Source organism: Oryza glaberrima, chromosome 1, assembly GCF_000147395.1.
Source record: "Oryza glaberrima chromosome 1, OglaRS2, whole genome shotgun sequence".
NCBI lineage: Eukaryota > Viridiplantae > Streptophyta > Magnoliopsida > Poales > Poaceae > Oryza > Oryza glaberrima.
Window position 1 is genome coordinate 27,408,284 of NC_068326.1, and position 121,896 is coordinate 27,530,179.

Consider the following 121,896-nt stretch of genomic DNA (forward strand, 5'->3'; position numbering starts at 1 on the left):
CATGTTTTCTAAAGAAAATAAGTCTACATTCTTTTCAAGTGATGAAGAAGATTATAAATAATTGCTTATAGATATTACTTAAATATGATATAATATAAAACTAATAGGTTAGAAAATTATAAAAGAAATTAATGTCGACGAAAACAATTTATGGACAAATCATGGTAGATGTTCACCGGTTAATATTTTGCTCTTATAAGTGTCTCAAACTTAGCATATGACACATGCCCGCGCATTCGCGCGGGCTACCTTCCTAGATATAACGAAATGTCATATGGCCGTAAGGTGCGTATTTTGTTAACAATGTATAAGAGATCAAGAAAAATATGAGAGAAACGTATGTGCCAAATATTGATAACGTATAACCATTCACACATACTCTCTCCTGTTTAAAATAACTCAATTTAAGAATATAATATGACATATTCTATTATAATAAATTTGGATAAAATGTATGATTAAGTTATTTTGTGATAGAGAAAATACGTCGGAATATATATTAACACTATACAACCATTTTGTCAATTGACCACGTTTGTACCGGTGAAATGGGATCAACTTTTTGCTGGTGATGGGCAACAGTAGCCATTCAAGAAAGCTGCAACTTTACTGCTCCACATTCATGGGCAGGGCGCATTCATGGTGCGTGGTAAAATGCCTCACAAATATGAATGCACGAACAACCGAACCACTTAGGTCGTGTTTAGTTGTTTTGGTAAAAACAAAAAAAATTAACGTACAGGGACACACATTTGAAGTTACATATTTCGTCTATAAACTGCGAAATGAATCTATTAAGCCTAATTAATCTATCATTAGCAAATATTTACTGTAGCACCATATTGTTAAATTATTATGTAATTAGGCTCAAAAGAATTGTCTCGCAATTTGCATACAAACTATACAATTTATTTTCTTTTCCAAATATATGGTGTGATCGAAAAGTTGAAAGTTTGAAAGGAAACTAAACACACAGCCTTAGTCGCATGTAATGTCACCGAGAGAGACCCCCGGGGAGGGGGGGGCTGGATTTTTCACATTTTGGTCCTTTTGAAAAACTTATTTCGTAAATAAACCCCTAGAAAAACTTATCCCAAAAATGGTCCTTTTTGGGGCGCCAGAGTGGCTGGCGTCGTCCCGTTGGACGACGGCGCCAGCCTCTCTGGCGCCGTCCCCCTGCCGACGTGGCGGGGCGATGCTGAGGTGGCTAGGGGGAGTGCGCCAGAGTGGCTGGCCCCCCCCCCCCCCGAAATTTTTTATTTTTGTTTTATTTTTTTGATATTTTTTTCCACGCTTAGGGACACACAAGAACCAACCATAGAAAAATTGAACTCAAATGAACGTAATATGTGACCTGTAGAATTTTTCCTCTCCTCTCCTCTCTCTCCGAACTAGTGCAGAGGACAGAGATGTGCAACTTTTTTATTTTTATTTTATTTTTTTGATATTTTTTTCACACTTAGAAACTCACAGGAACCAACCATATAAAAAATAAATTCAAACGGACGAAATATGTGGCATGTGGAATTTTCCAAAGCTCCACCGAAAAACTTCTCTCCTCAAAAACACAATCTTGCAAGCGGAATTTGGAGGTTTTAATATCGCCGAACCCGACGAAGCGGGGAGAATCGGATGTAACTTTTTCTGTAGATGTCTGTGCATATATTATTTGCCTGATTCCGAGTCCTAAGATAAAGTTACGCCTGTTTTAATAGATGACATATTTTGTCCGTTTCGATAGAGTTTTGGAAAATTCTACATGTCACATATTTTGTCCGTTTGAGTTTATTTTTTATACGGTTAGTTTCTATGTTCTCCTAAGTGTGAAAAAAATATCAAAAAATGAAATAAAAATAAAAAAAATACATCTCTATGTACTGTTTAACTTATATATGTCATTTCATGTGGTTATATTTTGAATTAGATTAAGTAATTTCATATAGTGGTAGAGTGCATTATGTTTAATATGCTGATCAAAGGGTTTTACTAAAGGAGTTATGGTCTAATTTTAGTGAAGGTGCAAAGTAAACTAAGTGGTATGCTAGCTATTTTCAGATTTAGCTAAGTGATAGTTCGAGTTTAAATTTTTTTGTGGTTAGTTGTATCGTGATCCTGAGTGTGAAAAAACATCCGACAAAATAAAATAAAAATGACACCGTTGCAACTCCATACAGAAAAACAGGAATGGAGGCGGCGGCGCCAGCCTCTCTGGCGCCGTCCCGTTGGATGACGGCGCCAGCCACTCCGGCGCCCCAAAAAGTACCATTTTTGGGATAAGTTTTTTTGGGTCTATTTGCGAAATAAGTTTTTTAAAAGGACCAAAATGTGAAAAATCCGAGAGGGGGGGGGGGGGGGGGGGGGACGCTGTTATCAGTGCAGAAAGTCAGCAATGCAACCTGCGCTTTTGTTTTGCTAGATTTTCACATACTCCTGGGCGATGATACTACTGCTAGATCGCTCAGCCGGTCACTCGTCCAGCTACCCAGTCACTGTGCCATGATAACTCTGTCCCTGGATGCCCTACATGTCCTCTCCCAACAGATAAGGGTGGAAGCATTAGGCCAAGCACAGCCATCCTGGGGCCCAGACTTGATGCCCTCCTTTTGAACACAAGCACAAATTGAGAAATACAAATGGTGATACACAACCATACACGCATCGCGCCGACAACAATGCTAGATTGCTAGGTACTCCTACACTTCGAAACAATTCAAGTGCCATGCATGCTGATGCACGACAAATCTTTAAGCATAGTTCTAAACGCAGTGCAAAAATAGGCCGAGGAACATGGCGCATTTTGGGGCTCCTAGGAATTAAATTATTCAGCAAAAATAAGTGACCACACAGTATTGGTTTGTTGTTATTTACGTGTAGAAATGCTACCAATTTGTTCGCGTCAGAAGTGCATTCCCCACATCTAACCAATTTCAAGCATTACCATCCAATTCATAGTATAGTGCTATAATCCAGTCTTTTTGGTCTTTCAAAATTCGGTCCTTTAAATTGGAAGACCGAACTTGTCAATGGAAGTATTTAAACTGGCCATTTGGTTAACCGATAGTTTTGGTCTAACCAAACATTCATCTTACTTGTAGGATTGTAGATGAGCAAGCCGCACACTTGCAGATGACTAAGACGCAAATGTGGTACTTGCCTTCAACATAGGCTTCTGGCTCTCCCCCAAGGAGATGGTTGCCATCGACCATCGTGCACTGTCTTTTTTGGTGATGCTCGAGGACGTGAAGTGCACAAAAGAGGAGACATCCTCGCTAGCTATGGTGCGTGGAGTGGAGAGGCTCAACGGCTGTCACCATTACTCCTTAGGTGTTGGTGCGGTTGTGGTGGCTCGTTACCACCAAACACCCGGTAAACATATTGTTCTCCAAGTCTGGTTCATCTCAGATCTGATCTGAAACATGTGACCTCGATGTTCAACAAATCACAATCTCCTCGTCACGCCCTACCTTGTTATTCCTCCAAACCTCACCACCAAACACTAACAAGAGAAAAGATTGTTCTCCCCTTCCTCCCTCTCTATGTACCACTTTATTTCTAGCACCTTGTCATTGAGGCAGCGGTGGCCAATGAGGGACAAAAGCCATGGAGACATTCTAGCCAGAGAGGCCCACTCAAGAAGTTCTGAGGTGAGGAGAGGGGAGAGGAGCGCCAAGATAACATACGAGGCGTCAAGTGCTATCGTGGATGAGGAAGTGGAAGGGATATGTTGATGAATGAGGAGGGGATTAGGATAAGGCTTGAATAGATCGGTAATTCAAGTATCCGATGCAATAAACTAATCAAATAATTGGTCCTGTAAACATGAGACCGAGTTAGGGACCAATGATCGATACTATGTTTTTTCAGGTTTGGTCTCGGGTTTTCAGTTTTGATTTTTGTCTCAGTTTTTACCCATCCCTAGATATAGTTCGCCATCGTCATCACCTATTAATGTCCTTTATATAGCGTGTTTCCGTTAAAATTCTTCCTGCTAGATATGTTTTGCCTTTTCTTTTTCAGTTTTGCGTTTTCATCGTCAATTCAGCCTTGCTTGTTCTTTCAATCGCATTTTGTTTTGTGTTTTACCTCCCCATCTCATCACCTCCATTGCATGGAACTTCCTTGCTATGGCGTGTCATTGTCACTCTCCACACTTTCGTTATCTTCGCCAATTTAAATTTCACTTGATCTCTTGTATTACATCCAACACTGTATTTTTTTCTTTAGAATTGCATTATTTTGATATCGTTTTAGTTGGTGACATTGTCATAAGAACAATATCAAACGCATCTGTTACTGCTGCCACCAATACCACGGTTTCTTTTTTCCTTACCATTTATAGGGCGAATGAATGATTTTTTCTTGCCTTCACTTCCTTTTATTTGCCACCAAGCCTGCTAAAGTTGCACCTCATGTTCTCTTCTATCCTATGTTGTGTTACATTAAAATCAATGGCCAAAAGCTTATATTGGTACTGGCGTGGATGGTCTTTCTAAGATTGTCTTAAATGTGTATGAATGATAAATGTGTATGAATGTAGGCCCGCATTGCTAACATAATTCAAGAGTAGCATGTAGGCCCACATTGTAAGAGTAATTAATTCTAGACTAAAATAGTGTGTTATATATAGTTATTTTTAAAAAAAGAAAGTCTCTTAACTACTACCTCCTTCGTTTCATATTATAAAACTTTCTAGCATTGTCCACATTCATATATATATTAATAAATTTAAACATATATATGTGTCTAGATTCATTAAAATCTATATGAATGTGGACAATGCTAGAACGTCTTATAATATGAAACGGAGGGAATATGTACTAGCTACTTGAAAGTTGAAATTCCTAACAACTTTGACATAGTGATAGTTTTGATCGAAAGAAGTAATTCAAAAAATCCATTGTGCTACAGTAAACCAACAGAAGTCATCCTAATCCTCTGTGGGAGCATTTCCAAGTATCAAATGGTCCGTAGATTCGTATAATCGTATTTCAGTTGATTCTACACGAAGAGCGTGTCCAATTACTTTTAACGACTCAGAAGTTGTAACCCATCAAGCCACATGGTGGTACAGATGCAACTATTCCAAGGGGGGATAATGATAGCACTGGGCGAGCAAAATTTAAGCCAGAGCGCTAACGCTATGCGGACAGGCAGAGGGCCCACTCCCTTGTGGTGATGTCAGAGACTCCATTCTGAGGCACAGTTTGTCAATGTCACCATGGCTCCTGTAGCTTTTCCAGGCTTTGTGTTTGTGTTGGATGTGTATGTGTTCCACTATAGTTGCACCCAGGGGACAGACTCCATGGGGACTTTTTTTGAGCTCCTCGAAGCCTCAAAGGTAAAAAAAAACTGAAGAAAAAGAAAAACTCATTTGGCCTAGAGAAAACGACCTGTCTAGACTGTGGAGATTGGAGAAGCTACTTGTGGAGATATAAAGGCCAAAACCAGAATGCCTTTCAGCAAGTTCATGAATTTTTACCCAATGTGACTAGCTCTGCTCTGCACTAAATTCTCTCACAGTAAAAGGAATGGGCAAACCAAGACAAGGAGCACACTGCAAGCTCAAATCCTGAACTTGAAAGCAACCATACGTTTGAACAACCATCTTGAAATCTGGGGGAATCTGCATGCATGCCAGTGTGCCGCTCAATTTGCGGACACACACATCATTAGTTTAACAACGCCCAAGCATCGGACACAGCACCATGCAAGTATAATAGTGAGGGTGGTTATTATAAGATTGGGAGCCATGTTACCTAGGCGATTAGGATAATCAGAGAGGACAAAAAATGCTTAGGGGAACCTTTGACCAACTAAAGGCTAAGCTAAGCCCCTCTTATGAAATGATTTGAAGACAAAGCAAGCTAGCCCCCCGAAATTAAAGAAAGGTGCTTGTGCTGCGTGAGTGCGTCTTCTTGCGTGGGTGTGTCACTGGCTCACTGCACCTGACCCCACGCAAGCAAAGCCATGCTCTACCTCACATGGAAACAGGAGCTGTGTCAGCCTCTTGACTGGCCATTTGCTGTTCAACCTGTCCTGTTTCTCTCTCCCACACCACCACCCTCCTCCACCACCCCCTCCAGTGGTGCTTCTTCTCAGATTCGGATGCCATTTACTTGCAATGACCACCCTGCAATAATATCCATCTGCAATAAATATTCATTGCATGTTTGATGAACTCATGCACATTTAAACCATTGTCAAGAGACAAGAGAAGGGGAAAAAATGACGAGGAGCAACCTAGGCGGATTTTGATTTTGCGCCAAAGAAAATTCAACATTTATATATGTACATACACAGCTCTTACTGCGACGCGAGGGGAAAAACAAACAGGGAGACGAAGAAAGCTGCGAAAAAAGAAAGAAGAAAAGATCTACTCCTATAGGTACATAACAACTTCGACTGATCAACCTACAGCTGGAAAATTCTTATCTTGTAGCACCATCAGAAGCGATTGCTAAGCTTGTGTGGAGAGTTCAAAATGGCATCCATCTGATTCTGAATGACTGTTGTTTCTACGGGCATTTCGCCGCCGACTGGCCTCGTTGGTGGCACTCACCGCCGGCTGTTTCTCCTGTGTGTCGGTGGTTGTTGTTTCTAATCCTTCTCCTCCTTGGCTTCCCTGAGGGGCATGTCAAGGACCCCATAGCCTCCCTCATCGATCGAGCCCGCTGCCGCCGACGAGGTCTTCGAGTCGACCGTCGACCCAGCTTGGATCTCCTTGAACATTGCCATCACCTTCAGCATCGTCGGCCGCCTCGACGGCCGGTCATCCAAGCACACACAGGCGATTTTCAAATGCTCCAGCAGCTCAAGCTCGACGGATGGATCCTCCTTGAGTAGCTCAGGGTCGAAGACATCCGTGATCTTCAATTTGGTGTGCTGCTTGACCCACCCCACAAGGTTATTGTCCTCGCCAAAGTCTGCCGAGTCCGTCGGCGGTTTCCCGGTGAGCAGCTCCAGCAACACAACACCATAGCTATAAACATCACCCTTGGTGGTGCATCTGAAGCTCTGGTAGTACTCCGGTGGTACATACCCTGGCGTTCCAGCAAGAGTGGACACGCTAAGGTGTGTATCCACCACGCTCATCAGCCTCGCCATACCGAAATCAGATACCCTTGCTTCCAGTTGTTCATCGATAAGCACATTGCTCGACTTCATGTCTCGGTGAATGATGTGAGGAATGCAATTGTGGTGGAGGAATGCCAAACCCCTTGCTGCTCCAACAGCGATTTTCCGTCTTGCCTCCCAATTCAGCTTTTTACCGATCTTTTTGCGGTCATGCAACAAATCCTCCAAGCTGCCAAACTTCATGTAATCATACACCAACAACCGCTCCTCACCAGCCTTGCAATAGCCAAGAAGTGGAACAAGGTTACGGTGTTTGATCTTGCCAATGGTCTCCATTTCTGCAGTGAACTCCCGGTCACCCTGCCCGCTCACATGTATTAGCTTCTTGATTGCAACAACCTTCCCATCCTTGAGCTGTGCCTTGTAGACATCACCAAACCCACCAGACCCAATTTGGCATGCGATGTGGAAGCCATTTGTGGCCTCAACAAGATCAGCCAGGGTGAGATTCTGCAATGGCTTCTCGAATGCAGCCAGGTTGATGCTAAGAAGATTTGTACCGGAGAGATTTTGCCTCCAATCGGAATTCATAGTTGCAGAATGTGACCTGCTATCAATATATATATCACGAGAGGTACTCGCCTCCTCATTCTTCAGCCTCCGTCGCTTGCTCCCAATGGCTATGATGATCACAATTATACAGAACAGTGAGAATAACAGTCCCATAGCGATACTGCTTGCCATCGATGCCTGCCTCCGGTGGGATTGGTGGTCATTGGAAGATCTTGGGGAACTATGGTCACATGGTGGCAGTGGGAAGCCACATAAACCAGTGTTATTCTCATACTGGCTCTTCGGAAATGTGGCAAGGGAACCAAGCTCTGGAATTGTTCCATTCAGCTGATTATTTGACAGATTGATCTCCGACAAGGAAAGTGCCGAGAAAGAGTTGGGTATTGGCCCTTCCAACTGGTTATACGACAGGTCAAGCACCGCAAGCTTCTTGGCCTCTGCTAGCCGCGATGGGATGGTACCTGACAGTAGGTTGTGCCCAAGATTCATGATCAGGAGGTAGAACATGTCCCCCAGCTCGCCAGGAATCGCCGAGTCCAGCTGATTATATGACAAATCGAGAAATATCATCGAACCATTCTTGTTGAAGGTGTACTCCGTGCTCCCCACATACATTCTTGTGAAGTTGCACAGCTTCTTGCTCGGCATCCGACTGAGGTCATCAGGTCGGATGCTGGTAAACTCCAGCAAGCTCCCCTTGCCACGGCACTCGCTGCTCAGCTCGTCGTTGCGAAGATAAACGTAAGGCCGTCCAACTATGAGGCCAACATTCATCTTCCCAGACTGTTTGGCCAGCTCTTTGGGTATTGATCCATTCAGCTGATTGCTATTCAGGTCCAGCCACACCAAGCTCTGGCAGTCACCGAGCTCTGGCGGTATAGGCCCCGAGAAGGAATTGTTGCTGAGCTTCAAGATAGCCAAGTAGCTGAGCTTCCCAAGCCATGAAGGGATTGGCCCGGACAGCCGGTTGCTCGCCAAAGAAATCCAGTTCAGCTTGGTGCACTTGGCTAGCTCCGGCGGGATGCTACCCGTGAGCCCGTTGTAGTCGAGGATGAGATGCTCGAGGCCCTGAATGCGCGACAGGGACGCCGGTATCTCGCCCTCCAGCTCGTTCTGCCACAGGATGAGGTCCTGCAGGTTGCCAAGGTCGCCGAGGGATGCCGGGATGGACCCATTGATGTAGTTGAGGCTGAGGTCGAGGGAGACGAGGCTGGTGCAGTTGGAGACGGCGTCTGGGATGCCGCCGGTGAGGTAGTTGTTCTGAAGGTACAGCAGATGGAGCTTGGAGTTGGGATCTTGGCAGAGGGACGACGGGATGGTGCCGGAGAAGGTGTTGGAGCTGAGGTCGAGCTGCTGGAGCTCCGGCAGCGAGGCTACGGTGTCCGGGATGGAGCCGTTGAAGTGGTTGAAGGAGAGGGAGAGCGCCGTAAGCTGCTGCAGCTTTGCGAAAGCCTCGCCGGGGAGCTCGCCGGAGAAGTTGTTGTTGGAGAGGTTGAGGGCGTTGAGCGACGTGAGGCCGGCGATGTCCGGAGGGAACACGCCGGCGAGGTGGTTGAAGGAGAGGTTGAGCACTTTCAGACCGCGGCAGTCGGAAAGTGCCCCGCCGGGCACCTCACCGACGATGAGGTTGCCGGAGAGGTCAAGGTACTGAAGCCCGGAGCAGTTGGTGAACTCCGGGACACCGGAGATCCTGTTCAGGGCAAGGTCCAACCACCGTACTGCCCCGACTCCGGCATCCACCATCCACCGGAGGTCGCTATCGTCGGTGATCTTGTTGTTGGACAAATCAAGCGAGTCCAGCCCGGCAAAGCCCGGGCCACCACCGCCACCGACCTTCGCCGCACCAACCGCATCGCCGGAGAGATTCAGCGTCTTGAGGCCGCCGCAGGCGCCGGCCAGGGCCGCCACGTCGGCGACGGAGCCCCGGAGCGCGGCATTCCCGGACAAATCGAGCGCCTGCAGCTTGCTCCCGCACCTCGCGCCGCCCGCCGCCGAGAGCGCGCCGCTGACGTTGGCGCCGCGGAGGCTCAGCACCTCGACGCTGCCGAGCTGCAGCAGGGTGGCCGCGACGGCGCGGAACTCGGCATTGAGCGGCACGCCGGCGAGCGACAGCGACGTGAGCCTCCCGTTCCGGCACCCGGCCCCCGGGAACCTGCACGCGCCGTCGCCGCCGCTCCACCCCTTGAGCGCCGCCTGGTTCGGCACCGCCTGCCTGAACTCCTCGAGCAGCTGGGCGTCGTCGGCCGCCGCCGCCCCCCTCACCACCACCGCCGCCGCCACAAACAGTGCCGCTATCGCTGCCCACAAGGAATCCATGTACGAGCGAGCTCACTGCCTCACGACCATTAGAGAGAGAACCTGGCCTGCTGCGAGAGCGGCGGTAGAGAGAGAAAGTAGAGAGACAGAGAAGGGGGAGAGTGGGAAGTGATGAGGAGGAGATGGAGAGAGAGAGAAAGAGAAGCGAAGAAGAAAGACGCAAACACAGTAGAGGGGGAGAGCAATTAACAGCTGTAGGTGAGGGAGGAGTGGTGGGGTGGGGTCACATGGCATGTGCTCTCGCCTGCGAATCGCAGCCCCCCCGCGCGCTTAAGCCGGGTGAGGAGGAGAGCAGAGGAGAGGTTAAGTATTCTAATCCCCCGCGCTTATCCGCGGCTTAGGCGAGGTTAAATCCCGATCCGATCCGACGGCCGGGGACAGCCGGTGGTCTGCTCGAGGCGCGGTCACGTGCCGTCGCGAGGGGGAGGGTTGCGCGCCGGATTGACCGGACTGCCCTCGCGCGGCGCTGCGGCGGGCTCGTGGGCAGCGCGGGGATTTCACGCCTGTGGTGTGGCCTCGCGCGGATGGGCGCGGGTCGCGTTCCGAGCGTGCGGAATCCCTGGGCGGGCGTGGACTCGTGGAGGGAACCGGACGCGTGGGCTTGCGTTGCTTCGCGAAGGGTTTTTTGTCTTTAATTTCCGAAGTGGGGTGGTAGATCCGATCCGGGAGCCGAAGAAGCGTGCGGTGGAGGCTGCGGCGTGCGACCTTTTTTTCAGGGTGCTCCGCTTCCCCAATATGCCCACGACGACGTTGTCACTTGTCACTAGGGTGGAAACGAGCCGAGCGGCTCGGCTTGCAATGGCTCGCAACAAGCTAGTCTCGGCTTGGCTCGGCTCGGTTACGAAAACGAGCTAAAATATGAGTTTGGCTCGGCTCGTTTCTGGCTCGAGCTAGCTCAAGCTGGCTTGCGAGCCTTCCATTGAAGCTATATAATTTATAATCATTAAGAAAAAGTAATAACAAATAATCAATATGTAAAATTAAAATAACTTTATATATTCAATTCATCAAAATATAAATGATAAATTACATATTGACAAATAATAACTTCACTAGAAAATAAAATCACCCATATAATTAATGACAGCGTAGTCTCACGAGCCAAATCAAGCGACTCGTGAGCCAGCTCGGACTCGGCTCGTTTCAGAAACGAGCTAGAAAGGACGCTTAGGCTTGGCTCGTTTGGTATTCAAGCCGAGCCGAGCTAAGCGAGCTCGAGCCAAGCCCGAGCTGAGCTCGCGAGCCCAAACTTTTTTTCCACCCTTTCTTGTCACGGAGCCGACGGTGCAGTGATCGCCTGATCAGGGGGGAGGGGATCGCGTACGTACGTTTCCCTGCCCTGACAGGCGTGAGATCGTCACACGCCGCGGATACACTGCGCCGTGAAAATAAAGATAAAGGTTTCCTAGCAAAAGGAAGATAAATTTTGGCTAGAAAAAGATTAATGGTACATGCACTTTCAGGTTTTACTGACCATTTACAAGATATTGTCGTACAGTGTTCAATGGAATCAATTGTGTGACAATAAGATCTTCCTTGGTATGACCTGAGACAGTAAGAATTGTGTACGCATGTTAGAGGTACTTATCAGATGTATATGTCTATGAAAAGGAATGAGAACTCTATATCGGAGCACATATCATAAACCTTGATTCAAAATAATGAATTGACCATGAGAATTTCCTGACAAAATCAACCTAAACTATCCATGCATTGGGGGTCAGATCGACAATTGGTTAATAAATGTGCTAAGGATGGTAAAAGAAGCAAATTTTGTTTATGTACTCTATATATACTAGACTAAATTAAACCAGTGGATAAGGGGGCAGTCCAATGTTGCAGTGGGTTTCAAGATAGAGAATTTTACGTATACACTGTATTAGTATAATATCTATAGTCGGTATAAGTGATCAATGGGTTTAGATTAAATTGTTATCACATCTTTTAATCTTGTGACAAAATTCTAAATTGTCCTTATTATACCGACAATATATACTAACAATATACTATGCATTAAGTAAAAGTTCTCTCGAGGTATTGCTTACCGGCAACCGCACCTCAATTTACTTCATATTCAGGGGACATGAGAAATCAAGAATTAAGAAACCATTGAGACGGTGTTTGATATGAAGATAAAGATTAAGTGTTTCATGTAAAACGAGGTGATAATAACGTGTGATTAATCGAGTTTTAATTATTACAAATTTAAAATTGGATTAATCTGATATTTTAGAACAACTTTTGTATAAAAAGTTTTCGCACGAAACACGCCGTTTAGTAGTTTGAAAAACGTGCCACTTTTATCCAAAAATTTATCCACTTTTTTTTATGGAATCTAACGGGGCCTGAGTAGCTTTGGTGAGAATTTGATGGGTTTATCAAGTTTCTGCTTCTAATCCCTTTACTATATATTATGACTACATATTCTTGAAAATTATGAGAGAATCTAAACAGTTTAAGGGAGGTAGATATTATGAAATAAGTTACGGTTACTAGAAACTCTCAGGCAAAGCTTAAGATGATACGATCTCCGCTACTGAAATATCTCTCCTCAGTGCTGTAGCATCTACTCCCTTCGTCTTATATTATATTAATTTATTTTTTCTCCTCTCATTTATCATAGTATAAATTAATTTTTAAGTAATTATTGTATCAAAATTGTGAAAGTAGAGAATAATTGATTATGCGGCTTAATTAGCTAGAGTAAGTTAAACTCAACAACGAAACATGATCAAGATATATAGAAAGCGAAGTGTGCGTACTGATATCGTCACAATCCTATTAAAAAGGAAAAACTAAGTATGTAAGTAAAACTTTCCTTTATAACGGTGCTCGTTTTATAGCTATGTATATTCACTTATGAATATAGAGAGGCTGACTTCTACCCCTTTTTTTTTCAAAAAAAGAAATGCCCCTTCCAATCAAGTCTGCATAGGCATATACTCCACTGCAAGTATATGCTTATGCATCAATGTTGCCTAGTATGACATCGGTGAAGAATACAATATACCATATTTCTTTTCTGTATTCCACTGCAAAAGGCGAGATAGCCATTCAAAATTTCCTCCCATACATATATAACATGGCTAGAATTATCCTTCGAATTTTTCCTGCAGTACAAACAGCCGTATATAGAACACCATAAAACGTACGCAGCTGCTGATTCATGATTAGCACAGCAAAACCCCTGGCTCGAGGTGATTAAGATCTAGTAAGCCTAAACAAAACAAACGTAAAGTTCGAAAGATTCAGTCAAGGCGAGAAGGGGAAAAAAACAAAGCAAAAGGAGCTTTATTAGAAGTGGCTCCATGATGAGGTTACGGGCACACCCGTGCGTCTCATCCGAGCGCGTCATATTGGAGCTACGACCGGGAGCACAATACCCGTGTGGCGTGCCATGTGGGCCCCACCACTCATGCCACAGCCGATCCGGCCCAAGACCATCCCTCCCTCCCCCCCCCACTGACGTGTCGGCCCCACGATCCGTGGGTCCCGTCCTCCAGTGAGACGAGCGTGGCCGTGGACGCCTGATTGGACAAGTCACTGGGAGATGTCGGGGGATGGATTGGCGGGGCCCGCGCCGTGACAGTCAGCACGTGCGCCTGTCCCGGGACCACGGCCGGGGCGCGATCGCAGCCGTCGGATTCAGGTTCCGGGAGGGGGCCCACGCGGCTGTGGCCGAACGCAGCCGTTGGGTGTGGATGTGGTGGCGTGGGAGGGGTACGTACGGGCAATCTGCCGTTAGATCTCTCACCGCCCCCGTCCTTTGCCTCTCTCCGATGGAGAAAATGGTCACAACATACGAACCGGCCATTCGTGTTGTTTTCTTCCCCCTGCCTTGACCGGGGTGGCCTCGAAGCAAAACCGGTTCGCTTATTACCGGATGGACGGCGGCCACAAGCCCCACACCTCGTGTTGAGATTATAGGCATATAATGATTTAATCTATTCCATAAATAAATCATGACATTACAGATAAAAACTAGCATGAACGCATCATTAGATCTACACATGTAAACTACACAGTATAACATGAACAGATCAAATATGCGCAACATATTGAACACGTACCGAGGTGACGGAAAGACCGGCTGCTTGGTTGAAACTTTTCTCAGGCGTCTACGAAGGCACGAAACACGCGAGCGAAGAGGAAGGCGAGCCGTCGCGAACGAACAGGGAGCAGTCGCACGAAGCGCTTCCCAAAAACCTTATTGCCGCCTTCTCCCGGTGCAGGACGTCGAAGACAGAGGTTCCGGAGACCTGCTCTCCTGATCACCGATACACGCCGGCGAGCGGGATGGAGTAGTCTACGAGCGACGGCGCAGTACAGAGTAGGAGGCAAACCCTAGATTGATTTCGCGTGTGTTGCGTGAAGACGGCGGGTCGGTTTATATAGAGAAGGGTCGCTTGATCAGGGCGCCCGCACGAACTCTACTGCGCGTAACCGAACCGGATAAGTCGCGCGTAACTTATCCGGACTCCACGCCGTTTGCACGCACCGGATTTTTCGGAACGTTTCCAAAACAAAAACGAATCCGAATTTGCAGCAAAACAAAACTGCAAAAGGAGGCTACATCTGCGCAAGGGTGAGGAGCCAATTTTTCGGACCATTCGACGCGTACGTCGTGCACGCGCGCCGCCTGCCCTGCCAGGCGAGCGAGCGCGCGCGCGTTTCCCCTCTTCTCTCCACCACACATGCTTCAAGTGGCTAGGAGGGCATCCTCCCTTTTAAGGAGGTCCCCCTCTCCTAGAATAAGCAAGGTGGTACTAAACTCCACATGCATGCCATCCCATGAGGTGGGCTTTTGTGATTTTCCAAAGAATTAATCTTCGAGTGGGCTAAGGCCCATTCATTAATTCCAACACATCGTACTACGTACATCGATGATCGATCTCTTGTGCATGCAGCTGCAGTGCTGCATGGTTATAGCACCACAGTAACAACACTAGTATGGCTCATCTTACCGACAACGACAAGGTGACAAAGCTATCTTAAAAAAAAATTTAAAAATCTCGCGAACAGTTTGGTTCGTCTTGATGTTTTTACTGGACCTTGGTGTGCTAGTACTACGTAGCACGAGGTATCGACGGAAGCCGTGCTGCAATGGCCGCAACAAATTAAAGTCTAACAAAGAGCCGCACGCGTGGGTAGGAAGTGGTAGTAAACACCTCCCCACCGTACCGTCCGCGCGCGTCGCGTACCTACGCGCAATTGTCTTGTACGCGCGCGGGCGGGGCGAGTAAATACCGCGACGTACCGTGGCGTACGTGGTGTGGCACCGTGGGTGGGGCTAGCCGCCGCACGTGAGAGCCGGATAGAGAGGGCGCGCGGGCCGGCGCCCGGGCAATTATTTAGCTCCGTCGCATGAGTACGCGGCGTAAACCGTGGGGCTAAGCCAGTAGCCACCACCACCCCCCATCGTTGCACTTTGAATGCTGTGATGGCGAGGTGGTCTGCTTTGCTTGCTCCTGCTTAAGCTTAAATACACGACCCTCTCCTCCTTTCCAGACTCCAATCCGTCGACGACTGGGCCGGCCTGGCGCGGTGGTCACCATCGTCCGGTGCTTCGACTTGCCGCTGGGGGTAGTAGGAGTAGCTAGGTTTGTTTGATTGTTCGTATGTCCGTCCCCTGCAACAGATGTCTGTTGCGTCGCTAGGTTGGGGTCGCAATTAAACTCTCTCGGGGGACGGGACTTTGTTCCCGTTATTAATTCTATCGTCTTTGCTTTTATCGTGTCGTCTATCTAATCTAATCTACGTAGCCCGAAACCCCCCAACATTGCCAGCGCCCAGTGGGGCACATCACGTGTGTGGGTTGCGTGGGTTGGGCTGGCAAATACTACACCGTGGGCTTCCACCTTTGCAGAGCACTACTGGTCTATGGGTTCTGTTCCGTTCTGTTCTGGCGCTCCCCTCTACGGGTGATCGCTAACTTGCCGTCTTGCCGGATTGCCCGCTGGAACCATTGTGGGGTAGGATATGTTCGGTATGATCAAACGTCAGCTAAAATGTTTGTTGAAAACCGACGAGAATTGCCAATTAGGCAGTGCTGACCGAACAAACCGGCCGGGTCGAGTGCTCGAGTGGATTGTACTTCCACACTTGTGCTTATAAAAGATTTAGAGATGATGGAGCTAGAAAGCAGCACATCCACGCTAGGATTGCTAGCTATAGACCACTGCGAACAGTAACTGTGTGTTCCAGTGCAATTATTTTAGACGGCATACCTGACGCCAAAACGCATCACAGGCGCACACATGTGTGGCGTGCGCTTGCACAGTTGCACCCGCTTTCCTGCCGGCCGAGATTGGCACACAGCATTCATTCTCTGAAATTTTCCCATGGATTCAAATCCGGCCGGTGGCCTACCCCAACTGACGGATTCATCGCTTTTTCCTCCAACCGTTCGATCTTCACGTCGCTGCCAATTCGGCGGATAGGAGAGCTACACGTGGCAGTTGACGAGACGGACACACAGAGGAAGACAGATTAGTCAGAAGTGGCTGGCGACCAAAGTCAGGTCAGATCAGCGAAAGGCTAAGCTAAACTCAACGAAGACGTGACGAATGTCAAATGACGCCGGTTGTTCGTTGCTCCCTGCGTTTATAAATCCGATCGGAACGCTGCACTGCAAGTTCGCAACCAAGAATCTCCAGTCACGCTAGCCTTTCTGCAAGCGTAGCCTGACGAGATCGACCACAGGACAACACAGGAGCCAACGGAGCGGGACGCCATGAGGCCTCAAGCTCTCGTGCTCGCCAACTTCCTGGCCGCCGCGCTGCTGCACCCGTTGCTGTGCCAAGGCGCCGCCGCCGCCTCGCCTGCCTCCATCGCCGGGAAGCTCGCCATGGACGGTTAGTGCTTGTGACTTTATACGCGCACCAAGATTTGCGCATCGCGGCGTCGCGGCTGCCAGTTCCGGGCTAACATTAGGTGAGTTGCCTGCACTCTGATTGAATTGGCGCGTGTTGTTTGCACCTCTTGCAGGAATGGCCATCGACCAAGGGATCGATCACTTGCTCGTACTCGCGGCGATCTTCGTCATGTGCCTGTTCCGCTGAGTGGAGGGCTGGAGGCAACTGAACAGCTCTTCCCTGAATATTAGCTTCTTTATTTTTCTTAATTTGTACATGTACATGCATGTGTTCTTTAAAATCTTGCCCAAAGGTTGTAGAATTTTATCATGCCGAAGTTCAACGAAGACGTTGAAATAAGAGCGAATTATGATACGTGTTGTGCTCCATATAATTTATTACTAACGGAAGGAATTTCTAAATTGCAATTTTTGTACCCATTATGTGTCCAGTAATTCGTTTATGTGCCAACCGTGAAGTTCGTTCAAATAAAGTTCTTCCCAACGTACTCCCCCGCAAAGGGGAAAAGAAAAAATTACAACATAGTACTGATTTGTGTGCCATTGAGCTAAACTAAGTCCAGTGTTGGCTCTTAGAAAATACACGTTAAGACTATTCTAAAACAATTGAGATAATAAAAACTCTAACCATTAATTAACAATTGACAAGCCTCCAGCGTCGTCGGCACTTTCTACCACACATCTCCGCCTTGCCGCCGCCGGAGTGTGCTGCTGAAAGTTACGCGGTCACATAGAAAGTGACGTGGATTTCATAGTAGAGGCCACAATTTATTTATGGGGAAGCTCTTATGTGTTAGAGCTCTTTGTCGAGCCGCCTGTGTAGCTCCAGGGGATCCGTCTCTACCGTTGCCCCCTCTCCACCATAAGTGCCATCTAGATCTAATCCACTGTGGTTCGGGCATCCAACCACCCCGTTCCACTTACTCAGATATGGCGTTGCTCGTCACCGACCGCTGGACCTTCTCTCCTGCCTGTTCCACCACCCTGTTCCACTTACTCAGACGACAATGAGAAAAGTGAGAGATAGAGGAGAAGAGAGAGAAAAGGAGAAAGAGATCAAGAGGGTGTTGATGTGGGTCATCCTAACATGTGGGGCCCATGCTAACTCAACCATTACGTCGGATAAAACTGTTGTCAATACCGTCTAAGGATCTTAAGTGACCGGTTTTTTAAGTTGAGAGATGCCATATATCTAATTTTTCGATTGAGAGATGATTTGGTAGTTCGGTGACAGATGAGGGACCTCATATGTACTTTTTCCTGCTGAAAATATGTGAATTGGACCTGAACGATATCGTATTGGGATTTAGACGCGGGTGGTTGAATGGGCTGAATCACTATGCAACGTACGCAACGTGCCGTATGCCGCCTCACGGTTCCGAACCTCTCCACCATGTTGGATCCTGGGAAGCCCACACACGATGGCTTACAAACCAACTTGCAAGTTGCAACAAAAGTTACGTACCCAGCATCGCTGCGACGCGCTCCTCTGCGCACCGGCCAGTCACCAAGCGGTCGTCGCCAGTCGGCTGCAGCAAGCGTTCGCAGCTTGGCCGGGACAACCGAAGGCCGTATGGTGTCAAACGCCTCGGACACCCGCGCGCAGCTCCGCTAGCACGTACCCCACGCATGAGTGAACCACCACCCGGTCGTCCGTGTTATGCCAAACGCAAGAGGCAGCCGCACGTCCGCACCCCTCGCCGCGAGAACCGATCGATCGATCGATGCCAAGCACTTGCCGTTTCTTCGAAGGAGCGCTCAAAAGGCAGCAGGCGATGCGCCCCGCCCGGTTTGCGCCATCTACGCCATGCCAGATTGCCGATGCGCATGTATTAATCAACGGAAGGGAGCGACGGATCGAGCTAGCGCCAATGCAAAGTAAAGAACGAGACGATCGCAGAGCATGGAATTGATACATATCTGGGGAATGAAATCGCGGCATCATGCCGTGACAGAGTTATAATAATGAAATCAAGGGCGCCAATCCTGGTCTTTAATCCTGACGGTAATAAGTAAAAGAATCGCGACGGAATACAACGCAACCATGTATGTAGGCATGCTTCTTATCCGATCCTGCAAGGAATTGGAAAGAGTTTCCCAGTGAAAGTCCTTGACGGACCGTGCGAGAGGAAGATCCACTGCCTACAGATACGGAACTGCCTCCGTGGTTACAGATTCATAGCCGCATGTTTTTCTATTTACCTAGCTGTTCTCGTGGCATGCATATTTAGCTCGATCGGCCGTCGAGTCGTCGACCACCACGACGAGCATCTCTTCTGCATCTTGCGAGCATATGGCCTCTCTCGATGCTGTCCTGCGTTCAGATAGCGTCTTCCTATAGCTCCCTGCAGGTGCGTAGCAGCACTACTACGCCGCCTGTACGTGTTCCTTTTTCCTACCTAATCAAATGCAGCAAAATCTTGTTCTTCGTTTTTACATATTTGCTAGAAAATTTGATTCCCTTCGTGTATGTGCGTGAGCGTGATATATATACATGACGGCAAGGCATTTTGTTTTTAGGTTTACTTACTAGTTTTTTATGTGGCGTGTTCTAATGGCCTCACTCAAATACTGTAGTTGAACTCATGGCACTAACAGAAAAGTTTTGTTGGATTAGCCTCATGTGGATTTCGGTTCACCACGGGTGCAGAGCCGCAAAGTCTACTTCTCTAGTCGGCCGGCCTATATACTTTTAGTAAGTGCTGAAATCCTGAAATTAGAAAAGTGAACATTAATAGCTCTCGTACTATATACTCCCCCGTCTCATTTTTAATTGAGTCCAGTTGTAAGTTTACGTGTTCAATATTTAACCATCTACTCCCTCTGTCCTATAATATAGTACTCTAGTACCAAACGAGATACTTGAACGAGATACTTCATAGTACAACGAAACAGGACATATTTTATGTCCAGATTCGTTGTACTATGAAGTGTCTCGTTCGGTATTAGGTTGCTATATTATAGGACGTAGGGAGTATCTAATTTAAAATTTTTTTATAACTAATATTTTTATTATTATTAGATGATAAAAACATGAATAGTAGTTTATGTGTGACTTCTTTTTTAAAATTTTTCAAATAAAACGTACAGTCAAACGTTGAACACGAAAATCCACTACACTTAAGATAGGATTGGAGGGAGTATATAGTATTACCTATGTCCCATAATAGATGTCGCTTTAACTTTTTGCTTGTAACATTTGATCATTCGTTTAATTTGAAAAATTAGTATAAATATAAGAAAAGATAAGTCATAATTAAAATACTTTTAATAATAAAACAAGTCAAAAAAAAATAAATAATAATTCTAATTATTTTTAATAAGATAAATAATCAAATATTAAAAACTCAAAGCGACAAGTAATATGAGATGGAGGTAGTACGATGCTAGAGTACTACAGTAAACACATTATCAGGAACAGTCCCGTGCAAAGCTGGTACGTCCTGGTGCCAACCATGGGGGGTACATACATATATAGGCCATACGAAAGTCTGAATTTGGCTTAGTTTCTGTTCATGAAGGTATCGTCAATGTTGCAGAGCGTATATGTATGAAAACAGACCATTTATTGGAGGGACACCATCCTTGGCAAGTTATAATTAACCATTGGTTTCGTCTCTATCATGATTAAGCCCCCTCACGTACTATCATCAGTACGCGACCTGAATATAACATCAATATATGACTTTGTATGATGTCAACTGTAAGAGCTACTACATATATATATTTTATATTATACAGTACAACGCAGACACTCATAATACACGTGCACTTACCCCTATAAACACATGCACGCAAATTCTATTTCAAAGACTAGGCCGACAAATCCTTGAGATAACTTGTGTGTTTGCACGAACTATTTATTTTATATACTGTGCATAAGTGTATATCTTGCTTTAGAGTCATCAAGATCAAAACGATTTAGTTTAATTACAATTTTAGTATTGAATACACTATAATACTTAATTATTTGCTGCCTTTTATCTTCTTAATTTAGTAATTATTAAATACATTCATTAATAAATACAAGGTTGTACTTGTCATGAAGTCTTAATGAATTTTTGAATTTAGAATTAATAATACGTAGCTGCACTCGGTTTGGAATCTTAATTTAGTTTTTTCTTGATATAATAATTTCAAAATTTAGAAGCAATACATTTTATATTACCAATTTAAGAAATTTGAAACTAAAAATTAATTGGCACCCAGTTATACATCGTAACTGGTGTTGAGTTTTCTTCTAATATCATACTACCAGTTTTTAATAAGTAACACCATTAACTTTTTGACACATGTTTAATCATTCGCCTTTTTAAGAAAAGTTTACATAATTATCGGTATTTATTTTGTTTATAATTTGGTTTTAGCTATAAAAGATTGCCAGATTTATTTATTATTTTACAGTGCCGATTAGCGCTACAACACCAGGAAATTTACTACAGTGTGCTGCATATCAGCATATATATGTGTACATTAAGGCCTTAGGAAAATTTTTGGGTTTGGCTATCACATCGGATATACGGACACACATTTGAAGTATTAAACGTAGTCTAATAATAAAACAAATTACAGATTCTGCCAGGAAACTGTGAGATGAATTTATTAAGCCTAATTAATCCGTCATTAGCAAATGTTTACTGTAGCACCATATTGTCAAATCATGACGCAATTAGTCTTAAAAGATTCGTCTCGCAATTTACACGCAATATGTGTAATTGGTTTTTTTCTTACATTTAATACTCCATACATGTGTCCTAACATTCGATGTGAGCATGAAAATTTTTGTTTTGAAAACTAAACAGGGCCTAAGGTTACCCTCTCTCTCCCTTTATGGAAACTACCAAGAACGAAGAGCTAGCTAGATATCTCACTAGTAGCTAGCTATATCATACCTATAGTTCTTGACCCAATTATTGCTCAAAAGAAAATATTATCTCTATGTTTTATTGACCATAATCTCCACCATTGCTAAAATTTTAGTCCAATTATTAAAGTTACAAAAGAAGGCACTGATGCTTCTCAAATCAACGCGGATAACATTGTCTGAGAAGCGAAGTTGGAACCTATCCAAGGTTTTCCATATGAGTTTAGGCACCGATCTATAACCGCTAACCGCTAGTCTATGATTTTGTTTTTCATTATCTGAAAAAATGATTTTAAAATGATTTTGCTGTTGATTGTCATAACCTAGTGGTTTTTTTATAGAAGTAATAACCGATCATTTTATTTTGAAAACTAGTAAGTCTCAAACCATTTTGTCCAAAAAATTTTAGTACGATTAAGAAAACCTTGTTTGAACTATTGAGCGGTTTCTAAATGCAATGCCCCTTGTATGACTGGTTATTGTGATAAATGACTGGTTATGTCGATACTGTAAGAGAAAATCCAAAATATACTATTGACAAACAACCAATTATAAAAAATACTATCGATAAGTGTGAGTTTTATAAAATGTCATTGCCTAAGTGACTTTGTAATAGAAATGTCATCGTCGTTAAGGTTATGTCCCGCTCCATTAAATGTATTGTTTATCCTATAGCACTTGACAGGGGTTGCTAACGGAACATTAACGACGATGATATTTCTGAGATAAAGTTACTTCTATAATGGTATACATTAAACACATATTTAATGTAACTCGTACTTTTTGAAATTAGGCGCTTGTAAATGCCATTTATCGGATGTTCTATATTATAAACCCTGATCCTAACTCTAGTGGATTCCTGATTAGTGGACTGTGGCACACACCCTTTCAAAACTTTTGGTTTGAACTCTTTCCTCGCTTGGTCGTATCCTGCAGATTTGAGCCCACGTCAAAAGCTAGATCACCAACTTGACGAGGTAACAAAGGAGAGAGCACGCAGAGTCAGTATATATATAGGCATAGCCAGCAGAATGGCAAGACAAAGCAGCACTGCAGGGGCATCCATACTACCGGTGACGAATATCGGCATGGCCGCCTCCAGAAGCGAGCTTCTCCGGCCGGCATTCGGCGAGCCCTCTCCTTCGCTAGGACCATTCGTCGTTAACCCTCACACCTGCAGCTACAGGTGATCGAACAACCTGCATCCATTATACATCGATCACGAACTGAACTGAACTGAACTCTTGTACATCGATCGGTCTGGTTTGAGTGGTCCACTCCAGGTGGTGGCAGAAGTTCCTGATCGTGCTGGTGCTGTACACGGCGTGGGCGTCGCCGTTCGAGCTGGCCATGGAGAAGTCGGCCTCGGCCGCGCTCGCCGTCACGGAGCTGGTGGTCGACGCCTTCTTCGCCGTCGACATTGCCGTCTCCTTCTTCGTGGCGTACCGCGACGCCTCCACCGGCCTCCTCGTAACCGACCGCAAGAAGATCGCCACCAGGTATACGTGATGCTGATCCGTCACTGCATGTCCATTTTTTTTCCTTTTTGCTGCTCTCTCTGTTTCAGGTTATAAGACGTTTTTACTTTAATCAAAGTTAAACTGCTTTAAGTTTGATTAAATTTATAGAAAAAAGTAGCAATATTTTTAACCCAAGACAAATTTATTATGAAAATATATTCAATTATTAATTTGATGAAACTAATTTAGTATTATAAATATTACTATATTTGTCTATAAACTTAGTTAAACTTAAAACAGTTTGATTTTGACCAAAGTCAAAATGTTTTATAACCTGAAAACCTGAAATGGAGGGAGTATCTCCGTCAGAGAGTTCAATATTTATCGATGGACTTGCATTTTTAGGCACCTGGCACGACCATGCTTGGCGCTGGATGTCGCCTCAACGATTCCTTTACAGATGATCTACCGGATAGTGAGCGGCAAAAGACAAGCATTGTATGGGTTCCTCAATCTTCTCCGGCTCTGGCGACTACGGCGCGTCAGCAAGCTCTTTGCAAGGTAAATACTCCACATCCAATGGACGATCTCGGTCAAATAGATTGTGTGTGAGTTCATAACTTCATATACGCACGAATGATTAGTACGTGAGTGTGCAGTACTTTGTGTGAGTGTGTATTACAGACTTGTAGAGTTGTGATCAAGTACGTATGGCTTTTTGTACGCAGCATGATTTAATTAGCTCGGATTCTCAGAACATAGGAATAGGAAAAATATAAGATTTGAATATCATGCTCTTGTAAAACCTATAGGATTTCAAAACACAGGAATACCAGAACTAGTGCCTTCGAATAATTCACATGAAATAAAATATAGGAATTCTAGAGGAAATTTATTTGGGTGAGAGAGAGAGAGAGAGAGTAGAAAGAGAAAGGAAGAGAGTGCTTATTTTCCTTTGAAATGAGGCATAGGAAATTAAATCTATAGGATTTTCAAAGTTGTAGTATTCTTTCAATCGAAAGGACACTATAGGAATAGAATCCTAAGGATTTGGATCCTTTGCAAATCCAAAAAGAAACCCTCCAAATCCAAAGGAGGCCTTAGCACTACTGGCCTGACTTATAAGGTAATTTATTATCATAGTACTCCCACCATTTTCAAATATAAACATTTCTTGGATTTAAATTTTGTACATAATATATGCATTTATAAGCATTTGTATATACTAACTAAAGGCTGTGTTCGCCAATTCGAGTTGAGAACTCTTCCACCATTGGACACAAAACGAAACGACGGTTTAGTGCGTGATTAATTAAGTATGAGCAAAAAACTTGAAAATGAATTAATATGATTTTTTAAAGCAATTTTTCTATAGAATTTTTTTTTTAAAAAAATGCAGTGTTTAATATTTTGGGAAGCGTGCGCGTGAAAAACAAGGAAGATGAAGTTGGGAAAATAGATTAAAGAATATAGCCTAATTGTGCCATCGTTCACCTCATTCAAATTCCTTTCTATTTTAATACCCCCTCCCACTCTTGCACTCCTATCAATCTCTCATTTAATGACGAGCAATATATATTTTCTTAATCTTAATATCTGCTAAATAACCTAGAAATTCTTATGTCTTTGGAAGAACGGAGAGTACCTTCTTTCATGAGATCAACCTTGTAAGTGAGTGGACCAAGAGACTTTTCTTTCTTTGTCTTTATCTTCAGTGCGAGTGTGGGGGAAAAGAGCTCGTTTAAGTGGCTTGGTTTATAATTGCTGCTAGCTCCGAGCCTCCGATTGATCAGTTTTTTTAAGCTAAAATTATTCAAAAATTTGTCAGTTCCCTAGCTCTTAACAAAAAATTGTCTTAAATAATTCAGAAAAATACAATAAATAAATTTCTAGAAAGCTTGGCCGCCTCAATTTCCATCCCTGTAGTACAGTAGTAGTGCAGATACACTACGTGACTTTGAGTTGGTAGCATGATTCACCAATGGGTGGCATGTAATGCTATATGAATAACTACAGTATGCATATGTGATCATCATTCATCAATGACCGATATGAAATTCTGAATCTTGCAGGTTGGAGAAGGACATTAGATTCAGTTACTTGTGGACCAGGCTTATCAAGCTCCTCTACGTAAGGCCACGCCGTTCCACCCGGAGTACTATATTTCGGCAGAGTTCATACAAATAACTTGCTACGAAATCTTGTGTGCTCACGATTGCAATGCAGGTGACGCTGTTCGCAGTGCACTTCGCCTCGTGCATCTACCTGTGGATGGCGTTCCACCACAAGGCGAAGGAGCTGACGTGGATCGGCAGCCAGTTCCACGGCTTCGAGGACCGCAGCGTGTGGTTCTGCTACACCTGCGCCGTGTACTGGTCCATCACCACGCTCGCCACCGTCGGCTACGGCGACCTGCACGCCGCCAACACGGGCGAGATGCTGTTCAGCATCGCCTTCATGCTCTTCAACATGGGCCTCACCTCCTACATCATCGGCAACATCACCAACCTCGTCGTCCACGAAACCGCCAACACCTTCAAGATGGTAAATATTGGCAAAACCTGATCATGGTTTTCTTTTCTTTTGACACGGATTGGTGATCATGGCATTGTGTGCAGAGGGACATGGTGCAGAGGACGTCGGTGTTCGGGAGAACGAACCGGCTGCCGGTGGCGATGAGGGAGCAGATGATGGAAAGCCTGCAGCTCAGGTTCAGGGCGGAGGAGCAGCTGCAGCAGGAGATGCTGTCCGAGCTGCCCAAGGCCGTGCGGTCAGGCATCGCGCAGCACATGTTCAGGGGGGCGGTCCAGAGCTGCTACCTGTTCCAGGGCGTCTCCGACAAGCTCGTCCTGCCGCTGGTAATTGAACACGCAGTAGCAAACGCCTTGGTCGGAATAGCTCTGCGTTTACCGGTTGGGTGACTGACTAAATAACGTGGTAAATTCAGGTCGCGGAGATGAAGGCAGAGTCATTTCCCCCCAAGGCGGATATCATCCTGGAGAACGAGGCTTCGACGGACTGCTACATCATCGTGTCTGGTGAAGTGGTAAGAACATGCCTCGTGTGACGTTTGTTCTCTTCGCTGTTCATGCTCTGACAACCTGCATTTCTCTTAATCTTTTATTTTGTATCAGGAGGTATTGACAACCCTTGAGGATGGTACAGAGAAGGTAAAGCACACGAGAACCCAGTTGACGCACTTAGTATATCAGTTATACCATTTCAAGCTTAGGGTGTGTTTAGATTCTAAAAAATTTTTGGTAAAAAAAGTCACATCAAATGTTTGGACACATGCATGGAGCATTAAATGTGGACGAAAAAAACCAATTGCACAGTTTGCATGTAAATTGCGAGACGAATCTTTTGAGTCTAATTGCGCCATGATTTGACAATGTGATGCTACAGTAAACATTTGCTAATAACAGATTAATTAGACTTAATAAATTCATTTTGCAGTTTACAGGTGGAATCTGTAATTTATTTTATTATTAGTCTACGTTTAATACTTTAAGTTTGTCCGTATATTTAAAAAAAAATTTGGTCAAAGAACAAAACACGGCCTTACTCTTCTCAGTATACTGAACTTTTTCCGGCATTTGCATACTGACCTGAAAAGGTTCTGATCAAAATTGTGACATTTCAGCAAGTGATGAGAATAGGGCCACGGGGAATGGCAGGGGAAATTGGGGTGATGTTCAACATCCCACAGCCGTTCACCATCCGGAGCAGAAAGCTCACGCAGCTCGTCCGTATAAGCCACAGCCATATGGTCTCGACCATCCGGCCTAACACTGCAGATGGGGTCGTTGTATTCTCCAATTTTGTTCTGGTATTTGATTTTATTCAAGAATGCAATATAGATATTTTTTTCTCAGTTCACAATTTCTCACAACGTTTTTCAGTACCTTGAATCTCTGAAGGTGAAGGCAAAGGAAACAGCCTTTGTTAGGGATCATCTTCGCAATGGCTACTCCACGGTATTAGGAAGTGCAACCATGTTTGATGTAGATGAATCCAAAGAGTCAGCTCACAAAATGTTGCCATGCAAAGAGCCCAAACGGGTATCTATTCATGAACACCTCTTAAATGGGACTGGCACAGCACTGAACGGCTCATCTGGGAAGCTCGTCATACTGCCAGATTCTATGCAAGATCTGATGAAACTTTCAGGTATGTAAATTGTGCTCTGCATAAAGATTAACATCGTCAGATGTTCAGATCAAGCAACAGATTTATCATCGTTGTGAATGGATACCCCTTTGCAGAAAAGAAGTTTGGGAAGGCAGCGAGAGGGATTCTCACCGTGGGAGGTGCCGAGGTAGAGGACATTGAAGTGATAAGAGATGGCGATCACCTGTTCTTTAGTTGGTAGGATAAGCCATATTGCCTTGGCAGAACATTATTTAGAGAACACTTACTCTCTCAACAATTTTTTTTTCTTGAGAGCGTACTAATGTGCTCCTGCAGAAGAATTGTATTTTCACATGGTGATTCTAGGCACTCTTCTCGATCTTGCAGTAGCCTACGTTGCGTACTTTGAAAATGATACTAATAACTGAATGAGACTCAACCTATAGTTGAGAGACCTAAATGCTAAAATTGACCTTTTTCCCGATTCCATGGGTCTAAACCCAGAATCTTGCTGTAGCCCCAGCACAGAGCGTGCCGTATCCGTCCATGGCTGCCGCCAACTCGCGTCAATTCGTAATCGTATTCTTATCGCGGTCGGCAACTTGGAATCTAGGACCCATTGTCCGATTCGGACTTACAGTTATTTGCCATAAATACAAAAACACTCGGTGGAGGACGCGGCCAGCGTCGTAGACTTGTAGTAAACTGCATAACTCAAACATTACGTTGAGCATTCCGTGAGCTCGATCGTCTCCACCATGGCGGCGGCGGCGCCGTTGACGGTCGGGGAGGCGCGGTCGGGCGTGTCCCGTGCCCAGGTGTGGGCGTGCGCCGTCGTCGTGCCGTGCTTCATCGTCGGCGCCTACCTCGCGGAGTCGTACGGCGCCGCCGCCGCCTCCTCCTTCTTCGGCAGCGTCCCGTGGCGGCTGCCGCTGCTGGTGTCGTTCGCCGTCTACCTGTCCACGGTCTCCTGCGTCAGGTCCTACGTCAGCCTGTACCTGCGGCCGCACACGCCGGCGCACGTCGACAGGGCCATCCAGAGCGTCGGGTTCGTCGGCGTCGGCCTCGCTCTCGGCGTCGTCCAAAGCGTCGTGTTGGTTGCCGCCGGCGACAACCGCGTCGTCATGGCCCTCACCTGCGTCATCGCCGTGTTCAATGCCGGGGCGATCGCCTTGTGGGCATGGCTTATTGCGATGTACCGCCGCCGACGGGCCGGAGTATCATCTAGCTGTGGCAAGCAATTCTACTGCTCCTGATGAAAGAATTCTACGCCTGATGGAAGAGAGAATCTAGCCCGTAGTTGCAACGCTGAGATTTTTAGTTGTAATTAATGTTTTTGATGTTTCTGTTCCTGTAATTGATAAGGATATTTGGTTAGTTCGTTCAGTGATGTGTTTGGTGTTTTTCTCCTGCCATCTTTTGTATACGATACCGTCAGCAATATGGCGAGATTCCTAGATAGATATACCTATCAATAAATACTAACATACCCTGTCAATGGTACAACCGAAGGAAGCGCCAAACATAACCCTGGGTTGACACGAGATTTACAAATGCAGCTGTACAATGTGCATTTGCAAGAAGTACAAATTGCCTATGATTATAGGTCCAAAACACGCGTTAATGAACCCAATACATACTGATTTGTCATAGTAATGGACTAATTGTATCAATCCCAAAGAGACAGATACAACAATTAAATGAGAACCACTATTTTGATTACAAGAAATACAAAGGAGACCTACACCACAATCTGCACTGGGTGTAGTCGTGTAAGCTGATCAAATCAATCTAAAATCAAGGGATCTGAAAATCATATAATATCTAAAGTTACAGATGTAAGTTCGACTACCAGAGCAATCCTTGTGGATCCAACTACTAACACAAAATCCATGTTTTAGCCCTGAAATACCAAAATTAAACAGTTTATTCTCAACGTCCAAGACATGGGGTGCTTATATTACAAGACTTGCTTAAGCAAGCATGCATTCCAGTGAAAAACTTGGATACTAGATAACAAGTCAACAAATCATGTTCCCAAAGTTATCTTTTTACCACCAATATGGCAATAGATGTATGGAATGCCACCAAACTCTAACAGGACATCGGCATGGCAAATTTTAGCAACCATCCAAATAAGACCAAATTCAAGGGGTAGTATCAAACAATTGAAAAGGCAAGTCGAGGCATACAACAAAAACACCCTAAGGACCTGCTGAAAGAATATTAACATGATGTTTTTCCTAACATACTGCCAGCAGAACAATTGTGACACGGAGATTAAAATCAAGGACACAACTGGCATGTCAAGCCACATCCACAAACGAAATTAAAACATAGGTTTATAAGTATGTGTACGATGCTTGCAGGAATCAGAATTCAAAAAATAACAATTGAAAAGCAACCAAGGGACAGCATAACAATGTTAGATAAAAGCAGGATGTCAAGAGGGACTGATAAAGATACATTCATGGATATGTGCCCGCAATGCGCTCACAAAGCAACAACTTCCAAGGAAGACTGGAAACTTAAATTAATATAGTTTCCAACAGAGTTTACAGTATAAGGATTTATGAGCAGCAAGAGCAACAAAAAATTAATCCAGGAATGGTATACAGAGTATGTTAACAACTGTATTTCTGAAGTAGCTATCAAATAGAGCAGTCCAAAAGAGTGCTGACACTACATAAATCCTATGTGCCTGCACAACTTCCCGTTTAATGATTGGGTAACAGAGTCAAATTGCTACTGTGCAAAACGTTGCTCAGCCTCAGCAACATTTCAAATTCACTGCTAAAACATTGCCTCAATCTTTTCCATAACAATACCAGTACGAAGCTTATGGTTTAGTTGCAAAGGGTATTTGCCCTATTTTCTACCACAAAAATTTCAAAGCAGTGTATTTTACTAAGTGAACATCCTTCTTAAAGAGATATTCTGTACCAGAAAAGTTTTCCTCTTAACATGATATTCTAATGACATATACAACTATAAGAGCTTGGATGCTAGTTCAACATAACCACATAAAGCATGCAAAATATCAAACACAACAAATCTAAGTGTGATGCTAGAATGAAACAGGCCTGTCACTAAATTCAAGATCACAAACTATCTTGGATGGGTATTCAAGATGAGTGATAATCCTGTATGAGTAAACCAACCTGATTTCCCGAACTTACAGACCCTAGGCTAAGAATAAGCATTCACGGCGACATTGCTCTACTCTTCGCCACCACCATCATCCCCAAACCTCTTGTTATCATCACCCTCACCCTCCTTGAGGTCACCCTCCTCCCCATCTTCCTCAGTGAGACGCACAATCTCTGCTTGCGCCTTCTCCAAAATCTCCCTCCTCCTCACCTCAAGATCCCTTTGGAGATCCCTCCGCAACCGCTCAACCTCAGCCATGTGCTGCCTCTTGCTACTCTCCACCCTCTCATAGACATCCCCAAGCTTCCGAATCGACTCCACGAGCAACTCAAAGTCTTCCCCTTTCCCTGCACCAGCCTCGTTTGGCTGCTCTTCACCCAATTCCGCACCAGACCCAGAATCCCTTGTTCCCGCGTTCTCACACCCGCCCAGCACGTACTCCGCGGCGTCCAGACCCCAAGATTGGCGCGGCACCGGCTGCGTGTCTCGGCGGCGCGTCACTACGGGTGGCTGCAACGGGAGCGGCGGTGGGCACATGAGAGACTGCATCTTGTCGAAGTAGATCCACTTGGAAGGCGAGGGGCGGTCGGGGCGGTCGGGGCGGCGGGCGGCGAGGCGCATCCTCTCCTTCTCCTTCCTGTACTTCTTCCTGAGGGTGTCGATGCGGTTGCGGCACTGCTGCTCCGAGTAGTACCCGGGGGGGCGGGAGGCCGCGGCGGCGGCGAGGCGGGAGACCTCCAGCCACTCGTCCGCGCGGAGGCTGCGGCGGCCGGCGCGCACGAAGCGGTCGCCCCAGGCGTCGAGGAGCGCGAAGGTGGAGCCCTCCGACCACTCGGGCGTGCCGCGCGCGGGCGTCGGCGCCGGAGCGGTCGCGGTCGCGGTCGCGGGGGCGGGGCGCGGGGCGAACTCGAAGCCTTGCGCGTAGCGGTCGGTGCGGCGGCGCTTGGAGCGCGGGGAGGGGGAGGCGCCGGAGGAGGAGGGCGACGGCGAGGGGAATTCGGCGGCGGCGGCGGCGGCGGGCGCCGCGCCGTCGTCCATGAGCGGGGAGCTAGGGTTTGGTTCCGGGGATAGGGGTGGCTCGGCGAGATGGATCGGCCGTCGAGTTTGCGGGCAGGTCACCCCCATTGCCTCGGCGGGGGTCAGCCGGTCAGGTGGGCAGTGAGGATGAGGTGGGGGCACTGTACGGTATCTTTTTTTTTCTTCTTTCAATATGAACAATATTGAAAAACTGAAAACAAAACTATATAATGAACAAAATACGTTAATATAAACTCATACTGGCTCAAAATATAAGAATTTTTAGAGCTCGATACGGTCTTCGAGATACTACTTTAACCAACAGTATCTATAAAAGTAAAATATTTTAAATATAAAGAGTTAGATATTATGATAATTCGTTTAAAGATAAATATAGTAACATTAAATTTACATGATTAATTGTTTTTAATTGTTTGCTATTAGTAGTCAAAATTTAAAAAGTTTGACTTAGCACTATTCTAAAAATACTTATATTTTAAAATAGATGGAGTAATAAATAAGGCAAAATTCTAATTATAAAACCGCACAACTTTATATAACTATATAATATGATGAGACTAATTCAAGGTTACACTACATAAATTACAAACAAACGGTCTTCTTCGTAATCATGCACTGTAGTTAAGGATTTGATTCCTTTTAACCATGCACTTTAGTTAAATATTTGATTGAGGAGTTGATGGGTATCTACACTATAGGTCAAATAAAGAAATAGAGGATAGTTATAGATGCATTTAGAAATACGTTAATTTTCTTAAGAATATGGTAAGATTCAAAAACAGCCAGTATAACGCGAAATAATTTATGTTTTTATTTTCATATTTTTTTTTACCATTTTCATCTTAATTTTCAGGGTTAACTATTTTCACATGGTCGAGCAGTAAAAGTAAAAAAGAAAACGAACGTAGGTCGATCAGGAATTTTCAAAACCATTTTCGCCTCTAACGGTAGTTTCAAAACGGACATATTCCCTCCGTTTCTAAATATAAGACATTTTGGTTGGATGTGACATATGTACAACGAATATGTATAAGCTTTATGTCTAAATTTATTGTAATATGATGTGTCACATCTAATAAAAATCCCTTATATTTAAAGACGGAAGGAGTACTTTATACTAGTACAAAAGGAGTACTCGTGGTTATGCATATACAAGTACATTTCGGTGGCCAGTTCCTGCGTACATCTCGATGATTGATTATGCATTTTAGTGGTGTTCTTTTCTCATGAAAATGAAGATTAAGTTTTTTTTACGCAAAACAAGGTGGTATTAACGTCTGATTGATTGAGTTTTAATTATTATAAACTTGAAAAATAGATTAATATGATATTTTAGAGCAACTTTCATATAGAAAGTTTACGCATGAAACGCACCGTACATCTCGATGATTGATTATGCATTTTAGTGGTGCTATTTTCTCATGAAAATGAAGATTAAGTTTTTTTTACGCAAAACAAGGTGGTATTATCATCTGATTGATTGAGTTTTAATTATTACAAACTTGAAAAATATATTAATATGATATTTTAGAGCAACTTTCATATAGAAAGTTTACACATGAAACGCACCGTTTAGCAGTTTGAAAAACGTGCCACGAAAATTTTAATCTTTATTCAACTCTTGCTGGAGAAAAGAACGGGTCGGAGTCATCAGTCATGCATGACTCATGACAACACTAAAGTTCCGTAGAGTGTAGTCCTATGTACTGTTGTTCAACTAACCATTGATTGATGGAAGAGTCCTACACACGTGCCAGCGTGCGCACCATATATGCATATGAAAATGGGCAACTATACAAAGACGTACGTTCTCGATCACCGAAAGAGAAATGTACATGAACTAAAACATTCGTACGTTCTCAATCACACAGAGAGAGAGAGAGAGAGAGAGCGTGCGCTATATATGAACTAGAAAACATCTTGCAGTTACGTTGCACTACATGTTGCACATCGCGCAATGACCAGGGCCGAGTTGTTCGGCGTGCATTTGGATGTATGGACACAGAGAGTCACAGCGGTAGATCCGTCGGTGTGCACACATCGTCTATACAACAGGATAAATTATAAGTGAACCATTATTTTTCATGATTTAAATATATTCTAAGTGCACGCGAAGGTGGGCCAGGCGTGACGTGAGGACTGAGGAGGCTGACCGTGGTAAACTAGTCTTAGTTTAGAGTAGCACATACGCCTACTTATCTCCGGGCCTCTACATGCTGTTGTACTAGTAGTGCTACTGTATACTAGACTTTTCTACTACTAGCTTTTCTTTTGTACTCCAAATGGGCTTGATTGGGCTCTTCTAACTTCATCTGGGCCTCCCTCGTCACGAGAACCCATGGGCCGTCCGCTTGACGAGAGTCTGTCTTGTTCAAATGGAAAATGAATCTGTCGTGAGTTGCAACGTATGTAAGCGCAGGCTGCGCCGCAGTGGCACAGACCACAGAGAAAGCAAGCGACCTGTAGACGTGTGAGTGAGCTGGCCCTGGTGCCACTACTACAGCACCGATTGTTCCGTGCGGGTGAGCCAATTTTTGCGTGCAGGTGGACAGCCCGCACGCACCCAGTCATCTGGGAAAATCACGATTTTCACGTGCGTGCGGCCCCACACGCACCCAGTCATCTGGGAAAATCACGATTTTCACGTGCGGGTGGCGCACCCACACGCGAAAACCGATTTTCGCGCAGGGGCTTAAGTCACTCGCACGGAGAAATAAAAAATCGAAAAAAAAAGAAAAAAAACTAACCCTAATCCACCGCCGTCGCTGCCTAGCCGAGGCCCGCCGCCGTTGACCCCTCCTGCCGGCGGCCACTGACGCCATCGCACCTCCTGCCGGCGGCCACCGACGCCGTCGCACCTCCTGCCGACGGCTCCACCTCCACGCCGGCCGCTAAAGACACCTCCCAACCGCCGCCGCCGCCACTCCGATCTGCAAGGGGAGGGGGGGTGCCGCCGGATCCACCGCCCCCATGCCTCCCCTCCACCGGATCTGGAAGGGTAGGGAGGGGAGGGGGTGTTGTAGTCGCCCGCCGCCGCCGCCACCGCCGCCTGCGCGGTGTCGCCGCGGTCGAGGGAGAGGGAGGGAGGCGCCGTGCGCCGCCGGCCGAGCGATAGCCCGGCAGGAGTGGAAGGAGAGGAGAGAGGGAGGTGGGAGGAGAGGAGTGGGGAGGGAGGTAGGGGCGGACTGAGTGCGCGCACGGTTATAAAATGCGCGAGCTGATTTTCGCGTGCGGTTGGCTTAAGCCGCCCGCACGGGATAATGTGTTTTCCCGTGCGGGTGATATCCCGGTACCGGACCCCTATTTTTCCGTGCGGTTCCACTTACGGACCACATGAAAACAAAATGGAAGGGTGTTCAGGAAAATGAATCATGTAGTAGTGTGCTGGCATTAAGTTGCATATGCTTCTTCTTGGAGACCAAGGCAGAGCAGCTAGCATATCTGCATATGCGAGTTTCAGATGCTTCTTCTTGGAGACCAAGGCATGCAAGTGCAGTAGTTGCATTAGTGCTTAACCCCTCCTACCATATTACTCTTCGCTTTTCACTTTAAGACGAAAATAAGCGGTTTCACCGGGAGGCAATGATGTTAATTCAGAGCATCAGAAATTCAGAAGTGATGTTAATTCGTCTTTGACCCGTTGCTTATACCTAAAGTTATGTTAATTCGTCTTTCGGGAAGTATTAATAGTTACTGTAATGGTAGATTATTGGTACTTCAGTACGACTGATGGGCTACGAACCTGGTTCTTCGTAGCCAAAATGATCCTCAGAAAAACGACCTGAAACCGCATGACAAAGAGAGCCACCTGTGATTCTTCAGCCACTGAATTACTGAACTTTTCCATGCGATGACGATGTGGCGTGTTTTCCCCTGCTCCAAGCGACCAAGCATGCATCAGCACAGCTTCTTGATATGCAAAAGCAAGCGTGTAGCTATCTAGCTTTGGATTTTTGGAAGCACTCACAAGTTAAGCCATGTAATGGTAGGAGTACATATCGTCCACTTGTTTCTTCAGTTACTTGTAGACATCACCCGTAAACCAAGGGCAGTTTTCTTGCACACTTGCAGATCGAGCTGAACTATTTATATTTATGCGGTTCCAATCATTCCTGCAGCAGCTTGGCAATTTGTTTGGGCAATCTGCAAAGCTGTTTTTATACCTATACTCCTACTACTCCCTTCGTTTCACAATATAAGTCATTTTAGTATTTTTCATATTTATATTGATGTTGATGAATCTAGATAGGTATCAATATAAATGTGAAAAATGTTAGAATGCCTTATATTGTGAAACAGAGAGGAAGTACTGCACTTCTGTTATTGCTTTGATTAAAGTTGTTGTTTTGGCCATGGCTGCACTACACACCACACAGCCATGTCCTCCTCCAGCAACCAGAGAGCAGCATCGCGTTGTGTGCGAGCCCAAGACGCTACTAGTCAAACCACCAAGACTTCTCGATCAGCGCTGCCCAATCACTTCGACGTAGGAGTACCCCTACAACGCCATCGTGCTAAGTGCAAACAAAACACGAGGACACAGATCAGATCAGTCTTCAACCTCCTCGCTGAGAACACAGAGAAAGGCCGGCCAGCCAATCCGCTCATGGCAGCATCTGAAAGTGAAACCAAAACTTGAAAACTTTGCAACTGCAACGTTGCATCGATGCCATTTACATGCAAACAACTGTGGGCTTGAAAACTTTGCATCACAAACAACGCGTTGCTGCAGGTAGATGCAGAGAGATAGATATGTCATCAGGCTAAATAAAATCTACTGCGCGCGCGCGCACACACAGAGACGCAGTGACAGCGCCAATGCAGTCACTGCTGCAGCCTGTGTAAAATGTAATCAATCCAAGGAAAAGTTAAAAAGGCCACTGTAAAAAACGAGTAATTAAAGTGGAGGGTGGGGAGAGAGGGTACAGGGCGAGGGCTCCGAGCGAGAGGGAATTTTTCGTGGTTGCCGACATGGATCGGGTTAATCTAAACCGGCCTTGCCTTAATCATCGTACCGCACGAGAGGGTTTAGCACGAAGGTAAAGGCGATTTTACTGCCGCTGATACACGGTTACCGACGCGATAACGACAGGTTGGGAATCGACACCTGCCCCCCATGACCTAATGCACGGACGCTAATCACCATGCTACTTGGCATCTAGTCTGAATCTCAAGAAACCATAGGACAGTACGTGCGTACTACTGCATTTGCCCGGTTGTAAGCTCAAAACGAAAGAAAAATTATTAACCTGGTTAGGGCTTTAGGGCGCCTCTAAACTATGTATGGGCTTGGTTACTAGCTCGATTTTTAGCCTATTTTTTAAACGGTTAAATGGCGTGTTTCATATGCAAACTATATAGAAATCTCATTCAACTAAAACTTCTTAGGCTGTGTTTGAGGAGAGGAGATTGGGAAGATACGTAAAACGAGGTGAGCCATTAGCACATGATTAATTGACAATTAAGTATTTTAAACATAAAAAATGGAGTAATATGATTTTTTAAAACAACTTTCCTAGAATTTTTTTTGCAAAAAAACGCATTGTTTAGTAGTTCGGGAAGTGTGCGCGTGAAAAATGAAACAAAACTCACTCACAATCACCTAGATCACCCAGGAAAGAACACAGTCTTATAATTTTTTTTACAGATGAAATAGCTAATACTCAATTAATCATATACTAATTATACTTTCATTTTACATGTGACTAATCATCTGTTCTAAAACAGACCTAAGAACGCACCTTTAGAGTGGCTTTTGTTAGAAGCATTTCAACCTAACACAATTTTGCGCAAACACAGGTGAATTCCACCCAAATCATAAGCGCATCCGCAATATACTCTAAAAGTGGTTCATAAGCAATACGAGTATAATATTTGATTCAGCCACCTAGCAATATTGTAGAACTAGTCCATAGGAAAGAAATAACAAAAGCTACCCATAAGCATATGAGCTGCCCATAGAGAATAAAATATATCATTTGTCTCTATCTCTTCTCTCCTACTAATACTATTTGCTATCCATATACACTGTGAAGGTTACAATAGTTTAAGTTCATATATGTGGATCCTATTTTTATAGACTACTTTTACCATATACATTGTTGTTGCCCTTACGGTCAGGATAGACAAGTCTCTTGCCTTAGTTGCCTGCTTGAAATACTATCGCCAACGAAATCAAATGACGACTTGTATTTTCCGTAAATTGATCAATTGAAAGAACAAAAGGCAACGTGCAAATGCCACGAAGAACAGATGACACAGCATGTTTCAACCGTTAAGCATGCATGTCACGCATGCTTAATTATAGAATTAAATTTAAAAATATACTTTCATTTAATTTTTTTCTCAGAAATATTCGGGATGCAAAAACTTGTCGCACTTTCGTTGAGCGAAAATGACGCAGGGATAACATCTCGGGCGGTATCGCTCGGCGAGAGCGAGACCGAACGGTCTCGCAGGAGCAATTAGCGACATTGTCAATAGGATCCATTTGATTAGTGATTAATTACTTAATTAACAATTAACTAATAATAATTAGTGATTAATTATTCTAATTAGTGATAATCAGGATAATTAACTGCTAATTAAATCGGCAAGGCACGGTATCGATCTTTGCTTGAGCGATAGCGTTGTTTGCTGGAGCGTTATCGCTGTTTGCTTGAGCGAGACCGTACGGTCTCGCACTTTCACTGCGCGATACCGATCGTGATGTTATTTCCACACTATTTTCGTGCAATGATTGTGCGAGACCGATAGTATATTTGTGTAAAAGATTTTGTATCCCGAATATTTTTTTAAAAAAATAAATGAACAATATATTTTCAAATTTAATTCCTTAATTATACCGTAGAGTTCACAAGAGGACGAGAAGATGCCATGTTCTACGAGTTTTAACTTGTGTGGGGTACTGGGGGTACGAATTCTGTCTCGCGTCAGACACAGACCAGCGTAATTAGCATGTGCCAATCGCTTTTATTAGCGGTAAAAGATGGGAAAAGTAAAAAAAAAAAGGGAAAGCAACGGGTCCCTACTCCACAGACGTACGATGCTCCTCGAGATACACGCCAACGTCGTACACGCGTCGGGCCTAGCTGTCCCTCGCCACACAAGGCGACAAAAAATACGTATAGTAGTATTGGTTTCAACGTTTTCACCGTGGCGGTCAAAATAGGACGGAAAAAAGAAATTGTAACGCTGCCCGTTTGCCACCTCCCGTCGTCCACACGTGCAAGCACAATTGCTTTTCAGAGAAAGAGTAGTACAATGTTTGGTACTCCGTCAAGCACATTGTATGAGTATTATACTGGAGTAGGAGTAGTTATTTTAAGCAAAGCAGTATCTGTCACAGGTAAATCACTGCAATTAGCGAGTCATGGCTCATGGAACAAACACTGCAAGAAGTGCGGGAACTTTTTTTTTTGGTCATTTTTGTATGACGTGATACTCACGTTCATGATTCATGACACGCAAGAGAGCTTGAAAAGCAACGCATAAGTACAAAATTATTTGTTCTGTATTGTTTTGTTTTACTATATCTTCTCATGAAACAACCCATACAACTGACAAACCGGGTTAGCAAGGGGGTGTTTGGGAACTAGGGACTAAATTTAGTCCCTCTCACAAAAGTATTAGTCTCTATGGTAGGGGCTTATGTTTTTATGAGAGGGACTAAAGTTTAGTCCCACTTTAGTCCCTCCAACCAAACACCACCTAAGTGGGTGTTTGGAAGAGAGAAGCTAAACACAAAAACATAAGTCCCACTTTAATCCCTCAAATCAAACACCATAGTAGCACAAGTGTAGACCCAAAGAAGAAGGAAAATAAAAGGAACAAAAATGTCTCACACAGTCACACTACCAAAGAGTAGAGAGAGACTGTCTTTTTTTTTTTAATTTAGAGAGTGTCTTCCAAGAAAAAAAAGAAAAGCAAGGGAAAAGAAAATTCAAAGACGAAAAAATATATTAAAAAAAACTAGGAGAGTCAGAGACAGACAAAGAGAGATGGTAGTGGTAAAGCGGAGGAGGGGTGGGGTGGGGTGTTGAGCCCTGGAGAAGCCACCGCACCCCCCGCCCGTTGCCTTTGCGCTGCATGCCGCCCCGCGCGGGGACACTTGTCTTCTTCCCAATAAACACACCCACGCACACAAGAAACCTCACGGAAAGCAGAGCAGCAACCCAGCCAGCGGAGGGTCAGGACTCTGGAGCGGAGCAAGAAGCAGATTGCTGTGCAAGCCGCCTCCTCCTCCTCCTCCCCCCTACCTCTCTCTCCTCGCCCTTCTTAACCCCGTCTCGCGAGAGAGGAGAGGAGCCACCACCACCGCCTCGACGCCGAGAACCAGCCTCGCCGTGACCCCCGGTCGCCAGGTAACAAAGCACTCCACCACCACAGCCTCGGTTTGGTTTCTTGAAGCTTCTAGTGCTCGTTTCTTGGACTGTTGCGTTGCCTGTTCATGGATGTTGGCGCACTGGGATCGATGGGATGTATGTACTAGTTTGTTGGTCTTCCGGTTGGGTTCGTCTTCGTTTCCGGCGTGAGATTAGATGGGTTCATCAGGTGGTGATTTGGGACTGCATGCGGTTGTCTTTGTATCGGTTGGGATTCTTGGGTCGGTGGCGCTGGCGGTGGTGATGTAAATTCCCTTTCATGGTCGCCGTAATGCACAGCGTTGTATTGCCGCCGCATCTCTCCATATATGAAGTCCTCTTTAAAGCGATTGAGATTGATCTGGGCTGTTATGGAATAGGGAGGGGATGGTGGGGAGAAGTTCGTGTTGATTTCTTGTTTTGAATGCTTGTTTGCTTGTTCTAGTTTTTCTGGTCACGATCATGTTGATCAAGTGAGTGTTATACACGATCTTGTTTTTAGTTTGCAATCTTGATTAATGAGATGAGAAGATGAGATAGATGCCCGTTGTTGTAACCAGTGATTTTTTTTTTCTTGCTTTTTGGACCTGCCGCACAGATGCCATCAGTAAACCAAACCACCTTTTTTTCAAGTACTAACTTTTTTTTACTATTTTTTATGTACTTATGATGCTCATAGTCATAGATCATCATCATCTTTTCTCTTCTTTGCACCTTTGACTTGATGAGTTATAAAAAAGCACAAAAGCTGGAATTTCTTTTCACTTTTGTTCGCTTCCATCATCATTGACCGACCTGATATGCAACAGAACAAAAATTTTGGCTATTTTCAGGGACAGGTTACTCTCATCTTTGGTGCTTGTGAACAAGACGACAGCCACCGCTCATCAAAGAGCAAGCCATGGAGGAATCCAATGATCAGGGCCTTGCACAGAAGAGCACTGCCCCCACTGGGTTCTTCAGGGTCCCCGGCCTCTTTGTGAGGCTGAGCAGCAAAGGATTGAACGCAGTGGACCCTGATTCTGCCTGGAGCCCAACCTCTCCATTGGATTTCAAGAACCTGTCATCGAGCACTGGAAGCACAAATCTCAAATCCTCTGGGCTACTGGGTGTTGAGGCTGATCAGAAGTTCAGAACTAACCCTCCCAGAGTCGGCCTCGGCCTCGTCGACGCCCTCACCGCCGACGAGAGCTCCTCGTGCTTGGGTGTCACGAGCTCGTTTCTTGATTCCATCAGGCCATTTCTTGAGCTCGGGTTGCCGAAGGCGGCGAGTGATGCTGCAATGCAGAAGAACGGTTCAGGTAGCGTCACTCTGGACGAGATTGCAGACTTTGCTCTGTCTGAAGAGTACACCTGTGTGATCGAGCACGGCCCGAACCCGAGGACGACGCACATTCTGGGAGACGAGACACTGGAGGTGTGCAAGGGTGTCCCAAGGAGTTCCAAGAAGTCAATCTTCACCATCGAGCCCATCGGCGAGCTGCCGTCGACGCTGGCGTGTGCTGTTTCCCGCTCATGCTGCTACTGCAGGAAGAGGCTGCAGCAGGACAGGGATATCTACATGTATCTGTGAGTATTCCTGAACTCGTCTGTAGCCTGCATTTCCATGAGATACTTGCATGTTTATATCTCACTCTCAGTTGCTAAACCTTTGTGCTGGCTTGTTGCAATGCAGGGGAGAGAAGGCATTCTGCAGCAACGAGTGCAGGAGGGACTACATCGATGAGGAGATCGAGGAGGTGGAGGAGCTCATGATGCTGGATTCTGCCGGTTCTTCTGCCCTCTTGGCTTGGTGAAAATCGGCAGTAGATGACTAGAAGTAGTAGTAGTAGTAGTGCTGGTGAGTGGTGGTGCAGGAAAGCGACTACTACCTCTTTTGGATGGAGATTCAGGTTTTGGTAGGGAAAGGAAGGAAAACATGCTTCCCGTTCTAGTTTTTCTGAATGGAGAAGTTTTTAATTTAGCCGGTTTGTGCAAACAGAAGTGCAACGGCTAAATGATTTTCATGGATTGTGTGGGGATTCCCCATTTTGCCTGTAAGACGAGCAATATTCATGTGCCAATCAATATATCAACCCCCCATAATTTCACAGCAAACAGTTCTCCCTGCTGAACTCTCACTGCATCTTCTCCTTGTTTCTCAGCATTTTTCTTTCTTTTCTGGATGGTTCGTCATTTTACTTTCTGAATCTTCCGTCGGTGCGCTTGCCCATCATGCCGATGTTTGATGATGGGTCACTGTGCCCTTCGAGCAGTGAAAAGGAGAGCTTGGAGGTGTTCTGTGCATCATAAGCAGGGATCAGACTCTCCCAAAGGGAAAAGGTGGCAAAAGCTCAGGGCCGGCCTCCTGGTGAGGCGTCAGAGGCACTAACTACAGTCGCAGTGCAATTATGGGCATCCCATTCATCGGCCTGTTTGGATCGGAAGGCTATTTAGAAGTATTAAACGTAGATTACTGATAAAACCTATTTCATAACCCCTAGTCTATTTTGCAAGACGAATCTAACGAGGTATATTAATCCATGATTTGTTACAGTGATGCTACAGTAATCTGCTGCTAATCATGAATTAGTATATATCATTAGATTCGTCTCGCAAAATAGCCTAGAGGTTATGGAATCGATTTTGTCGGTAATCTACGTTTAATACTTCTAAATAGCAAGATTTTAGAGGGTTATTTAATAGCCCGAAGGATCCAATAAAGACCATTGTGATGTAGTGCCTGTTGGGTCTGCTCCCCTGTTGAGCTCCAGTGGCTTGTTTACATCGACGCGAGGACACAACGCAAAAAACCTGCCTGCTTGGCTCAATCAGTAGTGGCCTTGCGCCGTACACGAAAGGCCTAGAAGGTATCCAATGGGCAATGGCCACGGCAATTAACATCCGGGTAAGCCGAACCACTTCGATGAAGTAACATCCAAATTTTTTAGCGCGGTTCTATTGATAGAGCATAAGAAAATTAGAAGATTATAACTCTAAAAGATCGTAATATACCACCACCCACACACTAACAACACTAACACACAAGCTTAGGAAAAGGCTAGCACCGAACTGGCCGCCTATACTAACAACGGAACACAGCCGAGATTGTCTAAAACCTGATCCTAACCATCAATACAAAACCCCACTCTATTTAAGTCTTTACGATTTAGGGAGGGTGAGAAAGAAGAATGGAACTCCTCTCCCCTCCTAGGCCCTCTGACATGGTCAACTTCCAGAAGCTAAGACACCGACACAAAAGGATATGAATTTAGAAAGACACCGACACAAGAGGATATGAATCTAGAGTGAGCTTGCACCAATTGCTCGACGGAACGCCACCGATGTCATTCGTCAACGTCGCAAAGAGAACCGAGACTGGGCTTTCGCTCGACAGCCACACTTGAGGGGTGAGATGGCACGACAATGCTCTCAAGAGGGGAATGACCCTGAACGTCATCGTTGCTGGTCCGGCCAAGGCCGTATTAGGTTTTCACCTGCCGTCCATCGCCTGCCGATCTATCACTAATGCACCATTGCTCCACCGCCATCTAAACCTCAGCCGGCGCATGGGCACCATTGCACGATGCACCCCGCCGGCTAATCTCCACGTGATGTCACCTCATTGGGCTCCGCCTCAACTGGCCTCACCTCCCGCTGCGCAGGCCACCGCGCCGGCCACCACCACCACGCGCGGCCAACCTTGTCGTGCCGCACCAGCACACACTTCGTCTCGCCGTCGACGACGCCACGCCCGCACTGCCGCAGCTTAGATCAGGCGACGCGCTTCGGCCGCGGGAAGGCAGGGGAGAGGAGGGAAGGGTGGTGTCGGCGGGGGCTAGGGTTCGTCCCCAGTTGCCCGCGCGAGGACGACAGGAAGCGCTTTCACACAGCAAGTAACATCTAACTCAGTTCTGAGTACTTCTTTGAAACACAAGATTTAAGAAAACAAATAAATAAGAGAAAAAAAGGACTCACAAAAGTTCAAGGGCAAAACGGATAATCGTCAAAAGATAAAAATATAAGATTTGATTGTACTACAAGAAAAACGCATAAATTAGATAAGAGATAGACACATATGGAACTTCTCATAAGATTAAACAAAAATCCTCTACAACTTGTATGAATTGAGACATCCTTATAATTTTCATAGATTCAATAGTTTTTAATCATTTATTTCAAAGGACCATATAAAAAATATAGATTAGAATTCTATCAAATTTAAAATTTAAAACTTCCAAAGTTGCTTATATGCTACATGCTACAAGTCAAAAGATAGAAAAAGCCATTATCCCTACTAGAGCCCAGATACTAGCACCATCAAAGAGGCAAACCCAAAGAATTCAATACTTGGCCCTCTGTTAAATAATCAGAACAAAATGAACTGAGGTAGATTTGCCATTTTTCTCAACCGAGCAAGGTATAGGAACTGAACAAGACCGGCATATGGGACCGGCATTGAACATGAGAAATGGTGGCTACTGCAAGTACCACAGTTCCTACCAGTAAATAACACCCACGTCCTGCAATCCGCCATCCTACTACACACGCACACGAGCAAGAAGTAATACTATGCCACTAACCGTTATAGTGTTTGCCCGAGACTCAACAAGTACACACCATAACACACAAGCTAGCCACCATTTATGCCCAGAAGCTTGAGTAGACGTGCACTTATTATCTCGGCTAGTACTAGTAGAAACTTAAGCTGAACAGGACTGTGAGTCTGCGACATGGTGAGGTAATAAATTGAACACAGGAGGGAACAGCATCCACTTCATAGATGAATTTCAGATGCGAGTGATTTGCCTCGGCTGAGGCATCCAATGAGCAAGAAAACGACCGAGAGCTCATCAGATTCCCAGAGGCGTTAGCGGGATTTGTGTTGCAAAATGAGCATCCCCCAGGGCTCTCTTCCCATACAAAATGAATCACATCAAAACTTCGCCACTTCAGATCTGGCGGGTGTTGTAGGACTTGCACTTCTGGCACTTGTGCGCAATCAAATGGAACTGCACCTCTGATGTTGCCCCACAATCGTTGCACAATATGCGCACCTTCAGGGTAATGCAAAGGAACCAAATTAGCAAGTGTCAACAAACTCAACATTTGGATGAAATTCGGGCAGGTAAGACTCAGATTTCTGACATGAGGCAAATACAATTCTCCATGATACTTCAAGTTACTTTATCAACATGCCTAAGGGCAAGCATATGATAGCATATTGGTGTAGAAGTTAGAACACCTTTCTACAACATTCGATGGTTTCCTTAGTTCCTACTGACAACAGAAGAGCAGAGAAGAGAGCATTACCATTTTATTGTCACAGGTGTCAGATATCGTTGCTAGTTCCTCGTCCAATCTCTCCCATGCCTTCGACATGTCGCAGACAGATTTAGAGCAAAGCGGGCAAGCAAATCTGAGCATCAATTTTAAGCTGTCAAAATCAACCACTCATAATATCATTACAAATAGTAAACAAAGGGCCAAGAAGGATTGACTTACTGGCAGTGCTCCTCCATTTCTCGCAAGCACTTGACATGAATGGTATGACCACAGGGCAAGACGGAAACATCATTGGTTGATTCAAAAAGGTACTGAAATATGTGTAACAAGATCAGCACTCAAGAAACAACTTGAAAACAAGGTGATAAGTCACTCATCAACAATATAATCCACAGTATGCTGCATATAACCATTCATAAAAGAACAGTGAATGCCTACCTCAAAGCAGATTGGACAGTCATGATGCATCGCTCCTTCAACACATGCATGACTGTTCTTCAATACTATAGAATAACAGCATCCTGCATGAAACAGATTACAAAGGTGAACACAAATCAAGAGAAGTGACTAGCAAAATTCATTCATATGCATATAAATAATAGAAATCAAGTCATAAAATTCAAGTGAGGGTTTGAACTAGTTCAGCTAACAGGGTTAAATAGTCAACGTTAACGATGCAAGATCTTAGTAGACTTCCAGAAAGGTAGAGGATATTCATCTAGTAATATGCAGTGTATAACAGAGAAAATTTTGGGAAAAAAAACTGCAATCTTATCATAGCAGAAGTCCATACAACCCATGCATGATGCATATACCTCTATCGGGAAAAGTAGCATAAACAAGATCTCTCATTATATCAATCAGTATCCTTTTCCCATCAATTAAGAGTTCAGGGACTAAAAGAATCCTTATTCCTTAAATGGCGCTATGTTAAATTATAGTACTTCGGAATGCAACGTTGGAGACAAGAGGCATTACCGCATTTTGAGCAGTGAAAGAAATTCTCCTTGCCACCAATTCTGCAAACATAGTCGAATGTAAGTATATTTTCCAGTTCATATTGATTGCACAACAAAAAAGAGATGCAAACCTGCATATTCCACAACCATTGCAATGATATTGCTGTTTTGAAACCTGACATTGTAGAAAGAAGTGTCATTATGCTTTCCTATCTACTTACTACAAATAGACAAGGCAATCAAAATAGTTATTCTTCTTACTAACATCATCATCAAAGAGCTTGCACACTTCACAGAAGTACTTCCCCATGCATACACCACAACTGATACATACTTGCCGTACCTGGTAACATAAAAGAGTTATCATGATTACACTAGATGCCAGATAATTAATAATGTTACAATGCAAGCAACAAGGATAGCTCAGCTGTACCTCTTGTTCCGTGCCACACAACGAGCATATAACCTGCTGCACTTCATGGCGTGGGAGTTCATGCCTCTTCACAGCATCAATTTTAATTGAATTCTGTCAAAACAGTTTGGATGTCATCAACTTTCCACATTTTTAAACCAACAGTTAATACCATGATAAAGAATAGATACTTGTATAGTTCAGCTTGGGAACTCCCAAGGAAGGTCCAAGTATGCAGTATAAACCAAAACAGTGACGATTCAGATATTTCACCAGGAAAAGAACAAAAGGATATATTATAGTTGCCAACAAATTGCTGGTACAATACAAATAAGTCGTGTACATGTAACAGCCCATAAGCAAATACATTAAATTACTGTTTCAATGTAAGAATGGAAAATACAACAGATTTCAACTGTTACAGATGGATGATAATCCAAAGTCATAATGGACAGCTGGCAGCAGTTTAGTAGTTCTATTCTGTGTCTTCATTTTATGTCACAACCATACCATTTATCTGATTTCTAAATCATATCCAGCTATAAAATGAGTTAATGATCAGAACATTGTTAGGTTTTTTTAAACCATTTTATGCTCACTATTTGATTTTTTTAAAGGAAACGTTTTATACTCACTAGTGCTCTTCAAACATATGCATTAATATGAACAGCAGTTAATCAAAGCCTTTGTGAGTAACTGACTATTCCTACATCAAAACCACCTAGGAAAGTATGGATAAAAGAGTACATACTTTTTAACTATTGCACTTCCACATCAACTCGAAAACCATACCTTTGTTTCATTGTGGCAATGCCGACAATCAAAAATCTCGTTGCAACATGGAGCTCGAATGCGGCACCTTCTTCGATAATGTGCACACCTGACATAGTACATTAAGCACAAACTTGTTGGCACTTAAGGAGCTTATCAAGAACGCCTAACCAGAGAACAAAAAAAAAAAAAAAACATACCCATACTGCATTATCCCTTCCTCAAGTTTCTCATAATCATCAGGGTCCACATCTTCGGTCTTTTCAGTTGCGTACTTCTCATCAGACAACAGAGAAACTAGAGCATGTTCCTCCACATTTATCTTAGCTTGTCCATGTTGAACAGCAGTAGACTCAAGTTGTACGTCCATGGCGCCCATCTTGAATGTTTTGCACCACAAAAACTATCACGTTGCCAATACAACAGAAAACACCTGCAAGTATTATGCATTTAGCAGGATAGTTCTCACTACAGAATGCAGTCAGGTCCTAAAAAATGAGGAAACCACTGCATGCACTCCAGGGTTGCTGTATACTGCCGAACTCCAGGCAAATCAACAAAAGACCAAAGCAATGTCGAACAGCTCCAGTCGGCACAATCCCAATAGATTGATCACCAAACAATCACAGCTAGCACTATCTGGATAGCGAGCTGTATTAAGAAATTTACTACTCAATAAGGTATCCATCCAGATTCCATGGAAGAGTTCCCAAGCAATTCGAACAGTGTCCATCTGCATCAAACTTACTGTGGTGTCCACCCCCATTCTCTGGCAAGAGGAACACGTAACAGCATCAAATGCCAGGAAACAAGAAGAAAAAGAAAAAAGAAAAAAACAAGCGTGACGGTTTCATGATAAGGCTTTGGTTATTAGCTTACACCAATCAGATACGTCGTTACTTAGGACGTTAGATCATAAGGGAGCCTACCTCCAGCTGACAACAGCTTCATCTTCAACAAAAGAAACTTCTCCATTCTTTTAATTAAAATCCATAGCACATCCATATAAAAAACTTATTCCTTTGCTTCTCCAATCAGGGAACTTCTTGAGCCTCTCACATCCATCATACTAAGACTTTTTTACTTCATTGGTTTGTACCTGAAATTTAACCTATCTACAAAACTTCTCTACTGAATACAGTCATCTCAATGACTGGTACAATACTCTGGCAGAACCTGCATAAGAGAATTCACTTTCCCAATTCTCTGGCAAGGAGTGGTGGAAATTAGTAGCCAATACATGGTAAGTAGTCCACTGCTTTCCCAATTCCATTGATATAGATGAGGCAGATTGAAGGATTTGTCCAGAAAAGTAATAAGTTCCCCATCGCCTCGTCGCTCTCTTGCCTGACAAAATTTATTTTCTTCCCTGTATTTGGTCTAGAATTTTTCTATTCTATTCTTTTTATTTTTATTTTTTTAACAGGAGAGATGGACCATGGGAGAGGCACAAACATAGGGTACTGGGTGTGGTACAAGGAGAGGAAGCAAAATGCAGAGTCCATATGCAGAAAACATTGGATAGGAAATAGATAACGTGGTGCTGATAGCAATACAAGACTATCGGTTTAGAGTGAATACGCACAAAGAATCCTAATAACCCCTTGCACAGAGATTGCTTTCCACGCTTATGAATCGTCATTCATCAATATGCCTTTGCAACCATGATCCCACCTTTGCACACAAACAACTCTAGCTAATAAACCAACCAAACAACCAGCGCCAGCGAATCAATATCAAACAGGAACTCGAACTATCCCGTGTGCTCGCACATGAACCAATACTGGTAGACGGAGTTTTGGGGATGGACATCATCTATCAGTTTGCACTAAACCTTGTAAAAATCGAGCATGACAGTATGACACCTAGGAAAAACCGCAACAATACAATTAATCAGACTCATGGCAAACGCTTATATATAAACAACATAAAACCACGGTAAATCATACAATAATAATCCACAACAGATCAGGCAAATCAGACACACACACACACACACCACCACCACAATCAGATATTCAGATCAAGCAAATTAGTCATAATCACAATCCACGCGCAATCACGGGAGACCAGAAACATCCCACATACCTATAATCAGATCGAGCAAAGCTATACCTAAGATCAAGAGAGGCTTTAAACGAAGCACAGGTAAAAATTTAAAAGAAAAACACACGAAGTGAAAACCGCGAGGCGTATGACGAACTTCCTAGCGCACACGCGACCGAATCGAGTGGGCGGGGCGTGACGGCGGCGCGGCGCGGCCGCCTCGACCGGCGCCGGATTTCCTCTGGCGCGCGCTGTGGATTGGGGAGGTGGAGTGGATCAGGACGGGGATGAGGAAGGCTGCGCGCGATGCGAGAGAGAGAGAGAGAGAGAGAGAGAGAGAGAGAGCGCTTTGCAGTGGCGAGTGGCTTCGGAAAGGAAGCTTAAGGAGGAGGGTATTTAAACGGCGGGGGAGAGGGGGACGCGGTTTCCAGAGGATTCGGGTGACGTGGACGTCGCCTAGTGGGCCGCGGCTGAGGTTAATCTCGGCCTTATCCTGCTCCCATTGGCAACAGCCTGTTGCGCATCCGGCTACTCCTACGGAACAGGGATGATGACCATCACCGGATTCGCTTTATTGCAAGGGCATTCCCAACCTAATGACTAATATGGTGTCTATAATACTCTCTCCGTTTCAAAATGTTTGTCACCGTTGACTTTTTAGAACATGTTTAACCATTCGTCTTATTCAAAAACTTTTGTGAGATATGTAAAATTATATGCCTACATAAAAATATATTTAACAATAAATCAAATGATAGGAAAATAATTAATAATTACTTAAATTTTTTGAATAAGACGAACGGTCAAATATGTGCTAAAAAGTCAACGGCGTCAAACATTTCGTTTAGGAATATTAAATAGACCGTCACCTAGTATGAAAAATAATGTGACAAGTAAATAAATGAGGAAAGAGAAAAACAACATGTCTTATAGTCTTATATGAGACATAGTTCTACACAACATCCAAGCAGTGACGGAGGACTCGGTATGACCTCGCGCCGCCCGCTCGTACCAACACCCCCAACCTCCAACTCCGGCAGGCCGCTGACGGCAGTCAGGCGCAGAGGCGAAGTGCGGCGTCAGGCGATGGGCAAAGACAGAGCACTCGCTGCTGGGCCACTCTCCACTGAATCGTAGGCCCATTGGGCTCGTTTTGTGTTAATATGGGCATATGTGGGTGATTCACTAGACTTAACCCTAGCCCAGAAATTCCCCATATCTCCGCCGCCGCGGCGGACGATGAGGCGACGACGGCGCGGCCGCTTGGAACTGCGGGAGGCATCCGCATCCAGCTCCCCGCATGAGATCAACAAGCGGCGACTGGGCGCCAGAGCTGGTGTGCGGCGGCGCGGCTACGCGGCAGGGACACGCGCGTGGCAGGCAGCGAGCCAGCAGGCAGCAGGAGCGATGTGGGAGGCGGAAGGCAAGCAGCAACAGCAAGGTAAGCTGAAGCAAGTGGCCTTCCTCCCGATTCAATCGTCCCTAATCAATCCTTGCTCTTCTTTTTTCAGATTCTATGCATATCTATCCTCTCCCTGATTCCAGTGATTATTGCCATGCTGAATATTGATACAATGTTGTGACGTACAGTATAGTGCGATTAGGTATGTGTCAATGAGCCATACCTCTTTTTTTTTTCCTCCGCCACTGCATCCAAGACATTACGTGAGATAACTAATTTAAGTATGTATAGTGATGTTTGCATTGAAAAAAGTAGTGTCTAGTACTAGTAGTTTATTAATGATGTAAAATTTATAAAAAATATATACAGTGTCTTGGGTTGGGAATGGCCTACAGCTGTTGTACACGTCGCCGTGTATATATACTGCCATTGTTCATCCAAATCTCGCCCGGATTTGGCGGAATCAGAGTCTCCGCCACGACGCTACACGTATCCCCGGGACTCCACCGCCCACGTCCTGCGCTGCTTGCATCTCGCCCGTGCCGTGCCGTGTAACGCGATGCGATAAGCTTAGTAATAATGCACGCGTGCTGACCATCACCGAGGCGGATAGGCACGGACGGGACCGGTCGAGACTGTCGCTCGGGGGGGGGGGGGGGGGGGGGGGGTGTTGGGCCATCGACGTGTCCGGCAGGGCGGGGGACGTGTAGACGAGCTAATGGCTACGGCGAACACTCAAGGTGATAACTAGGACATTTGGTCGTTCTATAATCCCGCGTGTTTGACTCGAACATCAATCATCCAGCCGTACTTGATAAGCTCTTCCATGAATATTTCACGCGCTGATGATTGCTCTACAGGAAACTACTGGTAGAACGCGAAATATTGTGATGCACAGGTCATGGCCAATTATTTGTGTATCATCAATAGGGGGTATGTACGTCTTTGATTCGCCGTTAGCCAATCGAGAGAAGCATAATGATGTGGCTGTTCTGAATTGCGTGGCGCGAGGGGGATCGGGCACCGGGATGGTGGTGTACGGCGTGACATCAACCGGTGGTCTCTCTGCCTCTGCGAGAGGGCGGCACGGCAGAGGGCAGCCGACAAATTGACGGTGATGAGGACAGGTGACGACGCCTCGATCGGTCGTTAGAATGATCCGCTATCGAGTAGAGTTAACGCCTCAGATGATTCCATGTTTGGGCTCAAATGGTCGCTGTCTAGCCTTTAAGGGCCCATTAGAATGTTGGAGTTCTCTTCATTTTAGGCCTGGTTCAGTTCCCAAATTTTTTCTTAAAAACATCATATCGAATCTTTGGACACATGTATGAAGCATTAAATATAGATAAAAAAACTAAGGCAGCCAAAAACTAATTGCACAATTAGGGAGAAAATCGTGAGACGAATCTTTTGAGCCTAATTAGCTTATGATTAGCCATAAGTGCTATAGTAATACACATGTGCTAATGACTGATTAATTAGGCTCAAAAGATTTGTCTCGTAGTTTCTAGACAAGTTATGAAATTAGTTTTTTTTTTCATTCGTGTTCGAAAGCCCTTCCGACATCCTGTCAAACATTCGATGTGACATTTTCGTGAACTAAATAAGCCCTTTTTTCTTTTAAATCACTAGAGGGGAGAGTTTCCTCATCTGAATTTTTCTTTGATAAAGAATACAAAGTGTTTTCAGCGTTTTACATTTACAGTGTGATCTAGTTGAGGGGATGGGAGAAGTCTTGTTTCCAAGCCGTGACAACGTATCTTTATGAGGGATTTGCATCTCCCAAGCAATGGCTCTATTTAGTTCACACCGAACTTCCTCCAAACTTTTAACTTTCCATCACATCACATCACATTTAAAACTTTTCTACTCACATAAACTCCTAATTTTTTTTCCAAACTACTAACTTTCACCAAACTTCTCTCTAATTTCAGGAACTAAACACAGCCAAGTCGAAGTAGGCGTTGTACACATGGATGCTCATTTCGGGAAACCACCCCGGCGTTCGCTAAAAAAAAAAAGAAAGAAAAGAAAACCACCCCGCGTGCATGTGGTTCCAAAGCCCTAGAAGCACAGGAGGAAGAACGAGCAGTGGTGCGCCGTAGGTAGGCTCGCTGGCCCTGGCCGTGCTATGCTCGCCAAGTTTCTGACATCGTTGATGTCTGGATCAATGTCAATTGCCGGCCAGAATTGCGCTGCAAAGGAGCAAGTGAGGCTGAAATGACTAGCTGTTTCTTCATGTTTTCTCCATCAGATTATCCACCGTGAAAAAAAGAAGAGAAAATAGAAGGTTTGGCAGATTCAACAGAAGGCCATTTTAGGCCGACAAAATGCAATGAGTAGAAGATTCCCTTCAATTAGGCCCACACAAGTGAGGAGGGCCCATGTTGCTTTCAGGCTGTGTTATCCATCCCTCCGTAGATTTCGGCCTTTCTCATAATTGTGGCGAGATCCTTCCGTTCATCATTTGAATACTTTATCGAAACGAAGATTTAGGGCTATTCAGATTATAGCCAAAATAAACATTTAGCAAGTTAAAAATATTATTAAAATTTTGATAAGATTTTTTATGTATTTATCAAAGTTTGACAATAAACTAAATGTTAATATTTTTTTAATAATTTTACTTTAAAAACAATAGTATGGATGAAAATAACATCAATCTGAACTGCCCTCAGCCTTGGATTGATTGATCATCGTCCTTGTGTTTCCTATTGGCTACTACAGCCTACAGGATGTGGTTTTCATTTTTGCATTTGATTCTGCGTTCGGAGCTTTGGACTTCGTCATCATCGTGTATATAGGAGTTTTTTTTAAATGAAATATATATGGGAGGTTGGTTCACCATACATCTCTTATGGTTGAAAATAATCCTATGATAGCACTCTATTCTATGTTTAAGTTTAGACTCTGTTCAAAGCGTTAACCTATCCTAAAATTAAGCCTTTTTAGTTAGCCATTAGGCTTACGTGTCACAATTTGAGTAGAGTATTAAATAGAGACTGGTCTCACTGTAATTATTTTAAGAACATCCGAGCTTTTCTCGAATCATAAAAATGTGGGTAACAGCTGTGTTTTCTTGTCTGACTGACCTAATCCAGCCACAAGTTGCCGTTCTATACCACCCGAGCAGCAGCAGCGTGTTATATCAGCCTGTTTGATCCGTTGCCATTTTGTATGTACGTCTGATCATATATCAAATTGTTTATGCATGGTCTGATGATCCCCCATTTATTTTTCTTTCCGAAAAGATTGACAGTCACAATTTCTCTCATCTCACTACGATAAACGTTTTCTCATTTGGTCAAAAGCGTTCATAGGGAGGTGGGGTGCCCGCTTGTAACTGGATGTATGTAAAATCGAGATTTTCACATGCACCACAATGACACATAAAAATTAATTTTTTAGGTGAGAGCGTTAGGACATCCGACTACAAAAGTTTTTTGGGGGAAAAAAGCTAAAAAAGTTCACAAGAATTCCAAAAATGATAGCTCCCCAACAAAAAAAGTTCTAGAAAATGCACGAAAAATCATCACCGCACCCGATGGTCAATGAAGCCCCAAACCGACCGATCCCGAGGCTACTGGCGACAGATCCGCCTCTCTCTTAGATGTCGTGGATGAATCCGCCTTTTCCGTAGCGACATGTACTAGAGTGGTGATGAGCAGACATGATTGGGAGATGACAACACTCCACACAGTCTTTAGAGATCTGCTTGTAAAATAGCATAAGGCCCTAGCTATGAGAATCTTGATTTTCACAGGACAAGCTCTTAATAGACCTACCTGTTTAGGTTTGTTTTTACATACGAGCCTGAAGAGCCTATATATTTTCACATATAGTTTTCTTTTTCGCCAAAAAAAAAAAGAGGTGCCTATGAAAAATGGTGTTTTAGTAATGTCGGTTCCAGCCTTATTTGTGCATACGTTGACCACTGTAGTGCTGAAAGCCTGATACTAGCTTTAGTCAAGGCTCCAAAGCTTAGATGTTAGCATCAGAACAAGAATTCGTAATGAGTTTTGGTGTAACAAAATTCACTTTACTGGCTTTAGACTTCTGGTGCACGCTTTTTTAATAACCGCACAGAAGCAGAATTAATATAATGGGACTTCTGGAAATAGACTGACCGACCGAATTCACGTCCTGAATTTTTTTAAAAAATAAACTTCTAGATCGTTCGGTCCATGCTTCCCACAATCCCACACTGGATTTTTCACCTTAGTCCTTTTGAATAACTTATTATATAAATAGTTTATAGAAAAACTTATTCTAGAAATGGACCAGTTCCGTGACACCAACGTCATTGACAGAGTTATCCAACATAACAGCGCCAATGACGTTGGCGCCGTCCCCTCGCCCTTCGCTCTCCGGTGAAAGCCAAGTCACTAATGTGAAGGGGACGACACCAATATTGTTGTGTTGAGGACCTATTTGTAAATATTTGTATTATGGGTATTTCATTTAAAAAAACAAATTGGTCCTGAGCACCAACATCATCCCTCTTCATATTAGTGACTTACCTTCCACCAAGGGGTTAGGGGGATGGCGCCAATATTATTGGCGCTGTCATGTTGGACCATGGCGCCAATAATGTTGGCGTCGTAAAATATTAATTCTATAATAAGTTTTTTTAAAGGTCTATTTGGAGAATAAATTTTCTAAAAGGATCAAAAATGTGAAAAATGCACCAATCCTACACCCCTGCAAATAGTCATCCAGAAAGATACTACAAGGACAAATCAGTTCAGCTCAGGTGCCGTTTCCTACTGCTTTGGCAAGTCTGCAGGTCATCCCAGAAGTGGGATAAAAAGCAGCGAATCATCAATCAACTATACAGTTGCTAATAACTTTCTGCCTGCTCAAAGTATAGTCAAAATGCCGTCATGCATGACCGAGCAGAGCAGCCAGCCACAGAGACTGCACTCATGCAGAGGCTTGGTATCAAGCCATATGGTGTGTTCGTTACTCCTACTACCAGCTTAATTTGATTCATCCGAGGGAGGTATCATTCGCCGGTGGCTAGTGACTACATTCCACGAACGGATGCTGGGGAAAATTTTCCACGACCCTCTTCGGCGTGTGGGGGCTAGCGCGAGCTCCCGTGCGTGATGTTTTCAGCGAGACGAGTGACTCGGATTCGAAGAAAGTGCAGCACTGCAGGCTCTCTTTTGCTCGCATTATTGGTTCGGTTATCCTGTTGAAGGAGATGACGGATCCATCCATATATGCGCGTGTTTGAGACTTCCTCCCTATTGATCGACAGGGGTGGTTAGAAACGCATGGATCATATGCGTGGGTGTATGTTAGTGGACTAATAATTAACTACTAGCAAGAGGTTAACATGCTTTGGTGAAAGTAAAAGAGGGAGATTCTGAGCTCCATTATGCGTTGAGGGGGACATTAACATATGTTATCTTCTCCCAAATGTGTTGGAAATTGACAAATTTTATTGTTGTATAGCCGAGGGAAACGCATAACGGGGAATTGCCTGAGATCATTGAATAATGTTGGTGGTGCTGTTAGTTTTTTTTTTAAGATAATGGAATGTAACATTTTAGCCTTTACTCAAAGAGTTACAACCAATTATTACAGAACTCACACAGAAGAAAACTCATACAAAGAGTTCACGATAGCAGAAATAAATCTAAACAAACACAAACTAAAAAAAGAAAAAAGTGGTGCTGTTAGTAATATTCCAGTGAATATGTTTGAGTGCTTGTTGGTTAATTTTGTCAAATGAATTCACAACTCCTAATCATTCACCTCAGTAACTCCTCAAGAATCGTGAAAGATATAATACTTACATCCATATATATGTGCATGTCAGGTAGGCATTTTTACCGGATGTTGCAGCAGGAGGTAAACACCACTTCCAATTCAACCAAAACACTCTCACTCACTTGCCAGAGAGGCTTTTACTCGTGGCAAATACTTTTTGATAATGCGACAGATAAATACTAATAGACCGGTCGGTCTGAAAAGGATTATTCTAACTTACCATAAGAGGGAAATACCATTCGACCAAGGCTGATAAAGCCTAAAGGTTATGTTGTTTAGGGAGGAGTATTTCCAAAAAGATACTGCGGGGACCAATTCAATTACACTCCTACAAGTGTACAACCACACCTTTAGAGTTTCTAGCTTTACATGGGTATTGTAGTAACTTACTAGGCACTGTTAGGGGTAGGACTGTAACCTCACTTGTATATCCGGAGGCTATAAGCCATCCCAATCCTGTAATCGAACACGAGATCATGGATATCAGTACCATACAACATATGGGATTTTACTTTTCTAGCTCATCTCACTCTTAGGATAGGCCGAGAAAACAATACTTTCCCGCCCTATCTCCAATTTGTCAACACCGGATGTTTCAGAAGAAGCGCAAACTACCCCCACAAGACAAAAGCTACAGAATAACATGATTCAAACTTGAACATGCATTTGTTTGTTAATTTCATTACGTTACGTTATTACTTTTTGAAGAAGTAAGTGAGCCTCGTCAACATTTCTCTATTGATCTAATGAGTTGTGGTGCCAGCAGTACTGCATTTGCATGACAAGTTTACATCTTGATTACATGGCATGGAAAAGCAACCATTTGGCAAGAACCTGTTTACACCCAAATTTAGAATCTAGGATTAAAATAGGAAAGTTTGCCAAAATTTGGAAGTCTGCCGGTTTCCTCCGAGTAGGCCGGTCTGACCGCCGTGTGTCGGGCGGTCAAGCCGCCGGTTGAGGGCCGGTTAGACCAGCAGTGTATGGCCGGTCTGACCGGCAGGTTCGAATCCGACTGTGTTTCGTCGGGTTTCGAGGTTTCCTTGCTCAGGAAGGCATGTTTCGGGTTTCCTTTAGTTTCTACCCCAAGTTGGACGTGAAAGAGGGCCTGTAGAGGGCAAAACCAACCCCTATATAAGGGACATGGACGGTTCATTGTAAAAAAACAATCTACAATCAATCAATCGAATCGTTTTTTCATATTGCTTTTAGTTTTCTCTTAGTTTATCCATCTTTGTCGGTTCGCGTCGTAAACCGTCCGCCGCCGCTGCGAGAGTGCGACACCTCTTTGTAGGTCTGTCCTGAAAACCTTCCGTTTTGCCCACGAGACAGGTAGTTATCTAGAAATCGGCTCCGCTAGCCGGTTTAGTTATCAAAACCCATCTAGATTTAGCTCTTCGCTAGATCGAGGTGGTTGGCGACTCTAGGATCACCGCAAGGCTTAAGGTGTTGTGATCGTCGTTGTCAACTTGTCACAAAAAGTTGCCAACAGAACCATATGGCTCTACTTGGCATGAGAGGACATGGAAGGAGGAAGTGAACAATCCTTTTCTTCTGGATCGCCAAGCTTTTCTTCATCGGGAGAAACTGCATCCCCCAATAATAACCAATCCAATGGCTTTAGGTGATACGAGAGGTCAGATTATTCAGGTTTAGGTCGTGAAGCCATCATGATTATTCAGGAGATGCTGCATGCTATACTTTCTTACTTTTAGATAGTTCAAGATGCCAAGATAGACGCACTGTAACGAAAACGGCGAGAACATGTTTGTTTAGATGAAACATAACTCTGAAATGCAATACATTTTATTTTTTCTACTGCTCAAAAGAAGTCGAGCAGAAAATGCCACAAAATATGCTTGTCATGGCCTCATGGGTACTTTGGTGAAGCACGGTTGCTCTCAATCACGACTGGGTTCCACCATATCCAGGATGCATCGTATATGAGCTCCGCATGACAACACTGATGCATGTCATGCTTGTTTGCTGAAATCACTAAAAGCTGAGCCCACAGTTGCTCTGAAGACCGAATCACAAATTCTCCAATGTCCTCTTGCCTGTGTTGCGGATAGGTGTGTAGACTACAGAGACACCTCATCATATGTAATGTGTTCTCATCCAAATCAAATAAACCAGAATGGCCAGTACCCTCTATTCGTACTACTCTGTTAGTACCCTGTCATACAGGGACGCTTCTGTGCGTACTTAATTAAGGGAAGTGGATTTTCATCTAAATAGTTATTAAAAAAAATAATATTATAGATTAATTAATCTGAAATATATCACTCTACAAACATGCAAAACCAAATTCAACTTCTACCAGTTGCAAAAAAAATAAATTAAACTGAAAATAGTTATTGTACATTCGTAATTATATTTGTTATTTTTGTTACAACTTGTATAAGTTGAATTTAAACTTGTATGTTTGTGGAGTGATATATTTCATATTAATCTATTGCCAATTTTTTTAAAAAAATTTAGGACTATTTAGATGGCATGCACGAAACGAAGGGATATCTCCTCTCGAGGAATGAAATCAATTTCCCTTAATTAAGTTATTCTGTCGTAGATAGTGTCGTGTTTAATGAGTACTTCTACTCCCTCCGTACTCGTAAAGTAAGTCGTTTAGGACAGCGACACGGTCTCCAAAACACAACTTTGACTTCTTATTTCTATAAAAATATTTATTGAAATGTGATATATGTATATTTTTATGAAAGTATTTTTCAAGATAAATCTATTCATATAATTTTTATATTTTTAAACTCAACAACTCGAGAGTTATTCATGATTTATATTCCCAAAGTTTGACTTAAACATTGTCTTAAACGACTTTATTTACGAGTACGGAGGAAGTACTTCCTTTGTTAAAAATTATTTTCTAAGGATTAATTAGGACAAGTATATCAATATTCATCCTTAAAAATGATTTTTCCGTGATCAGGGGTGTACTATGGTTGTTAAACAGGCTCATTTATTCTGTCGTTAGTTGTTCCCGTCTACACTCTACAGGCTGATGCTAGCTAGCCAACCAATGAACGCCACATAAAAGAGACTGTAGAAAAGGTTGTTGCATGATCTGCATTAAAATCTTTTGGTCGACCACCGCTCGGCAGAAGCGATTTTTGATGGAGATGTATGCGTGTTACCATTGTCATGGACATATGGGGTTGGTTTCGTTCGTGGCCTAAATAGGCCTTACTAAATTTTGTCAATACCAAATTTTGATAAGTTTTGGCATGACTAATTTTGGTAAGGCAAAGTTGTGTTTGGATTGAAGCCAAAATAGCCTAAGTTCACTACTGAAATGGCCTATTTTTTCAGACATGCCAAAATTTGGCTTCAAACCAAATAGACACTAAATACTATTAAAATTACCAAATATTAGTAAGCCTAATTTATACCTCAAATCAAACCAGCCCATGATGTCGTAACGGGGCTGCGCTGGTTTTGCGCGCACGGGGTAAGCCTGCCTCTGAACTCTACTTCCCCAGAAGAGGACGTGCGTTACCGTTTCTTTAGAGGATATCACCGTTCACCAGCTGGCAGCTGCAGCCTGCAGAGCTAGCTGTTGTGGAGCTCTAGCTCGGGATTTACAAAACCGTACGGTTATTACACTATTATCACAGTTATCACTGCTACAGCACATGTTAATTTTCATGGCTTCCCCACGAGCCACGATGCATGGTGGCGTCTCATGTGTTGCAATTTGCAATTGTGGTTACGTTCTGTTAGACAACATGGTAATAGAGACCGGTCGCTTGAACGCATGATTCTAAAAACACAAGAATCACACAAAAATAATAAAATTTATGAAATAGGATATCAGGGCACAACAGATTTTATAAGAGGTATTATTTATTTTTCTATAATAAAAATGTTTTACATCTTCATTCTTAAGGCACACAACCGATAAATTTTAGTATGGTGATGGGACAAACCCCAATTCCCTTTAACCAAGTTTAACTAAAAGAAGTTCTAAAATCACATAAATTTTAGCATGTCATATCCGGTAGGTATTACGTATGCATCATCCAAAATGGAATAAAAGATCCTTGTTTACCGATTTCAAGAGTATAGCACCACTGCACATAGTATCCTGATCTTTTTGTGATAACATTAAAGTAGCATTATAGAAAAAACAAATGAACTGAATCATGAGAAAGAAAACATGAGGTCTAGCCTCATGCTGGTCTTCCTCTAAAGTTCATATGAAATGAGTCGGGGTTGGCCCTAGTCTCGGGCAGTCGATAGAGAGACTTGGAACTTGCATGATATTGGTAATTATATGGTGGATAGTAATCACCGTAGCTCCGAACACTTCGCAAGAACAGCTCAAGTCGATAGTCATTTTGGTCTCCTAGAAATTATGGAAAGAATGGAACTCGTGTATCTTCAGAAAATTGGCCGGCACCCATCCCTCATCCTCGAGAATAAAGGAGGAAGCTCGCCAATGGGCAGTTGCGGGGGCGAAAAACCTAAGTGAGATGTACCCTTTGCGAGAATAGAGTGTTCTGACTGGTCTGGGACAACCATAACTCCTATGACTTGTATATAACTTTGCTTCCTTACTCTATCAATATATAAGGCAATCTTCTTGCCTTCCCTTAAAAAAATTATATGGTGGAATATTGTACACCCCAATGGGTCTTCAATTCTAAGCCTCGTTGGGCTTTGCCCCTAAAATAAGTACTTACATAAGAATTGCAAAGGATTTTGGGAAAGCCATTTCTTTGTCCCAAAGGACTATGTAGGAAAATTTTTCAATAGATTTTATTGTTTTTTAAAATATATGTTTTACCTTTTAAATTTTTTGTTTTCAAAAAATTCTCTCAAAACTTATTTCCAAATATGAACTTTTAGCCATAACAGTCAGATTGCGTGACGAAACAAAGCTCTCACAATGTTATTTGGTCACACCAGCCAGACTAATGACGCGGCAGTGTTGTTTTGTCACGTCAGGCAGGGTGACACGGGAAAAATAGGTTTGGATTTAGAAATAAGTTTTGAAAGAGTTTGTTTTTAAAACTAAAAACAAAAAAGGCCAAAACATAAAAAAAAATACTTTGTTCCAAAGGAGACCTTAGAGCAAGTTTAAAAATATAACCAACTTCTAACTCTGAAAACCACAACATCATCTATAGCCAACCTAATAGCTCACTGATACAATAGTTAGTTGTAGATATATATTGCATCATTAATACCTAATCCACCCATCTCTTACATAGTTTATTGGAGCTCGTGCTGCAATTAGTTACAAATATGTAGCCCACTTTTTATTCTCTCTCCTCTCTGTCCCCTCTACAAAACACAAATATGATGTGACAACTTGTATAGTCCGCTTACATCATTTTATTGCACTCGATCATATGGCCTTATATCCGGATGGTGGAGTTGTGCTTTCGTGACATGGTTTTGGCTAAAATTGATCCTAACCGTTAGGAGTAAGAGCTCCTTTTGAACAATGAAATTTTTGAGAAATTTTGAGGGATTGATTTTCAATGGGAAACAAAATCTTATATGGTGGTATTTGGAACAATGGAAGGCTCTCAAATTCTTTAGGATTGCCTATAGTCATAGAACTTCTAGAGGATTTTCAACACGAGGTTTAATCTCCTGGGAAAATTTCATGTCTGCCTCATTTCCATGTTTTTCGTGCTTCATTCAAATAGTCATTACTATAGTTTTTTTCTTGATTTTTTTTCATCCATAGAATTTGATATATCAGTGCACTCTAATTCTGTTATTTTCTTATCCTTGTGTTTTGAAAATTTTGCGTTCCAAAAAGCCTGAACTTGAGTATTTCTTATTTCTGCAGAAATTAGATTATCTTCAGTAAATTGATCTTCTGTTGAACATCCCATTTGGCCTGACTTCTTTTTTCCCCCGGATCTAAATAGGAGTCATCATCAGTTGATTCAGCTGTAATAAGTAGTAGAACAGTGAATCCCTCCCGGCAGGTAGGCCATGATCAGTTCCGATCCGTCCAATGAACAAGTGCAGTTCCTGGAGAGTTTCAGATTGTTAGGTGATCATACAGGTGCTTCTGGAAAGCATCACTCGAAATCATTGTTTTATCCGGTCGCAGAGATCAGATCATTGCATAGATGAAGAACTGATTGGAGGTGTACGGTGTGATCGACGACTCTCAGCTGCCGACGGCGACTCACTTGGTTCTACTCGCGTAGTCGCGTGTTCAACACAGCACGGCACATAGACTGGTGCTCGTCGGCGGCGGTGGTTTTTGTTAGTATAACAGGAAGTTGGCTAGTACGACTGCTCACTTGTGACGATGGAGATATTAGCGTACAAAATCAAAGCTTTCTTATACTTGATTGATGATGATTGGTTGGGGGCAACTTATCATCAACATTAAAGCAATGCTCTAGCTAATCTTGACTGAGGTAAGCTTAGCTAGCTAACTCAACCAAGCATGTTTCAAAATTGTTGTGTCCCTATTTGCTCGCATTTCCAAAAGGAGTCAAAAGGACGATCGATGTGATCACATTTGATGCCACCTTTTGCAGATGCGCGGGCAAGTACTAATTTCTGAGTTTCTCCGTTGAAAACTTCCTCCTCTTCGATTTAGCGCCTGCCAATTTATTGGACAGTTGCACTACGAGCAAGTTTAATATTATAGCCAACTATGAGCTCCAAATCATCTATAGCCAATATAACAGTTAATTCATACAATAGTTACTTACTATACTATTAATATCTAGTTCCACCTGTCATACACACATTATGTCTTGGAATTCATACTGCAACTGGCTATAGATCTATAGCCCGCTGCTCTTCTCTCTTTTCTTTTATCTCTTTAAAATATATTTATAGTTGGCTTATAGACTACTATTGTACCTGCTCTACTGTAAAATATCCATTGGACAATATTGTGATTCAGACCAGCAATTATTTTTTAAGTATTTATAAAACCTGTTAAAATGACTAGTCAATAATCTACTATTATTATTATTATTATTATTATTATTATTATTATTATTATTATTATTATTATTATTATAAGTTATAAACATTAACATTCTAATAATATTTCAGACATGTCAGTTACAGACTTACATATGATTAATTATTAATTTTGAAATTCGAAATTAAATTAATAAAATACTAATTTGAGAGTAGATACAACGTCATATTTATTAATTCTGAAATTTTGATAGTGTTGTTTGGATAAAATAAAATTAAAGAATACATGTTATTACCAAGTGGATTTTTTTATGGGTGAATAACCAATTGCAATATTTTAGTCCATAAGGTTTCAAATGTTCAAATAAATTCTTGAAATTAATTGTTTGGCTTAACATGGTCCTTGGACCCACCAATAATACTACGTAAGCGTGTCACGTCATCCTCGTATGCAACAGTAAGGATGAAATGACCATTCTGACCTTATCTACCATACAAAAAAGAAAGAAAAGAAAACAAACCACAGGAGAAATTGGCAACGTTTATTGGAATGGTACGTTGGTGTTGCCCCATGTCGCGGCAGTGCAGCTGAACTGGAGCAATCACCGTGCAACGCTGCAACGACGCAGCCGCGCGCTGTTCGTCGGCGCCCAAACCCTATCGAGGTTTAAACAGAGAAAATAACCCGATAGGGTAATAATAGGCCAGCCTTATTTATGTTGTTTCTTTTTCCTTTTTATTTTTTCATTTTCTTTCTAACGTGGTACTCTATCCGTCCCAAAATATAAGTATTCTTAGACTCTGACACGGTCTCCGATATACTACTTTAATCAACAATATCTATAAAAATAAGATATTTTAAATAAAAATATTACATAATATGATAGTTTGTTTAATAATAAATCTAGTACCATCAATTTTGCATAATTAATCTTTTTTATTTTCTTTTTACTATTAATTGTCAAAGTTAAAAATATTTGACTTGTCATTATGCTGAAAATGTTTATATTTTAGAACGGAGGGAGTACATATGTAGGGTGGATTAGAATGATCATTCCAAAACCATGCCGTTCATGCGAGGATGACGTGGCACGCTTATGTGGCACTTTTGATGGGTTAAGGATTATATTAAGTCATATGATTAATTTTGAGAACTTGCATGGTTGATTTGAAATCTTAGAAACTAAACTGACCTAGAGCAAAACTTCAAAGACCGTATTGAAGGGCAAAACGAAATTCACCCATTTTTATCACAAACTCTCAGCATGATATATGATCCTATATCCACATAATCAACGATAATTATTAACAGCCATATATCATCCGCAATACCGCCCATGCAATAATTATTAACAACCATATATCACCGCGTGCAACGATATTATTGTAGAGAATCTCTTACCTTATACTCCCTCCTCCCAAAATATTTGACACCGTTAACTTTTTTAAATATATTTGACCGTTCGTCTTATTCAAAAAATTTAAGTAATTATTAATTTTTTTCTATCATTTGATTCATTGTTAAATATACTTTTATGTATACATATAGTTTTACTTATTTCACAAAAGTTTTTTTAATAAGACAAATGGTCAAACATGTTTAAAAAAATCAACGGCGTCAAACATTTAGGGAATGAGGGAGTAGATAGATAGACGGTATATTTTGGAAGTACTTTTTCTTTTTTTGGTGAGAAGTCTATGCGTATGAATTTGATGCATGTGACAAAAATCATTCCCATAGCTTATCTTCGAATACACTACATATACAACGGCACCTATATATACATGGACAATTAATTAACCCTCGACGGATAATTGCAACCGGCCGGGCATATCCACATCTGCATCTAGCTCACTACATGCAACCATGCATGCATGCAAAGGGAGAAAAGAAGAAGAAATGGAAAGAAACGGGGCGGATTTATCTTCAGAGCTCGATCGGAGAGTTAAACTCTATTTCGCTAGCGACAGAATGATTTGGTCTTCCGTATTTCTGGCCTCCTGGGCTCTGTCTAACTAAATACTCCCTCCGTTTTAAAATGTTTAACACCGTTGACTTTTTAAGTACATGTTTGACCGTTCGTCTTATTAAAAAAGTTTGTGAAATATGTAAAACTATATGTGCACATAAAAGTATATTTAACAATGAATCAAATAATATGAAAAGAATAAATAATTACTTAAATTTTTTAAATAAGACGAATGATCAAACACATACTAAAAAGTTAACGGTGTCAAATATTTTGAAACGGAGGGAGTAAGCAGCAAGCATGCATGATAAAAACGATATGCATTTGATCCTGATCGAAGCGGCGCGGAAACTTGTACAACCGCACGGAATTGTGTCACATGCCACCGTTCATCTTACATGCATTGTATATGGATCGATCGAGAGAACCACCGAACTACTCGCAGCCGCGCGCGCCCCGGCCGGGCCGGCCCGGGCCCGTACGTCCCCACGTCGCCACCGTCGTCATTTTCTTTCGCCTAACACGTAAAAGCTTTTACATGTCGATATAATTAAGTCATCGTCATCTTCCCGATGATCGATTAATTTAATTCCTTCCTACCACGCGTCCATAAGCCTACATCCCTTTTATGGGTTACTTTGGATGATTAGCCGTACGTGAAACGAACTATAAACGTAATTAGGCTCAGATCTAAACTCCTACTTCCTACGTGTTTTTCATTAGCACGTTTCCAAACTGTTAAACCATGTTTTTAAAAAAAAATTATGTAAAAGCTCCTTTAAAAATTCAAATGAACCTAATTTTCAAGTTTATAATAATTAATAATTAATTAATTATGTGTTAATTGCTTGCTCCAGTTTCCGTGCCTCTTAAGTTCAATTCCTATGCAAACAAACGAATGCTTAGGCCCAAACTTCAACTTTCTCGTTTTCTATTAGTATGTTTTCCAAACGGTAAAATGGTACTTTTAAAAAAAATTCTATATAAAAGTTATTTAAAAATATTTAAATAAATCTATTTTAGTTTTTATAATAATTAATATTTAATTAATTATATGCTAATGAGCCTTCTCGTTTTAAGTGCGTTGAAAATTTTTCTCTCAACAAGGAGATCGAACGGTGCCTTAGGATATGAGTAATTGAATATTTATAATTAAAAAAATATGAAAATAGATTTCTTTAGTTTTTCTAAAATAAATTATATATAGAAAAGTTTTCGTACAAAAGATAATATAATGTTTAGCAGTTTAAAATATGCTAACAAAAATCAAGAAATGAGCCAATCCAAAACGTAATTTAGAATGGCCCGTAGCCTCTCCTTGTTGATCGCCTATATAAACCGCGCCATGCGCCCCGCTTCTGAGCACACGCTGCACGTAATCGCGAACGCGCGACATGTACGCACAGCCACCGCCATTCGGTGCTCGCGCGTAATACTTAATTAACCCTCACACTACTGTAGCCACTGCTCGCTCTGCACTCTCTCTCTGTCTGCATGCAAAGCCATAATTAGGAGCCAATGAAATAGCAGTCACCGAGTCGATCAGAGCAAAACGCTCTCGACTCGATCGCGCGCGCGCGGTTGGCGGTTCCCTTCCTCCGCTCCGCTCCTCTCCATCATCGTCGTCTGTGTGTGTGTCTCTGTGTGTGTGTGTGTGTGGCAGTAGCAGCCAGATCTCGGCCCCGGCCCCGGCGGATCGAGAGACCGATCGCGTACCCCACCCATCCACATGGGGACGGAGGCCGGCGACGTCGACGGCCGCAACCACCGGCCCGGCCGCGGGTCGTCCGCGTCGTCGCGCCACCTGCACGGCGTGGGAGGCGCCTCGGCGGCGGAGGTGAACCTGTCCGGGCGCCGCCCGTTCGCGGAGAAGCTGTGGTCGGACCTCGCGGAGACGTTCTTCCCCGACGACCCGTTCCGCGGGTTCGGCGCGCTGCCCCCGGCCAGGCGCGCGTGGTGCGCGGTCAAGTACTTCGTCCCGGCGCTGGACTGGGTCCCGCGCTACGGCCTCGACAAGTTCAAGTTCGACCTCCTCGCCGGCATCACCATCGCCAGCCTCGCCATCCCGCAGGGCATCAGCTACGCCCGCCTCGCCAACCTCCCTCCAATCATCGGCCTCTGTACGTGTACTGCGCGCTCGGATTTATTACTAATGCGTTTCTGCATGCGCACGCACACCCGATGAATTAATTGGTTTTTTTTTTTTGGGGGTTGCCAGATTCGAGCTTCGTGCCGCCGTTGATGTACGCGGTGTTCGGGAGCTCCAACAACCTGGCGGTGGGGACGGTGGCGGCGGCGTCGCTGCTGCTGGCGTCCATCATCGAGACGGAGGTGGCGGCGGACGAGAACCCGCAGCTGTACCTGCAGCTCTTCTACACCGCCGCCTTCTTCACCGGCCTCTTCCAGACCGCGCTAGGCGTCTTTAGGTAAAAATAAAAAAAATTAAAATCAAACCCCAAACTAATCGCACTTCCATCATCTCTCTTCACTAATTCATCACTCGTTAACCCGGCCTGACGTTTTTAATTAACCTGTTATTACTATTACGTTACACTTGGCCTGTGAAGGTTAGGGCTAATAGTGGATTTCCTCTCGCGGTCAACGATCACCGGGTTCATGGGCGGCACGGCGATGATCATCATACTGCAGCAGTTCAAGGGCCTCCTGGGGATGAAGCACTTCACCACCAAGACAGACATCATCTCCGTCCTGCACTCCACCTACCATTACCGGCACGAGGTGCAATGCGAATTACCAGTTCAATTTCATCACGTAATTTAAATCTCTCCGTGATTAGTACTAGTAATGACTTCACTAAGACCTCTTTTTAAAAAAAAAATAAACAAAAAACAATTCACTTCACTAGTAGGAGGAAAGAAAGAAAAGTTGGGTCGTTCTTTTGCTTCTCCATACTTCTACTTCTCCCGTGTTTTCTGGACGTAATTTTGGAGTTTTTTCTTAAGAATTTTAACGGCGATTGTTCCTCGCTGTACTGGATGTGTAACCGCTATAAATAGCATGCAGCCGCACGTTTCGAGAGGGATAAACTGCGAAGTAGTTGAGTATTTCCGAATTCCGAGGGTGTTGTTGTAACCTCTCCTGTAAACTTCTCCGAGAAATAACCGCGACTAGTGTAAGGAATCTCGACTGGATTGCAACTAGGACTTTCTCGATTAGTATATCGGCTGGATTCGTGTCGAGTCGTTAACAACTTCAGATCAAAACAAGGTTTGCAACGATGATGCGTACGTGCAAACAAACAATAATACTATTTGGGTGTCGCTGGATCTTGTCTTTTTAAGAAAAGACCAATCATTGTTGGGCCTACAGTTTGTGCGCTGGACCGGTTGCGTGCACCGAGGAAATGCTCGGGATTGTTTTTGACGGGAAACTATTTAAAATCTATCTCAAGGGTCGTCCTTTTCATCTCTTTAGTCCTTGTTTAGTTTGCGTGATAAAAAATTTTGATGTGTCATATCGGATATACGGACACATATTTAAAGTATCTTTTTTGCTGTAGATTAATAACAAAACAAATTACATATTTCGCCTGAAAACTGTGAGATGAAGTTATTAAGCCTAATTAATCCATCGTTAGTAAATATTTACTGTAGCACCACATTGTCAAATCATGGAGCAATTAGGCTTATAATATTCATATCACATTTTGCACGCAATCTGTGTAATTAGTTTTTTTTGTTTATACTAGAAAAAATACCCGTGCGTTGCAACAGGTGAATTCTATTTTAATCTTATTATTATTATATGGTTTAGTTAAGATGAAATTCACTGTGAGAGTTCACTTGGATATATATATATATACATACATACATACATACATACATATATATATATATATATATATATATATATATATATATATATATATATATATATATATATATATATATATATATATATATATATATATATATATAATCATGAGTTGCAGTTAGGAGTCCAATCGTCTCAAGTTAGCATGCAAGTTTCTTTTAAAAAACAGAATTTTTATATAATTTCTTATGTATTACCAAAAGTGAACGATCTTAAAAACCGACTCAAATACGGATATATATTAACAAAAGCAAACGAACTTAAAAACCGACTCATACACGGATGACATATCAAAATACCAGCAAAAACATCTTTAATTTTTATAATAGTAGAGATTTAATACTTCATACATATGTCAAAACATTCGATCTGATAGTGTAAAAAGTTTTTGTTGGAGAACTAAATAGTGCCTTACATGTCACTTAAATAATTATATTTTTTTATAAATTTAATAAGATACATTAATATATGATAGATCAATCCACAATTAAACTTTAATTTCTACATGTTTTAATGAAAAAACAAATTTAATTGTTAGTATATGTTAACTAGCTGTAGTTTAATTTATTTTTTTAATTTGTAGAAGTTGAATTTTAAATTATATATTTATTAAGTGATATATCGCATGTTAATCCACTCTCTTTCTGTTGTACAGCCCGTAGCTTTCTGAAGATTTTTTTTACCAGCATTATATGGCCAGTACATTGCTAGTACTGGTACATGCCATGTTGACCTTGGTCAATGTCATGTGAGGAATGATACATGCCATTGCGCATTTTCAGAAACACCAGACGTGTAGCACACTAGCATATGTTCCTTTTTTTTTCTTTGTAATCGCGGGTAAATGATTTCAGAGTGGAAAAATTGCAGGAATAAGATTCTGAACTGAACCTTTTGTTTATGTTTTTTTTTTTTAACTCTGCAGTGGAAATGGCAGAGTGCAGTTCTCGGCATATGCTTCCTCTTGTTCTTGCTGTCGAGTAAGCACCTGGTAAGTGGGGGAATCAGGAGACTGATGAATCTAGCCAAACAACTGTACCCATACGCTAAGCTACTGCTACTTTATAGAATGATCCGTTTTATATTCATATAAGTTTTGTTTCTCCAAAACTTCAGAGAAAGAAACTGCCAAAATTGTTCTGGGTGTCGGCCATTGCGCCATTCATGGTTGTCGTCATCGGAGGCATCTTCGCTTTCCTCGTCAAGGGTGACGAGCATGGAATTCCGATAGTAAGTCAGTCGTCCATGCCAAGACGATTCAAGCTTCAGAGAAACATCAATATTTTTTTTTCTGTTTTCCTGACAACATGCGCTAAAACGCTGCTTAACTTGGGACAGGTCGGTAACCTGAATAAAGGGATCAATCCCCTGTCCATTGCGCAGCTAACGTTCCAGTCCAGGCACATGAAGACGGCAGTGAAAGCTGGTCTCTTGTCTGGGATCCTAGCACTGGCAGTACGAACATGATCTTGACTCAAACTCCCTCATCAATCACTTAAACTTTACACTCTAATTCACCGGAGTTTCTGATCGGCGGCCATCGATGCTTCTCCAGGAAGGAATAGCCGTCGGCCGAAGCTTGGCGATGGTCAAGAACGAGCAGATCGACGGCAACAAGGAGATGATCGCGTTTGGTATCATGAACATCGCCGGTTCTTTCACCTCCTGCTACCTCACGACAGGTATAAATCTTGGCCTCTGCGACCTTTGTTCAGAAAACCAGAACCATGATACATTTGGCAACATTTTGTCTGACGATGTGCTGCTTGTTTCAGGGCCGTTCTCAAAGTCGGCGGTGAACTTCCACGCCGGGTGCAAGACGCCGATGTCGAACGTGGTGATGTCGGTGTGCATCATGCTGGTGCTGCTGTTCCTGGCACCCCTCTTCAAGTACACCCCGCTGGTGGCGCTCTCCTCCATCATCGTCGTCGCCATGATCGGGCTCGTCAAGGTCAAGGAGTTCTGCCACCTCTACAAGGTCGACAAGTTCGACTTCTGCATCTGCATGGTCGCCTTCCTCGGCGTCGTCTTCTTCACCATGGTCGCAGGCCTCAGCGCATCCGTGAGCATCGCCAACTTAAACCTTGATTAGATACTACTCCGTAGCACATTTCTCTGCACGATGCTGATGTGCTCCCCTTGGCTGTGCATTTTTGCAGGTAGGCTTGTCAGTTGTCAGGGCGTTGCTGTACGTGGCCAGGCCTGCCACCTGCAAGCTCGGGAACATAGCAGGGAGCGAGACCTTCCGCGACGTGAAGCAATACCCCCAAGCGAAGAGCATCCCTGGCATCCTCGTCTTGCAGCTCGGCTCTCCCATCTACTTCGTCAATGCGGGTTACCTGCGAGAAAGGTGACAGCAATGCAGGACGCTGAAGATCATCGCTGATCATTTTTTTTCTCTCTCGATTGGATGCTAATTTAACTTACCCTGCCTTGCAGGATTTTGAGATGGGTGGAAGATGAGGATAACCTGTGCAAGAGCGTCGGGCACGATCTGCAATACTTGGTTCTTGATCTTGGTGGTATGACTGTCTGAATCTTCGCCCTCTTCCATTTCAGCGTAGCGACTCTCATCCTAGAATTCAGGCCACTGATAAGTGATAACTAACTTGGCATATGTCTGAACATTGCAGGTGTCACTTCTGTCGACAACTCTGGAGTTGGGATGCTACTAGAAGTACACAAGAGCCTCGAACGAAGAGGGATCACGGTTAGCTATCTATCACGGGAAACTATTCTAATCCCTTGAGGAGATGCTCCCTCGTTTACTTAAAAACCATCTAAACGGTTATGAAAAATTATAGAAAAATTTGACAACATTCATATAACACATATATACAAGTCCATAAAATCTTAAGTCCAAACTCAACTCACACGCCAAGATATAAAAAAGACAAAGTCAGCGTATGAATAGTAGCGTACTGTTTATATCTAAATTTGTCTTTTTTGTTTCTCGATGTGTAGATCGAATTTGAACTTGAATTTTGGTGGACTAGTAGGTATCATTGTACTCTATATTGTCAATTTTTTTTAGAATTTTTCACAACTATTTGCATCGAATTTGGAAGAAAAAGGTATACGAGGGGATATCCTCGAGGGGATATCACAGCTCATCACTCACTCTGAAGTCTGAAAAGTAACCGCAGAATTTGATCTGTTTTACACATGCTTAATTTGGTCATTGCAGATAGCTCTGACGAATCCGAGGCTAGAGGTGACAGAGAAGCTGGTGCTGTCTGGATACGTCAGGGACATCTTAGGGGATGAGTGGGTCTTCCTGACGGTCAAGGACGCCATCACGGCGTGTCGATACGCGCTGCAGATATCCAGAAATAAGGGAGAAGACGAAGTATAGGGAGCTCTTTCTTGCGTAGAGCTGTTTAGAAATTATAGGTGTAGACACTTGGGCAATGGGCAGGCAAGGCAAGCAGGACGAAATGCTCCACTATCAAAGGGTATGAGGAAGATTCAGAAAGTACCACGAGCTAGTAACAGTTTATTCAGTCGCATGGATTAAGTAGTACTTGCTAGATGCTTATTGTTGGTCGATCTCTGCATGTTCTGAATTGTGGAGTATCATGGTAATTTCAGGTATTTGTTGATTAGGGGCAATGGGGAATATAGTGAGGAGGATGGAACCAGTGTTCGTGTATAGACTAGTTTATATTCTGGGTTTACAGAGAAGTTCATAGATTTGCAGGTATCAGGCCTTCAGGGTTGCATTGCTCAATTCAGGGTGAAAGGCTTGTTCACTACTTGAACTGCTAGAATAATAAATTATTTAGATCAATTTTCTTGATTACTGTATGAGCATCCTCCTCCCTCAACAAACATAAATGAGAACTATCGAAAGGAAATAGACATGACACTGCACCGAATTATTTCATTTTTAAAAAAGAGAAACACACATACTGACAGGAACAATTCTGTTGTCTCTGCCGCTGTTCGTGGAAGGCCAATTTTGTTGTCTCTGCCGCTGTTCGTGGAAGGCGTTCTGTGTTAGTAGTACTGAATTATTATTATTATTTTTTGTCCAATACTTGTAGCGGCTGAAATTTACAAGCTCTGGCATTTCAGATGATCCTAGATCCAAGTATTACTAGATGAAATGTCACACAACTGATCAGCGGCTTAAGACGCTCTGTACGATCAAGTCTGAATTGTTCATGGTATGATTACTCCAGGATAAAATGATTGAACCCTTGCATTCCGAGAGATCCTCGCTTCCAGTACCTCGCCTTCATGGCCGTGATCAATTTTTTTTAGATGGACACTAGTGACCATTCCGTTGCTTGGCTGAGTCGCCGAGTCATATGTCAAGATAGTACTGTAGTCTGCAGGTGATTGAAACCATCTGTAATACAATAACGGTAAGCACGTGTGAAGGAGAGAAGAGAAAAGAGAGAAGAAAAACAGGCTACATATTTATTGCACGGATTTCAATAACTATGCACGTGTGAAGAAGAGAAGAGAAAAGAGAGAAGAAAACGGGCTACATATTCGTAGCACGGATTCAATACATTATATGTGTATGAGAGGTGGGACCATATGTTAATAGTGTAGTATATGCTTATAGGTAACTGTTGTATTAATAAACTATTAGATTGGCTATAGATAAATTGGCTATACCACTCCGTTAAGCTTGCTCTAAGACTGCCAAAACATGAGAAGCAGCAGAAAAAAAAAGAACAAAAAAGAAAAACACGCTACTATAAGAGCATATACTGGATAATTCGATGACATGTGGGACCATGAAAATCCACCTGAAATTGGACCGGTGGCTCCACTTGTCGGCGTCTCGACTTCCCAGCATTTGAACGATCCAATGGTTTTTGGCGTCATTGGCGTAGCTAATGATTCCAAGTTTCCAACCCCTTCTCTTTTCCCCCAAAAGGAGCTGATCAATCAGCTGGAAAGCAAAAAGGTGGTTGATCGAGCCAATGCGCGGAGGCGGAACAGCAACGCGAGCCCGAGAAGCCTCTCGAACCTTCTAGATTCCCCCAAACCCTAAGCTTAAACCCTAACGTCCTCTCCCGATTGTTCGCCCCCGCGGCATCTCGATCGACGGCGCCCATGGCCGAGAAGGAGGAGGCGGAGGAGGAGGTGGAGGATGAGGAGGAGTACGAGAGCGACCTCGACGACGCGCCCCTACCGGCGGTGAGGCGACGCGCCGCGGCGAGCGACGACGAGGAGGGCGGCGGCGCGTCGGGTTCCTCGGCGCCGTGGAGCGTGGCGGGGTCGGACCTCGACTCCTACTCCGACTCCGACGGGCAGGGCGCCGCGGAGATGTACGACGACGAGGAGGAGGGGTCCGAGGAACGCGATGAGTTGGAGGCGGGAGGTGGTGGTGGTGGTGGTGTTGGGGGAGGAGAGGCACTTGAGGACGAGGGGAAGTGCGCCGACGAAGAAGCGCTTGAGGACGAGGGGAGGTACGGCGACGAGGAAGCGGATGGCGTGGTCGCGGCACTTGGGGACGAGGGTAAGTGCGACGGTGAGGAGGCGGAGGTGGAAGCCGCGGTGGAAGGAGCGGAGGTGGTGAACAAGGAGGGCGAGGCCCAGGCCGTACCAACGATAGGCGCCTTCTACATGCACGATGACCGTTTCCGTGACCCGGAGAATGGCAGGCACGGGAGCCAAAGGTTCTAGCTTCTTCATCCTTGATTCAATGACTAAATGTTCTATTTTTCCGTTGTTTATCCGGACAGTAGTATAGTTCTGAGTGACAAACTGAAAATAGAGGTTATAGCCACCACCTGTGCTTTAGATTCCTCATCTATTCACCCAGGATTGTTTTATCAATCAATTAACCCCATTGTGTGCAAAATTCCGACAGTTTCATATGTACTATGTGCACTGGAATGACTGAATTATTCACTATGAGAGTGAAGATCGTATAATTTGGTGCGGCTAATAAGCATAGAAAATGCCAAAAGGGTACATTGTTTCAAACTGTCTAGCTGGAAGCCTGTAGCATGCATATTCCAATGTATTTTGTCTAAAGAGTTTGAACAGATAAATTGGTGTTTAGTTTCATTCGTTAGTTATTGTCATCATTCACCAACTGGTTGGTAAGTGCATTTCCTGGGCAATGGCAATGGCAGCGCTTGACATGTGTTTCTTTTTCTATAAATTAGTTTCAACAATATTCAGTTTGATCTGGACACGTTTATTTGCTGCCTAATGCATCCAATGATCATAATTCAGGAAAAATTTCGGTGGCCAAAAGTTATGGTATCCTAAAGATGATAACGTATGGGCGCATGATAGGTTTTATGAGATGAATTCCCATCATGATAGGCTTTATGAGACGAACTCCCATAACTCTCCAAATGACAGTGTGAGTACTATGCCTCTTTTTTTTTGAGAAACGAGGTACTATGCCATTGTCACTATATCTTTTTTTGTGTCTATTCTTATTGACAGTGCTGCTATGTTTGTATTGTTGTTTTTAGGGAAGGGGACCAAGAGGCTCTTTTAGAGCATGGGGTGGGGATAGAACACATCGTTATGATCATGGCTATCTTGAAAGAACTTTATCCCAATCTTACTATCATGATGATAGAGAAGAGTACAAGTATGTCCCAAAGGAACCACGTACTTTCTTTGCTACCACCAGGGACCACATTAGCTTTCTGAAAGAATCCAACAATATGTATGGCAGTGCCAATAACTACAAAAGAGTTCCAAGTAAATTTCACACTTACTATGATCATGGTGATACCAAGAATTTTGCCTATGTTCAAAGAGAATCACATACCTATTATGGCAATGCTAAAGATTTCACCAGTGCACACGATGGTTACAGGGGGGGAGTTTCTAACCCGTATGTATCTCATTGGAGGAGTGATCCAGAGATATATTCAGGACAATATATTAGGTCAGCGAAAGTTCCATTTTTGCTCCTTTTACTCTGACTACCTAGCTGAATCTAACATTAAGCAATGTTGTTGTCTATGCTTCACTGTTGCAGATCTCAGAATGAAGAGGCTTCTTCCAATGCAGAAGGGGGAAAGCATCCCTCTCAAACTCTGGGTTTCCAAACTGAAAAAAACTTTCCCATGAAGCAAACTTCTCCATCAAACTTGAATTCAGCTTCACCATCCTTTTACCATTCTGTATCATCTCATCAGGAACAACCTTTTATTCAGAGAGCGAAAGCGCGAGCTGTGATGTTTAGTAAACTCTTCACATCCTCTGTCCGTATGGCTCATAATTCTCTGAAGCCACAATCGCGTCCTGTTTATAGAGTAAAGGCTGTTGTTCCATCTGGTAGAGGGAACACTCTTGATTCTCTTAGCACAAATGCTATGGAGGAAATTGATAATCCTGGCTCAAATTTATCTGGATCAGCATCAGACAACTACATCCAATATTCAAAATCCAGTGATAAAGGAACAGGTTTGACCTTTCTTTTAGTGCACAAAGAGCATTTCTTGTTCAACAAATGGTCAAGCAATTGGCTCTTATGCACAGTCCTATAATGCAGTTTATCAGGAAAGGTCAATTCATCGACCATTTCAATCCACATCAAGGGTGTCTACTCTGGTGTTTTGTCCGAAACCTCTCAGTACCACCCAAATTCAATCTCATGTGACAAGTTCAAATGAAGATACTGAGACAAGTATGTCCCCTGGTTTAGTCAATTCTTTAGTGTCATCTGCAGTGAAGACTGAGCTAAAAGAGGAGGTGGAGGGGCCCTCTTTTACTTATGATGAAGGTCATGTTCATGGTGTTACAGGAGCAAGGGGCCTTACACTCAGTGACAAAGGTTTTCACTCGATCCCCAGCATTACTTCCAAGTTTGTGTTGTTAGCTAGGGTGCATCAACTCGACCTCCATCATTATTTTAGATTCGTATTGTTTCACAGGGTAAGTCAGTTTAGTAATACAAAATGCAACATATAGTGGGATATGAAAAGAAGAAAAAGCTGTAAAGAAATCAACCATGCAAAGTATCCTTGTTATTCACTGCAGATATTCTTTATGTAGCCATGCACTTCACTGAGGATGAAAAAATGGTTGATTTGATTTCATTGTTTGACTTTATCTATCAACAGACAAACTACATTTGTGTACAACAATTATGGAAATCTTTAGGGGTTACTCTTTGACATTATTTCAATAATAAGGATTGGAGCTAGGTATCATGGTACTCGCAGGTTCCTATAGAGTTCTTGGCTGGTCATGTGCTATAATTGGAGATTCTCTGTACTCTCATATGGCATATAGTTTGTTCTTTCTATATTTTTCGTTGCAGGCACTCTATTATATGGACTTCCCAGTCTCATTTCTCTTTCCTCCACAGCTTTGCAGTTCAGTGGACAACATCCTAGGGGACCTGATACCCCTTTCATTGGCAGGACTCTGCCTAGATTTGTGGTTCGACAACTAGTCGGTGGCAGTTCTGAAATGAATCAAATGACATGGTATGCAGGACTTAATTTTCTTGCATAACTTTTGGAAGAACTATTCCACTTTCTTTAAATATTGTGGCTTGCTGTAGCCAAGCACTCCATTTTGAAATTTGCATTGCTCATAACCACCTGGGGTATTGGCAATTTCTTAACGAGGACAACAAATAGTTCTGATTGGATTGCTAAGTGGTGTGCCCAGCAGGGTTTAAGAAAAATGGTGATAAATGGCTGGTTAGTTGAATGAGCTGCAGACACAGGTGACTGCTAAAATTTGAATTGTGCCAAGTTATCAGTGAGTTTTAGTTCCAGCTGAATATGGCCTGGTTATGGGTTCCCGGGAAGTTGTCTGCTAGCTAGTGGAGCAGATAAGCTGAGTTCCAGTCTGATTCTGGTTTCTCGAATTCTTGTGCTTTGATTTATAATTGGTAGAATGTGTTTGGTGGCAACTTTCTCTGACATCCTAACCTGAACATTCCTTTGCAATGTCTCTTCAAATGACAAGCATAGAGTATTTGCGACTGTGCTTGTCTAACCTATGATCTGCTAGTACCAATTGCTGCACAGCTACATGCCTACATTGGGGAGTGTTATCTGGACTTTTACATAGTTTACTCTAGCGCATATAATTGTAGCATGTCTTTAAATTTTGGTTACATGGCATTTCATGAACATAGCACAACTTCAGTCATGAGTGAACCAGGCTCTGTACCATAAGATGCCCTTTTTGTCCAAAGTTTAGATTTATCTCATGTGCCAAACCATTCAAACAATCATTACACTTATTGGATTTCATCTCTTTAACATGTTTTCATAGGTATCTTAATAGGTTCAGTTTTATAACTAACACAATTCCATCTAAATGTGGCATCTAAATGTAGCTTTCTGGGCCTGAACTTGTATTTGTTTATTTTTCTTCTTTTTTAACATTGTTTCAATGAATTAGGCTGCTAGTATCGTCTAGTTCTACTGGGGCTCCGGGAGCAACACATAATCCACCACATTTTGGCAGCTATTACCCCCAACCTTCTGAACTCGTGCCCTCATTGGTACCTCCAAGGTAAATATAAAGTTTTTTGTACATTACATAATTGGATTGCAGATTTTATAATTCAACCCTGATACGTATATATGTTAGATTGTTAGGGTACGATCATGTATTCATATCAGAAAGCTAGCTTGTATTTGGTGAACCAGAATAGTAATTGCGTCAGTGTCTGCCAAGGGTACTGTATTTCTGATTATGTTTTAAATATTTAGATAGTATTCAATGCAGATTTTTTAATAAACCTTGCTCTCAGATATTTCTGCTTTATGTCTCCCTTGGGAAATTTCTATAGATCAATCGCATATCATTGCGAAAACGTTTCATGCTTAGGAAGTTAGCGTATAGTTTCCTGGACATTAGAGACAGAGACAGTTTTTTTTCCCTTTGTCTGCCACTCCTACCTTGTTCTTTTAAGACCAAGGACAAGAATTTGTGTATTTATACCTTTTGCATCAGAATATCAGAGAGTTTTCTGTCCTGATGCTGGCCAGTTTGATCCAGATTTGAGTTTTCTGCTTGTGTGTTGCCTGGCAATTATTGTAATGTTTCATTCCAGATTCCATGGCATAGTATGTACTCTCTTAATGAACATGAAGTATAGGGTAGTACAACATGGATGAACATCCATTGTTATCTTACTTTCTTCTTCCCCTGCAGGGATCATAGTGTAACTGAAGATCTGACCCATGAAATACCAGGTAAAACCACTCAATTTTTCTATTTTGTTTAATCTGTATTTCTATGATCTACTGATATGTGAATGGCTATTCTCCTGATATTTTCCAAAATTACATGAGTTATCTTTGTATCCTTTTTGCCAGAGGTTGTAGGTCATCAACTTGGCCAGCGCCAAAACAAGATTCGTAGGTAAGTTCAGAGATCATTAAGATTTAGCATATGACAAACACCTAATTATGTCAAATTGTCAAGGCGTTCTCATTTGACAAACCCTTACAATTTTCTAGATACTCAGAGATGAACTTTGCCTCATTGAAATAATGAGGTTGGTGATGAATGCAATGGACGAACAAAGTGGATTGGCAGAATCAGCTTTTGGTCTGTAGAACTTGATTTGTTGCACATCCAGTTATATTGCCGCAAACTTCAGTGCCTTCTTAAGACCAAGTCCCAGACCAATCCCTTCAACAGCATCCTGTTCTCTAAAGCACTTATTTTTGTTCTGTATAGCAAGATACAGCAGGTATGCGCATTTCTAGTTTACTACTAGTTTCATGAATTACTACTAGTTTACCCCTATAAACTGCATTCAGTTCAGCAGTCACAAGGAAAGCAAATTCATCTCTACCTACACTCTGATATATATGCATTGTTGCGACCCTCTGCAATAAGTCTTCTGCCACTTAACTCGTATGTGCGGCATATGCAAGTCAAAGTTATGGAATAGAGCCAGAAGGCATACCAAGCACCTTTTATTGTTCCCTTGCAGGTTTCACTGTTTGAGCTATGCTAGCCCCTTCGCATATACCTCGTTTGCACCGCTCTGGTTCTTCTGGCGGGCCTGTAGTACTATCTTGTTAGGTGAGATTAGTATACGATACTCCATGATTCTTTGCTTTCTCTTATGAGCGTGCTAATGATTGCTTATGACCTTGTCAGGTTTCTCATCCACGACGAACCCAAAGACAACAGTTACAAGACTACAGTCACTCTTGCTCGACAACAGGCTTTACTTCTTCCCCTGTCCTTTTCACAGTTTTCTGTTGAAGCTCTTGTTTTCTCGGCCTTTGCTAGATTAGTACTACTTTCGTTAGCACTTCGTGCGTGGTGGCAACGCAAGAAAAATAGAAATGATATGCCATGTTTTCAGGAAACTTACTGGCACGTTAACGTCCGGGTAGGGGCTGGCACTGGGGACGCATCTCACATCTTATTCATACGTTTAACGTCCGGGTATGGTTTCTCTGCTCATTTGGGCTACTGGGAGACGTTCAACCAAGTTTTGTGCCCCCAAACTCTCAAGCCGTCCTTTATTCCTTTAGCTGATTTTCTACCCTAGTCGCTCAACTACTCTCGAGCAAGGTCCCAGGTGTTCATCCGGCTGGACCATGCTGAGATTACTATCTGGATTGGACGAAACGGGCAATGGAGAGAGGAAGCCCCTGGCCCCTGCTTCACCCTTTTCAGGCCCTCTTGCTCCTACATCCGTGATCCGTCCACTGTTGCCCCACCCTCCGAACATGTTCACGTCGTCGTCTGGTTCAAGACAAGGCAAAGAGAGCCCACCTGAGCTTGTGAGTTGTGAGGTGGTCACAGGCAGCACCAATGCTAATGCTGGTAGCTACGTAGACATCTGATGTGAGTCGTGCTCATCAGTCATCACCATGGCGAACGCTCAAAAAATCGGGGCACAGGGCAATCTACACTTCTACAGACCACTAAGCTAGCCGAGTTAGCAACTCGTTTTAGCTGATTGCCCACCTGATGGAGACTGGACAATGGCCTTTCCGGCTTTCCGCTGCACTTGATGTATTCTCCTCACAGTTCAGAAGAAAGAGCCACTCCACCAGTGCAGTCACCTAGTGCCACCGTTTCCATGGTTTCGTCTTCGCTAGCGCGAGACGGGTGCTCACACTGTGTTTTACCTTGGACATGGACTCTGATATCGATGCGCTGCAATCGCATTTCACAATCACCATAATGCATGGGGTCCGAAGCATCTACAGAATCCTACTGCTCTATTTGGTTAGTGGCTCCGAACGGAGTCGGCGAATTGCAGAATCCTAAGAACTTGGCACGCATTGCTTGCTTGGAATCCAGGACAATTCACAACGAGGCAAAGCAAATGGCACAACCCAATCCATGCTGGGTAAGAGGTACGGCATGATCCGTCCTCCCCACTGAGAGGCAATAATTCGGCGCTCGGGCCCACCTGCCATGTCTGCCTCAGCACCCCCCCCCCCCCCCCCCCCTTCTCTTGCCCATTGCCCAATGGCCACCCACCACGAGCCTTTCAGATAGATCAGATGCATCGGTATTCAGTAGTGGATGCACATCGTTGCGCGCTGGATTTTTCACAATTTATCCCTTTTAGAAAACTTGTTTTATAGATAGATTCTGACGAAATTATTTTATAATTAATCTCAAATCTTGGCACCAAAAAATTTAGAGCCGATGTCTAACTTCTCGGCACCAAAGATCCTAGTCCTTTGGCACAGAGCTCATCAGTTCTCTTAAGAAGTTAACAAGTATTAATCAAACCCAATTAACTAGGATAGCAGTCTGGATATCTCACTTCTACACCATGCACCTATGCTTGTTTGGTGGTGTTGATTTCTTAAGAATTAGGGCATGTTTCCTTTGATGTCATTTTCAACCTTATCAAATTTTGGCATTGCCAAAATTTTAACATAGTTGCCAGGATTTCTTATATAATTACCAAAATTTGGAAGCAAACTAAATGTAGCCACTTTTTTTTTTTGACAACTTTACCAAAATTTGGTAAGGCTGAAAATAACATCAAAGTGAACAAGCCCTTAAAATGTACCAGGGTTTTGGCGCCAAGATCTTTGGCACATACACGTTGGAAATCAGCACCACCAACAACCCTGCTGCCGAGATTTAAGTCGTTTTTGGGATAAATTCTATTAGGGTATATTCATAAAATAAGTTTTCAAAAAGAGATAAATAGTGAAAGATCCAGTCGCTGCGCGCTTCCTTGAAAAAACAGTTGAATCGCACGAGGCCCGCCACCATATTCCGCCACTGTTCTTCAGAGCTGGACGCGATTAAGACGTCCTTTTTTTTCCCCTTTTGCGAGTACAACCGATTAAGATGTCGGTGTCGCACATAAGCACAAAGCATTACAGGCTAATCAATCATGTCTCGTCTCTCTCCCCTAATTGGACGTGTAGCCCTTTGGGATCTTGTCAAATGGCGATGCGCACCGATGCATCCATCATGCCTTTCGGAAAGTAAAAAGGTGACAACACACGATGCGCGACTAGTTTACAACTTCTTTTTTTATTAGTAGAAGACAATGGGAGGATTACGTAAGATTTAGCGATTAATTTTGCATTGATCAGACGCGTCTAGATGAGCAAATTAGAGTATGACTGGCAACAAATCAATTCCTAATTGCGTAGCTATATTTGATATTAGAGGCTAAAGGTCGTCGTGGCTTACAAAGTCGTGGCCTACAAAGATTAGAACCGCTGTGGCATGCGTCTATGAAGGTGACCTGCTCGCATTTCATATTCTCCGACCAAATTTATAACTTTGGTCCTCTCTTCGGCGCAAGACAAGTGGATATGGTTTTATATGGTAAAATGGTAGCTGATGCCTTCTTGCCTGTATTCTCTATGCTGATCAGCTTACGTTGGCATGTGTTCCCCACCGAATGAAACGATCAAATACATACATTATTCCGATGTGGACAAGTGAAAGGCACTTATGTGGCAATTTGTGAATCAACGACGTCTTGCTGCAGATTTTCTATGTTTTCAGTTACTTGCATATGGAGTATTTATGTATATTAATTACTAGCCAAATGGTTAGCATGATTACTTCTATAATTGTATCTTATGATTTACCTAAATGTGTTGTCCCTCAGTTTGGTTCTCTGACTCTCTCTTCTATACATCCTACCAGACCAGGAATGATTATCACATTGCAGTGAGTTCTCATTATCTAAAAGAAACATTGCAATGTGTTCTGCAATGCATAATTGCACCAGTTCTAGTACCTGCCAATCGGCAAGCACATTGTCACATGCAGCGCTTACCAGCTTGTCTCGTTGTAAAACCGGCGCCTGACCATGTCTTGCACTGAACAAAAGTTAATAATATTTCTAGGAAGTTGCTTCAGACTTTTGGGCAATAGCCCACTTCAATACTGCTACAGCTTGTATATATGCCTCTTCCCTGACCTCATTCCAAGCGCTTTGGTAGGTCTACTGGCTCAGCTCGCATATCTACTTGTCTCTTCTCGCGCAAAGCTGTGCCATTCTTCACATTATCCCCTGCGCAGCAGAGCCCAGCCAATCTTGGCGAGAGGCAGTAGACATTGGCTGCTTTTTTTTCAAAAGGATTGCACTTTGTTAGAGATGGGGAGGAAGCTAGGTTTTGAGAAGGTCCTCGACTGCTTCTCCCTCGCTCTCTGCACGAACGCCTGCGTCTGCATACATTCGGTGGAAGACGACGAGGAGGAGGCCATCGAGAGGGAGGCGCTGGTGAGCTCTCAGCTGGAAGAGCTTGTGAAGCTCAAGGATCTCGTCGGCGGAGCCAAGACTCTCGCTTTCCATCTAGAGCCAAAGGTGATGAACATGAACTCCTCTCCCCTGTTCTATTAAGGACATGTCTGCAAAACATTCTGTCTGCTGATGCTTTTCTCTCTGTTCCATCTGTTGCGTTTTTTGGTTGGTGCAGATCGTGGAGCTCAGGGTGTCCATGCACTGCTACGGATGCGCCAAGAAAGTTCAGAAGCATATATCCAAGATGGACGGTATGAGACAGCTGATCCTCTGTTCTTTTTTTTTTGGGACGGTGTTCAGATTCTTTTAATAGGCCCTAGTGCTAAAAAGGATGCATTTTGAAGTACTCGTTACCATAAAGTTGCACTTTTCATTTACCAAACGAACAAAACTACTTGAACCGATATATCATTCTGAACTTTATTTGTAGTGCCATGAACTCATGATTCTTCACCCCCAAGAACAACTGAACAAGTAACCCACTTGTTCGTTCTCTTTCTCTCTGTTTTTCTTCGTTGCAATTACTTGAGGACTCTGTGACTCACATAACAATAGCAATGGCACAGCAATAACTTAGGGGCAGGGGACTAAAATTTGTGACAACTAATTTGACAGTCCGCTAGTCTAAAAAGTGATAATACCTGAAATCCTGGAGTTGAATCCTGCCTCGATCTTTTTTACTCAACATCTCTTCAACGTACTTCATTCATATATGCAAGTGTGTACATTTCTTAGGAGTATTAGTCAAGCGAAGCATTCTTATTTGTCGAATTTTAGTACTATCTAGGACCTCGAATCAATCACTGAGTCGGTGTTATCTTTTAAAAATCACCGGGTTATGAAATGGCGTACATCTGAGAATTTTATAACGTAGCCTGGTGCTACCACATGGGCATCTTTGGGATGTGAGCAGAGTCTGGGAGAGTCAGAGAGGGCAGTGAGTTGTTCAGAGTTTCAGAAGAATTCGTAGCTGCTGCAAGAAGACGGGCCTGTCAGTGCAAGGAAGAAAAACTCGCCCCGGTGGTTGACCCTTGTACACCTCCAATGATTTCAGTATAAGCAAAGCGAAGAACCCAACCCCAGCGATCTACTCTGGTTCCCTCGTTGTTTCGCTAATGGCGAACAGTGAACACAACCTAGCAGCAATGTGCTCTGCTCCATAAAGCCACTATCATTTCAGAAAACGAAAATGTTTCTGAAGAAAAGTAGTATTGTTACAGGTCACGGAGCTCGAAAATGTGCGATCATCCGCTGCTCATGAGTTGGCTTTCGTGTCGTTTTGGTTGCGGCTTGTGCAGGCACGCAGGCCAAATGCATCCATGCATTATATGCAGGTTTCAGCACATGTTTGCACTGTACACATGTGCATGGCTGCCTTCCTGCCTGTGCTTGCCTACCCTTTCTGGAAAGAAGTTTAGGTGTCGCCACCCCAGTCGGTACCCAAGATTTTGGTAGTAAAACTTTACTTCACTCTACAAAAAAGATGGTTTGTTGCCACCGTCTGTCGGCTCATTGCCGGATCAAGCGAAAAATGGAAGGGATTTGTCAGTTTCAACTTTCAAGTTAGTCTGAATGAACTCTGCATTACATGCATCTGAACATGTATCTTTCTGTGTGTGGTGTGCAGGTGTTACGTCGTTTGAGGTAGATCTGGAGAGTAAGAAGGTGGTGGTGATAGGGGATATCACGCCGTATGAGGTGCTGGCGAGCGTCTCCAAGGTGATGAAGTTTGCAGAGCTGTGGGTGGCCCCCAACTCCCAAGGTTGCTAGCTAAGCTAGTAGTAGAATGATAGATCGGCGGGGATAATACATATATGTGAGATCTCGTCGCGTCAAGTATTCAAGTGTATGGTACGCCATGGGGTCGTGCCTTCTCGTCCGTCTCGGTCTTGAACGCATCGCGTGCACATATACAGAAGCACCGTCAGGATTGATCAGGAAATGTAACTAGGGAAGAAGCGCCATTTTCAGTGCATGTGTTTTCCCTGCATCGGTCGGTTAAATTGGTCCTCAACTACTCATCCATCACAATCTTGCCCATCGCTGCTGCATTGGACGATCGATCATCTCCGGTTGGATCATGTACACTTGCCGAGTCGTTCGACGCCAGGACCGGCAGTGGCCTCGATTCGTGGTGGCTTTACCCGGATAAACAGGCTGCGTTGGCGTTGGCCGCGCGCGCGCGCGCGCGGGGACGGGGCCGGAGGCGGAAGCGGAAGCCAACCGATGGCGCCCGCTTCGCGTTGCGTAACCGGCGCGGCGCTCCGTCCCGCGCTTGGGCCAATGCCCACTCGTTCGCGGGCGCGAGTGAGGACAAGTTGTTGTGTCGCGTGTAGCAAAGGTGCGTCACGCGGTTGTGGTGTCTGGCAATGGGCCGGCGAGTGCTGGAGGGGCCAGGGCCGAGACGCTCACGGGCTACGTATATGGACCGTCTGCAACACATAGCATGGACATAGCAATAAGTCTACTATTCGTTCCTCATCTTTCTGTCGAGTTTTAAATAGTACCACTAAACCTCAATATTGGAAATCCTGAACCCCCACCCCCCCCCCACCACCACCACCAATTCGCAAAGCCAGGTTTCGCTGATGTGGTATCTTAGTCTGTGGGGCTCGCAAGTAAAGTGACCACCTCACCTTCTTCCTATGCTTCTTCTCGTCTCCTCCATGCCAACTTGCTCAATACTATCGGTGTCGACGACAAGCTATGCGCAGAATACCCTTGATGAAGATTGCGGTCAGTGTCGATGTTGTCTCTGGTGGTGGGTGATGGGTTCACAAAGTGGAGCAGCACGTGCTCCTCAAGGTGCTCGCCTGTAGGCTGTCGCCAGGCGCCATCTCCTTCTTATTGAAGTTGTAACACATTGTCGGGAAGGGCCCAAACAACGCTATTGAGTTGGAGATCGAGGACGGGAGACGGATCTTGGGTGGGCGCAGGTACAATTATTGCTTTCGATGCAGCGAGCCCTCCCACCCACACCACCTGCGATGCCGTCATCCTTGTCGTCGCATATTCGTCTATCCTCTGTCGAATTCACGGGGTGTCCTTCACTGATTGTGATAGGACTTGGGCAAGCCTCCCTTCGCACAAGCAATTGACCGAGCTTGAGCTCACGCAGGGCTTGCTGGCTGCCGCCGCCACTGGATCCCTTCGCGTACTGAAGGGTGGACGAGCTCAAGCTCCCAGGGGCTCGTCGGCACCGCCACCACTGCTTCTCTTCCCACAGGCAAACTCACAATGCACTGTCTCCCTTGCCTCCCTCCTCTTTCCCGTGTTGCCACAAACCACTGGAGCCCCTCTTTGCCGACCTCCTACCGCCATTGTTGCCTTCGTGATCATCTCGCCGACCACCCCGCTTATCTCCTCACCAATGAGCTCCTAGGAAGAGATGGGAGAGGTGGATGTGTACTTACATATGGGCCCCAAATTTTTTATTTGTTCTCATTAGGATGCCACGTCAACGAAACTGGTCATCCATCCTATCATAGGATCTAATTTAATCCGATTTTGCAAGTTGGGGAGAAGGGGTGGTAAAATTTCTGGTGTTATGGTTCAGAATTTAAACTCCACGGGAAGACGAGGGACAAAGGCGGGAAGACGAGGGACAAAGGCTGACTTGTTCCCATGCACATATGTGCTTACCTTGTGCCTTGTCCGAGCTGTTGGTGGCTTCGTGTGCGTTTAGAACTTTCGGCCCATCTCCATCTATAAAATGAAACAACACTATTTTTATCTCTCGAGGGGATATCCTCTGGTTGTTTGCATGTCATCTAAATAGTTATCAAAAAATTTTAAAAAAATTAACAACATAGATTAATACGAAATATATCACTCCACAAACATGCAAGACCAAATTTAACTTCTATAAGTTACAACAAAAATAACAAATTAAACTGAAAATAGTTATCTCACATTCGCAACTATATTTGTTATTTTTGTTACAACTTGTAGAAGTTGAATTTAAACTTACATGTTTGTGGAGTGATATATTTCATATTAATCTATGTTGCCAATTTTTTATCATATTGTTATGACTATTCAGGTGACGTGCACGAAACGAGGGGATATCTCCTCAAGAGATGATTTCACTTTCCCGATACTACTAACCTTGACCACTGCATTTTACTATCCACGTATAAACTCGGGGAAAAAATAATGTGCAAAATACGTACTTTTCTTGACAAACTTAGCGACAAAATTTACCTAGCTGCTGTGCCTTCTCCCGTTCTATGGATGTACCGACACTCGAGCGAACAACTTGTGGCATATGTAATCCAAAAATTTGCAGAGGCTGGGATTTTTATTCCATTATCTTAAAAAAATATAATCCAACAGGGCCCACTCGTCGGTGTCCCGTGTCCGCCACGCTCTCGCCATCTGCCTGTACCACTAATCTTCAAGCGAGCAAAGGCAAACCAAATCCACACAACCAGCGGCCCAGAGACGGCCACTCCCTCCCACCGCTCCTCCGCGCCACGCTTCCTCGCCGCGCGCGCGCCCGCCATCTCCTCGCCTCGCCGTCGAAGGCCCGCAATGCGGAACCTCCGCGCCGCCGCGCCTGCCTCCTTCCTCGCGCCGCCCGCGCCCCCTCTCCTCCTCCCCCCGTCGACTCCAACCCCGCGAGGTGAGCGCACACGGCGGTTGGATGGTTGCCTTGTCTCGCGTTCAGCTTCTACTCCGTGCTCATGCTCTGACGCGCCCGAGCAGGGGCTCTCACCGGCGAGCTAACTCCACGGATTTCATGGTTCTTGCAGGCGCCTTCACGGCGAAGGCTTCTCCTGCCGCGGCGGCCGCCCAGGCGCATGGCTGGTGCCCCTCGCCGCGGCGCGTGGGCCGGCTCCGGCGGCGCGCGGGAGCCGCTTCGTCGAGCGGTAACCTTCGTCAGTCGGAACTCCTCTCAGCAAACTGCGAAATTTGTTTTACGTTTGTGTGTGCTTTCCATTTGATTTTCGAACTGGTGTGTGTGGCAGTGGCGTCGGTGGAGGACGCCAAGAAGGACGTGCTCGTGGCGCTCTCCCAAATCATCGATCCCGACTTCGGGACGGACATCGTCTCGTGCGGGTTCGTCAAGGACCTGGAGATTAGCGAGGCCTTGGAAGAGGTTAAGTTGAAGGACACTTGCTGATGAAGCCTGGATGCACTGCTCGAACATTTGGCTTACTTTGGTCTCCATTTGGCTCTGCTTTTTCAGGTCTCGTTTCGTCTGGAGCTGACGACTCCTGCCTGCCCGATCAAGGACATGGTGAGTACAGTTCCTGTGTTGACGTGTTCAGTTATCTCCGTGGAACTATTCACTCTTTATCTTCAGTTGTCTCAAACAAAATAGCAGTAACTATATTGGTTTTGAGATAATAGTATCGGTTAAGCTTATCATTGGCATCTGATGAGATAGATGTATAAATGTGAACTGATTGGTTTATACTCCTATCTGTTTGTAAAAATGCTGTCCTATCCTGGTTTGGAAAAACAATTTGCGGCAAAATTGCATGAAGACTTGTTTTGCTTTGTAGTTTGAAGAGAAGGCAAATGAGGTTGTTGCAGCACTTCCTTGGGTCAAGAAGGTCAATGTTACAATGTCTGCGCAACCTGCACAACCAGCATACGCAGGGGAGCTTCCAGAAGGATTGCAGAAGATTTCGAATATCATAGCAGTTTCAAGCTGCAAGGCAAGACCTCAGGATAATAATAAATCAGTCCTTTTTAGTAGTAAGTAACTAAAAAACATTTTTTCCCAGGGAGGAGTTGGAAAGTCTACAGTTGCTGTAAATCTTGCATATACATTAGCTGGTATGGGGGCCAGGGTTGGAATATTTGATGCTGATGTCTTCGGTCCGAGCTTACCAACTATGGTTTCTCCTGAAAACCGGCTGCTAGTGATGGTAAGCTGATTGAATAATTGTGTTAACAAAAAATTAGTGGTTGCACTAATAATGGTAAACAGATTTACCTTTAGAACCCAGAAAGCAGAAGTATTCTTCCAACCGAGTATTTGGGCGTCAAGATGGTGTCTTTTGGCTTTGCTGGACAAGGAAGAGCTATAATGCGTGGTCCAATGGTTTCGGGAGTGATTAATCAGTTGCTGACCACTACTGATTGGTATGCAAAAGAGATACTTGACATCTTTATGAAGGCATCTGATGAACATAATAAAGCAGCCCATTTTTACCAGCTTAGCCTTTCGTAGATTCCCAATAATATTATTGGGTTCCGTTGAAAAAACTTGACTTTTTTTCTTCTTTTCATAAAGGGGCGAACTCGACTACCTTGTCATTGACATGCCTCCAGGAACAGGAGATATACACTTAACACTCTGTCAGGTGGTACCTCTAGCCTGAGTATTGTACAAATCACACGTGGTAACATCAACCATGCTTGTAGGCACTGTGAAATTTAACATGTCTGAAACATCAGGTAGCCCCATTGACTGCAGCTGTCATTGTTACCACCCCTCAGAAGCTTGCTTTCATCGATGTTGCAAAGGGAGTTAGAATGTTTTCCAAGCTGAAGGTGTGTAATCTTCATATCACTGTTCATTTTAATTGTAATCTACCGTGCTTACTATTCGTGCATCAATTTGTTTCTGCTTCATCTTCATCTTCTTTGTGAAGGTTCCGTGCGTTGCAGTTGTTGAGAACATGTGCTACTTCGATGCTGATGGAAAACGATTTTACCCATTTGGGCAAGGTTCTGGAGCTCAGGCAAGAAAAGTTTTGATGCACATTTAGCACATTCTCTTGAATATTTTTTGAATTGCGTCAGCATTGCAATTATTTCAGGTTGTGCAGCAGTTTGGAATACCTCACCTCTTCGATTTGCCGATACGGCCAACTGTAAGCTCAATCCCACCTATCTTGTACAAGGATAAAAGTGAGTGCAATGATCACAGTTTGGTATAATTTACAGCTTTCAGCGTCTGGAGATACTGGAATTCCTGAAGTAGTGGCTGATCCACAAGGGGATGTTGCTAAGACGTTTCAGAATCTTGGAGTTTGTGTTGTTCAGCAGTGTGCTAAAATCAGACAACAGGGTAAGTTAGCAGTTCACAAATTACAACCTAGAATATGTAAAAGTAGTTCATACAATTTATTTTCTTGGTGAATTCGAACTAACCAAAATTTAAACAAAACGAAGAAAGAAGTATACCAATAAATACTGCCAGCTTTCTTATTCCCAAAAAAAATAAATACTGCCAGCTTTTGTTCAAAAAATGTATTACAGCAAAACAGATATGTTTCTTTTTTTACCAAGTTTTTCTCCTGTAATGATGTGTTAATCTTTTTCATTTTGCCAGTTTCAACAGCAGTTTCCTATGATAGATCAATTAGAGCAATCCGAGTGAAAGTACCAGATTCAGATGAAGAGTTCTTGTTGCATCCAGCAACAGTCAGAAGGAATGACCGATCTGCTCAAAGTGTGGTGGGTATACCTTTTCACCGTTTAATGTGTATTATTCTAACACTGGCATCGACTTCAAATGGCGTGTACAGTGCTTATAATTTTCAGAAACTAAATCATGTAGTCTGTATTTTCAGAAACCAATATTTTCACAGCTGCCCTTGTTTTGCACAAACTAAGTAGTTCTTGTCTGCAGGACGAATGGACAGGTGAGCAGAAAGTACAATATGGTGATATACCAGAAGACATTGAACCTGAAGAGATCCGTCCTATGGGAAACTACGCAGTTTCTATAACTTGGCCTGATGGTTTTTCTCAGGTAATGTAATACAAAATAAAGATTATTTCATGTACAGTAGACTTCCGAAATTCATGTAGATGGATTAAATGGAGATGAAATGAACATGAATCTGATTCTCTGCAGATAGCACCTTATGATCAATTGGAAATGCTTGAGAGGCTTGTGGATGTTCCTCGTGCAACAACAGCAGCAGTCTCTTCATGATAGAGTAGAGATAATGTTCAGTCAGAAGGGGCAAGAAAACAAACTTTTGATACAATCGACTTTCAGAGTTTCTAGGATTACAGGGAAAAGAAGTGTGATTACTGTAACAGTGTACAATGAGCAATATTTATTGGAATAGAAGGCATTGTTTTTTCTTACTTTTGGTCCATTTGAAATGCTCTGAAGTCTGAAAAGGGGGATTCAAGATGTGTTTCCACCATCCATATTCCACATATCGACCAAAAGGACATGTAAGAGTCTTCTGAGTTACTGCTAATGAACTTTATTGAATTATCTCTATTAGTAATTTCCGAAGTCATTTCAAGCTCTATCATTTTGCTCTTATCCAGACAGTTTATTAGGAAACAAATAACTTGTAGGTAAAACTTTAATATACATGTCTTTAGCGATTCAAAGACAAATAATATAAAATAAACCATGAAAAAGAAAACCATAAAATCGAATTTAAAATTAAGTTTTAAAATTCAAAGTTTGGCTAATAAGCATAAGCGAAACAACAGGGTTGTTCTATCATTTGCCAGGTAGCTACACAAAATTCTGGAAGATCCACACTTCATTCTAGTTATCGACCACATTAGATTCTTCCACAACGAGTTAGAAAAAAAAAAAACTTGGAAGCACTTTTGCTTACCAGTTCTGGTTTTGTCAACCGGGCCCGTCATACAAAAATTTTGAAGTTGCATAACTCAGAGAACCAATCGACACGTTTAGACTTTTCAGATGTCATCACTAGCCTTAAGCAATATCACCTCACCTCTCAGCTATGTTTTTGTCAGCAAAAATATCATAAAGAACCAGTCCAAAGTTTGTATCCAATTAGGAATCCAAAAAAAAAAAAAAGATGTCTTCATTAATTGCAATCTTCTAAGAGTGAGTAAAATGGGATTTATATAAATGAGTTGTACAAGTTGTGCTTATGTGAAGGAGAGAAAAGAGAAGAGAGAAGAGACAAGAAAAGTTGTAGATTTATAGTTGGCTGCAACACAAGTTCTAATAACTATGTGAGAGATGGATGGATTAGGTATTAATGATGCGGTTTATATGTACAAATAATTATTGCATGAGTGTATTATTAGGTTGGCTATAGATAATGTTTCATTTTTTAGAGTTAGTAGTTGGCTACATTATTAAACTTGCTCTAATTGCTCCTCCAGAAAGGATGTGAAGAGGAAGTAATACTATGCAAATCTGCACGGCACATGATATGTTCTTTATAAATTTAAGCCACTTGTGCTCCGACCAACTGTACAAAACCGGAGACTTCATGCTCATAAGTTTTTTCTTGAAAAAAATAAGTGATAAAGTCTTCTGGTTTCCTGCTCTTCCGATACAACCCTTTCTTAACTTCTGCAGCCTGAGTCAGCGCCAACAAAAAATTGCCCAAATCATGCAACTGGAGCTTCCATTTGATCTGATGCAGTTCGTTGCCCGCACAATCTTTTAAACTATTGTTTTCATCGCTTGTTAAAAAAAGTTAGATTCCTTTCTTGACTTGATCTTGAAACTTAAGTCGTCTGGTTGGCTAATAAACGCTCTTGCTATGAGGAATTCATTTCAGAGTCAGAAGTGCAATGAAGATGAGGATGATCCTCAGCAGGAGATGATATGCAAAGAGTAGTTTTTATCTCCGGGTAATGTTCTTTCTGCTTTTCTTTAGTTTCTCCTCTGATTCTTGTAATGTGAAATTGTGAATACGCGATTGATGTATCACGGATTTATGGATCACATTGTCAACTATTTGGTTCACTGTCGATCCTGAGCTCTAGAGAATATGATTAGACAAAAGTTCTCTTCCTGCTGCACACAAAGGTTCTGTACAGAATGTGGATACATCCATGCAGCAGGATACTGCAGAGTGGAGCTGTTAAGTTAAGAGGAAAGTGGGAATCTTGGTCATATAATCAAGTAGAGCGGTTTAATCTGTAAATTTCTGTCCTATGACACTGAGACTAACATGCAAATTTCTTCCCTTTGTTGTGCAGAGCAACCGAGCAAGAAAAAGATGGGCAAAATGCCGTCACAGAAGGACATCTTTGAGGTGTCAGGGCCTACGTACTTGACATATGTGAATTGGTAGTTTGCTGATTCCCTCTTTTCCATTGTTCCTTTTTTTTTTTTACTTTTTTAAAAAAACTTTCCAGTTTTTGGTTGCAGATTGCTCTGTTTCCTTGAAGAATTTGCATTGTCTAGTACCATGCTTAGATTTCTAACTTTGTTTTTGAAACCCCGAGATTTCTAACTTGCAGTGCTGAAAGCAACTAAGCATAAAAAAGATCGTATATTTTGTGAAAGAAAACAAGCAGGAACCTGTATTGGGAACCATTGATCTGATCACCTTTGAGTTCTGATGGTTTTCCTCCGGCCAGGAATTGCCCGCACCACCAGCGATCCGTCATGGCGAGCCTCGTCCAGGGCGTGTACGTCATGGAGCGCGACCGGCAGTGGAACCGGCACGGCCACGACGCCCGCGCGCCGGCGTGGTGGAGGTTCTTCCACTTCGAGGTACGAGAGGTGCTCGTGGACGCCGCCGACTCCTCCATCTTCGGCGCCGTCTACGCGTTCCAGCCGCCGTGGCACCTCCTCGACCCCGCCGCCGCCGCCGCTGCCAGCGCGCCGCACTACGTCGTCGCGTTCCGCGGCACCATCACCAAGAAGGCCTCGGCGTCCCGGGACCTGGCGCTCGACCTCCAGCTCGTCCGCAACGGCCTCGACCGCACCTCCCGCTTCCACGCCGCCATGCGGACCGTCCACGCCGTCGTGGCGGCGGCGGGGCATCAGCATCACCACCGCGTCTGGCTGGCCGGCCACTCCCTGGGCTCCGCCATCTCGACGCTCGCCGCCAAGTCCATGGCCAGGGCGGGCGTCGCCCTCCCCACGTTCCTCTTCAACGCGCCGTTCCCGTCGGCGCCGGTGGAGAGGATCGGCGACAGGCGGGTGAGGCAGGGCGTCCGCATCGCCAACAGCTTCGTCACCGCCGCCGCGGCCACCCTCCTGCACCATGGCAGCGGCGGCGGAGGCTACGACGCCTTCGCGGCGCTGGCGCGGTGGGTGCCCAACGTGTTCGTCAACCCGGGCGACCCGATCAGCGCCGAGTACGTGGGGTACTTCGACCACCGGAAGAAGATGGAGGACATCGGCGCGGGCGCCGTGGGGAGGGTGGCGACGAGGAACTCGGTGAAGGACCTGCTGCTGGGCATCGGCACGGCGGGCGGATGCGAGCCGCTGCACCTGTTCCCGTCCGCCGTCCTGACGGTGAACCGCGGCGCGTCGCCGGACTTCAAGGCGGCGCACGGGATCCACCAGTGGTGGAGGCCGGACCTGGCGCTGGAATGCGCCGCCCATTACTACTAATAAAGCTTGAAATTCGATCTGCACAATGCGGGGGAAAAGATGCTTCGATCAGGGATTCATTCGTCATTTCGATAACTCATCAATTCGTGTTAAAAAAAAAAAGAAGTTGTAGAGACAATGTGCTCTTGTTTCGTTAATTTTCAGATCGATCAACTAAATGAAGCTCGATCAGGTGCTCGAGGCGTGGCCATAGCCGCTAGGGAGGCGCATGGCATGGGGGCCTCCTCGACTCCTCGTGGCCGCAGCTTCTCCAACTCCATAGATGATAGATCGTGTCAATTGTCAAAGTGCCAAATCAGCAAGGGAATTTGCTAAAAGAAAAATATTGTGCAAGTTTTTTTGGGTAAAAAATAACATGAACTCTTATGGGGGAGGATTCTAAACCTGGAGAGGATGCCCCCTTGTCTATAGCGTGTGGCCTTTAGTGTTTACCAAACCATTTAGGGTGAGGTTACCGTTAGTTATGGTTTGACGGTTAACGTAAAAACCGTGCGGTTACCGTGAAGTATAGCGTGGCTTAAAAAACGTGCAGTATAGCGTGGCTTCAAAAACTGAAAAGATTATTGTACGTGATAACCGTGATAATAGCACCATAACCACATAGTGTTGTAATGCCTAGTAGTCTAACATTTAACATGACGGAAGGGAAAAGATCCCAAAATATTTTTAGACCATTACAAATGTACCAAAATACATCGGAATCACACATTTAAGTACGAGCTGAAACAACATTTGATAACTGTAGTAGAATTACACGTGCTTCAGGCTAACTTAAGAAGTGTATTAAGTTGAATCAAGACGTGCAACCTTTTAGCGCGAAACCGATCCGTTCCTTCTCCACGTCAAACACGACCCGGAATCCTTGCTGCTGCACGTTACCGATCACGCTGAGCCCGTCGTCCGCCGCCTCGAACCCCAGGCAGCGGCGGTACGACGCCGCCCGCCGCCTCCCGCCGTCCACGGGGAGGAAGTAGTTCTCCGGTGGCAGCGCCATGTCCGCGCCGCCGGCGAAGTGCAGCACGATCAGCGGCGCGCTCGCCGCCGGCCTCCCGCGGAGGTCGTAGCACGCGTCGAACACCGAGTGCTCGCCCGCCAGCCTCCGCATCCCGGCCGCGCGCGCGCGCGCGTCGAAGGCGTCGCGAAGCGCCGCGTACGCGTCCCTGGCGAACCGGGATATGGCCGTGCCGGAGTCCACGACGACGCCGCCCCGCCCCGTCGCCGTGTCCAGCGCGAGGCTGGCGTTCGAGAACCCGGTGACCCTCTCGCCGCCGACGCTGAACCCGGCCATGTCCACGTAGTACAGGCTCGGGCGCCGCGGGTTCGACAGCAGGGCGGTGAACGCCGTGGACGGCGGCTCCGGCGTGCGGCCGAACACGAGGTACGAGCTGCGCGTTGAGCGCGACGTCCGGTCGCCGAGGCAGTACTCGAAGACGCTGCCGTACGCCGGCGCCACCTGCGTCGAGATGGATATCTTGCCGCGGCCGACGCCGAGCAGCCCGGCCGCCGAGTCGAACAGCCCCTCGTTGTCGCGGCCGCACCCGAGCGTGACGTTGTTAACGTACGTGTCGTTGGCGAACGCGAGCTTGTCGGTGGCGAGGTCGCCGGTGCTGGAGGAGCCGTCGCCGTAGGCTACCATGTACCTGCAGCCTCCTCCGGCGGCGCCGCCGCTGTCGCAGCCGGGGAACCGGAGCGCGCGGCACTGCGGTGACGAGCAGGGGACCCGGCGGTACGTGCTCGAGCGGCGCGGGTCGAACACCTGGCCCCTCTGGGCGTAGCAGCGGCGGCAGGGGCTGCACTGGAGCCAGACGAGGTCGCTGCCGGTGTCGATGACGAGCATCGCCTTGGTGGACGGTGTGCCGACGCCGACGAGCGCGAAGTACTCGCCGCTCTCGAAGGGGATCCCGGAGAAGACGGGTGAGTGGAGGCGGCCGGTCGCGTCGACCAGGGACGCGTAGCGCGCGGCGTCGGCGGCGAGGCGTTGGCGGAGGAGGCTGCCACGCTTGGCGCCGGGCGGTGGCGGGAAGAGCGCGTCGCGGTGGAAGACCGGGACGTGGAGTGTTCTTGGAGGCTGGCATGCGTTGGCGACGGGGAGAAGGACGACGAGGAAGAGGAGCAACGTTTTGAGCGGCGCCATTGAGGAGGGCGAGGTGGTGATCAAGGTGGTAAACGGATGGAGCAATGCGATGGCAGTGTTAATGAAATATGGAGTTTTTGAGAGTGAAGGCCATTGAAATACTCAATCAATTGAATAGATTGCCCGTTGAGGTCCGGATTCTGGCCAGCAGCAGTTTCATGAATTAAATTAGCAGTATTAATGTGCAAATTAATTGCAAGTGATCACACACACCAGGACACTAACATGTCTAAACTCCAAACAGAGTATAATAAATAAACCATATGTTATATAGATATAATAAATAAACCAATTAGTTTGTCATGGCTGTTTCACATGTATGCTGTTTGGTGGCATAACAAGAATAACAAAACTTGGTCTCGTGCCGAAGAGAAAAACTACTACTATCTCCTTGAATTATAGGAATCTAAGATCAGACTAGACATATTCTACTAAGTAGCAAATTAACACAATATCTTACTGATGATGTATGACTAGTGTGTGGTCGTTCTTGCTAGAAGTAAGAGGTTAGACATGGTAGCCTGTGAAAGTAAATCCTCTACCAACGACTTCACCACCAGCAAACCATGCTATCAACTCAATACCAAACAATGTTGCAACGCCAATATCCTCGGTCTTTAGATTTAGATTCTTCCTGTTTTTCCACAAGAGCTTTGCGCCATCAACCTCTTTCCAGAACGACTCGTAACGGCCAGGGATGCTGCAAGATCGAAACATCAACTTGTTAGTATCTCATCGGTGTACGATGGCTGATAAACCATGAAAAAACATAAACAAAGTAAACAAAAATAATTTGTAAGTAGAATTTTTTTTATATTTGTGTTCTTAACGATTTAAAAATCAATAGTGAAAATAAAATACGATGAAAAATACCTCAAAAATCGATTAAATTACGTTTCAAAATTTAAATTTTAGTTGCGGCTAATAAGCCAACAAACAAATTTAGTAAGTGGTGATATTTAACTTTTCCAAAGAAATACATTATGTTCAACTTTTTTTTTTTGTTGTTGTTGAGTTCATCTTCGGCCGACAGCGTAACACTTCCATCATCTAAAGAGTGCCGTTCTAAGAAGTTTATTATTGTACAAAAAAAGTAAGCTCACATAAAACCGATGTTTTCAAAGAAGAAATAAACGAAGTCCTTGCACAAGCCCCATACCGAACTAGAAAAGATTGCGCAGAGAGATTGAAACCATCAGCTACCTTTCCTAAACATGATCGAATACAGAGTTCCTTCTCAACAAGTAAGGCATGAATACAAACTCGTATGTAAATTAAGAAAATAGCATTCAACATCTATGATTTACTCTCTCCGACCCTCAGAAAGTTTATTACTCCCTCCGTATTTTAATGTATGACACCGTTGACTTTTTAATCAACGTTTGACCATTCGTCTTATTCAAAATTTTTATGCAAATATAAAAATACTTATGTCATGCTTAAATAATATTTGATGATAAATCAAATCATAATAAAATAAATTATAATTACATAATTTTTTTGAATAAGACGAAATGTCAAACGTTTGTTAAAAAGTCAACGGCATCATACATTAAAATACGGAGGGAGTATTAGCAGCCAAATATTTAGTAGATGTGAAAAGACGAATATGACATCCATCTTCTCCCTAGGCTAGCTTGTACATTCGACTATACTTTTGGCACGTCCAACCTCTCTAACGCCGAGTTTAGTTCCAAACTTTTTTTTTCAAACTTCTAACTTTTCCATCACATCAAAATTTTTCTACACACATAAACTTCCAACTTTTCCGTCACATCGTTTCAATTTCAACCAAACTTTCAATTTTAGCGTGAACTAAACATACCCTAATTAATAACGTTTGCACCTGAAGATTGGAGATGCATTGGCAATCTACAACTAAAAATATATATATAAAAAAAAGGACTGAAGAACCCCACATCTAAAAATAATAAGCTCTTCATGAGCAAATACTTCAGTGTTAGGACGGAGGGAGAAAAACATGGTGGTGGTCTTGGCGCGACAATAATTCTCATAATAATGAATTGAGATTCTCTTTTCACAATCCTTCAAAAAGCATAGGGCCGGTATCATAAAACAGTACAAACCTTTTGTATCTTTCTGTAAAACCACTCAATATTAAAGTTTAATCAAATGTCTTCAGACTTAAGATTAAAACTACTCTAATATTTGTTATCAAATTTTTAGTGTCAAGAACCGTAAAACCAATCTACTTTTCAATTATAAATCCTTAGTAGTAGGTTTCGGTTGTAACTATACAATCTGTAATCGCACCAATTAATTAATTAATATGTTCATCTACCAAAAAAAAGTTCAGTTGGCATCAAAGAAGCTAATCAACGTACGTCAATGGAGCGCAAAAGAAAAAAAAAAGATCGATCGAGCTAACCAAAATCAATCAAAATCAATGCTGATCGATCTATCACTCGATAGGGATTAGGGAGGGGACCTGGCGAGGCGGGTGTAGAAGAGCTGCTTGGAGAGCTCCTGGCACGTCTGGATGGTGGGCGGGTCGACGACGTAGCGCTTGTTCCGCTCCATGAGCTCCTCGTGGAACGCGCGCCCGTGCTTGGCCGCGCTCCTCGTCGCCTCGCACGCCCTCGACTGCAGCTGCCTGCTCCCCTCCACCACCGCCTTGTTGTACGCGCACCCCTGCCTCGCCGCCACCCTCGCCGCCTCCCGCGCCGCCGACCCCAGCGTCGCCAGCTTCGACCCCAGCGCCGCCATGGCCGCCGGATTCATCTCGCTCGAACAATCCTGCTACTACCACCATGCACGAAGCCGGATCATTATTAGATCGCAATTATAATTAGAGATTATAAATAACAAAAACACCGGCGGTACAGAGATTCGAAGCTATCACTGGTTATTATTACCTTCTTTCGCTTTGATCACCGGGAATCCGGGATTGGAGGAAGGAGGCGACGTACGAGATGGCAGAAGAGGACGGTTTAATTTGCGTCTTTGCGGCAATGTGGCGGCTATGGCAGAGGGGGTGTGTGTTCTTGTAGCGGCGCTCTTGGCTTGGAGGAGAGGTTAGGGCCCGCTTTGCCAAGGGAACTCCATTAAGCCTACGATAACAAAACGGGATGTATCTCTTTCTGAGAGTTGTCAATAATAATCTCTTTTACAGTACCCCTGCCATAGCACGATTCCCACTTCCAAGTTCTAACACGAAGAACTTCGGTGACCACCTGAAGAGTCCCTTGGTGTCACGTGCATTCTCTGCCGATCCCTCTCCGGTCTCCACCGATCAATGAGCGAGGCTGCGGCGGTGGAAGCTCGAGCACAAGGTTACTCCATAGGATGCAAATGCTTTATGACTGGCCTGACGATGCATGGGTCTTCAACTCAGGGTTGTCTTCAGCAGAAGTGATAATTCTACGACACAGAAGTTGAGTAGGATGCTTGCTGAAATGACACAAACGTCGTTGTTCGAGTAAGCCATCACCTTTTCCGTGTTAAAACATCCGCAGATGAAATTTCCACACTCTTCTCTAAAAGGTGATGATCAGTCCACTTTGTCTTCAGAAAATCTAAACATAAACGCATGTGCAAGGGGCCTAAACAATATCTAAATCAGGTGACTTTTTGGACAGTTGTATTGCTGCCGTTTCTAGTTCTGTTGAATTGAAATATGCAATGGGACTATGAACATTATGACAGCACAGGGAACACGGCGCGCCAGGAAGCTCCAATAATGGACACAATAAAATGTTTAGTGAAGGGTAAAGATACAGCGCACAAATCGCGCTTAAGGCGAATCTTTGCATAAACGAAGTTAATATGTTGAGTTACAATGTAAAGAAAAACTCGTTCCAACACTGGTCTCGTCCATTGATGTGGAACTGACATCAACACGACCTGGGTATACATCCTTCCAGGCACAACAATAAGTTTGCAGATCCGAGCACAACGCCATTCTTATTTCGGATGAAAATTAGGGTCGAAAGAAATAAAACAACCAAGAGCAGTAGCAAGCATTGCCTCACTTTGTCCACCAGTGAAGGAAATCCTTGCGCCTGTTGATCTTCTTTTGGAGCTGGAGGACACCATACAGTAAAGCTTCAGCAGTTGGAGGGCATCCAGGGACGTAAATGTCCACAGGAACAATACGGTCGCATCCACGCACAACAGAGTAAGAGTAATGGTAGTATCCACCACCATTGGCACAGCTGCCCATGGAAATAACCCACCGAGGCTCAGGCATCTGATCATAAACCCTGTGGAAGAAGTTACCAATGCCATTAGCATTATAAAATTGTGAGCAGGTAAGAAAGGTTGAATGGTCTTTTGACAAAACCATTCCCAAATAGCAAAAGGCACAACAGAAGTTCTTCACGAAATCTTAAAAAGCATGTTTGAAAAAAAAGAAGAAGGAAGTAGCACCCTAAAATTAATAGCAGATAACCAGAGGATACACAAGAAAAGCACTGATTTCCACAAAGGCCATGGCATTCATACAACAAAATAATTTTATTTGATTTCAAACACTCAGAACAACACGCCACTCCTTTTGCTGGTTTCTGGACATTTCAGAGAAGCACATCAATACAAACTACACCTTGCTGATCAGAATTAGATTTTTCTTTGCTTTCTAGAGTTATAGATTCTTGGAGAAGCAAATCCATGCTTATGCAAATAATCAGGGCATATATTTGTTTTTTTTTCTACCGTGGAGCACTATATTATTTTTTGAAAAAATTGGTATCGAGACAAGCAAATCTTAAATAACCTAGGTACAAGTGTTGTTAAGGCATAAGGTGTTTTGAGGCAACACAGTTGCACACCACCGCCTCAGCATCATAGGGCATGAGGTGTTGTGAATTGTGATGTCATATGAGGTGACTAAGGTGTGATTAGTGGAGAATATTGTAGAAAAATCAGCAAGAGCAAAGGGGAAATTGATAAAAGGCCCAATAAGCCAAGCAGCCAACCCACCAAAGCTAACATTAGCTTCATACCCACGTGTTCTACGTATGCCCTAAGAGGCATCATACTCCACCAGCCACCAGCCACCAGCCACCAGCCATCAGCAGAGGAGGCACTAGCCGCCATCTGGCTGCCGACCACCTTTGCATGAGCTCAACATCTCAGGCTGCTACCACTGCCATGGCGCCATTGGCCCATTAGAGCTCGATGCCTCTGCTCACCTCATTGTCCGTCGCCGCCACCAGAGAGATTCAAAGGCTCCGGCAAGCTGCAACAACTGCGATCTTGAGCTAGATCTGATGGTAGTGGCGTGGGATCTGCAACAACATATATCCTGCAACCGCCTTTACCACTATGGCGATGCCATAACAATGCCTTAACAACCATGCTATGTACCCACAATATCTAATTCACCAGCAAATACGTTTTTTCACTAATGAGTAATCGACAACGTAAACATCAAATCAATTTATGTTACACATATATCCTGGAAGTCAAACGCAATGCTTTAATTAAGTTAACATTTAGCACCACTGAAGCTTGAACGCATAAGCATTCCAAGTCTGATCCTCCATGAATGCATAGGTCCTCAAATCAAATCCAGCAAGACTTTAACACCAAGCCATCAAATTGGGATCCACAGGCAGTGGTATATGGTTCTAAAATCAAATCCAGCCAGTGTTTAACACCAAGCCATTGAATTGACCCTATATATTTATCAAGTCGATTTATCCTCTCAAATATCTGCAAGGCCATATAGGGCGTATGCTAAGTTATCCTAAGTTATGGTGGGTTGAATGATCCACAATCTTCATTGGCATACTTTGAATCATGCCAAAATATTTAGACTAATGCACTATTGATGCTGGAAGGAGGTTTCAATTATTCACCGCACTATCCCATTTGTCCTGTCCGGGCATTCAGAACATTGGTGCTTGTGTCGAATTTGTGGCAAGTTTCCAAATGACATTAAAGGTGGGGATTAAGGCTTTTCGGATTATGGCTTTTCTACACTACAGAATGACATCACATTAGCTATTGAGTCTTTTTCACCCTAGCAAGATAATTTCCAAGATCTAAAAGCTGGGCAACACCAAATTCCCAGATCGGAACACAGGAACGCGAAATCTGAGCAGCCGAGGGGAGGAAGGTGGTACTGACTTGCGGAGCGCGGGCGCCATCTTGTTGGTGAGCGTCCCGGCGACGATCATGCAGTCGGACTGTCGCGGGGATGGGCGGAAGATGACGCCGAAGCGGTCGAAGTCGTAGCGGGACGCGCCGGCGTGCATCATCTCGACGGCGCAGCAGGCCAGCCCGAACGTCATCGGCCAGATCGACCCCCTCCGCGCCCAGTTCATGAGGTCGTCCACCTTGGAGATCACGAACTCGGCCGCCTTCGACTGGGGCGCCGGCGGCGGCGCCCCCGCGTACCTCGCCGGGGCTGCGCCCGCCCCCGTAGCGGCCGCCGAGTACGCCCGCGGCGCCGAGAGCAGCGCCAGCCGCGCCGTCCGCGGGAGCAGCGCCATCGCCGTCGTTCGCGGTAGGGTTTCCTCGCCGCCCGCGCGTGGAGGAGGAGGAGGAGATCGAGGCGGATCCGAGGAGGTCGGAGAGAGAGAGGAAGCGTAGGAGAGGAGAGGCGATGGGTGGTGTGCGTCACGACGCGCGAGAGAGGCCGGGCTGCTGATGGGCCCAAACCCAACAATAGCCCGTTCCATTGTGGGCTTATCTCTCTCGACGAGGCCCATCGTTTGATGGGCCGTTGCAAAGACGAAGACGACGTGGGCTGAAGCTGGCCGTCGCGGCCCACTCACCGGGAGGTCGCCGTCGTCGAGGGTCGGAATCGAGTAATGGGAGGGTGGCACGTGTGTGAACGGCGAGCTGTGGGAGCCAGTGGCTGCAGTTCAATGGCGTCCACTGCACCTTTCTCGTGGATCGACGAGGAGCGCAACAGAGAGGGGAGCAGAAACGATGCCCAGCATATGCCTAGAATATGTGCCTAAAATTTGGTGAGAAGCTGAATCCGGTGGCGAACCTGCCGGGGAATATCTCTTTCAATCAGTGTCCAAACTTTCAGGTTCACGAGTACCGGATACGCGAAGATATCATCGTATCTTCTCGCTCGGTGAAAGCGCAGGAGATGGCGGTTCCGCCGCCCGTGTGGCGCTTTCCGAATTGCTAGATGAATTTTCTCGCGCCACATCTTTGCTAAACATGCGAAATACGAATATCGAGCTGTGGAACATCTCAAAATTTCGGTAAGAATATGGAAATATTGGACCTACATGTTAGGACGGTAACTGTGCGGTTGGGCATCCGCAGGCAGCTAAACTGATCTAGTCTATTAAGCTAAAAATATGAGATGAACTTATGGGTTGGAGTACGGTATCCAGCTTGCAAATAATAAGCCTGCTCGGTACGTTTGAGCTTGTCATCTTAACAAGCCATCTTATCTCGGCTCGGCTCAGCTCTTTATCCTCAACGAGCTAAAAATCTATCTCGGCTTCGCTCATAAGCTGACCTATTAAGCTTTTTTAACATATTATTTCACCTTCATAATTTCAAATTTACTACTTTATCATAAATAAATAATAAATACTACTACCTAATAAATAATTTATTAAATACAGTTATTTTGAATGTAATTAAGTGACTAAACATTAGTTGATAAGCACTAAAAACTATGGTGATCTATTGTACTAACAAGTTAAACTAGCGGCTCGCAAGCTAGCTTGTTTGATTCACAAACTGAAAGCCTAGCTTGCTAAACTTTTTTAAGACTGCAAGTTCGAGTTTATCGGAGCCACAAGCTTTTTTTTCCACACAAAAGACAAAAGCTGAGTGACCGAGAATTGTATTATGCGCATGTTTTTATTTATAGCTCTTCGTAGGCTTCTACTTTATTCCACTGTTATCGGAACCATCTCTTTCCTTGCATATAAGTATATGAGACGAAGATTCTACTAATAGTATACAATAATCACAAATTAACCAAACCGACTTTGGGTGAGCACGTTCTTTTGACGAAATGGGTAAAACATTTTAGGCGACAGACAATTAATTATCACCAAAATTCAGACTAGTCAATTCACTGTCAGGAATGTTTTACTTTTTTTTCTTTTAAGATAATAGAAATAGATTACATCTGAGAGAGAGAGAGAGCCAAGCCAAATGTTTTACTTCAATTGATCGGACAAGATACAATGAGCCTCTACTAATCGCAGGCTCAATCACGCGTAGCGCAAAAATCAGTCAATAGTTAAAATTATACCCGTATCGCAATCCTCACACACACATTGTTCGAGCTAGCCGTTTCGCGCTCGAAATCATGCGTACGTTCGTCGCCGCCATTGATCAGTTCTTGATCCGGAGCGTCATGGGCATGCCGTCCTGCACGGCGACGGCCGGCAACGACTCGAGCTTGCAGTCGAGCGGCGGCAGGTTCCTCTCCTCGAGGAGCACCCTGCCGACCAGCCGCAGCAGCGTCTCCTCCATCTCGGCGCCGTCGGCCCACGGGTGCACCTCCGCCTGGAGCAGCGACGGGTCCTCGCAGATGAGCTCCCACACGGGGAAGCCCCTGCGTGGCATCATGAAGTCGTCGCGGCCGAGGCGGAGCGACGGGCAGTAGTCGCCGCGGCCGTCGCCGAGGTAGATGACCCTCTTGCCGGCGGCGCCGGCGGAGGCGCGGATGCGGTCGAGCACCTGGCCCTTGCACATGTTGGGCGGGCAGATCCCGAGGCCGCACCCGTGCGGGCCGGCGTGGAAGTCGTGGTACGGCGCGATGCGGAGGCGGCCGGTGGCGGCGTCGACGGCGCTCGGGTTGGTGTTGATCTCGGAGAAGTAATCCGTGAGGCCGTGGTGGTCGAGGATGGTGTCGATGAAGAAGCGGTTGGCGTCGCTGAGGATCCGGAGGTCGCAGCCGAGGCCGTAGCAGGCCTTGATGGCGGCGACGACGCGCGGGTCGAGCGGCGCCGACCTGAGCACGCCCGCGACGTCGGCGAGCGACTTGCCGCGCGCGTGGAGCTCGCCCATCATGGTGTCCATGAGGGTGTTCCACGGCATGGTGGGCAGCAGCCGCTCGAACTCCTCCGTCGCGCCGAGCCCGTCCACGACCCAGTTGTCGCTGTCGACGTCGATGATCGTCTTGTCGAAGTCGAACACCACCACGATCCCGGCCATCTTCTTGGTCGAAATCGCCTCGCTCTCTCTCTCTCTTCTACCCACGAGAAGTGGTTTTTGTTGTTGTTTGCTTGCTTTGATCTGATGAGGAGAATGGGAGGCCGCGGGGGGGTCGGCTTATATACCGGGAGCGCGGGAGGGCGAGGGGGGAGATGCCGAGCGAATATTACGAAGATGCGCGGGTGGGAGTAGGGATTGTGGGAGGAAAATGAGAGAAAACACGAGTTTCCGGAAGCAGCCGAGAGGCCCGCGGGAATGGGATGCGGGGTTGTGTCTTTCGGTTTCGCTTTTCGTGCGGCCGTTGCGCGGTTGCGCGCCTGCGCGCTTGCGGCTCGCGTTGCGGACTTGCGGTGTGTGGGGGAAGGATCCGGAGGGGAGCCGCGAGGGGAATATCCTTCTCGGCTTCTCGCGCCGCGTGTGCCGCGGTGGACCGGTGGTGGCGGTCGCTTTCGGCGCATCTATCTTTTTGGTGGCTCTGCCGGTTCCCCAGGCGAGTGGTATATGTGTGGAACAATTGGTTTTTGATCCGCAGTTGGGTTGCCACAATCTGCTGCGGTGAGAAACAATCTCTACGTGTTTCTGAGTTTATACGCGGCTGAATTGGAGTACTTATTGGGAAAAAAAAGGAATTGAGATATTCTTACGCACGAGGTATATAAGGGTATAGTGCAGAGAAAATGATAATTTTTGGATGCCAGGAGCTAAGTACAAATACTGTAGTTTATGGTACAGGATAACAGGGGTCACGTTTCTGACAGGTGACAAAGTGCATGTGAGAAAAAAATTGGGAGCATTTGCCGGGGGCGTCGCCTAGTGGATATTCGGTGGATGCGGAGAATCTCCCGTGAGGTGGAGACCATGGACACGATTCGATCGTTGCCTTGTTGGTCCTTTCTGCCTGCCTCTTTTGATTTTGAACCACTGGTACAACGTGAGGGAGTTGGTTTCTGGATCGTTTGGCTGGTCTATCTGTCAATTTCCATCCAATTTTTTTTCCTTCCCTTCTAATCCAGCAGGCTGAAACATAAACAGAGGTCCAATCCCAGATTTTTGGTCAAGAAGCAGTGTTTCATTTCCATGTGCCATGTGTGTATCGAGACATCGGTCATGTGAGAGAAGCCTACTCCTAGTCACTTGGGAAGGCTCCTAGTTGCTGCTACCTTATTCTACATTATCAGGTTAAGAAAAAGAACAAGTTCTCCTGTATCTTACTAGCAAGGAATATTCCGTTTAACCCGCGTAGTTAGTGGCAGCTTGCGTGGCTCACCTCTTATAATTCTGTATACATTGTACACTATTCCTAGTATCTAGCACCACTTGGCCAGGCTCCCAAGTCCCAAGCTCATGTGTTGACACGTAAAAAGATCCATAACAAAATAAATACATAAATAAATGGATGAAGATTCGGGAAAATTTTAAAATTATCCATCACTTGGAAATTATGAGATCAGACACTTGCAAAACCACGCCAAAAATAACAAAGGCTAGAAGGCTTCACATTGATTAGCTCCAATGTTTACTCGTTGTAGCTAAAATTTAAACTTAATTTTAGAGTTGAATTTGATGGTCTTTATAGTGAATTATTTTTAGCATTAACCTTTAAGTCGCTAATAATACATACATATATAAAATTTTTATCTATAAATTGTTTTTAGTCACTAATAAACGTTACGGCTTGTAATCAACTATATTCTCGAATACAATTGGTGATATGTTCACCAACTTGCGAATATGGCGAGGTATTCACAAATTCGCAACACATGGCTATAAATCAGATGCGGATCAAAGTATGGAACACCATATGTGAATGTTCACTTGTGGAGAAAGCAGATGGAAGGAACCAACCCCTGCAATTTGTGTTCAGTTGACAGCCGACACATCCCCGTGAGTAGATGCTTTTCATGTGGTTGATGCGCGCACTGTACGTGGTAAGATTCGTGCTTCTTGTCACTACCAGGCATCGACTATCAAAGTAGCAGATTTGTTGTGATAATGCTCTAGTGCAGAGAGGTAGTAAGCCAGAAATTCTGCTGCATTTTCGTTGTGGCATCGATAAGAACCTGGGCGCTTCTGGAGTGGAATATTAGCACAGAACACTCAAGAAAAAGTGCACTGTTTCGAAAGGGTTCAGACGTTCAGTCCAAAGATTGATTGCATTATGGCACACACATGTTGCATTGTGTTTAGCTAAACTAGGCTGTGTTCGCATATGGGTTGTTCCCAACTCAAAACAGTAGCACGGAAAATAGAGCGATCTATTAGCGCGTGATTAATTAAGTATTAGCTAATTTTTTTTAAAAAATAGATTAATTTGATTTTTTAAGCAACTTTCGTATAGAAACTTTTTAAAAAAAGACTCACTGTTTAGCAGTTTGAAAAGCGTGTATGTGGAAAACGAGGAATATGGGTTGGGAAAATGGAAGTCCGAACACAGCCTAATTATGGATGCTATTTGCTCTCACGTGAATCGATGTCTTTGCTTGCTTGTATCAGGGATTCATTCAGGTGCACTTCCCAGCAATTATTCAGGACAAATCGCCAAAGAAGACCTGCAGAAATAAACTTTGCTATGCGGAATTTAGTGCTCCTCTAGCTATTTCCCTTCTCTTTTAACATGCACATTTTGCAGGGGTTTTTTTTCATGATAGTTGTCAATAATATTTGTAGAGTATGAAAAACGTTAAAACAAGGTATATGCAAGATCATATCAAGAAGACAAGGGATAAGAATTTATACTGATTTGAGCTCTCAAGCTAAGTAATAACCCTTCTTATAAGTAATGATCTGAGAAAAGTACCACATGGATTATATGGGTGGAGTAGACTAGCTAATCTGACCTGTTGAATATAATCTTACGGCTCAACAAGATCTTATCAATGACTAGGGCTTCAACTTTCTCCGAATTGTCTCTGTACGAGGCTCTAGCTATGACTTGGACTAGGGCTTCGACTTCCTCCGAATTGTCTCTATATGAGGCTCTAGCTATGACTTGTGAGACGTGATTAGATGTCCTTCCCTTCACGGGAGTCTTGTATTTATACTAGTAAGCGCCTTCTTCTCCAAGTAGAACATGAAGAAGCTAGTAGGATACGAGCAAAGGAAATCTTGTCTTCTCTAGGTTAGACTCTTAACACTTTCTATTCCGGCAAAGATAATTTCCTTTCAGGCTCACTTTATTAACTTGTTTGGATATACCTTTCCACTCCCGTATAACATTAGGTATATGGTACTTCCACACAATACGAACCTAAGTATAGGAAATATGACTTATCCGTAACACTGACAATAATGAATAGGCTTGAACCATGGTATTTTCTTTTCAATATATCAAAGTTACTGCTCCTTCCGCTTCATATTGTAAGACACTTTGACTCTCTTTTTTTTAATCAAACTTTTTAAAGTTTAATCAAATTTATAGAAAAATTAGCAACATGTAAAATATCAAATTAGTTTTATTAAATATAACATTGAATAGATTTTGATACTATGTTTGTTTTTGTTAAAAGTGTTACTCTATTTTCTCCATAAATTCGATTTAACTTGAAAACGTTTGACTAAGAAGTCTTATAAGATGAAGAGAGTACTATATTAGCTACAGAGTATTTAATAGCCTCTTCAAGCTGCGTGTGATAATCTGACGCGAGTGATAAAAGCTAAGGCTGCGTATGGCTAATGGGATTAAGAGGATGGGAAATGGATATCATTTCCCTTTTCCAGATTTATGCTGTTTGGATACATTGGAAATGGGATGCACAATCCTGCCGGATTGAGGAGTGGATAGAGTGCTAGGCGAAATTACCATATTGCCCCTTGCCATTTTGACCCCTTTCTATCTGTCTATGTTCTGCCACTTATTGCAAGGAGGGGTATTTTGGTCATTAGTCTAGAAACTTCCTTTTCCATCCATCAAACCAAACGTAGGATACAATTTCTCTTCATATAATATACCACCTCATTCCAACAACATATCATTTCCATTTCCCATTAGACATAACCCATTAGCCAAACGCAGCCTAAAGGAATTCCAAAGCTAAGCGAAGAGAGATGTTATGGATTATTATAGCCAATGGGCCAAGCTGGGTTATTTGTCCGAACAAGATATTAGCCCATTAGCCTGGCTAAGGTCTTGTTTGGATCCTCCGGGCTATTAAATAGCCCTCTGGAATCTTGCTATTTAGGATTATTAAACGTAGATTACCGACAAAACCGATTCCATAACCCCTAGGCTATTTTGTGAGACGAATCTAATGATGTATATTAATCCATGATTAGCAGCTGATTACTGTAGCAAATCATAGATTAATATACCTCGTTAGATTCGTCTCGCAAAATAGCTTAGGGGTTATGGAATGGGTTTTGTCAGTAATTTACGTTTAATAATCCTAAATAGCAAGATTCCAGAGGGCTATTTAATAGCCCTCCGGAACCAAACAGGGCCTAGGATCTAATAATTGCTACTCTATCGACTCATATCGAGATGTCCACCCCGTCGTCTGCTGATTGGCTGATCTCCACGTCAGCAGAAAGCGTGCACAGGTGGCGAGATAGACGAAGCGAGCTATCCAAAGTATCCAACCAGACGATCGCAAGAGATAGGCCCATCCTTGCAGCGTCCCCGTTTCCCGCCACTATTTAAACCCCACTCGAGCTCACTACTTTCCTCACCACAGCAGCTCACGAGCTCAAAAGACACACATTCCAAAAGCATCTGTGGCCATCTCCTCCTAGTCCTAGGCTCGCGTCAATGGCGGCGTCCACCATGGCACTCTCCTCCCCTGCCGCCCTCGCCGGCAAGGCGGTCGCCAATGCCAAGGTGTTCGGCGAGGGCCGCGTCACGATGCGCAAGTCGGCGGCCAAGCCCAAGCCCGCCGCGGCGTCGGGGAGCCCGTGGTACGGCGCCGACCGCGTGCTCTACCTCGGCCCGCTCTCCGGCGAGCCGCCGTCCTACCTCACCGGCGAGTTCCCCGGCGACTACGGCTGGGACACCGCCGGGCTGTCGGCCGACCCGGAGACGTTCGCCAAGAACCGGGAGCTGGAGGTGATCCACTGCCGGTGGGCCATGCTGGGCGCGCTCGGCTGCGTCTTCCCGGAGCTCCTCGCCCGCAACGGCGTGAAGTTCGGCGAGGCCGTGTGGTTCAAGGCGGGGTCCCAGATCTTCAGCGAGGGGGGGCTCGACTACCTCGGCAACCCCAGCCTGATCCACGCGCAGAGCATCCTGGCGATCTGGGGTTGCCAGGTCGTGCTCATGGGCGCCGTCGAGGGGTACCGCGTCGCCGGCGGCCCGCTCGGCGAGGTCGTCGACCCGCTCTACCCCGGCGGCAGCTTCGACCCGCTCGGCCTCGCCGACGACCCCGAGGCGTTCGCCGAGCTCAAGGTGAAGGAGATCAAGAACGGCCGCCTCGCCATGTTCTCCATGTTCGGGTTCTTCGTCCAGGCCATCGTCACCGGCAAGGGGCCACTGGAGAACCTGGCCGACCACCTCGCCGACCCCGTCAACAACAACGCATGGGCCTACGCCACCAACTTCGTCCCCGGCAAGTGAGTGTGGATCTCCGGCGAGCAACGGCGGTGAGGTCCATTGCTTTCATGCAGGCTGCGGTGAGACGCGCGACGTTCTCCTCTTTCCGCGTACCCGAATATTTGCTTCGTTCGTTCAGATTGTGTAAAACAATGTTATCTGGTTGGTTGATGAAAGAAGTACAATGGACCTGATTGTGTAAAATAATTTTTATCTGATTTGTTCCTGGGAAATCAGTTTGCCTGGCGGTATGGAACGGAATACCCCATGGTACATGGAAATGTACGCGGACTCAAATAATCACATGCAAAAACGCAAAACAAAATGTCAATTTCAGACGACGAATTTATAACCTTGGTCCCTCAAAAAAAAAATTTATAACCTTGGGGCTGTGTTTGGAAAATGGGTTTGGGATATGATTTCCCACCCCTTAAAGGGTAAGCTTCAATCTTAGCCACCCATTCTTCTCACCCCATTTCATCCTATCCCTCTATTCATTTCCATTTCCCAATCCCACCTCTCCTAACCCATTTTCTAAACACACCCTAGAAGGTTAGAACGGAGCACGCAAATCTCTCAAACTCAAAAGTAGTCACATTACCCAAACGTTGATCTGAATAAACCGTACAGTATCATGTATGCGAATGTCACCCTACAGTGCACATATTTACTTCTTGCATTCCCACAAAAACTAACGGTTGGGGGGAATTTAGAGGGGGGCAATCCAGTATAGATTATGATTACTCATCCCCATTAAACCCAGAACTAGTTCCGTGCACTGACTGCAAAATGCAATATCTTGATCAACTGTAAGACTACTCTTTCTCAGTTCTTTCGGGAATGGCAACAGCAAGGATCACGATGTGTGAATTCTGTGAATGTGAGAAGAGCAATATTTCTTCAGCATATGCCTGGTTCAGATATGATAAAACTGACGATTGTCTCTGCGCTTGGGAGAATCTAAGCTCACAATGTCATCATGAAAAGGTTTATGTTTGAGCCGCTCCCCTTGCCTGAGCAACAGCACTCTGATAAAGGTTTTCGTACTGTGAAGCTGGAGAATCCCAGCTGAAATCAATCTGCATATCCTTCTGCACTAACTGTTTCCAAACCATAGGTTTTCTGCTGTAGTAGCTGAATGCCCTTTCCAAGCAACTGCTTAGATCCTACCAAAATAGGCATCCCACGTGAGCTCTACCCATAAAACATTAGAAATCGAAATTTGAAAGTGCATTCCATTGTAAAACTCACCTGCTCATCTGTCCTAGCAAATGTAAAGCCATTCCGCAGCTCCACAGGTATAGTTTCATCATCAAAATCAAAAACACTGGAAAAGTAGAACACAACAGATATATCAGAATATGCTATGCAAAGGAAATGTTTGAGGGAGAAATCACCTATCACACAATCCACCAGTTTGTCGAACAATTGGCACAGAACCATATCTCATAGCTATCATCTGGTTGATAAAAACTTGTCAGACTTGGGCATGAAAAAGAATAAAATGTCAACAACCATGTAAAATGGTTAGTAAAATGTGGTTAATTTCATAAAAGAAAATTATTTGGATGACACAACCATGTAAGACTTGTATGGGATATTTAGATCAAAGTAAAACCTAGTCTAAATCCATGCCTTGTGATAATAGCTCACAAATGCCAATTTGAACCCAAGCAAGCTATGTGGGCACACTGGCGCACATTTAGCAATTGTAGGCCTATTTGGTTGGTAAATGGAAGATCTATAATTTAATATGTACGGATAGATCACCTGAGTAAGGCCACAAGGCTCAAACATTGATGGAATGATAAACATGTCAGATGCCGCATAAATACAATGAGACAAAGCTTCATCATATTTCAGAATTAACCTAATATTGTTATTCTTCTGGAATTGGTCTGCAACACCCTCAAATTCCCTCTGTGATACAAATGCACAACGATCAGTTCACAGTAACAAGATCAGCCAAGATGTAGAAGAAAATAAATTATATACATAAAACTATAGAACCAGACTTATCCATGGCAAATCAAGAACTCATAGGGCCAAATGTGAGCTGCAGTTGAGAAAATAAAATGAAGCACTCGATGAGTATACTGACCTGAATATGTGGAACTGGACTTGAACCCAGGAGTACAAACTGTCCTCCTAACTCAGCTGTTTTGTATATTGCATGCCTGATAAGATGTAGACCCTTTTGAGGAACTAGCCTCGTAATGCAGGCTACCTGCCTCAGAAAACCATGGTCATTAAAAGGCACAAAATGAGGATCAAAGCTGAACATAAACTACGAGACTAATTCATTTCAATAGAGACTGTACTCCAAGAAACAAAACAAAAGGAGACAGCTAATCTAAACGAATAATACCAACAAAAAATGAAAATGAGATAAAGTTCAAAACTCAAAAGGGGTTTTCTTGAACTGGAGAAAACAGAGTTCAGATATGTGATTTTTAAATGGTATTCTCCCCTAACAGAAGTACTTTCTTGTTATAAAAAGTGGTTAAACAAATCAAGGGGCTTGTTATAAAAAGCTGCTGTGGTGGAGCCAATATACAAAATACCGGCCAAAGGACGTGCGAAAAGGGCTCAATTCCTTGGTTATCTTAGTGGCTTGGGAGACTTGGAAGCATCGCAATGACTGTGTTTTCAATGGCGCCAGTCCTAATGTTGCAACGGTCTTGCAGGTGGTAGAGAATGAGGGTAATCTTTGGTGTATAGTGGGAGCGTCTGCCCTCCAAAAATTTCTTAGTGGTTCGGCAAACCTAGGCAGCTAGTTGGCCGGGGCTTGGGTGTGTAGGAGGCTTTGGTCTCTCCTACTTTGTATTTTTCCTTTATTCTCTTCCCCTAAATGAAATGAAATGCAATTCTCTGGCGTTTTCAAGAAAAAACAATGAAATGACTTGATTACATTAAAAAGGCTACAATAGATGAATAGATAGCCATATAATTAGTTAAGATGGGCGTAGAACTGAAATTCATACCAGTGGTTGAGAGGCATCCTCAGAATACAGCCCTAGCTGCTTCCTGAGAAATGCTTTGTTTGCTGCTTTCCCCTGAAGATCAGTAGCACTATATTGCACAGCAAGAAATCTGTCTGTGGAAGGGTTCCATGTTCCTGTGTCGATTCCATTAAGTATCCCCACAAATTTCCTGGAATGCATTTTAAGTGTATCTTGGAGACCACGACCACCCTGACCAATAAAAAAGGTCATGATGGGCAACTTATATCAGACCCCTAACTCATTAGTAACATATCAAGTAAAATGCCTTGAAAATTCTTAAAACAATTAAAAAAAATTGCATAACAATGTCAGACATAAAAGGCCTTCACTGAAGTCTCTTCAAACCTTGTTTACTTATGCCATATGTTTTGAGCTAGCAATTTTTACTCTGGGGCAAAGGCCAAAAGAAAAGCAAGGACAGCAAATGCAGACAGTTAATCCTACATGGACTAAGAAATGCCACTTGTTTTAGATGAAGAAGTGCCTGTCAAATAAACATATTAATTTTTCACATTACTTGTACATTAACAGCTTACATAAATGTTGCCTCGAAAAAAGATTTGGTCTATCAGATAAATACATCGACCTTTGTGTAGTCAATTACTCTAAGTATAAATACTAATGTTACACAAAAAAATATGTACTATTTGAGAGGTTGATCATGTATCTACAGTTGAAAGAAAACATCTAAAGTGTGTGAAGCTGATATTGAATTTGTAATAGTTGTTTAGAAAACAGAGTTGCTGGTGTTACCTCTGAGCGCACTTCTAAAGCATATGTTGGTGATACAGTTGTCACAATATTGGAATAAACAATTCCACCCTGAAACCAATAAGAAGCAAAAATATAAAAATCATGACTTTTAAGGTACAGAATTCAAAACAACTGCTATTTCTCTATTCTATACCTTGGCAACATTTATTCTTCCATGTGCATTGTCTTGCATCCTGTCTGGTCTATCCAACTGCTCAACATCAAGGCCGCAATATGATAAATCAGGAGCAGGTGCTGTACCTTGGTATTCGAAGTTGTGGCAAGTGAAACAAATTCTAGCTGAGCTGAAGCCTCGAGTTGCATATATATCCCAATATAGAGGTGCCTGAAGTCTAAGTGTAAGATACAATATTCTTGAACACGGTAGAGAATAGTTGACACCCAGAACTTAGCAAATGAATAACAGCAAAATTTATATGTTTTCAGCTATTGATGAAAAAGCAAGCGAAATGAATTTCAGTTCTTACAACAAATGCAGTTTGCCAGTCATGGCAGTGGATTATATCAATTTTCTTCCCAGATTGGTAAAGTAATTCCAGTGCTGCACGGCTAAAGTATGAATAACGTTTAAAATCATCATGCTCTCCATAGTATTGGGCCCTCCAGAAGAATTTTGAAGGATGCTGTGGCTCAATAAAATAGACTGGAAGACCTGTATATTGGAATTGCAGTTAGCAAACAATTATTAACTTTTTTTGAGTTCTTATAAGGTCCAATAGAGTTGCTTAGAACCTTCAACAGTTCCTGTCCACACGTTGTTGCTGAATAGATTTCCATCAAAATAGGATTGTATGACAACATCTAAAACCTGCAGGATCACCAAGAATACAATCTTACCTCAGAGGCTCAGATTAAAGATGCAAAACCATGTAAAAAAAAATCATGGCTAACCAACAAGCACAAACCTTAAGATTAGTAATCTGGTCAAGTTGCATACAGTCGTATTTGGGAAGAACAATCTCTACTAAATGTCCCTTAGTCTGAAGTGCCTTGCCAAGACCAGCAACTACATCTGCCAGACCGCCAACCTGAAGAACCATTTTGTTAAGCAAACTTAAATGAGATTACACAATTAAAATACTGATTAGTATAAGCAATACTTCAAATCCAAGCAGCATGGAAAGATAAGTATAAACAATTACATAAGAATTTCTGCAAATATTTCTCAATATAACTGCCCATGTAACAGTTATCTCATTTCAACTTCCAGTCAGAATGTGGTCTGGTTGAGATAATCTATTTGATTTTGAAACATGAAATTGCCAGCAGACTACTTTCCACAGCCAATTAATCTTTCTCATAACTAGGATTTAAGGCTATGAGCAGTTGCATACACAGATATAATGTTTATGACTTTATGGTCTATTTCTTAATATAGAAGAAAACTGCTGGTAGTGGCCCCTGTTCTAGAAGGCAGGCAACAAACCTAGCACCTTCTAGAACGCTAGTAGCAAATAGGAAAATTCATTCAGAAGGGGAAGACCTCATGTAGAGATGAACTTACCTGACACGAATCTACACTAAAAATTCAGGAGTATAACCAATACATAAAATATTTTTAGGGTGTTCTTGTAAATTTTCCATCAATTATACAATGCAAGTTCCTAACAAATGGGGAACTTTCATTAATGCTATGAAATTTCTTGTCAAACAATACAGCACACTAATCCTACCCATTATTCCTGTATTATATGACTAAGTACTTGGTTTTTGATGTGAAGATGAATTCAACCTCATGTACAAATATTTAATGCTTTACATAGGAGAAAACTATTAAGAATCAAATCACTCATTTCCCTACTCATGTGCTTGATCAGGGCCATGTTGATCATCACCAACTTTAATGTGCCCAGCATTGTGGCACCTACTAGCAAGCAAGCAGGCATGTTGATTTTCTGACTAAGCAGGCAATGTGGCACCTACTAGCAAATATCGGATGGAATTTCTAGTGCAAAACACGGCATGGTTTGTGGTGGGTGACTTCCATTACTTTTCTGACTAATCAGTTGTTGGTATAACTGGTTTTGAATAAATTGTATGCATTTAATAAGTAAAGGTAAGACAAATAATGTTATCATTCTAAGTCAATTTTCAGCCAATGTGAAGTTCAACCAAGAAATTTCTACATAATTCCAATTGAATTTTGAGATGCATGAACTTAGTGCTAAATACAATTTTCAGTGCATTTCTCCATTATTTTGCATGTTCTTGTTGGTTGCAAAGTCTCGATACAATCTTTTCAACTCAAAATGGAATGCCAGTACTTGGCTGTTGGCATTATTGTTGACAACTACTAGGCAAAAATAACTGCAGATTTGAACAAGATAGAGCTAGGCTTGTGTGGATTATATCAGGCAAGGCTGCAATTCACGAAATTACATTTTCTTGGTACATAGCCTACAGAAAGGATATATTGTGCAGTGAGAGTGGATAAGACACCGACAGAACCAAATACTTGATGGAAGTGTGAACTGATGTACAGGATCACCTTTGCCACTGGAGCCATCTCTGCTGCTATATGGACAATGTGCAAGCCAGAACTGCATTGACTGATAATATATTAGAAAATACTAGCTAAAGGTCCGTGTGTTGTAATGGATATTACAAGAGATAAAAGCACAAGCAAAAATTACAAGTTTATAACATAGTTAGTTAATTAGGCATATAACATCAAAGCAAAAGCATTCATGTGCTGAGACCTTATGGCCCCACACGTTTGCTCGTGACGTTGGAGGCAGATTTGGACACCACCACTAAAGTAGTATAGATCTTATGAAAAAATTGCAGATAAGTTTTCTAATTCATATTTGAACCCATCAAAAATAAAGTGATTCACAAGATAAATTTAATACCTGTTTCCTGATAACATTAGCTTTAGGAAAGTTTCCATAACATCACTTTCTTTTGCACCCTTGCAAGCAAAGTAGGCTTCACAGATACGGTCATCTCTCTTCCATGCCATTTCTCTCAGCATACGTGCATCAGTATTTGGTATTTTCCGCTCAAGGAACCAACCATCAATCATGAGCAGGATGTGACTCCAGAATTCTGATGGCATACTATTCGCAGAATGCTCCAGTCTGCCACTTTCTTCTGTTAGTCTACCAAGGTTATCTTGAAATTCCTCAGTTAACTGCTGATATACTTGAATGTGAGTGTTTGTTTCTTGATGGCCTGCTTGGTGACGGCTTTTTGCTGCTTTCAACTTCTGTTGCAGAAGTTCAACAACATAAGGAGAAAACTCAGATGTTTTCCCTTCTTTTAGTGATGCTTCTAGCTCATCAATCTTGTCATGCAGATCATCATGCTGATCCAACAATGCAGCATACTTCTCTACATGATTTTTCAAACATCCAAGCATGTGTTGCAGATTTTCTACTTTCTCCATCCAAACATCATATTGCAGAGGGACAACTTTCCAGATATCAGTTTGAGCAACTAGAAACCTAGCTTCCAGCTCCCTAACTGTAGCGTCTAACAGTGACCTTTCTTTCTCCAATTTGAATAGGAATTCCTCTGTTTCAGCAAACTCAACAATCTTTGCTTTAAGAAATTGTGCGTCAGCCTTAAGTAGCATATTCTCTTCTTTTAGAACAGTCAGCTCCATGAAAAGTGGAGACTCACACAAATGTGCTGGATTGCCTCCACTTAGAGCACTTTCTATCAAAATTTCTTTTGTAAATTTCTCTAAATGATCACCAGGGATATCTGTATTTATGTTCCCTTTGGTTGCAAGTGCTTTTGACAAATTCATCTCTAGAGTGTCAACCTTTTTCTGCAAAGCTTCCTTTTCAGTAAGAATTTTGTCAACATCTTCAATTGCTTGAAGACGAGCTTGATTTAGGAGCAGAATATCTAGCCATGTCAGATTTTTAAAAATTATTTTTCATGTATTTTCATCAGATATCATGCATGAATGTATGAATACACTTGAGAAGAAAGCATTCCATACTCTTTTCCATGTTTTGTATCATTTCCCCAAAATCTTCAAGTTGAAAGTCTGATTCGAAATGTTTATCCTTTGACCTCTGTGTTAATATATAAGAGGAGAAATTCTTATGAAAAATGAAACAATTTCTGAAGGACATAAGAAAGACTACACGCTTGCATAGTACAACTAGGTAGCAGTGTCTCACTCAAAGCAGTATCATTCTAGTTCTGGTGGAGACGATGCGAGCTCTAAGGTTATTGTGGATGGCCTGGTGATAACTGCTAAGATATTGAGAGGCAATTTAGCATATTGGTATTGGTACTAAATAAGGATGAACATGGCAAACTGAGGAGTGAAAATAAACATTACAATCCTTTATCAGACGAATTTCTGCATAATACTACATAAGGATGAACTCTATTCCAAATAGGGAAAAACATTTATAACGAGGTTGCCCTCCTAGGAAGCGACAATGCATAATCAGTCCAAAGGAAATGAATAGCAATTTAAATGTTTTAATCCTATGTTATCATGGTTCTGCAATATGACTGTGCCTTTTCTTTTTAATGTTTTTTTCTGACATACTGCACAGAAGTCACATAAACAAAAGTTCAATAATCCTTGATCTATGAATGTAGAAGCATATCTCTTTAAATTAGCTAGCTTGTTTGAAGGAGGTGTGGAAGTGCACCAGGATACCCTGATAGGCTGATATAAGTATATGACCACCCCAGTAAGGCAGTACCTCTTGCTGTTCATTACCAATGGCTGTAATTTTTTCATCTATCTGGCTAATAGCCCCATTGGTATCGTCCTCACTGGATGTACTCTTCTGAGGACGTTCCATAGAAGTCCTCAAACTGGTACTTGGAAGCTGTCCATTTTCCTCAGTAGTAAGCAAGAGTTTTGCATTTGAAGAGCGCTGTTTTGGAGCAATGTTTTTCCCTCGCTTCTTCTTCTGCTGTGCACTACCACACAGAAGCTGTCAGTCATGAGTCAAGCGCAAAAACCTTCATGTGAACTCTACCAACTAGAATGCGCAAACCCAGGGATTTCTAGACCAATATGGAATAGAGCGACTTTACCATGTTTTGCAAAATGACTTAGCACACTGAAACACACTGCTTTTTCAGAAGATTAATGTGAAATTTCATTAGCTCGAGCACTGCAGATTAACCGTGCAGAGCAGCCTCTAAGTCAGCTTAGATTCGTTCACCACTGGACAGAGTATTAACAGATATTCCTACTCGACTAATGGGTTGAGACACGACAACATGCCACGATCGATGCTCGGCGACATCCATTTTGCACGAGCGGGTGGAACAGTGAGAGAACGTTTGGCACAAACGGCCTCTTTTGCACGCAACGACCGCGCGCAATCCCAAATGCGTTCGCTCATGGACACTTTCTCGAACACATCGCGTGTCCCCCAGCTACTCCCAGCAAGCAGGAAGCAGCAGATTGGTCAGGCACTCACCTGAGGTTGCCGGGCGGTCGAGCGCGGCAGGAGACGGCGAAACGGCGGCGAGTGATAGGCCCACATGAGAGGGACAGGAGAGCTGAATACTCCGCCGCCGCGGCGCCGCAAGCCGCCATGGCAAGCGGGCGAGGAGGGGCACTAGATCGCCGGGACCGATGGGTTAGTGCTGTGGACTGGAGTGGAGCGGAGTGTGTGTCGGGAGCGGAGATGGTGGCAAAGGGAGAGCGGCGGTTGACGCCGCCGCGGCCTGCGTCTCCTCTCCTGCGGCGGCGGCGGCGGCCGGGGAAGGCGGAGGCGGAGGCGGGTGCGCGCGGGAGAGGAGAAGGCGTACGAAACGGCGGAGGCCGCGGCGGGGTCAGCAACTCAGCGGCGCAAGTCAACAGTATCGGGACCGGCCCACTCTGACTTTGGCACGTGACGGCGTGACCTATCATCCGTACCCAGTTAGAGCAAATACTAGCTCCGTTTTTTAATATATGAAGCCATTGACTTTTTCTCACATATTTGACCATTCGTCTTATTTAAAAATTTTATGCAAATGTATAAGATATAAATCACAATTAAAGTACTATGAGTGATAAAACAACTCATAACAAAATAAATTATAATTACGTAAAGTTTTTGAATAAGACGAATGATCAAACATGTGAGAAAAAGTCAACGGCGTCATCTATTAAAAAACGGAGGGAGTACAATAGCAGGCTGTAAATATATTTTAAGAAGATAAATGAGAAGAGAGAATAGGACTCCAAGACACAATATGTGTATGACAGGTTGGACCATATATTAATAGTGTAGTATG

The 121,896-nt window shown here is 43.9% G+C and overlaps 15 protein-coding genes, 1 long non-coding RNA gene and 1 pseudogene across 20 annotated transcripts; 9 read left to right on the top strand and 8 right to left on the bottom strand.

The window, feature by feature from the left end:
• Nucleotides 1-6,231: 6,231 nt before the first annotated feature.
• LOC127776983 (brassinosteroid LRR receptor kinase BRI1) lies at nucleotides 6,232-10,191 on the bottom strand. The gene has a single exon (XM_052303519.1). It carries the CDS (start codon nucleotides 9,961-9,963, stop codon nucleotides 6,598-6,600), a length of 3,366 nt encoding a protein of 1,121 aa, XP_052159479.1. The 5' UTR covers nucleotides 9,964-10,191; the 3' UTR covers nucleotides 6,232-6,597.
• A 12,541-nt stretch (nucleotides 10,192-22,732) lies between these two features.
• On the top strand, nucleotides 22,733-27,697 carry LOC127760155 (potassium channel KAT6). Its single transcript, XM_052284372.1, has 11 exons — nucleotides 22,733-22,887; nucleotides 22,985-23,200; nucleotides 23,567-23,722; nucleotides 25,234-25,291; nucleotides 25,388-25,705; nucleotides 25,780-26,019; nucleotides 26,109-26,207; nucleotides 26,296-26,331; nucleotides 26,805-26,990; nucleotides 27,064-27,331; nucleotides 27,427-27,697. Exons 1-11 carry the CDS (start codon nucleotides 22,733-22,735, stop codon nucleotides 27,531-27,533), a joined length of 1,839 nt encoding a protein of 612 aa, XP_052140332.1. The 3' UTR covers nucleotides 27,534-27,697.
• Nucleotides 27,698-28,424: 727 nt separating this feature from the next.
• On the bottom strand, nucleotides 28,425-31,567 carry LOC127763131 (trihelix transcription factor ENAP1). The gene is made up of 2 exons (XM_052287754.1): nucleotides 30,454-31,567; nucleotides 28,425-29,195 (listed from the first exon to the last, which is right to left on the bottom strand). The coding sequence occupies exon 1, from the start codon at nucleotides 31,565-31,567 to the stop codon at nucleotides 30,512-30,514; it is 1,056 nt and encodes a 351-aa protein (XP_052143714.1). The 3' UTR covers nucleotides 28,425-29,195; nucleotides 30,454-30,511.
• A 7,961-nt stretch (nucleotides 31,568-39,528) lies between these two features.
• On the top strand, nucleotides 39,529-41,967 carry LOC127762759 (FCS-Like Zinc finger 10-like). The gene is made up of 3 exons (XM_052287241.1): nucleotides 39,529-39,843; nucleotides 40,677-41,412; nucleotides 41,519-41,967. Exons 2-3 carry the CDS (start codon nucleotides 40,745-40,747, stop codon nucleotides 41,637-41,639), a joined length of 789 nt encoding a protein of 262 aa, XP_052143201.1. The 5' UTR covers nucleotides 39,529-39,843; nucleotides 40,677-40,744; the 3' UTR covers nucleotides 41,640-41,967.
• A 2,221-nt stretch (nucleotides 41,968-44,188) lies between these two features.
• On the bottom strand, nucleotides 44,189-49,670 carry LOC127766775 (probable E3 ubiquitin-protein ligase RZFP34). The gene is made up of 10 exons (XM_052291921.1): nucleotides 47,451-49,670; nucleotides 47,272-47,359; nucleotides 46,501-46,593; nucleotides 46,333-46,410; nucleotides 46,199-46,242; nucleotides 46,087-46,127; nucleotides 45,547-45,629; nucleotides 45,328-45,419; nucleotides 45,136-45,241; nucleotides 44,189-44,879 (listed from the first exon to the last, which is right to left on the bottom strand). The coding sequence occupies exons 1-10, from the start codon at nucleotides 47,627-47,629 to the stop codon at nucleotides 44,775-44,777; spliced, it is 909 nt and encodes a 302-aa protein (XP_052147881.1). The 5' UTR covers nucleotides 47,630-49,670; the 3' UTR covers nucleotides 44,189-44,774.
• Nucleotides 49,671-50,499: 829 nt separating this feature from the next.
• LOC127766783 (uncharacterized) lies at nucleotides 50,500-51,117 on the top strand. The gene is made up of 2 exons (XR_008016290.1): nucleotides 50,500-50,737; nucleotides 50,808-51,117. It is a non-coding gene; the product is annotated as an uncharacterized LOC127766783 (long non-coding RNA).
• A 15,639-nt stretch (nucleotides 51,118-66,756) lies between these two features.
• LOC127760224 (probable sulfate transporter 3.5) lies at nucleotides 66,757-73,003 on the top strand. Its single transcript, XM_052284481.1, has 12 exons — nucleotides 66,757-67,490; nucleotides 67,589-67,796; nucleotides 67,938-68,109; nucleotides 70,130-70,195; nucleotides 70,321-70,434; nucleotides 70,543-70,659; nucleotides 70,760-70,886; nucleotides 70,980-71,266; nucleotides 71,364-71,554; nucleotides 71,644-71,726; nucleotides 71,838-71,914; nucleotides 72,392-73,003. The coding sequence occupies exons 1-12, from the start codon at nucleotides 67,100-67,102 to the stop codon at nucleotides 72,557-72,559; spliced, it is 2,001 nt and encodes a 666-aa protein (XP_052140441.1). The 5' UTR covers nucleotides 66,757-67,099; the 3' UTR covers nucleotides 72,560-73,003.
• Nucleotides 73,004-74,074: 1,071 nt separating this feature from the next.
• Nucleotides 74,075-81,543, top strand: LOC127759862 (uncharacterized; annotated as a pseudogene).
• A 1,962-nt stretch (nucleotides 81,544-83,505) lies between these two features.
• LOC127765929 (protein SODIUM POTASSIUM ROOT DEFECTIVE 2) lies at nucleotides 83,506-85,751 on the top strand. The gene is made up of 3 exons (XM_052290909.1): nucleotides 83,506-83,935; nucleotides 84,048-84,123; nucleotides 85,500-85,751. Exons 1-3 carry the CDS (start codon nucleotides 83,726-83,728, stop codon nucleotides 85,640-85,642), a joined length of 429 nt encoding a protein of 142 aa, XP_052146869.1. The 5' UTR covers nucleotides 83,506-83,725; the 3' UTR covers nucleotides 85,643-85,751.
• A 2,543-nt stretch (nucleotides 85,752-88,294) lies between these two features.
• On the top strand, nucleotides 88,295-91,930 carry LOC127762534 (fe-S cluster assembly factor HCF101, chloroplastic). Of its 2 annotated transcripts, none has more exons than XM_052287043.1 (15): nucleotides 88,295-88,496; nucleotides 88,627-88,752; nucleotides 88,843-88,973; nucleotides 89,064-89,114; nucleotides 89,383-89,538; nucleotides 89,608-89,751; nucleotides 89,826-89,968; nucleotides 90,120-90,189; nucleotides 90,284-90,379; nucleotides 90,481-90,570; nucleotides 90,649-90,702; nucleotides 90,776-90,899; nucleotides 91,164-91,288; nucleotides 91,464-91,586; nucleotides 91,692-91,930. In XM_052287043.1, the coding sequence occupies exons 1-15, from the start codon at nucleotides 88,406-88,408 to the stop codon at nucleotides 91,770-91,772; spliced, it is 1,605 nt and encodes a 534-aa protein (XP_052143003.1). In that variant the 5' UTR covers nucleotides 88,295-88,405; the 3' UTR covers nucleotides 91,773-91,930. The 2 variants fall into 2 exon arrangements, with proteins under 2 accessions (XP_052143003.1, XP_052143006.1); XM_052287046.1 differs by having other exon boundaries at nucleotides 88,627-88,743.
• Nucleotides 91,931-93,326: 1,396 nt separating this feature from the next.
• Nucleotides 93,327-95,393, top strand: LOC127759892 (GDSL esterase/lipase At4g10955-like). 2 transcript variants are annotated; one of them, XM_052284110.1, is made up of 3 exons: nucleotides 93,327-93,424; nucleotides 93,776-93,866; nucleotides 94,160-95,392. In XM_052284110.1, the coding sequence occupies exons 2-3, from the start codon at nucleotides 93,796-93,798 to the stop codon at nucleotides 95,142-95,144; spliced, it is 1,056 nt and encodes a 351-aa protein (XP_052140070.1). In that variant the 5' UTR covers nucleotides 93,327-93,424; nucleotides 93,776-93,795; the 3' UTR covers nucleotides 95,145-95,392. The 2 variants fall into 2 exon arrangements, with proteins under 2 accessions (XP_052140070.1, XP_052140068.1); XM_052284108.1 differs by lacking the exon at nucleotides 93,327-93,424 and having other exon boundaries at nucleotides 93,736-93,866; nucleotides 94,160-95,393.
• Nucleotides 95,394-95,937: 544 nt separating this feature from the next.
• Nucleotides 95,938-97,278, bottom strand: LOC127752525 (aspartyl protease family protein 2-like). Its single transcript, XM_052277965.1, has one exon. The coding sequence runs from the start codon at nucleotides 97,276-97,278 to the stop codon at nucleotides 95,938-95,940; it is 1,341 nt and encodes a 446-aa protein (XP_052133925.1).
• Nucleotides 97,279-97,590: 312 nt separating this feature from the next.
• LOC127760265 (uncharacterized) lies at nucleotides 97,591-100,238 on the bottom strand. The gene is made up of 3 exons (XM_052284491.1): nucleotides 100,155-100,238; nucleotides 99,728-100,041; nucleotides 97,591-97,978 (listed from the first exon to the last, which is right to left on the bottom strand). The coding sequence occupies exons 2-3, from the start codon at nucleotides 100,018-100,020 to the stop codon at nucleotides 97,786-97,788; spliced, it is 486 nt and encodes a 161-aa protein (XP_052140451.1). The 5' UTR covers nucleotides 100,021-100,041; nucleotides 100,155-100,238; the 3' UTR covers nucleotides 97,591-97,785.
• Nucleotides 100,239-100,995: 757 nt separating this feature from the next.
• LOC127760737 (uncharacterized) lies at nucleotides 100,996-103,821 on the bottom strand. The gene is made up of 2 exons (XM_052285036.1): nucleotides 103,372-103,821; nucleotides 100,996-101,501 (listed from the first exon to the last, which is right to left on the bottom strand). Exons 1-2 carry the CDS (start codon nucleotides 103,734-103,736, stop codon nucleotides 101,267-101,269), a joined length of 600 nt encoding a protein of 199 aa, XP_052140996.1. The 5' UTR covers nucleotides 103,737-103,821; the 3' UTR covers nucleotides 100,996-101,266.
• A 1,541-nt stretch (nucleotides 103,822-105,362) lies between these two features.
• On the bottom strand, nucleotides 105,363-106,485 carry LOC127767323 (inorganic pyrophosphatase 1-like). The gene has a single exon (XM_052292620.1). It carries the CDS (start codon nucleotides 106,384-106,386, stop codon nucleotides 105,562-105,564), a length of 825 nt encoding a protein of 274 aa, XP_052148580.1. The 5' UTR covers nucleotides 106,387-106,485; the 3' UTR covers nucleotides 105,363-105,561.
• Nucleotides 106,486-111,036: 4,551 nt separating this feature from the next.
• On the top strand, nucleotides 111,037-112,111 carry LOC127764545 (chlorophyll a-b binding protein of LHCII type 1-like). Its single transcript, XM_052289441.1, has one exon. The coding sequence runs from the start codon at nucleotides 111,131-111,133 to the stop codon at nucleotides 111,926-111,928; it is 798 nt and encodes a 265-aa protein (XP_052145401.1). The 5' UTR covers nucleotides 111,037-111,130; the 3' UTR covers nucleotides 111,929-112,111.
• Nucleotides 112,107-121,486, bottom strand: LOC127764526 (probable starch synthase 4, chloroplastic/amyloplastic). 3 transcript variants are annotated; one of them, XM_052289422.1, is made up of 16 exons: nucleotides 121,092-121,486; nucleotides 120,360-120,582; nucleotides 119,636-119,711; nucleotides 118,536-119,538; nucleotides 118,172-118,223; nucleotides 116,589-116,711; nucleotides 116,416-116,491; nucleotides 116,151-116,335; nucleotides 115,817-116,008; nucleotides 115,663-115,731; nucleotides 114,889-115,098; nucleotides 114,006-114,131; nucleotides 113,675-113,824; nucleotides 113,302-113,363; nucleotides 113,156-113,231; nucleotides 112,107-113,070 (listed from the first exon to the last, which is right to left on the bottom strand). In XM_052289422.1, the coding sequence occupies exons 1-16, from the start codon at nucleotides 121,208-121,210 to the stop codon at nucleotides 112,894-112,896; spliced, it is 2,919 nt and encodes a 972-aa protein (XP_052145382.1). In that variant the 5' UTR covers nucleotides 121,211-121,486; the 3' UTR covers nucleotides 112,107-112,893. The 3 variants fall into 3 exon arrangements, with proteins under 3 accessions (XP_052145382.1, XP_052145375.1, XP_052145390.1); XM_052289415.1 differs by having other exon boundaries at nucleotides 118,172-118,232; XM_052289430.1 differs by lacking the exon at nucleotides 121,092-121,486 and adding an exon at nucleotides 119,820-119,892 and having other exon boundaries at nucleotides 118,172-118,232; nucleotides 120,360-120,482.
• Nucleotides 121,487-121,896: the final 410 nt, after the last annotated feature.

Excerpts from the sequence above, each read along its gene's own strand:
- LOC127776983 (XM_052303519.1), bottom strand. The coding sequence starts at position 9,963 with ATGGATTCCTTGTGGGCAGCGATAGCGGCACTGTTTGTGGCGGCGGCG.
- LOC127760155 (XM_052284372.1), top strand. The coding sequence starts at position 22,733 with ATGGCAAGACAAAGCAGCACTGCAGGGGCATCCATACTACCGGTGACG. Across the intron at positions 23,723-25,233 it reads GTCAGCAAGCTCTTTGCAAG|GTTGGAGAAGGACATTAGAT; the intron begins GTAAATACTCCA and ends TGAATCTTGCAG. Across the intron at positions 27,332-27,426 it reads AGATCTGATGAAACTTTCAG|AAAAGAAGTTTGGGAAGGCA; the intron begins GTATGTAAATTG and ends ACCCCTTTGCAG.
- LOC127763131 (XM_052287754.1), bottom strand. The coding sequence starts at position 31,567 with ATGGGGGTGACCTGCCCGCAAACTCGACGGCCGATCCATCTCGCCGAG.
- LOC127762759 (XM_052287241.1), top strand. The coding sequence starts at position 40,745 with ATGGAGGAATCCAATGATCAGGGCCTTGCACAGAAGAGCACTGCCCCC. Across the intron at positions 41,413-41,518 it reads AGGGATATCTACATGTATCT|GGGAGAGAAGGCATTCTGCA; the intron begins GTGAGTATTCCT and ends GTTGCAATGCAG.
- LOC127766775 (XM_052291921.1), bottom strand. The coding sequence starts at position 47,629 with ATGGGCGCCATGGACGTACAACTTGAGTCTACTGCTGTTCAACATGGA. Across the intron at positions 46,411-46,500 it reads TGTGTGGCACGGAACAAGAG|GTACGGCAAGTATGTATCAG; the intron begins GTACAGCTGAGC and ends TTATGTTACCAG. Across the intron at positions 46,128-46,198 it reads AATGGTTGTGGAATATGCAG|AATTGGTGGCAAGGAGAATT; the intron begins GTTTGCATCTCT and ends CTATGTTTGCAG.
- LOC127760224 (XM_052284481.1), top strand. The coding sequence starts at position 67,100 with ATGGGGACGGAGGCCGGCGACGTCGACGGCCGCAACCACCGGCCCGGC. Across the intron at positions 70,887-70,979 it reads CTCCTGCTACCTCACGACAG|GGCCGTTCTCAAAGTCGGCG; the intron begins GTATAAATCTTG and ends TGCTTGTTTCAG. Across the intron at positions 71,267-71,363 it reads TCGCAGGCCTCAGCGCATCC|GTAGGCTTGTCAGTTGTCAG; the intron begins GTGAGCATCGCC and ends GCATTTTTGCAG.
- LOC127765929 (XM_052290909.1), top strand. The coding sequence starts at position 83,726 with ATGGGGAGGAAGCTAGGTTTTGAGAAGGTCCTCGACTGCTTCTCCCTC. Across the intron at positions 83,936-84,047 it reads CTTTCCATCTAGAGCCAAAG|ATCGTGGAGCTCAGGGTGTC; the intron begins GTGATGAACATG and ends TGGTTGGTGCAG. Across the intron at positions 84,124-85,499 it reads GCATATATCCAAGATGGACG|GTGTTACGTCGTTTGAGGTA; the intron begins GTATGAGACAGC and ends TGTGGTGTGCAG.
- LOC127762534 (XM_052287043.1), top strand. The coding sequence starts at position 88,406 with ATGCGGAACCTCCGCGCCGCCGCGCCTGCCTCCTTCCTCGCGCCGCCC. Across the intron at positions 88,497-88,626 it reads GTCGACTCCAACCCCGCGAG|GCGCCTTCACGGCGAAGGCT; the intron begins GTGAGCGCACAC and ends TGGTTCTTGCAG. Across the intron at positions 89,539-89,607 it reads TAGCAGTTTCAAGCTGCAAG|GGAGGAGTTGGAAAGTCTAC; the intron begins GCAAGACCTCAG and ends ATTTTTTCCCAG.
- LOC127759892 (XM_052284108.1), top strand. The coding sequence starts at position 93,748 with ATGCAAATTTCTTCCCTTTGTTGTGCAGAGCAACCGAGCAAGAAAAAG. Across the intron at positions 93,867-94,159 it reads TACTTGACATATGTGAATTG|GAATTGCCCGCACCACCAGC; the intron begins GTAGTTTGCTGA and ends TCCTCCGGCCAG.
- LOC127752525 (XM_052277965.1), bottom strand. The coding sequence starts at position 97,278 with ATGGCGCCGCTCAAAACGTTGCTCCTCTTCCTCGTCGTCCTTCTCCCC.
- LOC127760265 (XM_052284491.1), bottom strand. The coding sequence starts at position 100,020 with ATGAATCCGGCGGCCATGGCGGCGCTGGGGTCGAAGCTGGCGACGCTG. Across the intron at positions 97,979-99,727 it reads TTCTACACCCGCCTCGCCAG|CATCCCTGGCCGTTACGAGT; the intron begins GTCCCCTCCCTA and ends TCGATCTTGCAG.
- LOC127760737 (XM_052285036.1), bottom strand. The coding sequence starts at position 103,736 with ATGGCGCTGCTCCCGCGGACGGCGCGGCTGGCGCTGCTCTCGGCGCCG. Across the intron at positions 101,502-103,371 it reads ATGGCGCCCGCGCTCCGCAA|GGTTTATGATCAGATGCCTG; the intron begins GTCAGTACCACC and ends CTTCTTCCACAG.
- LOC127767323 (XM_052292620.1), bottom strand. The coding sequence starts at position 106,386 with ATGGCCGGGATCGTGGTGGTGTTCGACTTCGACAAGACGATCATCGAC.
- LOC127764545 (XM_052289441.1), top strand. The coding sequence starts at position 111,131 with ATGGCGGCGTCCACCATGGCACTCTCCTCCCCTGCCGCCCTCGCCGGC.
- LOC127764526 (XM_052289415.1), bottom strand. The coding sequence starts at position 121,210 with ATGGCGGCTTGCGGCGCCGCGGCGGCGGAGTATTCAGCTCTCCTGTCC. Across the intron at positions 116,712-118,171 it reads AGATGGCTCCAGTGGCAAAG|GTTGGCGGTCTGGCAGATGT; the intron begins GTGATCCTGTAC and ends ATGGTTCTTCAG. Across the intron at positions 115,099-115,662 it reads CTTTAGAAGTGCGCTCAGAG|GGTGGTCGTGGTCTCCAAGA; the intron begins GTAACACCAGCA and ends TTTATTGGTCAG.